The sequence below is a fragment of the Urocampus carinirostris genome, chromosome 9 (genome assembly GCF_059441175.1).
Source record: "Urocampus carinirostris isolate Australia breed hairy pipefish chromosome 9, RoL_Ucar_1.0, whole genome shotgun sequence".
In the NCBI taxonomy this organism is placed as follows: domain Eukaryota; kingdom Metazoa; phylum Chordata; class Actinopteri; order Syngnathiformes; family Syngnathidae; genus Urocampus; species Urocampus carinirostris.
Genome location: NC_142357.1, coordinates 2,158,053 through 2,302,231, shown reverse-complemented (window position 1 = coordinate 2,302,231; position 144,179 = coordinate 2,158,053). Strand labels below are relative to the sequence as shown.

Here is a 144,179-nt window from a genome sequence, read left to right as displayed (position 1 = left end):
TTCATTCGAGCCACTCCATAATGACGGATATGGCCAAATCTCTTCCCACTGTTTATAATTTTTTAGGAAGGGGATGCAGCATTCTTGTAGTAAAAACACATCCGTTCTGATAGTTTTTCAGAACGATAAAACGCTGTGAGCCTTGACCTTTGATCTCACACTTTTCACATTGATAGTAGAGAATGTAATGTTCATAAGTGTTGTTAAAGTATTTAAACTACTTAGACAAAACCGGGGAATCCGAGTCCATTCTTTGCTGGTCATTGAGAGTGTCACCTGTGTCAGACTCACCACTTAAGAGCAGTACCTCATTTGGAGACTCACTGGGGAAAACTCTGGAATCCTCTAACTCTCTGTCTGTGGTTCCAGGTCTTCCCCTTTTTTCTGGGTTAGGGGGTGAGCCAGAGGACCTATCGAGGAGTCTCTTACTTCCCTGTCCACAAAGGGTCAGATTTTTTCCCTCCCCGACTTCCTCCGGCTCAACTTCATACAGTTCCCTTGTGGGCTTTTTCATCGGCAATCGACTTTCTTCTAAATCTCTTTGTTTCCGGTGTTTTCACCACCCCCAATTTTGTCTTACTTTTACCCATCTTTCCAGTGCCCGTATGGGCTTTTGGAGAGTCTTTCGCCTTTTCGATTTGTTTGTCTTTTTCAAATCTCGATAGTGGCGTAGCAAACAATTTTGCTATTTTGGACTCTCTTCCAGGCCATTCCTGATTAATATGTGGTTTTGGAGTGGCAGATGCCTTTTCTATTTGTTTGTCTTGTCTAAATTCAGGTATTGTATACAAAAAAAAAATCGAATTAGAATTTCCAGGTCCTTCCGGACTCAAATTTGATTCTTTGGTCTCTCCTCCAGGGGTTTTGGAAGGGGCATCTGAATTTTCAATTTGCTTGTCTTGTCCATTTTCTTTGTGCATTTCTTGTTTATCTTCATTGGGTATTTTCATAACTTTATTCATTTCCTGTTCATCTTCATTGGGTATTTCCATAACTTTATTCATTTATTGTTCATTTTCATTTGGTATTTCCATAACTTTATTCATTTCATTGCCTTTGTTATCTTTATTCATTTCATTGTCTTTGTTACGTTTATTCATTTCATTATCAATGTTGTCTGACATCATTTCATTGTCTTTATTGTCTTTGTTAACTGCCTTCCTATCTTTCAACTTGTTAGCAAACGATTTCGGACAGTACCTAGAGGTTGTTCGTTTCTCCACAGAGGTTGCATTTTCTGCCCTTGGTACTTTCCTCAAAGGAATGTACAATTGTCCTGCACTTTTCACAAAAAATTCGATCACATACCTCAGCCAGATGCCCATGCTCACCACATTTGCGACAGAGTTTCGGTTGTCCTTGATAGTGGATAAAGCCACGATTTTTCCCCAGGACTATCATCGACGGGAGGTGTTTCAGTCCCTGAAAGCCCTGAGGATCTTGCCATTGCTGGATGGGTATCCTCCAGGCACAAGTCCAAACATTTTTCTCATCCCTCATCTTCATAGCCTGGCCTTTTATCGAGCAATATCTACTCAACCAATAACAGATGTGATCAACATTCACCACTTCATTAAACATTCTGACAATAACTATCTTGCTAGCATTATCAGTCAGCTTCTCCACTGTAAATTCTGAAAACTGGGGCCTCACCCCCTCAAAGCAATCCCAAAACTCTTGAAAAAGAGCCGCCGTTACAAAACTTACATCAAAGCCCTTGCCAGAAGGCAAGCTTATGACGCAATGTAACTCCTCCGGTTTAAACTTCAGAAGTTTTTCAATAAACGTTTTCATAAAATCAAGTCTTGACATTCCTACATCTTTGGACAAGAATCATACGCAGTTATGTCCCCGCCCGCCGGCATAATGCCCGGCCATGGCAGGACTCGGCTGCTTTACTTTTAGCTCACGGGAAAAAAAAATCCAGCGAAAGATAGCAATATTTACCTCTTTGGAACGACTACCGTGTATTTATCAATTACGGTATGCTTCTTTAACAGATGCATTTGATTTGTTGCGTGCGTGTTCATAGTAGCTTGTTGGTACCTTTCAAAGGCACGGTTTGGGATGAAAGTTATATTATTATTACTAAAGCTTTGAAAACTCTCTCGGTGTACCGTCTTTCTTTGTAAATATGTGTAACCATGTATAATATGTATTTGCAACTGTCTATTTTTGTAATGTATTTATTTGAGACACTTATGCTGATTTTCACGAGCGAATAAGAAAGAAGGGGCGGAGCAAACGCGGGCTGATAGGAACTGGGGACGGGTAAAGGTGAGTGTTTGTGAACGCAGGAGACAATAGTGGATATATATTTTTCCCACCCTTACAGTTGGAAATATACACTTTTTTTCCTTGGATTACTTTCAACAGGTACCCCGACTCTGCAGGTCTGCATCAAATGATAACTAGCTTGCTCTGTTCACTCTTCGCATCGGCCCAGTAATGTAGTACCACCGGGAACGATGCAATAGCACTGTGTCTCGGCCCCTTGGCTTTGTAGCGTATTATGATTTGACCGATAACGGATAATGGATAATTGATAAAAAATATAGAATAAACCTTACAAAATCCCCCCCCCCCCCCACTGATAGTTTCTTCGCCCTTTGGCTAGGACCTTGACTCAGTTCCTTGACTGGGAGCAAGTGTCTCGGCCTATTGGCTTTGAACTGTATCATGAGTTGACTAATAATAGATAATGGACGATTGATAACGAAGATATATCAATAAATTTATACAGAATGCCCCCCGTCAACAGGATAGTTCATTCAAAATGCGTCCATTATTTAATGTGGGAGCATGCGGCCAATATATCGGTGCGGCTTGTGTATGTACTAAGTCGGTTTTCCTCCCGAAATGCGGTAGGTGCGGCTTATAATTAGGTGCGCCTTATAGTCCGAAATTTACGGTACATACATATGTACACATACATACGTACATACATATATACACATACATACGTACATACATATATACACATACATACGTACATACATATATACACATACATACGTACATACATATATACACATACATACGTACATACATATATACACATACATACGTACATACATATATACACATACATACGTACATACATATATACACATACATACGTACATACATATATACACATACATACGTACATACATACATACGTACACACATACATACGTACACATACATACGTACATACATACATACGTACACATACATACGTACATACATACATATATACACATACATATATACACATACATACGTATATACACATACATACGTATATACACATATATACGTATATACACATACATACATATATACACATACATACGTACATACATATATACACATACATACGTACGTACATACATATTATATATATATATATATATATATATACATACACACACACACACAATATATATATATATATATACACATACACAATATATATATATATATATACACATACACAATATATATACATATACATATATATATACACAGTATATATATATATATATATATATATATATATATATATATATACATACACACATACATAATGAAATGAAATGTTTATTGAAGGTATTGTTGGATACATTAATCAAAACATGACACAAAAAGAAAAACTAATGCTGAGAGTGAGCATGGCCAAATATGGTCACCTTACGCCCCCTCCCCTAAGGAAATTTGACAGATCTGTTTCTGCCAACCTTTGCTTAAAGGTTTGCACCATATTTGCACTAATAACCCGGTCAGGCAAAAAATTCCAAATTTTTGATATCCTGAAAGAAATAAAGTTTCAGTGCAAGTTGCTGGTAGGTCTAGGCACCCGTAACTTATATCTGTGACCACGTAAACCATCAACACGACAGAACTCAAAAAATTGATCAAAAGGCACATCGATCATTCCATGCAGTACTTTGAACACAAAAATTAAATCAAATCGAATTCTACGGAACTCCAAAAAGTCCAAGTTCAGTCTTTCCGGATATGACAAGCTGTGCATCCCAGGTATCCGCTTGGTATACCGTCGTTGAACTCCTTCCAGTAGGTTAATGTCCTTGAGTATATATACCTGTATATATACCTGTATATATATATATATATATATATATATATATATATATATATATATATATATATATATATATATACATTTACACACATTGTTGGGGTTGTCCATCGATTCGATGATGACCATCTTCTTTTATTTGTGAGTCTGCTGATGTTTTAACAGTCCGATCCTGGATTGTGGTCGGAGACTCATGTAAAAGAGGATACCTGCGCAATGATGGTTTTTAAAGTGGCGTAAGGGGTGCGCTTTCACCAACGCCACTATCTTGATTGTAAAGAAGGTGGTTCCAGTGGCAAGGGAGACCCCTGACGACCGGCATCTTTCTACAACTGCAGGAGGCTAACGGGATCCAGGTCTGTAGGAAACCGCCTCAAAGCGTGCCGCCACCAGCTTTTGGGATCACTCTTAGTCTGGACTCTACCCTTCGACCTGTTCGGCTTGGGTAACCCTACCAGGAGTACGAGACTCCCGCCGACATAGCTCTAGGGGTCATGGAGACGCGCCAAGTGCCCCACCACGATAAGGTGGTGATCCGTCGGGACACCATATATACACACATACATAATATATACACGTATACTGTATATACATATACACACATACATAATATATACACGTATACTGTATATACATATACACACATACATAATATATACACGTATATATACATATACACACATACATATATATATTATATATGCTGCTTGCTTGGGGTTGTCCATCGATTTTATTTGCGAGTCTGCTGATGTTTGAACAGTCCAATCCTGGATCCACAGATGCGGTTACAGACAGAGCATGTGAAGGGGGTGCTGGGGGGAGAAGGGGTGGCCTGGCGAGCATGTCTCTTTGCACGCTTTGCTGCACAGTGTTGCATGCACTGTTCCTCCATATAATCCACTCCCTGTAAGCAGTGGGAGCGCCAAAGGTCTCGGCAGGAAGCAAGTTCCTCCAGTGAGGAGGGGTTTATCCGACATCTCTTCAGAATGTTCTTCATTTGGTCTTTGAACCGCTTCTTTTGCCCACCAGCACTGCGTTGGCCTAGATGTAACTGACCATAGAGGATACGGCGTGGCAGTCTGTGGCTGGGCATTCGAACAACATGCCCCAGCCACCTGAGTTGGCGTTGAGCCATAATGGACTCTATTCTGTAGCTGCCTGCCCTCTCCAACACCTCTGTGTGCGGCACTCTGTCCATCCATGTGATGCCAAGGATCTTCTGAAGACATCTTACATGTAAGGTCTCCAGGCTCTTCAGATGGCGGCTGTAGATAGTCCATGCCTCACATCCATACAGTAATGTAGTGATGCATACAGCTCTGTAGACCAGCATTTTGGTGTGGAGTCTAAGGTTGTTGTTTTGAAAGACCCTTCTCCTTAGTCGACCGAAAGATGCTGATGCTTGCTTGAGACGGCTCTGGATCTCATCATCCAATGAGCAGGTGTCAGACACTATGCTCCCCAGATATTTGAAAGTGGGCACCATGAGCAGGTGTTGCCCTGCTGCTGTGAGGATTATTGGGTTTGGTGGGAGGTCAGCACTGGACTAACAGAGTACCTCTGTCTTCTGGGTGTTGATCGTCAGTCCTATTCTGGTGTATGCAGTTACAGCTGCCGAGAGAATGTTTTGCAAAGCCTCAGGTGTATGGGCAACCAGGGCACAGTCATCAGCGTACTGCAGCTCAATGATGGTGTCTGAGGTCAGCTTGGTAGTTGCCTGTAGCATCCTGATGTTAAACAGGTTACCATCAACCCTGAAGTTGATGGTAACTCCAGCCTGCTTCTCCATCCTTCGACGTAGCAGTGTTGTAACACAGACAAGTAAGATGTTGAAGAGAACTGGAGCCAGCACACAGCCTTGCCTCACTCCAGTTTCAACGCCAAGGGGCTCTGAGCTGTGTCTTCCAACTACCACTTTGGCCGTCATCCCTGAATGGAACTGTGCAAGAATGGTGAGAAACTTGGGTGGACACCCTTATCTCTTCAGGACTTGCCACAGTAGGTCCCTGTTCACTGTGTCAAATGCCTTTGAGAGATCGACAAAGGCGATGAACAAGTCCTTGTGCTGCTCCTGGCATTTCTCTTGGAGCTGACGTGTCACAAAGATCATGTCGACTGTTCCCCTGTCCTTTCGAAAACCACACTGTGACTCTGGGATGACGCGTTCCGATATTGTGGAGATGAGTCTGCGGAGCATGACCTTGGCAAGGACCTTTCCAGCAGTGGCCAACAAAGAGATACCCCTACTGTTGGAGCAGATGGATTTATTTCCTTTACTCTTGAAGATGGTCACAATGTTGGCATCTTTCCACAGTTGCGGGACACACTCTCGTCTCCACACCTCGGAAAAGTAGTGAAACAGTGTCCGTGTACAGAGGTAGCCTCCGACCTTGAGAAGTTCAGCTGGGATGTTGTCAGGTCCAGGGGATTTATCGTTTTTCAGGGTTTTGACTGCATGCAGGATTTCATTGAAAGTTGGCGGGAGGTCGAGGTCTGGCAATGTAGGATGTTCAGGGAGCTCTGCAAGGACAGTTGGGTCCACCGGAGTGGGCTAGTTGAGCAGGGTGTTGAAATGCTCGGCCCACCGCTCCACTATCATAGCCTGATCCTTGATTAGAGATGTTCCATCAGCATATCTAACAGGTGCCAGGGAGCAGTTTCTGGGGCCATAGATGGTTTTTACTGCATCATAGAAACTGTGCATATCGCTTCTATCAGCGTGAAACTGGAATTCATTGGCTTTTGAGATCCACCACTCATCTTGCAGTTTCCTGAAAGATGTCTGGGCCTCGGAACGAAGGGCTTGCCATAGCTTTTTATGGAATTGAGATTTTTTATGGAATCTTTAGGCCTCCTTTTCTAGGCCTTTCCCCAAATGGGGTGAGCAGTGCAGCCACTAAATAGTGCTGCTCAGACGCACAGGGGTCTGCCGGACAGCTGCCACTCAATCCCAGCTGCTAACGAACGTTGCCCTGTGCCGCTGACGTGCAGAGGTCCAGCTAAGAGCTTTCAGCTCATTCAAACCTGCTCCCGTCACTGGATACTCCATCGCCGCCAGACTTTAGTGGTCAGAGACTCAGGTAAAAGAGGATACCTGCGCAATGATGGTTTTTAAAGTGGCGTATGGGGTGCGCTTTCCCCAACGCCACTATCTTGATTGTAAAGAAGATGGTTCCAGTGGCAAGGGAGACCCTAGACGACCGGCATCTTCCTACAACTGCAGGCGGCTGCCGGGATCCAGGTCAGTAGGAAACCGCCTCAAAGCGTGCCGCCACCAGCTTTTGGGATCACTCTTAGTCTGGACTCTACCCTTCGACCTGTTCGGCTTGGGTAACCCTTCCAGGAGTACGAGACTCCCGCCGACATAGCTCTAGGGGTCATGGAGACGCGCAAAGTGCCCCACCACGATAAGGGGGTGATCCGTCGGGACACACACACACACACACACATATATATATATATATATATCACGCACACATACATATACACACACACGTAATATATATATATATATGTATATATATATATATATATATATATACACACACACATACATATACACACACACACACACACAAGTAAAATCAACAGCATGGCTGCTTGTGCTTACTCCATGGCCAAGGAGCGTTTCGGTACAGAGGAGAAGAAAGGCAGCAATAGAGCACCTGCAAACAGTTCAACAGTAGGGAAAAAGAAATCAAGAAGGTTCAGAAGGGAAAACAAGGCTCTCAACTTGAAGTACAAACATGCCAGTCCCAGAGAGAAGGAGGGCATAAAAGACTGGACTTCGAGGACAATTGTGCAGACTAAGAAGGGTAGAAAGGTCTCGGAGACTGAGAAAGGAAAAGGAGGTCAAACGTGCTCAGTTCACTAAGAACCCGTACAAGTTCACCCAAACCTTGTTGGGGGAAGCAAGATCCGGGAGACTGACCAGCCATTAAGAAACGGTAGAAAGTTTCCTTAAAGAATGTCACAACGACACCTTTCGAAGCCAAGCCTTGGACATCCACCCAAGGATTGGAAGCAACAAAACCCCGAAAGAGAAGCTCAACACTAAGGAGCCATCATGGAGAGAGCTCCAGGACGTTGTGAAAAAAGCCCGGTCATCATCTGCCCCAGGACCCAGCGGTATACCTTACCAAGTGTACAAGAGTCCATTACTTCTACGGAGGCTGTGGAAACAACTGCGGAAAATTTGGATAAAGGGCATAATCCCAACATCCTGGTAGAGTGCGGATGGGTGCTTTGTGCCCAAGGAAAAGGACTCATCTGACATAAGCCAATTCCGATCCATTTCTCTACTAAGTGTTGAATGTAAGATATTTTTCTCAGTCCTGGCACAGAGGCTGACAACATACATGGTGAAGAACAAATATATCGACACATCAATCCAGAAAGGTGGCATCCCAGGGTCCTCTGGATGTCTGGAGCACACAAGCATCATCAGCCAGTTGATCCGCGAGGCCAAGGAAAGTAAAGGAGACTTAACAGTCGTCTGACTAGACTTGGCCAATGCATATGGGTCAATTCCCCATGATCTCATCAACACTGCGATGGAGCATTACCATATCCCACAGCACATAAGGGGAATGATCACCTCCTACTCCAAACCAACCAGTGGCAAGACTTGTTTGTTATGGGCATGAATCTATTCATCACTGCCGCGGTGAAGGAGAACAGAGGGCCGATGACGAGGATATATATATATATATATATATATATATATATATACACACATATACAGTGAGACCTCGGTTATCGCGGTTATTGGGGACCAAAACCACCCGCGATAAGTGAAAATCCGCGAAGTAGTGGCGCACCTAAAAAAATAAAAAATAAAAGAAAATATATTTTTTTCTTAGACCCGGTTAAAGGGGTCCAAAACCACCCACAATAAGTCAAAACCTTTGCAGTACATCGTTATTGGGAGTTGTGAACGTTGTTTTTTTTTTTGTCCATGAAGATGCGCCTATAAACAGCCATGACGTCATCAATCCGATTGCTGAATTCGATGGCTCTCACCATGTTATAGTCAATTTCTTTGGCCCTTTTTTGGAGGTCTTTGGCAACATTGAAGAGGTCCTGTAGATTATGCAAAGCAAGGCCACCTTCTTCAGCTTCGTCATCTTCGTTTTGCGGATGTTCTGCTCTTCCTTCTTGATGTAGCGTACCGTGGATTCGTTAAGGCCATATTGTCGGGCTATATTAGCATAGCTATTTCCCGCTTTCAATTTGTCCAGCAAACTCACTTTTTCGGTAATTGATAGCGTCTTTTGCTTCTTCTTAGGTTCACAAGCGTCACCAAGGGATGAAGGGCGTTTGGGAGCCATCACGAGGACTTCACAGAACTTTAAAAAACACCACGAGACTGTATTGTGCTGTACGTATAGTAAACGTACGAGATATGCGTGTCATACTGTAGTGAATGGGCCAATGGGGAGTTGAGTATTCAGCGAGTGCTGGCCAATGAGCTTGCGTTTATGGCCGTGACGCTTGCGTATACGTGCATTTCTTCCTGTTTTAAAATTTTGTAAAATGATGCAATTACTAATTCTAATTGAATATTTTGTTTTCAAATTTTGTAAAATAATGTAATTTCTAATTTTAATGTAATATTTTTCATTATTATTAATTAATAAAAAATTGATATATAATATATATATATATATATATATATACAGGGATCAGAATGGAGATTTTCATTTTCAGCTGAAATAGCCAGCGTCCAGCCCCAGCCCCCCACCCCCCCTAAAAAAAAAAAACCTGGGTTTTAGGCAATTTACTTGTCCAAAACCATGCTTATATTTATCATTTAAGTAACATTTTTAGAAGATTAAAATAATTTGCCCACATAACTGATTTTTTTGTAAATACTGCAAGATAAGTTCAAATGCAGTTCAGTCCCTGCAGCTTGTGCGACAATGCGGCCAATTTTTCTAACGGCCGCCAGGGTGCGCCAGAGCAATAAAGGAAAGAGTGAGACAGTCGGATTTTGAATTTGTTTGCTACGCAAGAGAAAAAGTGAAAAAGTCGGAATGCCTTTGGGGTTCAGAAACAGCGGAAATCCGCGGATCAGCGGAAAATTCTGATCCCTGTATATATATATATATATATATATATATATATTATATATATTTTTACCATTACAGACCGCGAAGCTCTGAATCCGCGAACGCCGAACCGCGAAGTAGCAAGGTCCCACTGTATGTACACACACATACATAATAATTATATATATATATATATATATATATATATATATATAGGGCAGCACGGCGGCACAGTGGTTAGTGCGTGTGCAGCACAGTTCTAAGGTCTTGGGAACCTCCTGTGTGGGTTCAAATCCAGCTACCGGACTTACTGTGCGAAGTTTGTATGTTCTCCCCGTGCTTGCATGGGTTTCCTCTGGGCACTCCGGTTTCCTCCCACATTCCAAAGACATGCATTTCAGGTGGATTGGCCGGGCCAAATTGTCCCTAGGTGTGAATGAGCAAGCGAGTTGTCTGTCCCTGTGATTGGCTGGCAACCAGTTCAGGGTGTCCCCTGCCCACTGCCCGATGATTGCTGGGATGGGCTCCAGCACCCCCGCGACCCTACTGAGGAAAAGCGGTGCAGCTCATGGAGATGAGATGAGATATATTTATATATATATATATATATTATATAAAATAGTAAATATAGTTCTAGTGATAAAACATGTTACTTTTTAGCCAACTTTGTCCTCATTGTCCCTTTGTGTGTCTGCAACAAAACTACTACAAAAACACCACAAAGCTAATATCAAATTTTGTGCTTGAAAACAGGGTGTAATGTGTGTTAATTACAGGAGTAAATGGAGCTGAGAGCACGATCCCGGAATGAATTAAGCTCATGAGAAGATTGGATACCAATTTGAGGCTGACCTGTTGTAAACGTTCCGGTTTAAGCCACAAACTGACAACTGGGCCTCTGTCCATCATCTTGACAACGTCTGCCATGTTAATATACTTGTCCAGCTCTATCACCTTTTCCATCCATTCTATTTTGGTCATGCCGTGGTCTGAAAACAGCACAATGTTGACCTTGTTTAACATGTCCTTTTCCTGCAAAATCCATCAGAAAAAAATCGTTAGAATAAAAAGGTGAAGCGCTATTGCAAACAATGAACTAGAAATTTACTAACTTGAATTTTTTTGTTTAGCGCCTGCATTGCCGTGTCCAGTTGTTGCACTGCTGTTTTGACTTGAGAGGAGTCCGGACCAAAGTGGTGTCCCTCAATGTCTATTTTCTCATAATAAATTGCTGCCATAGTTGCATCACCTGTTCTACACATTCACACAAAAACAGACCGTATGAAATGAAATGATCTGCATTTATATAGCGCTTTTCAAGTCAAGACTTCCCAAAGCGCTTTACAATGTGCTTCACATTTCCCAATAGCGGCCATGCAGCCATGTAAGGCGCTAGCCTGCATATTGGGGGTATTAGGGGTTCAGTGTCTTACCCCAGGACACTTCGACATGTAACACGGAGGAGCTGGGATTCGAACTGCGATCTCTTGTTTCCAAGACCAGCGCTCTACCTCCTGAGCCACTGCCGCCCCCAAGCATTTACACAAAAGTTCAAAATATAGTACAGTGGAACCTCTACTCACAAATGTCAGGTTACAAAGTACTGGAATGGTAAAATATTGCCTCTGGTTACAAAGGGGTATCAGGATACTAAGTTAAAAATACAGAACAGTATACGCTGCTATTATCCGCTCCCAGAGTTCTACCTAGCAATACAGTGGGACCTCGGCTATCCCTGTTAATGGGGACCAAAACCACCCGCGATAAGTTATAATACGCAAAGTAGCGGCGCACCTTCAAAAATGCTTAAAAAAAAAAAATTCCCAATTTTTTATTTTATTTTTATTATTTTTTAGGCCCGCGAAGCTCTGAACCCACGAACGTCGAAGCGTGAACTAGCGAGGTCCCACTGTATAGTGCATATGTGTGAATCCTGTCATGCTCTTCGTGTCCCCTTCCCTGTCTGTAAACAGTCATTGTATGGTACCACTAAGAAAGCTATTATTCACAATGGACGAGAGACACGCCGAAAAGTGGACAAGGAGAAATTAAACGGAAGAGACTTATTCTGGCAATCGAAACAAAGCAAGAGACCAAATGAAAGACATTTTGGCAAGATTCTATGAAGTCTAGAAATTTGTTAAAAGGAATCACCCAGAAAGGTTTGACTCATTATGTGCGTCTCGGGCATTTCCGAGATATATTGACGTAATTGGATCACTTTTTCAAGAAAGCGCGAGGCAAAAAGGTAAATTAATATTTTTATTTTTTCCTTGTTTTTTCCTTATTCATTATTTTTTTTTTAACATTTTATGTGCCTTTCTTTTTGTGTTCATTGTGCGGTAAACTTATTTTAACATGTACTTGTTACATGTTCTGAGACACTTTTATTATTTATTCAAACAAATATCGTACTTTTATGGGGCTTGAACGCATTTTCATTCAAACGCTGCTCTGCTTACAATTTTTTTCAGGTTACAAAAGCTACTCCCAAAATGAATTACATTCTTAAGTAGAGGTACTACTGTAAATTCCTCCAAACTTTTGTTAATCTGCTGCCAGTAATGAGATTTATTTTGTTTTATAACAGGGGTTGGGGACCTTTTTGACCCAAAAAGCCTTACTAGTAAAATATTTGGCTCTTTGTGTAAGAGAGAGCCATACCATATCTTTTAAGGGGCCTTTAACTCAATTGAGTTGGGAGCAATTGAAGCTAGGATCCGGGAGAGGTTGGGCCAAAAGGGGTCTTCTACAAAAACAGCGCTGATAAAAACATTCCGTTGTTCTTAAAGGGAGAGTGTTTAACATTTGTCAACTAGATGTTGCTGTAATGCGTAGTTCAAACCAAAAATGAGTCTAAGGAAGACTACAAATTATGGAGGGTGAAAGTGAACAAAAAGCACCCTTTTGTTGGTGTGATACCTTGACTGTAAACTGCAGTGGAAAGTATGCTCTTCATATTTTCCTTTATGTTTAATCATACTGTTAGCGCTACGTCAGCATTGTGCGCACTAGACTTGACTTTGCATTCTTCATATTTGGAACGCTTTAGATGAAATTTGCATATGTGCAGTTTTATCTTGCAGCCATATGTCCTTATGAAAACAGCCATATACGGCTTGCTAGCCATAGGTTCCCAAACCCAGTTTTTTAGCCATGTTTTTACTTGAGCATGTTGAGAGAAAGTTCAATGGAATCTGTTAAGTTGGATATAGATGGATTGTAGATGTACTCTTCACAGACATCCGGACGAATTCCAAAAATCTCCACCTCGCAGCCTATGGAAAGAACCAAAATGAAATATTATTGATATTTACTTACAGTAGACCTAGGCACTCCGGTCCTGGACGGCCGCATGTCTTGCATGACTTTATTTTCGTTTTTTTCTGCTTCAATTCAGGTGATTCCGATCACTGCGATCGTTAACAAGCTCCTGCCAGTTTGCTAACGAGCTGATAATTTGTATAATAATAATAATAATAATTTCCTTGTATTGTCATTCTGTGTAACAATGTACACAGAACGAAATGTCGATTGCACCTGTATCACCTGAGTGCAGGGTTCTCACACCTTTTTCATGGCCAGATTCAAGCACTTTCAAGGTCAATATTTCAAAGGAAGAAATCCTGCGCCAGTCCAAAGAACGTTTTTTTTTGTGCCTTTCATTACTAAAATGATGTTGCTTTCTTGCTACTAGCATATATTTTGTATTATTTTGAGCTATCTATGATCTTTTTGTGTCAATGGGCTGCTATGAGCTGACACGAATTCTGCTTCAACAAAGCACGTGGAGCTTGGCTATGTCACACTTGTTTACAAACATGAGGCTCCATGCGTGTTGGGTAATAATTGGGTTCAACACGGAAGACAAAAAGAGCCAAATTTTACTTACTTAATTCAACTTTTAACTTATTTTAATCATATTGACTGCTCCTTAGCAGAGTGCTTTCAATCTTTCAATATTAGAGACTGCTGATCTTTTGCTTTTTGTTTTACTTATTTTAATTTATGTTGGTTGTGTGTGGCAGCACGGCTGATGAGTGGTTAGCCCGCCCGCGGCACAGTTCTGAGGTCATGAGATCGAACCTTCCTGTTTGGAGTTTGCATGTTCTCCCTGTGCTTGCATGGGTTTCCTCCGGGCACTCTTGTTTCCTCGCACATTCCAAAAACATACTGTACCATGTCAGGTTATTTGGCCGGTCCAAATTGTCCCTAGGTGTAATTGAGAGAGTGAATTGTCTGTCCCTGTGTGCCCTGCGACTGGCTGGCCACCAGTTCAGGGTGTCCCCTGCCCACTGCCCGAAGATGGCGGGATGGGCTCCGGCACCCCCGCGACCCTACTGAGGATAAGCGGTGCGACAATTTCAAGCATTTTAAGTACCCCACCTAAAAATTATGCATTTCCCTGACCTTGAAAACCAGGATTTCTAAAACCTGTACGAACCCTGTTAAGTTTACAGTGTAAACAAAAAATGGTTTTGCATAGCCAAAAACGTATAATTCAAACTTTACAGTGTTTGAGCAAACAATTCTTATACAGTTTCAATTAAATTTTTGGGGCCCTTAGTTACAGGATTTTCCCACTACAAGACATCACTGACAAATGATTTTGCCCTCATAAAAACGTATACAACTCAAACTTTGCAGTGTTCGTGAGTATGTAAAGTTATGTCATAAAAATTCTGGTTTGCGTCACAGTAAATGTCCATATGCTAATGGTTGAACTACAACCCACAATGCCTTTCTTCATCCAGTTAAGAATCTTGTGTGCTTCGTAAGGATTTCCAAAATCAGAGGTACTGTATTTTTGTACTGTAATTATTTACTATGTGAATGAAATGATCTGCATTTATATAGCGCTTTTCAAGTCAATGACTTCCCAAAGCGCTTTACATTGTGCTTCACATTTCCCAATAGCGGCCGTGATCTGTGCAGCCATGTAAGGCGCTTACCTGCTTATTGGGGGTAATTGGGGGTTCAATGTCTTACCCAAGGACACTTCGACATGTAACACGGACAAGCCGGGATTCGAACTAAATATTACACACTATCCCTTTAATCGTTAAATGGTTTCCTTTTTACCTCTTGTCACAGTCAAAAATGGATCGCTATCATTATTCTACCTTAAGAAAACAAAAAAAAGGTCATTGTGTAATATTTAGTGCCTCCTCGTACAAAAAAAACTTTTATTCAATAAAATACAACAATATTGATTTGAATAATAGGCAAAAATACATATGAAATATCATACCAATATTAATTTTTATTAAAAAAAAAAATCATGGGTGGAGAGTATTTATTTTATATAGTGGACTTAGGTCACCTCTATGTTTGTCTGTTGCTTGCTGTGCGCAGGTTTTCATTCACATTAGACAACACAGTAGAACCTCGCTAGTTCGCGGTTCCACTTTTGCGGGTTCAGAGTTTCGCGGGTCTAATAAAATATACCTTACCTTTTCAATAAAAGCATTTATTGACTTGAGCAAGCACGAGCTTATGTCAACTGAGGACACCGTGTGGACACTCTTACTGTGAAGGGGAGGGGGGAGGCCCTGACACAATGCTTAGTCATGGTGAGTTATCGCTTCGCTCACCCCCCTCCTTCAACTCCTCCCACCTCACCCCCTTCTTATGTGGCGCTGTTTATCATAGAGGAACTCGGCGACGCGACGCAAGTATATTCTCTTCTAACACATTTGATCTCAAGTTTGACTTTATTATACCAAAAGCGAGCGTTTGTTTGTACTACCTAAACACGGCTAATTGTGTGTGGTTTCGTGTATTTGTTGTAAAAGCCGTTCGATGCCGCTAGCTCAAGTATGTTGTTATTGTCAGAAGGTAGCTCTTTCACTTTCATTAAAATGAACACAGACCATTTTTTTAACTGTTGTTTCCCAAAATGCTTCACAAACACTCATCAAATATCACATTTTCACAGTTTTTATTTTCAAGCTGCGATGGCTGCATGTGGTTGAGAGCGGTTAATACAATCATACTGAATGATTCGTAGTGGTTTCGCGGCAGTCCTATTCTGTGTAAATTGATTATGTAAGACATGGCTACACTTGTGGGTCATGTTTTGGTACATTCAGTTCCAGTGTGAAGAGTTCTGGATGACTCACCCAATAACTCCTTGCCATCATGCCAGCGATCACTTCGGTTTAATGGCGGGGCGGTATACTGTATACCTGTATACATTTTTTAAGCATTTTTGAAGGGGCGCCGCTACTTCGCGGATTTTCAGTTTTCGCGGGTGGTCTCGGTCCCTATTAACCGCGATAACCGAGGGATTACTGTAGTGACATCTAGTGGTCAAATATTACACACTGGGCTTTAATGAGGATAGAACAAACAACCCACTTGGGCTAACACAGGGGTCTGCAACGGTTTTCAAGCGTCGAGTTACTTTTTTTTTTACTAATTAGTGCAAAGGGGAACCCAGTTTGATATGCATTTCTAAAATAGCAACCTAGCTACATGGCTCTCTAAATAGATAAAAAGGTAGCTGTATAGAAAGGTAAACAGGTAAAAAACTACAAAGGAGATAGGTAGTTAGCTAAAAGAGTAAAATGCCAACTAAATAGCCAGAGAGGAAGTTAAAAAAAAAGCTAGCTGGATAGTTAGAAAAGAGGCCAAAATTTAGCTTGATAACTAGCAAAAAAGATCAAATGTTAGCTAGATAGTAAGCAAAAGATGTAAAATTTAGCTAGCTATAAAGCTTACCAAATATCTAAAAAAGCAGGAATATCTAGCTACAAAGCTAAAAAGGTAGCCAGACAGCTAATTAAAAATCTGCACATTTTGGCTTATTTGCGTTATAAACCCATTATTGGAATTTAGTTTGTTGTATTTCCTGTTAAAAATGAAATAAAAAGACAAATAAAAATGCTTTAGATTATTACACTATTCTTTTAATAAATTGCTCAAAAATTATTACAGTATTTGAATAATTGTTTTTTGTCTGTGAAGCTCCATGAACTAGAATTTCTTTGTATGAATTTCAAAAATAACATGTTATTAATGTGGTTACTATATTATTAACAGGTTAATTATCAAATATAGGTTTAAATGGACTCAGTCAACCCTTAAAATAAATCATTTTATTAGAAAATCAAAATGACCCAGCACTAGTAAGATATTTTCAAAACAGGCCCGCGGTCTAACATAAGTACAGTGCATAGTGTTGATGTTAATATTATTCGTCTCATGCTTTTCTAATCCTACAGTGTACAATTACTCCTATTGGAATTTAAATTGTGTTTGACAATGAATATGCAAAATGAATCTATTCATAAGTACCTGGCCAGTAATACATCAAAACCTTTTTTCCAAGCTTTTGGAGAGTGACCCATAACGGTTCCGATCCATTCCACCATAGAGGCAATCTACTCTCAGGGTTAGTCCCAATTAGAAACTCTTTTCCAGACCATTCGTCATACATGTAGTTTCCGGTCATCTGATGGACATCGCAGTGACGCCCTTTGAAAAACACAAAGATAAAAAACACTTAGTATTTATGGAAGCGTATGTTTCTCTAGGGCTGCAACAACTAGTGGATTAAATTGATTAAAGTAGATTAACAAAAGCATGGGCAACAAATCAGATCATCCGGTATTTGGAAATCATTGCAAATAAGAGTGCACACAATTCCGTTGTGACGCTTAGAGTTGCAGTACCACTTTGGTCTGGCAGAGGGCATCAAGACCTATTTTATAAAAAAAAAGTTATCTTACATTTTTAAAATGTTTTCTTAATTGAACATTGCATCATTTCAAACAAAATCGACATGAAAGTTACAACTTTGTAGTGTTTGACTGTTTCATCATGAAAGAATGTGAACATTTTTCAAGAGATCAGAAAGTGCTGCAGAGGTACAGAGAAAAAAATCTGAATATAAGTAAATACTAAAATAAAGTAAAATACCTTACACAAGAGGCAGATTCTTATACATATTAAATACCATATTCATATCATGTTTACCATATTCAAAGACTTAACCCCCCCAAAAATACAAATTAGTTGACAGCATTAGGAAAAGTGGGTTTGCATTGTTTTTAAATGCGACACATAAAATTAAATGTATTGCTTTTATTTTTTTGTTTTGTATGATAAGTCCAAATATGATATGATCTTTGGACAAGGTTGTAACATATTTGCAGGTGTACAGCATATATTTAGTTGTGATTGCTTCAGCAAGGCACGACTACATTGCCAAGTGCTGTAAGCACAGGGCAATGTAGTTGTGCCTTGCGAAGCAGGCACAACTATTATAATCCCCCGAGATCTTTTTATTATTATTATTAGTTTTGATTGCTTCAGCAAGGCACAACTACATTGCCAAGTGCTGTAAGCACAGGGCAATGTACCGTATTTTCCGCACTATATGGCGCACCATGTTATAAGGCGCACCTTCAATGAATGATATATTTTAAAACTTATACCATACATAAGACGCACCCCATTATAAGGCGCTATAAGTGCATGCTGGTTTAAGATCAGGTAATTGTGCAATTTTGTAATTGTAATCCTGTGCAGTCCTTCGAGACATTTTTGGGATTAAGGGCTATTTACGGTAAATAAATGTGACGACTTGACTACAGTAGAGAATGTAGTTACTTTATGCAACCTCTAGATGTTGCCACGCTCAAGGGAATGTCAACAAAATATTCAAAAAGGTCAAACTTTATTAACAAACAAGCTTTCCACAACTCCATTCACTCCCAAAATAAATAAACAGCCGTTTTATTATTTTCTCTGAGGTAAAGCATTTTCGTGACACATCTTTGAACAACATCGACATATCATTTTATTTTTTGTCCATTTAGTCAACACGCAAAGAAAAAACGTCTGATACTGTTATTTTAAATGAAACGTTAGTGCAATCGCAATAAAGTGACACTCGTAATGTGCAAAAACAACGAGTGCAAAACGATAACAATAAAGCAATAACATAATAACTGTAAAATGTAAAACGTAAACACACAAAAGAAAAACAAAGATCACTCTATAAGCTCCTCATCGACGAATCCCTCGAATTCTTCTTCTGCTGTGTTCGAATTGACCATATCTCAGTGAATGGGCCATCCAACACGTCCGGTGTTTTTGTGCCAGCCCTGTTGCCTTCATACGTATAGTTATCGTACTGACACTTCTGCTTGCCGCTCTTTGTTGAACAACCCACTGTTCAAGTGTCTCCTCTAACTCTGGCCATCTTGCTTTATTGCCACGGAAACTTTGTTGAGTTTTCCTTACTTGGCGGAGCTTATCTTCATCCTTTCTCCACTTCCGTACCATCGATTCATTTAAGTTTAACTCTCTCGCTGCCGCTCTATTGCCGTGTTGTGCTGCGTGACTGATCGCTTTGAGTTTAAACTCGGCGTTGTACGCGTGTCTCTTAACAGGAGCCATTTTCTTATACAAATGCACGTATGAAAGAGAATCTCGCTCTCGCTCTCTCTCAAACGTGACATTCTGAATAATTCTGCGTTTGTTTAAGGTAAATTGTGCTTTACATCTTCACCAGTCATAACCCTGGATTCAGACAAATACTGTATTTGTTGAATATGAATTAAGCAGTTTAATGGGGTAACCATTTTGCCACTTAGTAAACAAATACAACACGAGCCCCGGCAACTACCAATCGTTTAATATTTCCCAGTATGCACAGCGCGAAAAATGGAGTCGGCGGCTGTTTCTCGTAGTTGCGAGACCTTGCGAATTTAATATTGAGCCATATATAAGGCGCACTGTGTTATAAGGCGCATGGTCAGCTTTTGAAAAAAACAAGACTTTTAGGTGCGCCTTATAGTGCGGAAAATACGGTAGTTATAATCCCCCGAGATCTTTTTATCATTATATCTATCTTCTTCCGCCAAAATTTAACGGGGATCTCCTCCCAGAGCTTTTGGAGTAACCCAACGATTCAAGCACCAAAAATTCCGGTCCGAATGGGACTCTTGTGGCTTGTCTTTTGACAGCGATACTAGTCACCGGGGCCCCGCAAAGAAAAAAAGTCCCCATCCGCTCTAATGTATTTTGAGAGTCTCCCATCCGGAATACATGGGCCCATTCAATATAATGGGGAGCCATGGTAAACAAGGCTTTTCCCAAGGGTAGTCATAGGGTGGCTTGAGGGGGCCCAACCCCACATTACTTTTAACATGGGTAAATGGTGAATTCCAAAGAGTGGATGCTAGCGATAGGATGCTAACAGCTATGTGCGCCAATATTAAAGTGTTGGGCTGGCACAGCCAGCCCAAATATTGGCGCAAGCTAGCTGTAAACACTGTTGGTGATTAGTTGGGCTGGCGTATTCAGTCCAAGTATTAGCGCAAGCTAGCTGTAAACACTGTCGGCAATGCTAACTCCTTCATAGTAAAAATTTTTTGTAATGGCTATATTTTAACGACTTAATATTTACAAATTATGCTGATGCGTCATGTTAATGAGTTATGCTACCAGGTACATTCTAAAAAGTGATGCTAACGGCTAAATGCTAACTTCTTCATGCTAAAAAAATTTGGTAAAGGCAATATTTTAACGACTTCATATTTACAAATTATGCCAATGGTCTCATGTTGATGAGTTGTGTTAATGGCTAACTGCTAAAGAGTGATGCTAACGGCTAAATGCTAACTTCTTCATGCTAAAAAATTTTGGTAATGGCAATATTGTAACGACTTCATATTTACAAATTATGCTAATGGACTCATGTTGAGGAGTTATGCTAACGGATACATGCTAAAAGTGATGCTAACGGCTAAATGCTAACTTCTTCATGCTGAAAAATTATTCTAATGCTAACATGCTAACGACTCAGAAAATTGAATGGGCTTAATGCATTCCTGATGGGCCAATTCAAACAGAATGGCTCATTCCTTTCGAACATGTACATTTTAATTTTTTTAATGTGTAATAACAGTGTTATTACTATATCATTACCATGAATGTGATTTTTTAGACCTCCACCAGGCATATCCTTGTTGCTAACGGTTATGGGTCCATCTCAAATGAACTTGCCAGTACCGGGGGGGGAGTCCCCACACAGAACCAAGTAAAAAAAATTACAAATACATCTCTCTGAGTTAAAAACTTTATGCTAACTCCTAATGCTAACAACTCAGCGCTACCGGTTCTTTACCAACATCTGCCAGATCAATCACAACTCTTACAATTGCCGCGGGAATTGTCTAGTGTTTACTTAAAATCCCGCTGAATAAAACTTCAATTCGCTTCCCCTTCAAGGTTTTTTACAGTACAATGACGAATTATACATCAAAAATTCCAGCTCGACCGGGAGTATCTGGCTATGTTCTGGGTTACTGATATCCGTCACCACGACGACATAACTGACAATTTAAAAACCCAGAATTTCCCATTCATTTTGAATGGGACCATCTCAAATGAACTTTCCAGTACCATGGGGGGTTTGGGGTGGCAGAGTCCCCCCACAGAACCAAGTAAAAATTTACAAATACAGCTTTTCCAGTTAATAACTTTATGTTTTCCAGATCAATCACAACTCTTACAATTGCCGCGGGAATTGTCTAGTTATATCTATCTTCTTCCGCCGAAATTTAACGGGTATCTCCTCCCAGATCTTTTGGAGTAATCCAGCGATTCATGTACCAAAAATTCCGGCCCGACCGGGACTCTTGTGGGTTGCCTTTTGACAGCGATACGATTCACCGGGGCCTCAGGGACTGTCCAGGGTGGCTTGAGGGGGCCCAACCCCACATTATTTTTAACATGGGTAAATGGTGAATTCCAAAGAGTGGATGCTAGCGATAGGATGCTAACAGCTATGTGTGCCAATATCAAAGTGTTGGGCTGGCTTAGCCAGCCCAAATATTAGCGCAAGCTAGCTGTAAACACTTTTGGTGATTAGTTGGGCTGGCATAGCCAACCCAAGTATTAGCGCAAGCTAGCTGTAAACACTGTCGGCAATGCTAACTTCTTCATGCCAGTACCGGGGGGGTGTGGGTGGGCGGAGTCCCCCCACAGAACCAAGTAAAAAAATACACTCTGGGTTAAAAATTTTAAGCTAACTCATAATGCTAACAACCGGGGTTATATACACATGACGGGATCATCTTCCAGATCAATCACAACTCTTACAATTGCCGCGGGAATTGTCTACTTGTATGTATTTTTGTGTATGAAATGAAATGAGCAATTATATAGTGCTTTTCAAGTCAAGGCTTCCCAAAGCGCTTTACAATGTGCTTCACATTTCCCAATAGTGGCCGTGCAGCAATGTACTGCGCTAACCTGCTTATTGGGGGTATTAGGGGTTCAGTGTCTTACCCAAGGACACTTCGACATGTAACACAGAGGAGCCGTCTCTTGATCCAGAGACCAGCGCTCTACCTCCTGAGCCGCCCCTATTATATTACAAAATATTCTGTTGTTTTGTGCACTATTTTCTTATCCGTCCAAAACTTCAATATTTAAATAAAGAGGAGGAAATTGAAAATATCTTTAAGAAATCTGATTCATCGATTGTTCGAAAAATGAATCGACCGATTCATCAGCTATGAAAATAATCGTTAGTTGCAGCCATAATTTTGTAAGTCATTAATCCAGTTGCTTGATGAGCTGAAACGCACCAGTGGGTCGTCGGGGCCTGCAAGGCCTTCTTTGCTGCCCTAAAAAAAATCTAAATCATAAATGTGATTACTTTTGTCCATGATCACTTAAATAACTTCAAATTGACTGTCAGCTTACTTTCGTTGCGTTCCCCCTGGTTGTGGTGCTTACCGATGTGTGCTTTCATATTTAGGCATTTAACCGATCAAATTTCAGACATTACTAGTTGCCAGAAATTTGCCTGGAGGCCTTCAGAATGAGATTTTCAGGCCATGAAGCATAACATCAGTGTTCGAGAGAACTGTTGGTTTAGCCAATCAGATTTCCAGTTGACGACATCGAGGCCTTCTTGCAGGTGTAAGGAAACGTCAGCTTGTGGCGGTAGCGCAAAGTCTAAAATATATTATTCTACTAAATTACAATAGCACCATTTTTTAAACTCTACAGTGAAGTTTTAACTTATTTAAACTTCAAACTGTTTCAGACAGAGAGCTTTAATGTCATTCAATTCAGAATTCCTGAAATGTAAAAAATGTTAATAAAAGTATTGACTTTACAGTGCAACAACAAATAAACTATGAATTACAAGAATACACTTTATACATTTCTTATGTAAAACACATTATCTCTTAATAGCACATGAAACATATATTAAAATATTGACATATGTACAGGCAGCACAGCGGCGCAGTGGTTAGCGCGTGTGCGGCACAGTTCTGAGGTCGTGGGAACCTCCTGCGTGGGTTCAAATCCAGCTTCCGGCCTTACTGTGCGGAGTTTGTATGTTTTCCCCGTGCTTGCGTGGGTTTCCTCTGGGCACTCCGGTTTCCTCCCATATTCCAAAGACATGCATTTCAGGTGAATTGGCCGGTCCAAATTGTCCCTAGGTGTGACTGAGCGAGTGAGTTGTCTGTCCCAGTGTGCCCTGCGATTGGCTGGCAACCAGTTCAGGGTGTTCCCTGCTCACTGCCCGGAGACGGCTGGGATGGGCTCCAGCCCTTCCGTGACCCTAATAAGGATATGCGGTACGGCTAATGAGATGAGATGAGACATATGTACAAAAAAAAGATACGTAGTAAAGTGATTTGTGTGTTAGAAATAAATCCACTCGTGAGTGAAATGCCGGCTTCTGAGAACTTTCTATGCAGAAAAGAGCGCGCAAATTGTTTGGATGAATGGTGATTGGGAAAGGTCACAAATTGGAGTCAGATGATTAATTGAAGTTTGTGTTGATTTAACGAGAAATTCCGACAATTTATGGTGAGAGGTAAAAGAAGTCCTGGACTTCAAAACCACAAGAGAGATTCAGATTCAGATTCAGATCTACTTTATTGTCATTCTAGTACACGTGTATACAGAACGAAATGTCGATACATCTGACCCTCACAGTTTCCTTGAATGTACAGATATAAGTAAAAGTTGTATTGTATTATGGCTACGTATAGTATTTTACCATAGTGCCGATAGTGCAAGAGGAGTAGCTATCCAGATGTGCAAAATGGGCAGTCAGGTTAACAAGTCAGGTAAACAGTAACATTAACACTGTAACAATAACGCTGTAAGTACAATAGTGCAGAGAGCAAATGTGCAAGGAGTGGCAAGCTATAAAGAACTGCCAGTAGTGCAAAAAGTCAGATTAGCAGCCGTTTAGATTTAGGTTAACTATATGTTAGATTGACCATTTAACAGTCTAATGGCCAGGGGGACTAGACTACTGCGGAACCTGGTGGTCCTGCACCGCACACTGCAGTACCTCTTCCCAGAGGCTAGCAGAGTGAACAGTCCATGATGGGGGCGAGAGGGGTCCCCGATAATGATCTTAGCATGGGATAGGCAGCGCTTCTGGCCAATGTCCTGAATGGAGGGAAGTGTAGTCCCGATTATTTTCTCTGCTGTCCTCGTTACCCTCCTCACACTACCCCAGTCGGTAGCGCTGCAGCCTCCACACCACACAGAGATACAGCTGGTCAGGATACACGTCCACACGAGGTGACGACCTGATCAAGGAGCCACGCGTCCGACCGTCTTTCCTCTTGGGCCCCACAGTGAAAACAAGGTAAGCAGAATCCTTTTCAAAATCCTGCACATTGGCGACACTAAATCAAAGAGGAAAGAGGAGCGGAACGGGGTAAGAGTAATAGTGTGGACGTTAGTAGGGTGTAAAATCTGGGATTTACCTACTAGAATGGTTTGGAACTATTCGTGGTTACGATACGGTTTGAAATCTGGGATTTACGTATCCGTGTGGAAGCTGTGTGAGTGTGAAAAAAAAAATTAAATAAAATTGTTCTGCGTAAAAAGTTGTTAGAACACGCACGGGTGGATTGGAGAATGACGGACGTATGGTCCGAGATTAATGGTCATTATGCTAAGTTTGAAACGCAGCTAATTCGCGGGATCAAGAGTAAGAAAATTAAGAAGGAAAAGGAAAGTAAAATTTTGGCAGATCTCCGAGAAATGAAGGAGGATCAGAGTCGAGGCGGATGGCGACAACGTATCAAACTTAAGAAAGAAGTGAAATAATTGAAAAAAAAATAGACAAGGCATTCACCAGTTGGAGGTCATAGCGACGGCCTTGGCAGTGATTACAAGGGAGGACAGTGATAAGAAAAAGGGAGTATTTGAAAAGACGGAATGTTTGGGAGGTATTTATCCAAGGTTGCCGGATTCTCGACAGTATGTCACTCATGGCTCCGGTAATTATGCTGGGTGGAAGAATGGTTTAGATGTAGAAGGGGAGGATTCACACATGACACCCGAGACCATACAGTTGATCGAACAATAATGAGAAGAAAAAAGAAATGAGGGGGGAGCAGCAAGGAAGTGTAGTGTCGCCCGGGCTGACGCTAGGTGGAAAAGAGGGCGCAGGAAGTAAGCGGACACTAAAATTAAGGAGAAGAGGAATGATATCAAATTGTTATTAAAATGTTAATAGTGGATAACAAAAATAATTTGCACGCAAAAGAGTAAGTGATCAGAATAGTTTCAAATAACCCAAAACTTTCAAGTGAGAATTATTAATGACATGGCTTTTTTATTCCAATCACTGAATGAGATGTGCTTTCTTTGTAAAAAAATAAATAAACACTCAAGAGTGATAATGAAATGCGAGGCAATGAGGCAATTTATTACTGATAAGTAGGTGTCATTCTACATTGAATCCATGAGAAAAGATAGTTGAATAGAATGAGGGGAAATTAAAATTAAAAAGTTTTTCACGTTAAGTTCAATTAGGCATTTTTTAATTTTATTTTTTAGATTTTTGATGCTTAGGCAGTGTGATAGTTTCAAATTTGAATTTGAGTGTGTTAAATGTTGATATGTATAGTTTGGGTAAATTAAGAAAAAGAATTTGTCTATGGAGAGAGCATTTTCAAAAGACAATGAGGAGCAGATTACTCGATCCTGAGAGGGATCATGGAAAATTTAAGAATAGCAGATTAATCAATCTAGAAGAAGACCATGGAAAATTTAAGAATATAATTGCTAAGATAATGTCTGCATGGTCATTTAACCTAAAGCAAACATCCCAGTCTGTAAACATGACGGATTTAACGGGATTCTGATCTGAACTAAAAAGAAGAAATGCTTTGAAAGTCAAATGGACTGTTGAAAAGAACTGAAAATGGACAATATACTGGTCGCTGTGAGGGGGACACAGCTGAGAAAAAAACAAAACAAAAAAAAAAGACAAAGACATTCACTCATCCATTGTCTGCGCCGCTTGTCAACAGCAGGGTCGTGGGGACACTGGAGCTGATTGCAGCCAGTTTCAAAAAAAAAAAAAAAAAAAAAAAACCGACACCGACCAAGGTCAGTGTTGCACTGATAAGGCACATGGACACATTCAAGCAGCGGATTACGAGTGTACGTCACAATGGACTGAGCCAGACGTCCAAGGCCATCAACGAGACGGGAAAACAAACAACACAAGTCTGCTTTAAGTCTCATTAGGGTCTTGTTAATTGACAAAGTGTTTACAAATCTGAGAAAGATTGATAAATTTGGATTGTAAATGATTTTATTTTTAACACAGGAATACTGCTAAAATTGTATTTTGAATATTCTCTCCAGGAAATGTCGATATTTCTCTCCAGATGTAGGAGCATCAGGGGGATTTTTAAGGAAAATAGGTAACAGGAAAATACCTTTGATTTTATATCAGTTGACAAAAGCACTAAGCATTTACATGGGTAAAAAATGTGCAATGAAAACCTAGCAACAAGAAATTCAGAATGCTGATATGCTAAACAGGAGATGTGAATAAATGTCTATTGAAATTTTTAATGAAAACATGCATGCAACAAGATTAGACACAATACTTTAGAGTAAACATTATATTAGGATTTAAAAGGGAATAAAAAAAAATAAACAAGCAAAAGAAGAAAATGTTTACAAAAGTGATGCTCAAAGATTGGCCTAAAATGATAAAGCATCGTTAAAAAAATAAATACAAATATAATAAAATAAATAAAAAAATTTAAAAAAGAGTGAATCATATGTTTTATTTGGCGAGGGGATTATTTAGAATGTGGATCAATTCAGTGACGGGAACCGTGCAAATCAGCCAAATTTGAGATTCAGAAACCAAAATAGATTAACAATTCTAAAGAGGGAATTGATTAGAAAATATTTATTTGATAAAATGTTGTGATAACCTTGTTGTATAAAACATTTTTTTTTGTTTGTTTGTTTTGGATTGCCCACTGTCAGGATAGAATTCAGGGGACGTGCAGCGGAGGGTCTCCGCGGTTGTGCAGTTGGCCACCAGGGTGGCGCTGTGGAGTTTTCGTCCGTCCTGCACGGCCCTCAATGCTCAACCCACGTTGCCATTTTTTATGTATTTTTCATGTATTTTAGAATTTCGACATTTCCATCATGACTCATTGTGATGTGTTTCGAATAGGTGGCATTAGCTCAGGAGGTAGAGCGCTTGTCTTGGGACCAAGGGACCGCAGGTTCGAGTCCCGGCTACTCCGTGTTGTGTGTCAAGGTGTCCATGGGCAAAACACTGAATCCCTAATGCCCCCAATAAGGCCGGCGCCTCCGATGGCGGCAGGGCCGCTATTGGTGTGAGAGCGTGGCTTATGTCTTATTTGTTATGTTTATCGTGTGTGTACCTATCCTATCAGCTTTTTTTTCATGTGTTTGTCCTACTCGTTGGAAAAAAAGCAAGGTAATTGCTCACAAAACCTTAATGGAGCGCTTGTATGAAGCAATCAAGGGCCCTCACGAAATGGCAATTGTGAAGGTCCCGGGACACTCGAAAGCCAACACCATGGTGGGGAAAGGTAATGAGAGGGCAGACGCCCTTGCGAAGGAAGTGGCCACGTACATTCCACAGGGGGAGATGATGTTAGCATCCTCCGCTGTGGTTTGGGATGACGAACCTCCGGATCTCCCAGTGGCCCCCGAGGTGGCACTGGATAAGATCATGGAGGCACAAGGTAAGTCGTCAACCGAACAAAAATCAGTGTGAATCACGTCAAAAGTAGTCAGGCGATCGGATGGTCTCTGGGTGGGCCCCAGGGGTCAGCCAGTCCTCCCGGAAGGACAACTCATGACCTTAGTGTTGTCTGAGGGCCATACAGTGGCGCATGTGGGGCCTCAAACAATGCTTCCCAAACTCCGTCAATGGTGGCATCCAAAGTTACAAGAGGTGGTCTGGCAGTTCGTGGCGGCCTGTGACCTATGCCAAACTTTTAATGCCAGGCCGACATTGAAACCTAAACCAGGGGCATTCTCTCCTGTGGCCTGGCCTGGAGCTAAAATTGTCATTGACTGTACGGATATGATTGACAGAGTAAATGGTAAGCGTTTCCTTCTGGTCATTGTGGATTCATATTCACGTTGGCCAGAGGCTTATCCGTGTGCCAAGGAAGACACCACGTCAGTGATTAAAGCTCTAGTGAATCGATATATCCCGACACATGGCTTTCCTGCATTGATTAGATCAGACAATGGTACTCATTTCAACAACAAAGCAATGGCCAAGGTTGAGGCCCTTTTGGGGCTGAAACATCGCTTTGGGTGTCTTTATCACCCCCAGAGCCAAGGCAAAGTGGAAAGATTCAATAGAACTTTGAAAGAGAAATTGGCGAAAATCATAGCTCAAACCAAAATGACGTGGTTGAAAGCCTTGCCCTTGGCACTCCTAGTTGTCTGCCAAACTGTCCATAAAATGACGGGCTTTGCCCAGTTTTAATCATTGACTGGTCGCCTCATGCCTGGCCCGGCCTCCACTTTGGTGCCACCAGCCGATCTGCCGACGCCGGATTAGTCACACGCAGCATACTAGAAGAATCTTCACTCACTTGTATCCAGTTTGTCTACCCAGGTGGCTGACAAGGCAGTTGAGGAGGTGTCTTCATAAGTGGTATCATTACTCACAGTTGCGGCCGGCACCTGATTTTGTGCCTATTAATGGTGAGCCTACGGGTTGACCGCCCGGACGGGCTGGTCAAGAGAGGGAAGGTAGTATCAATCGGATTAAAAAACGTTAAATGGGATCGAAAAAACAATATTATTGTAAACGCGTAAGTTTAGTCGTTTTTTTTGCTTGTTGGTTTATGCTTTGTATGGACAATGTTGGCATTTGAATTTACTATACAGGATGAAAGGAGTGATGGAGTGAAGGAGGAACGAGTGATGGAGTACCATTCCTGTAATGGACAGTATGGTATGGAGCAGAGCAAGATGGTGGTAAAATGCTGACACAGACACAACAATTACTGTTAAATCTGATATGTAAACAACCGAAATGGGTGAACACTTGGGTGACAATTTTTAATCGGACACATCAGTGGAATGAATTTATCGATAAATTGGACGATTATCAGCCCTGATATCAAGACTGGCCGGTGAGATCCCCATCGATTCAGAGGGTGAAAAGACAAACAGGACAAGATTACTGGGATCAATATGAGAAGGGATATCAACCTTGGATGGTCAAGTGGGCATATAATAATTTGTTGCGGTTTACAGTGGCTCCAAACACAATCACAAAGCTTAGTATCCCAGTAAAAGCGTTGAGGGGTTTTCGAGACGACAGTGGATGACTGGATTATGATTCACACAGGTATTTCTATGGTTACGAATAATTGGCTACTCATGGCTGAGCAGGCAGCTAATAATACAAACGAGAATTGTTTGGTTTGCTTAGGTGCAAGACCAGTTTTGAAAATCATGGCATATCCAAAACTTGTCTCTTGGGTTTCCTGTATAATAAGACTCTTCAAGGAGAGTGTAGCCAATGGACTTGGCCTTTCCACTGACAGGAATGGAAAAAAAAGCCTATTTTTGACACCCAAGTTGCAAAGCAAAATTTTACCTGCTTGAAGTTGAATGGGACCGGCCCTGGGGTTGGGAACATCCAGGAGTCATGGTGTAATGAAAATGTGTCTTTGCCAGCAGGAGCCCCTCTTGCTCGTGCGGATGTTTGGCTGTGGTGTGGAAAGCTGCCCACCAATGCCGCAGGTAAGTGTGCCCTCGTTACGCTGATCATGCCAGTTAGTGTGACAGCATTGGACCTGGCCAAAATGAATTGGGGAAACGTGGGACAATGGGGAGGAATTCCCTTCCTCATGAGAAGGAAGAGGGACATGCAGGAATGGTTAAGTGCAGGGGATCTTACATACATTGATGCAATTGGAGCACCAAGAGGGGTCCCAGATGAATACGAATTAGTGGACCAAGTTGCAGCAGGATGGGAGAGCATTTTCATGTAGGTGACCGTAAACAAGAATGTGGATAGAATCAATTATGTGCATTACAATGTCTAACGATTGACTAATTTCACCACCTCGGCACTACAGGCGGTGCATGAACAATTGGCGGCCACGTCTCTGATGGCATTTCAAAAACGGATGGGGTTAGATATGGTATTAGCTGAAAGGGGAGGTGTTTGCGGTATTTTTGGAGACCAGTGTTGCACTCTGATCCCCAACAATACATCTCCAGATGGCCAACTTACCAGGGCATTGGAGGGTCTGCGCACGCTGAGAAACAAAATGAGGGAACATTCAGGTGTGGACACCAGTTGGTATTCTGACTGGTTGAATGTCTTCGGTAAATATAAAGGCTTGATTGCATCAGTACTAACTTCTATTGCTGTGTTTGCCGCTATTATGGTATTATGTGGCTGTTGCTGTATTCCCTGTATTAAATCATTAACTGTAAGAACATTTGAGCGTACGTTGGGGCCACTCCCTCAGGGTGGCCAGTACATGTTGATCCCTCAGAAGGACTCCCAGGGGGCGGAGACAGCGGTGGCCCTCCGGGAGTTTGGGGTGCGAGTATGTGAATGTGGCCTCGGGGACCTGGGGCCATGGAATGAAATTTACTAATAATTTTATAATGGAATGAAATTTACTAATGATTTTATAATGGAATAAAATTTATTAATGATTTTATACTAGAATGATTTTTTTATTGATTTTTAATTTTCTGCTAATTATTTTTATTCATTTGCTGATTTTCTGTGTATGGCGGGAAATAGGATATATGAGTGATGACCTCAGTCGTCTGAGGTCATGAGAGGGAATAAAGGAATATGGAAGTTTGAATTTGGGTTTGTCTGTTGAACTCTTTGTGTTTTGTGCAAACGTTTTCTGGAGTAAATTTTGACGTGGGGCAGCTCTCAGGCAGAGGGAGGTGACGAACTGTCTGGGGTCCGACGCGGAGGAGTCAACGCTCCATTCTCCCGGGAACGGGAGACCAATGAGAGCGGGCTGCGTCGCGACCAGGCGGAGTCGACGCGCCATTCTTCCGGGACGAGAGACCAATGGGAACCAGCGATGGGGTGGAGGAGATGCTTTGCTGAACAACTCAGAAGAAGAAGAGTTGGTTTTTGGAAGGAGAAGCGTGCAGAGATGTAGTGATTTGTGTGTTAGAAATAAATCCACTCGTGAGTGAAATGCCGGCTTCTGAGAACTTTCTATGCAGAAAAGAGCGCACAAATTGTTTGGATGAATGGTGATTGGGAAAGGTCACAAATTGGAGTCGGATGATTAATTGAAGTTTGTGTTGATTTAACAAGAAATTCCAACAGTAGCTAAACAATTTGAACCTTTTTATACTCAAAAACTTTTAAGTTAACATTCTTGCATATTGACCAATAACAAGAGAAAAACAGTTTCTTGAAGGAAACAGGCTGTTGATTGGGGGTGTTTCTGAGTACTGAGGTTAACTTCCAAGAGCCGGCGCATAGGGCCGGTTCGTTCACGAATGACACCTTACTAAAGGCCATGACTGAAGGCCGAAGTGTGAAATACATGGCTTGCCACTGGCTGGATGAGAAGACGGTTCTTAATGGGTTTTAGGTCAGATAATCGATAGAATATCCACTTGTTAAATATAACACTATGACTAAAAGCAATGAGGAAACATTTTTTATAGTGAGAGGGGCCTTATTTGGCACGGGGATAGTCAGTTTCAGCTTTCTTAAAAGAAATATTACAACAGAAATACTACAAAAATCCAACAGCAGTAATATTACAAAACTATAAAGAAATACTACAAAAATACTTTGGCATATACTACAGCAGTAATACTATAATAGTACTACAGAAATATTATGAGAAATATACTACAAAAATACTACGACAGAAATATTACGACAGAAATATCACAAAAATATTGCTATGGAAAAACTTGAAACATAGTTCTACAGAAATGTTGCAAAAATACTACTACACACTACAGCAATACTATAATACTCCTACAGAAATATTATGACAAAAAATATACAAAAATACCACTACATAAATACTATGCTATGAAGACTCCTACAGAAATATTACAAAAGAAATACGAGAGTGATATTAAAAAAATCTGCAATGAAAACATTAAAGATGCACTGCAAAATACCACTATAGAAATACTAGTCGTGTTTATTTATTTGTATAGCCCTTAATCACAAAAAGTCTCAAAGGGCTGCACAGATCAAACACTATTGCAAACTACAGACTATTATAACACCATCTCCTGATCTAAAACCTACATGAGGGCAAATAATACACAAATATCGTTGACATAAAATATAGGTTATTCATATGCTATAGAACAGAAGTTTGTATTAAGCTTAGATTTAAACATTTCCACTGAGGTTGAATACGGCCAAACCGACGACTTGCCAGTTCGACCCGCTTCCAGGTTCACTTATTAAAGGTCTTTTTGGCGTCCTTAGACCTTCAGTTCAAAATATTATGAACATATCACTCTCCTTAGGTGTAGTTCCAGCGGCTTTTAAGTCTGCCGTTATTGAACCCACACTGAAATGACCCAACCTTAATCCAGAAAGCTTGTGTAATTATAGACCTGTGTCAAACCTACCGTTTCTTTCTAAAGTATTTGAAAAAGTAGTGGCACAGCAGCTGAATGATTTCATATCCGAAAACAATCATTTTGAATCAATGCAATCAGGATTCAGGGCTAACCACTCTACTGAGACAGCTCTGATTAAGGTAACCAATGATCTCCTACTGACAATGGACTCTGGCGCTTCATCACTTTTACTGCTGCTGGACCTTAGTGCTGCTTTTTACACAGTGGACCATAATATCTTACTAGAACGGTTGGAAAAATGGATTGGTCTTTCAGGAACCGTCCTCTCATGGTTCAGATCCAACCTCTCAGATAGGACACACTGTGTTAAATATGGCGAAATGACATCTGAGCCCTTTAGTGTTACCTGTGGTGTTCCGCAGGGTTCAGTGCTTGGCCCCATTTTTTTCAGCATTTACATGCTTTCATTAGGTGATATTATTCGCAAGTATAATATCAGTTTCCACTGCTACGCAGATGACACTCAATTATATCTTCCGTTGGAGGAATCTGCTACACTAAATTGTGGAAAATTGGAGGCCTGCCTCACTGAGATAAAAGAGTGGATGTCACTCAATTTCTTGCGTCTTAACTCTGAAAAGACTGAAATGTTAGTTATTGGTCCATTTAAATGCCGCGACTTATTCTCTAAAACTGCTGTGAACATTGAGAAATGTCACATCACACAGAGTGACGCAATTAAAAATTTAGGTGTCACATTTGACCCCGATCTGTCCTTTAAAACACATGTGAAAAAAATTACTAGAACCGCTTTCTTCCATCTTCGTAACATTGCTAAAATTCGTCCTTTACTGTCTCAGTCGGATGCGGAGATTATAATTCAAGCCGATCTTGGAAGCAGATCTATGAGAAAGCTCAGGTTGGACGTACCTCCGATGGAAGGGCTATCGAAAACCTAATCTCTGACTCAGTCTGTTCTTATCTTAACCTTAATAAAATCTCAAGTTTTAACCTTGACATAGGCTTCAAGGACAAAAAAATGCATCGATAAAGTGATACTCATTTTTAAACAATTAAATAAAAGAATAGAATGAGAACAATTTATGGGTTTTATAAAGCGAATGAGCAAAAATTGTGCATTTTATTTTATTTTATTGGCTTTCCATCTTGCATTTACATGCTTCCATTAAGTGATATTATTCGCAAGTATAATATCAGTTTCCACTGCTATGCAGATGACACTCAACTGTATCTTCCGTTGGAGGAATCTGCTACACTAAATTGTGGAAATTTGGAGGCCCGCCTCACTGAGATAAAAGAGTGGATGTCACTCAATTTCTTGCGTCTCAACTCTGAAAAGACCGAAATGTTAGTTATTGGTCCATCTAAATGCCGCGACTTCTTCTCAAAAACTGCTGTGAACATTGACAAATGTCACATCACACAGAGTGACTCAATTAAAAAATTAGGTGTCGTATTTGACCCCAATCTGTCCTCTCAAACACATGTGAAGAAAATTACTAGAACCGCTTTCTTCCATCTTCGTAACATTGCTAAAATTCGTCCTATACTGTCTCAGTCGGATGCGGAGATTATAATTCACGTGTTTGTTACCTCCCGTCTCGATTACTGTAATGCACTACCCTCCGGTCTTCCGATGACCAGAATCAAATGAAATGAAATGATCTGCATTTATATAGTGCTTTTCAAGTCAATACTTCCCAAAGCGCTTTACATTGTTCATCACATTTCCCAATAGCGGCAGTGCAGCCATGTGAGGCGCTAACCTGCTTATCGGGGGTATTTAACACGGAGGAGCCGGGATTCGAACTGCAATCTCTTGATCCCAAGACGAGCGCTCTACTTCAGCTGGTACAAAATGCCGCAGCGAGGCTTTTAACTAGGACCAAAAAGTCTGATCACATCACCCTGATTTTGGCTAACCTGCATTGGCTCCCTGTTAGCCTAAGATGTGATTTCAAGGTTCTCTTAGTATTATACAAAATCAAACATGGACTTGCCCCCACATATCTTTCAGATCTGATTTCCCCCTATGTTCCGGTCCGAAGCCTTCGTTCTGAGAGCGCCGGTCTTCTGGTGATCCCAAGAGCCAAGAAGTGTTCCGTTGGTTCGAGAGCATTCTCCATCCGGGCCCCGGTGCTGTGCAATGCCCTTCCCCCTGAGATCCGATCTGCAACCTCAGTGGAAATGTTTAAATCTAAGCTTAAAATGTACTTCTACTCTATAGCATATGAATAACCTAAACCTTTCGTGGACAATATCTCTGTATTATTTGCGATTGCAACATCCTCTGCTTTCTGGTAATCCTGGAAGGGGGATACCTCATGTGCGGTCCCTTCTCAAGGTTTCTTCATTTTGAGATTTTTTTGAGTTTTTCCTTGCCCTCATGTTGGTTCCAGATCAGGGGATGTTGTAATAATAGTCTGAAAAATAGTCTGCGTAATCCTGTGAAGCCCTTTGAGACTCTTTGTGATTAAGGGCTAAACATATAAAATGACTTGACTTGACTAGATCGAATCTCAGGGGGAACAGCATTCCACAGCACCAGGACCTTAATGGAGAACGCTCTTGAACCGGTGGATCTCTTCTTGGCTCTTGGGATCACTAGTAGACCAGCATTTTCAGAGCGAAGGCTCTGGACCGGAACATAGGGGGAAATTAAATCCGAAAGATATGAGAGAGCAAGTCCTTGCATGATTTTGTATACTACCAACAGAACCTTGAAATCACCTCTTATGCTAAAAACAGGGTAATGTGATCAAATAATATAAAAAATACTACTGTATAAATACTCCAAACCTATACATACATATATATACATACATATATATATATATATATATATATATATATATGGAATAGTACACCAGGATAAATGACATTATTATCACTGGTCTGGACATTAAACCTCGGACCTATGCCAAGGCTGTGGCAAATAAAAATATTGCAACGGATGCTGATGAAGATTCTGCTGAGCAACAGGTCATTGCTCTTATGAGCAAAAAAGGCATATCCATCAATGCTGAGGACATAGAAGCATGCCATCAATTAACAAGAGGTGAGAACTGACCTAAGGCGACCATCGTGAGATTTGGCAATAGAAAATGGAAACATGAAATCCTTAAGCAAGGAAAAAAACTAAAAGGGACAAATGTTTATTTAAATGAACACTTAAGCAAAAGAAACTCTGACATTGCAAGACAGGCTCGATTTTTGAGGAAAACGAACAAGATACAAGGAACTTGGACTTCAAACTGTAGAATATATATAAAGTTAAACGGCACTCCAGAAGAAGCAAAAATACTTGGGGTCCGAGAAATGCAGGAGCTGGATAGATTTGCCTGAAGTGTAACAATGGCATCCTGGACTGACCATATGGACACCTTTATTACAGATCACAATGAAAAAATCCATCATAATATTTTACGCCATAATCTACCAGAACTGAGCATTGTTGATCACACTGACTCCAATATTTCAAGATTAGATGACTTCGATCCTGACCACAAATTCCTATCAGCTAGCTCAGACAATTGCAAATATTATACTGGAAATCAATATAATACTTTTGTTAAATCTGAAGGCAAATTCTCAATAATACACTTTAACAGTAGAAGCATGTACGCAAATTTTGATGACATCACTGAATACTTACAGCAATTTGAGAACCCGTTTAGTGTTATTGCAGTTTCTGAAACGTGGTTCAGTGAGGAAAGGGGTGTAAATTTTGAATTAAACAATTATAATTTGAACTATGTAAATAGAACAAACAAAATAGGAGGTGGAGTAGCTATATATGTACACAAAAGATTAAAATCGAAAATATTACAAAACATGTCTTTTTTCATTGACGATTTACTTGAATGTATTACAACAGAAATTATAAATGAAAAAAGGAAAAATATTATAGTCAGTTGTGTATATAGATCACCGGGCTCAAATCTGGAAACCTTCACAAACTGGGCTGAAAAAACATATTCAACAATAAGCGCCAAAACACTATTCATTAGTGGAGATTTCAACATTGATCTAATGAATCCAAACAAACATAAAAACATTGATGACTATATTAATATAATGTACAGTATGAGTTTGTACCCAACTATATTAAGGCCTAGTAGAATCACTTCACACAGTGCAACACTCATTGACAATATATTTACAAATAATATTGAATTTAAAAATGTCAGCGGATTACTGGTTTGTGATATTTCTGATCACCTACCAGTGTATGATGAAAAGGTTACTAGACAAGAATCAACTAAGGAATATGTTTACAAACGAGTTAGAACTGAAGAGACTATTATATCACTCTATGATGACTTAGTTAAACAAAACTGAAATGCTATATATGGTACAGATGATGTGGATCGTGCGTTTGACATATTTTTGGAAATATTCCCCAACAAGTATAACAAAAATTGCCCAATGAGACAAACTAATATTATGAATAAATCTGTAAACCATCCATGGATAACTAAGGGTTTACATAATGCTTGTAAGAAAAAAAACACCTTATATAGAAATGTATTAAACTAAGAACTGAGGAAGCCGAATCCGAGTAGGTTATTCATATGCTATGGAGTAGAAGTGAGTTTTAAGTTTAGATTTAAACATTTCCACTGAGGTTGCAGATCGGATCTCAGGGGGAAGAGCATTCCACAGCACCGGTGCCCGGTCTCTTCAGCTGGTACAAAATGCCGCAGCGAGGCTTTTAATTAGGACAAAAAAGTACGATCACATAACACCGATTTTGGCTAACCTGCATTGGCTCCCAGTTAGCCATAGATGTGATTTCAAGGTTCTCTTAGTATTGTACAAAATCATACATGGACTTGCTCCCTCTTATCTTTCAGATCTGATTTGCCCCTATGTCCCGGTCCGAAGCCTACGATCTGAGAGTGCCGGTCTTCTGGTGATCCCAAGAGCAAAGAAGTGTTCTGCTGGTTCGAGAGCGTTCTCCATCCGGTATTTGGGATATATTAAATAGTATAATAAAAGGAAAGAATGTAAGCAATGCATATCCAAACTATTTTATTGATAAGAACAGTGAAAATTATAATTTAAATCAAGTTGTGGAGAATTTCAATAGTTATTTTGTAAATGTTGGACCAGAGCTCGCTGCAAATATCCCACAGTGCAGTGGTAAACAATTTGAGTCACTGATAAAAATGAACTCCAAGACCATGTTTTTATCTGGGGTTACGGAATCAGAAATCCTGGGACCAAAGTTATTTAATTTATATATTAACAATATTTTTAATGTTTCAAAACTATTGAAATTAGTAATATTTGCAGACGACACTAACATTTTCTATTCAAATGATAACTATTTTGATTTGGTAACCTATATTAATCGTGAACTAATTAACTTAAAAGTATGGATGGATATAAATAAATTATCTTTAAATTTAAATTGTATCACAAATTGAGTTTTTAGGGGTCATAATAGACAATAAATTAAGTTGGAAAACACACATCAGACACATACAAACTAAGGTATCTAAAAGCATTTCAATAATTAATAAAGCCAAATTTTTTTTTATACTTTTAATTATAATGCATTGTATTTATTATATTGTTCTCTCGTTCTGCCATATTTAACATATTGTGCAGAAGTCTGGGACAATAATTACAAAAGTTCACAACAGCCCCTTTTTATCCTTCAAAAACGTGCAATACGAACCATACACAGGGTAGGATATCGGGATCATACCAACATTTTATTCATGCAGTCCAAATTTTTAAAATTGGATGATTTAATACAATTTTTCACTTCACAACTGTTATTTAAGGTCAACAAAAACATAGTGCCAGAAAACATACAAAAATTATTCACTCGGAAAGAGGGAAATTATAACTTGAGGGGCTGTGGTGAATTCAAAATCCCAAAGGTGAGGACCACCAGGAAAAGTATGTGTGTGTCTGTGTGTGGAGTCACACTTTGGAATAATTTGCAAAATGAGATCAAACAATGTCCAACTATCCATCTGTTCAAATTTAAATACAAAAAAGCATTACTGGCGAAATACAGGGATGAAGAAAATGGGATATGAGGGAGATTGGAAATACTGCATTTCAAACTATAGTTAACTTGTTGTTACTGTTGCTACTATTATTATATCAGAACTGTTATTATAAGTATTGTGTTTATTTTTATTGTTATTATCACTGGTTCCGCAGTGACATTATGCGCATTATGACGTTGAGGGATGGTATTGCGAAGATTAGTGTATAAAATATGTGATTATTGTAACTATTATAATTATTGATATCTGACCCATGTAGCCTAGATGGTAAGGCGCCCGCTTTGAGACTGGGAGGTCGGTGGTTCGCGCCCCGGCCGAGTCATTCCTAAGACTAAAAAGTGGTCGGCGGCGCCCTCTGTTGGCTGCGGCTGCATCGGCTCGCTACAACGGGTCAGGTGCAATCGACATTTCGTTCTGTGTACATTGTTACACAGAATGACAATACAAGGAAATTATTATTATTATTATTATTATTATATCCATGAGATGTTGTTGTATTGGACACAAGAGGAGCTATCTATAAAATGTATTTAATAAGGAAGATAAAGGGGTAGGAAAAATAAGCATCTGCTTCTGACTACCCCTTTTCGAACATGTTATGTGACATTATTCTGTTGTTGACTCATTGTTTTTGTCCTGTTTTTATTTTTATGTTCGAAATAAAAGTTTTCATTCATTCATCGTACATTCACTGGGTAAAACAATAGTATTGTCAGGCTATTAATATCTTTGTTGAGTAATTTTCATAAGTAATTTTAATTTGTTTATCTCCAATATGAAATTGAGTTGGTAGTAGTAGGTGTAAACTGATTGTTTAACACGGTTGTAGTTTGATTTGTCAATTATTGCTGATAGTGTTTAAACTGAACCAAAAATTATTTTTAACTATATAAAATAAATACTTGCAAAAAATCTTGGTCTGAGTAAATTTAAATTGTATCACAAATTAAGTTTTTAGGGGTCATAATAGACAATAAATTAAGTTGGAAAACACACATCAGACACATACAAACTAAGGTATCTAAAAGCATTTCAATAATTAATAAAGCCAAATTTTTTTTTATACTTTTAATTATAATGCATTGTATTTATTATATTGTTCTCTCGTTCTGCCATATTTAACATATTGTGCAGAAGTCTGGGACAATAATTACAAAAGTTCACAACAGCCCCTTTTTATCCTTCAAAAACGTGCAATACGAACCATACACAGGGTAGGATATCGGGATCATACCAACATTTTATTCATGCAGTCCAAATTTTTAAAATTGGATGATTTAATACAATTTTTCACTTCACAACTGTTATTTAAGGTCAACAAAAACATAGTGCCAGAAAACATACAAAAATTATTCACTCGGAAAGAGGGAAATTATAACTTGAGGGGCTGTGGTGAATTCAAAATCCCAAAGGTGAGGACCACCAGGAAAAGTATGTGTGTGTCTGTGTGTGGAGTCACACTTTGGAATAATTTGCAAAATGAGATCAAACAATGTCCAACTATCCATCTGTTCAAATTTAAATACAAAAAAGCATTACTGGCGAAATACAGGGATGAAGAAAATGGGATATGAGGGAGATTGGAAATACTGCATTTCAAACTATAGTTAACTTGTCGTTACTGTTGCTACTATTATTATATCAGAACTGTTATTATAAGTATTGTGTTTATTTTTATTGTTATTATCACTGGTTCCGCAGTGACATTATGCGCATTATGACGTTGAGGGATGGTATTGCGAAGATTAGTGTATAAAATATGTGATTATTGTAACTATTATAATTATTGATATCTGACCCATGTAATAAGTATATCCATGAGATGTTGTTGTATTGGACACAAGAGGAGCTATCTATAAAATGTATTTAATAAGGAAGATAAAGGGGTAGGAAAAATAAGCATCTGCTTCTGACTACCCCTTTTCGAACATGTTATGTGACATTATTCTGTTGTTGACTCATTGTTTTTGTCCTGTTTTTATTTTTATGTTCGAAATAAAAGTTTTCATTCATTCATCGTACATTCACTGGGTAAAACAATAGTATTGTCAGGCTATTAATATCTTTGTTGAGTAATTTTCATAAGTAATTTTAATTTGTTTATCTCCAATATGAAATTGAGTTGGTAGTAGTAGGTGTAAACTGATTGTTTAACACGGTTGTAGTTTGATTTGTCAATTATTGCTGATAGTGTTTAGACTGAACCAAAAATTATTTTTAACTATATAAAATAAATACTTGCAAAAAATCTTGGTCTGAGTAAATAAATGTAATTTCCCTAAAAACAATCAACATAGATTTAGAGCGTTTTGGAAAAGAGCTCTTCATTTACATTTTTACATTAGTGCTACTTTAGACACTATTTTGTAATAAAGTGGAAATGAAGCTCAGCATAATAATTCATTAGAGTATATTTACTCTATGTGTTTCGCTTTCTCTTTTCAGAGGAAGCATCCAGGCGGTCTTCTAGAGAGCACCTTTAGTCCATCTGATACTGGGGAAGATGAACTGGCATGTGACTCAGGTGTTTTTTTTCTCAATTGCATTTATATATTTTTGTTGCGTTGAGTTGATAACTAAAAGTGTTCAAAGACTTTACTCTTGACACTCCACTGCATTGTCCACAGTTATAAAAAAACAAGACAAATAAAATGTGATGTAAAAGTCTTTCATTGGTTATTTATTACTAAAGTAGAGCGGTGACAACCCTATTCACCTTCACGTGGCATAGTCACCTGACATGGGCGTTTTGAGACGCTTGTGCTCTGAGAAGAATCCTTTAAAAGAGGATTCAAGATGGCGGCGCACATGGATGCTGCGGCTTATTGCTCTCTAGCTAATCTGCTATCTATCACCGTTCTCCTGTCTTTTTTGCTTTCTTTTCTGGACACATGCAAGGCCAATAACACTTATAGTTGGGAGGAACTTATTAAAACGGGTGTGAGTCTGAAGTTCGACTCTACGGGCACTTTTTATTCCACCTATGATATCCCGAACCAGATACGAAGAGACCCAGGATCTCGGTGGTCGGCCACCCCACCTCCAAAGCGACGAAGGTGCCGTAAAGACAGAAAGCAGAAGCGGGGTTGTTGTGCGGGGAAGTGTGTGAAGTGTGCGAAGCCGAAGGAGCAATAGGGACACAAAGATGTGTCTAGTTCAACCATTATTTCTTCATCGATCTTGCGGCTCAACCGACGCCTGAAATTCAACGCACCCGAACGGCGACATCTTGTGGCGATCTCTACAAAAACTTCAGCTAAGTTAAATGATTCAGCAAAGCTAAAATTTGGTCTGTTAAATATTAGATCGCTTGCTCCTAAAGCTTTACTTGGTGATAATATTTTTCGTGATTACAAACTTAACTTGATTGGTCTATGTGAAACTTGGTTGAGACCGGATGAGTTTTTACCTTAAAATGAGGCTTCTGCTCAAGACAACGTGAGGAGCCATGTAGCACGCACGTTGAAGAAGGGTGGCGGTGTCGCGCTAATTTCTGGAAAAAAAACGCTCAAATTTACTCCTCGTACCTCTAATAATAACAAGGCGTTCGAGGCTCTTGTTATAAGGTCCTCTCTATTGTCAATTTACGTAGTAACTATTGATCACGCACCAGGGCCATACTAAGCTTTCTTAGATGAATTCGCTGAACTTTTGTCTGACCTAGTAATTTATGCAGACAAAATAATAATAATGGGGGACTTTAACATTCATATGAACTCCCCACTAAGTTCACTTACTGTTGCGTTTCGGTCTCTAATTGATACATTTGGTTTTAATCAACTGGTTGATTTGCCAACTCATAAAGATGGAAACACGCTAGATTTGGTTCTGACTCGAGGAGTTTCAACCTCAAACATGACGGTGTTACCGTGTACTACCGTTATTTCTGATCTCTATTTAGTTACATTCGAGGTGCTAGCTAAATGTAGTACTAAAAAAACTGAAGGATTCAGCGGACGCAATCTAAGCACTGGCACAGTTTCTGAGCTCTCTGATCTTCTTTCAGGAGCAGTTGCGTCCTTTCCTTCATACAAAGGCTCTATCGACTCACTCATGAATGTGTTTAATGCTACCCTGGCTAGTGTACTGGATTCAGTAGCGCCCATACTGCTTAAATCACGAACTAAAAGACGCACGCCTTGGTTTACTGATGAAACTAGATCCCTTAAACAAGAATGCAGGAAATCTGAAAGAAAATGGCGCGCTACCAAGCTTGAGGTTTTCCATCAGACCTTCTGTGACAGCTTGTTAAAGTATAAAGCGGCCCTTGCCTCTGCAAAATCAGCCTACCTTTCGAAGGTGATTGCGTCACAAAAGAACAACCCCAAAATCCTTTTCGACAGTGTAGCATCACTACAAGGCAACATATTATCCCAGATAGTTCTACCCATTCAGCCCATGACTTTGTGGTCTTCTTTAATAAGAAGATTCAATGCATACAGGAAGAAATTCCTAAAGACAGTATTAATACAACACATACTAAAGGGCTGAAATCTATAGATGCACGCCATGGTGGCTGTCCAGGGAATTTGTCCCGATTTAGTGAACTGTCACTCGATAATCTTAAACAGGTGGTGAATACGGCCAAACCTATGACTTGCCTGATCTACCCGCTTCCAAGTTCGCTTATTAAAGGTCTTTTTGGGGTCCTTGGACCTTCAGTTCTAAATATTATAAACATATCACTCTCCTCAGGTGTAGTTCCAGCGGCTTTTAAGTCCGCTGTTATTAAACCTACACAGAAACGACCCAACCTTGATCCAGAAAGCTTATGTAATTATAGACCTGTGTCAAACCTACCGTTTCTTTCTAAAGTATTTGAAAAAGTAGTGGCACAGCAGCTGAATGATTTCATATCCGAAAACAATCATTTTGAGTCAATGCAATCAGGATTCAGGGCTAAACCCTCTACTGAGACAGCTCTGATTAAGGTAACCAATGATCTCCTACTGGCAATGGACTCTGGCGCTTCATCACTTTTGCTGCTGCTGGACCTTAGTGCTGCTTTTTACACAGTGGACCATAATATCTTACTAGAACGGATGGAAAAATTGATTGGTCTTTCAGGAACCGTCCTCTCATGGTTCAGATCCTACCTCTCAGATAGGACACACTGTGTTAAATATGGCGAAATGACATCTGAGCCCTTTAGTGTTACCTGTGGTGTTCCGCAGGGTTCAGTGCTTGGCCCCCTTCTTTTCAGCATTTACATGCTTTCATTAGGTGATATTATTCGCAAGTATAATATCAGTTTCCACTGCTACGCAGGTGACACTCAATTATATCTTCCGTTGGAGGAATCTGCTACACTAAATTGTGGAAATTTAGAGGCCTGCCTCACTGAGATAAAAGAGTGGATGTCACTCAATTTCTTGCGTCTTAACTCTGAAAAGACTGAAATGTTAGTTATTGGTCCATTTAAATGCCGCGACTTATTCTCTAAAACTGCTGTGAACATCGAGAAATGTCATATCACACAGAGTGACGCACTTAAAAATTTAGGTGTCACATTTGACCCCGATCTGTCCTTTATAACACATGTGAAGAAAATTACTAGAACCGCTTTCTTACATCTTCGTAACATTGCTAAAATTCGTCCTATACTGTCTCAGTCGGATGCGGAGATTATAATTCAAGCCGATCTTGGAAGCAGATCTAGGAGAAAGCTCAGGTTGGACGTACCTCCGATGGAAGGGCTATCGAAAACCTAATCTCTGACTGAGTCTGTTCTTATCTTAACCTTAATAAAATCTCAAGTTTTAACCTTGACATAGGCTTCAAGGACAAAAAAATGCATAGATAAAGTGATACTCATTTTTAAGCAATTAAATAGAAGAATAGAATGAGAACAATTCATGGGTTTTATAAAGCGAATGAGCAAAAATTGGGCATTTTATTTTATTTTATTGGCTTTCCATTTTGCTATTTAGTTGGCTTTTTACTCTTTTCTAGCTAACTAGCTCCACTTAGTTTTTTACCTGTTTACCTTTGTAACTAACTCTACAGTTACTGTACCCTTTTAGCTATTTAGCAAGCCATTTAGCTAAGTTGCTATTTTAGAGATTACTATCAAACTTGAAAAAGGTTGGACCACCCTGGTGTATTTAGACACTTGATTGTTTGAAAAGAAGAAAGAAACTCCATGCATCAGCAGATCAACAATAGACAAGGATTCACTGCTTGTTTGCTAATGGCCTGAATAGATTGTTGTCTTAGAGCTCACTACTGTGGGAAACTGTCGCATGCACACGTTTTCACTGTGGATGATGCAAGAGTTTGAACAGCAACAAATTCCACCTCATAGTTCAGCAAAATCTTACATTAATTTTGTATAATGATCCTCACAATTCCTCATGTGTGAACAGTAACTGGTCCCAGTTTTATTTTTCCAACCATGGACTGGTCGCTAGACAACTCATACACATGAGGCACTGCGATGAGACTTTCATAAGGTGGAACTACATTTGTCAATTTAATCTTAGCTCCAAAGTTCCAGAAGTGTTACAGGATCTTAGAACATATGGTATTTATTCTGGGACCTAACAGATATGTGTCTGCAGGAATGAGATGTTTTTAGCACCGTGGGGGACAGAACTTACTGCATGTTCAGTAATAACTGCCACATCAGCAATCTGTATAATTGGTCTAAAACAGGGGTATCAAACTCAATTGACTTGAAGGGCTGCTGCCGCAAGGGTCTAAATTTGCGACACACAATAAGAAAGGCGTGTCGAATCTTTTCAGAAAGCTGGCCAGATCAAATTGTTGTCGAATATGTTGGGGCATGTTATCATAACTCTAATGATATTGCTTCAACATCAACAAAGAATTTTGGACACGACCCCCTCTTTTCCGCAATCTCTTACCTTATTTGCTGATCCTTCACTCATCTGTTTCCTGCACCACTTATACTCACTAGGGTTGAGGGGGGGTGCTGGAGCGCAACCCAGCTGTCTTCAGGCAGTGGGCAAGGGACACCTGCCAGTCACAGGGCACACTGAGACGGACAACAATTTGGAGTTCCTAATTGACCTGGCTGCATGTTTTTGGAATGAAACTAAAGTGCCCAAAGAAAACCCACACAGGCACAAGGAGAACATGCAAACTCAGCACTGGATCTCTGCACCAAAGGGCTGATGCGCTAACCACTCAGGCGCTATGCAGCCTTTCATAGTTGTTAATTGTATTGTTTGTATCCATCCATTCATTCATTATCTGCACCGATTATACTGGCTAGGGTTGCAGGGGTGCTGGAGCCTATCCCAGCTATCTCTGAACAGTGAGCAGGGGACACGCTCGACTGGTTGCCAAGGCACGCGGAGACAGACAACCATTCACATGCTCACTCAGGGACAGTTTGGAGTCACCAGTTAACCTGCCATGCATTTTTGGGTTTTTAAAGCCTACTCAAGAAGGCTGGTAGCTGGATTTGAACAAAGCACACATGAGCGCCAAAAACATGGAAAAATAAACAAAGTTAAAAATAAAATAAAAATTCATCAAGAGTTAATTACAACAGGTTTTAACTGGGGTTCTAGCTTACTTCTAAAATCGCCAAGTACTAAATTTTATGAAAAAATGCACCTGCTCAAAATGTAAAGTTAACTATATAGATTATATTCTACATAACTTTGAATAGCCTAGATATGCAATTTGATGACGAAAAGAAACTTTTTTTGTTGACACTTGCCCTTCCTAGGATTTGAAATAGCAACTCTTCTCTTTGATTCTGACTACAACTATAAAGCAGTAGTTTTTCCAAAAATGTTGATTTTACAGGCTATTGTGCTGAACTTTGGTTGCTTTCAATGCATTTCTTGTGAGTTAAGATCAATAAAGATTAGACTGGTTCGGTGAGGGCAGTAACTATCACGTCTTTAAATTATAACTGCTTCAACTTTTATGCTATGCAATGTCAATGATTAGGATCAAACATATATATTCACTTTAGATCATTTACACCAAAGATCATTGAACAAGAATGTGTCAAAAGACAGACTAACTCTTGGGTTGGGAAGATATGTCCCGCAAGACATATATGGCTCTTTTCATGAGTACATATGGGTAGGCAATAAAATGTCAATTTTGCAAATCCTACCGGCGTTTAGGTAAGCTCAACATTGTATTGGATTCATAGCCGAAACCACTCTAATAATTAGTATTGTTCAGTCCAGTATATAAAGGGCACAGTTTTACCAACAGTTTACAGTCAATGTGTCACATCAACAGACCAAGTTTTTGCTGTACATTACAACCGAATCTTTTATATTCAAGCTCATTAAATAATGTATGTTCACTAATGAGACATTTTATGATAAAAACCTACAAAGCAAACTGTAATTACCCCAAAACCCAAGCAAAGCAAACTTAACAATTGGAGATACAGTACAGTATGTTTACAGACTAACTAGGAAGCAGAAGCCGGATTTCTTCTTTGGGGTAGATGCTGGGTGACCTCTCACAGCCCCACCACACGCAGGTAGCGGCAGAAAGAAGCACTACAGTACTGTGCTGTACTCTGAAAAAGGTGCACAATACAAAATCTAACTTACAGAAATGTTCGGAGATTTTTCGACATTTCCCAAAAACTGTTCGTATCTACCGTTTTTTGTAACTCGATTGTTCGTAAGTTGGGGAGTCAATGTGATTTTCTAGTAAAATATTTTTACTTTATTGGTTGACTCAGTGGCATGTGCGGCACAGTTCATGTCTTAAGAACCTCCTGCGTGGGTTCAAATCCAGCTCCGGACTTCCTGTGCGGAGTTTGTATGTTCTCCCCGTGCTTGCGTGGGTTTCCTCCGGGCACTCCGGTTTCCTCCCACATTCCAAAAACATGCATTTCAGGTGAATTGGCCGGTCCGAATTGTCCCTAGGTGTGAATGAGCGAGTGAGTTGTCTGCCAACCAGTTCAGGGTGTCCCCTGCCCAATGCCCGATGATTGCTGGGATGGGCTCCAGCACCCCTGCGACCCTACTGAGGATAAGTGGTGCAGCTGATGAGATGAGATGAGGTTGACTCAGTGGCAGCACGGCGGTGCAGTGGTCAGCGCGTGTGCAGCACAGTTCTAACATCTCGGGAACCTCCTGTGTGGGTTCAAATCCAGCTACGAGACTTACTGTGCGGAGTTTGTATGTTCTCCCCGTGCTTGCGTGGGTTTCCTCCGGGCACTCCAAAGACATTCCCACATTCCAAAGACATGCATTTCAGGTGGATTGGCCGGTCCAAATTTTCCCTAGGTGTGAATGAGCGAGCAAGTTGTCTGTCCCTGAGTGCCCTGCGATTGGCTGGCAACCAGTTCAGGGTGTCCCCAGCCCACTGCCCGATGATTGCTGGGATGGGCTCCAGCACCCCCGCGACCCTACTGAGGATAAGCGGTGCAGCTAATGAGATGAGAGGTTGACTCAGTCTAGTTAACACTATTTTTAATAATTAACCATAGTAACAACATATTAATCCTATAGTAAAAACATGATAACTTCATATTCTAGCAATTCAAATAAATAAATTCCAGTTCATTGGCTTCACGGACGAAAAAGTATTGATATTGATTATTTATATGCAATCAATTAAAAAAATAGAATGAGAATCTCTTCATGATGTAAACAAATATATTTATTTATCTTTTTAAAAGATTTTTTACCGCCCTTTGCCTTTCATAGCCTAAAAATGCCTGTGTATTGAGATAATAGACGTGACAACTTTGGCTTAAAAAAAAATCTTTAGGCAATAGTGACCGATTCAAATGTAAAATGACACATCGGTTAGCCAATGAAATTTCCAACACATTTTTATGCAATTTTACGAGGCGTACTCAAATCCAAGCCGAGAATAAACGTGCGTAAATGCAACCTGGGATCCATTTTTAAATTTTACAATATTTAGTCTTTCAAATTGGGATCAAATTTTACCTGGGACAAGGCAAGGCTTCATACTATTGTCTCAGATGTTTTCCAGGTAAATTGCCCATGCTACACTCTTTATCAGGCATGAGATTGCGAAACCGAAAATCCAGGTGACAATAAAAACTTTCAATATCTGTGTATTTCAACTCAGATTACTCAATGTTAGTAGCACCTAAAGTGATTGGGACAAAAGCTTCAGAGTCTTACCTTTCAAAAGAGACCAAAATTGTCCATATTCTCCAAATGGTTCAAGAACGACATTCAATTTACTTTGGGTCTTGGAATGGTATTTTCGATGAATTTTACAAGAACGTTAAGGAGCTCCCACAAAAAAACACCACTACACTCAGTACCGCTTGCAACCTCAGACTAATTGACATGTTAACCAGTTGCTAGGGTGCTGGTATTACTCACATGACGTCATAGCTCAGAAAAGAAAAGACTACACAAGCAAAATTAGCTCGGAAAATATTTAGAATATGCCGATGAAATACGTATAGATTTAATGAAAAAACATGTACTCATTCCTAAAATTTGGCATCTTTTAGAATTTGGGAATACATTTAATGAGGGGATTTGCAATGAATAAGGGGAGCACTTGGCAGAGGTTGACAGGTAGAAACCAATTAGCGCAAAGAGCACCCAGTTTGAAATTCTAAGATAACTTCTGTTCTTACGAGGGTAATTATTGGAAGTAGCTAAACAAATCATTTTATTTGAAAATCACAGTGACCCAGCACTGGTAAGCTTTTTTCAGAACAAGTCCGCAGGCACTTAGGTTGTCCTCAGGGGCCGCCACCATGGGCGTATCTAGCCTGTTTTTGGAGGTGCGCAAACAAAGCACCCCAAAAATTATAGGATTTTTACAACCCTCTTTCCTTAATAAAGGAAATACCCCACTGCATTAAAATGTTTCAGTCCATTTGATTCCGAGCAACGCTCTCTTAAAAACATCCCATCAAGAATACAATTTAAGATGTATTCTTAGAATTACGGTATGTATTTTCCCATCAGTTGACCACAGTATCATCACATGGGGCGCTCGTCTTGGAATCAAGAGGTCGCAGATTAGATTCCCGGCTCCTCTCTGTTATATGTCGAAGTGTCCTTGGGCAAGACACTGAATCCCTAATGCCCCCGATAGCAGGGAGTTGCCTTGCATGGCTGACGCTGCTATCGGTTAATTAGTGTGTAAAAGGGAAAAGTGTGAAGCACATTGTAAAGCGCTTTGGGAGGTCTTCATTGATTTGAAGGGCGCTGTCTAAATGCAGAACATTCCATTCCACATTTTAATAGATTAGTTAAAATCCATTTACTATTAAGTCAAGTCATGTTTATTTTTATAGCCCTTAATCACAAGGAGTGATTTAAAAAAAAGTTATGTTTTTTCTGATACTGGACTCATCTTTTAGGCAATAAAACAGCTTGTGTTTGAGAACACAGAGGTACATTATTTATCTATATATTTAACTTTAAAAAAAAAAAATTACACCTTTTTTACAGCCAACTTCAAGCACTTTCAAGGCCAATTTTTAAAATTTCCCAGTACCTTCAAAAGAAGAAATCTAGCGCCGATCAAAAGAAAACGTTTTTTGTTGTCGACTTTGATGACAAAAAATAAAGTCGCCATTTTGCTGGTAGCACATACTTTTTGCTATTTTGAGCTGTTCCTATCTATGATCTACGATCATTTTGTGTCTGACATGAATCCTGCTTCAACAATGCATGCACAGCTTATATAAGTCACATATGATTACAAACACGTAAAGTCTCTATAGGTGTTGGGTAATAATGGAGTTCAATATAGAAGACAAAAAAAAAGTACTGTATGTATAAATAGCAGAAAGAGGAGCCAAGTTCTGATTCATTTTAATGATATTGATTGCTCTGAAGCAGAGTGGAATCAACCTTTTAATCTTGGAGCCTGCTGATCTTTTACTTTTTGTTTTTCTAATTTTAATTTATATTTTTGTGTGTTTTTAGAAGATCTGTGTATAAATTGGTTAAAATAGTTATTTATTTTTTTGCATTTTATCAGTTATTTAAAGCATTGTAGGGTTATTTTTAATTGACTTTTTTTTGCATTTTGTGTCGTTGTTTGACTTTAAGGCTTTCAGTGTGTAAAAAAATCTAAAATTGGTTTGTATTTACAAATTGTTTTTTGTAGATCTGCGAACATTTTAATTTATAAGTCATGTGTTTTTCAAGGATCGCCTGCAAAACATGAAATTTCTAATTACTAAATAATTTTGTGTATAATGTTCTGTTATTATTGATAAAATATAATTTAAAAAAGAAAAATCTAAACAAAACACAAATTAAAATTCAAGCATGTTTAAGGGTTTCAAGCAACCGTGCGAACCCAGTTAATTAAGTAACATTTTGAAAAAAGTAACCGGCGAGACCCCCAAAGCTCTGAACCTAAAATCGCCAACGGACATATTCAATTGCCGATTGGTGCAATTTACCTGTCATTAATGAGTAGTAGTTGGGGTAGGATAAACTGGGAAAGTCGGGTGTCAAAGAATCCACTTTGACTCCTCTGGACACGAGCTCCTTAAATCCAGGGAGAAAATTCAGTTCGTCCATATAATCGTGGCGAAAACCATCGATCAGGAACACGAAAAGAGGATGTGCCGTGGCACACACGTGGCTCGATGCCACCAGCAGCCACACACACAAAAAAGTGGAGGAGGCCATTCCATTAAATGTTTTCTTTCTGTCCCCCTTTCCCAACTTTCAGCTTCGTTACGGATCACAACGCGACCCAAAACACAACTCAAATGACGAGGGTGGGAACTTGTCATGGTACTCGTCTCACTGTCCGCATGAATAGGGAAACCGGAAGTTGGAGATGGCTATCAGAAGTTGGAGTGACAACCATACACCAAAATAAAAGTGCAAGATTTAACAGAAGCACAAAAAGCCATGAACCGGTATTACTGTGCAGTATACGTATAATTAACAGTGTTACCTTCAAGTAATTAGTTATAGTGACTCACTACTTCTTCCAAAAAGTAACCGAGTTAGTAATTTAATTACTTAATTGTAAAAGTAACTAGTTACCAGAGAGAGTAAGTATTTCAGTCACTTAAAAAAAGTTGTTGTATGTCAAATAATTTGTCATTTTCTGAGCAGTATTCCAGTCAGTTGAATAGAGAAGAACAGACACACCAGCAACAAATTTATCCTACACATAAAGTGCAACAGAAACAAACAACGAAAAAATGTATAAAACTAACAATCAGCATGTATATAAACACGCACAAAACATATGTAAAATTCCATGAAAAGATATGTAAAATCATAGGTAAACACACACAAAAACTTATGTGAACACACTCAAAGACGCACATAAACACATTAAGCACATATAAATACTCTACACACAAAAACATGCGTAAATACACAAATGTACAAAAACACATAAAATTAACATAAAAACACACAAAAACATACGTAAACTCGCACAAAAACGTACGTAAACACACACTAAAACGTACATGAAGACACAAAAATGTACGTTAACACATCCCAAAAAGTCTGTAAATACACAAAATGTACTTAAACACATTAAACGTGCGTGAATACACACAGGAACGTATGTAATGCACACAAAAACATACAAAACATAGATAAACACATAAGTTAAGTGAACACACACTAAAACGTAGGTAAAAACAAAAAGGTATGTAAACAAGTAAAACATAAATAAATACAAACAGAAAGGTATGTGACGCACACACAAAAACGTACGAAAAAACACACAAAAAAGTATGTACGCGCATTAAAACGTACGCAAACACACACTGAAACATATGTTAACACCCACTCAAACGTATTCAAACACACAAAATGTACATAAACACTTAAAACGTATGCAAATAGAAACTAAAACGTACGTAAACACACAAAAACACCAAAAATGTACATAAATGCATAAAACGTACGTGAATACAAACCAAAACATGCGTAAACACACACAACACTTACGTAACCACACAAAAACGTACGTAAACATATATAACGTATGTGAATACACGCAGAACAGATGTAAACACATAAAATGTACTTGAATACATACAAAAACGTATATAAACACTGACACGTAAACATACGCAAACACCCACTAAAAAGTATGTGAACACAAAACAAAATGTATGGAAAAACACACAATGTACGTTAACACATGAAACGTACATACACACAGAAACAAATATAATGTCACGAGGTGGAACGGACCAGAACGGAGGCAGGAAGGGAGAACTCAATTGCGTTGATGATCAAAACTTTTATTTACCAAAATAAAAGTAGTCCAAAACTTAGGGACTAGACAGAACAAACAGGCTTTAACAAAAAACGTGCAAACACAGGTTTCTTCCGAATCAAACAAAACAGGACAGAGCAAAACAGAACGGGAAATGCAGACAGAAAATGCAAAACAGAAAATGCAATGAGCCAGCAGCCGCAAAACCCACAAGCCACCCTTAAGTAGCACACACGCAATTAGCTGATCTGCTTCAGCTGGTGCCCAGGGGGCGGGGCCAGCCGGTCGCCACGGCGACCATGCTGCCCATGACATATAAGCACTCACACAAAAACATACATAAAAACAAACAAAAACTTAGGTAAACATGCGCAAAATGGTACTCAATGGCCACATTTGACCACCTGCAACGGCGATGTAAAGTTAGATGACTCTGTAACTGGAAAAAAATAGCACCGTTATGTTACCGCAGTATTTATAACGGCATTATTTCCAACGGCATTATTCCCAACACTTGTCATGGTCGCCTTGGCGACCGGTCTGCCCCGCCCCCTGGGCACCAGCTGAAGCAGTTCAACTAATTGCGTGTCTGCTATTTAAGGCTGGATTGTGGGTTTTGCGGGTGCTGGCTCATTATATACACATTGTCCGTTCTGTTATGTCTTGTCCTGTTTAGTTGAGTTGGAAGAAACCTGTGTTTGCACGTTTTTGTTAAAGCCTGTTTGTTCTGTCTTGTCCCTGAGTTTTGGACAACTTTTATTTTGGTAAATAAAAGTTTTTGATCGTCACGCAATTGAGTTCTCCCTTCCTGCCTCCTGCCTCCGTTCTGGTCCGGTCACCTCACCCATCTCGTGACAACACTGTCAGGAAGTAATACAGGTTTTTGATTATGGTTGGTAATGTTGCTGTTATTTTGATTGTTATTATATTTTTAACCAGTTTTTTAAAGTCTTCCCGTACTTAAATATTTTTTTTCTAGAATAATAATAAACCCTAAAAACAGCAAAAACAGCAATTATTTGGAGTCAGGGGCCGCATTGGGTTAAAAAAAATTGGCTAATGGGGTCATCCTGGAGACAGTTTTCATTCATGAATATAAATACATGCAGACATTTTCATGTTATATTTCTATTTATTTGTTTTCAAATAGATTAATTTTAATTAAATTGGTTTTAAAACGATCACAGCTAAAGCAAAGAATGTTACATCCCGGTTCTAAGCCCTCGATTTGATATTTCGTTTTGTAGTTTTACTGAAGTTGTAATTTTTTTAATTTCCGCATTCAGATTTTTGTTGTAGTTCTGTAGTATCATAGTAGTGTTATTTTGGTAGTATTTTTATAATATTTCTGCAGTAGTATTTTTGTAGTGTTTCCATAGTATATATTTGGGTGTAGTATTTCTGTAGTATTTTCTAGTTTTTGTTGTATTTCCGCAGTATTATTCTTGTAGTATTTCCATAATTGTATTTTTGTAGTATTTCAGAAGTAGTTTTTGTAGCATTTCCATAGTATAATTTTGTATTTGTGTAGCATTTTGTTGTACTACTGCACTATTTTGTAGTATTTCTGCAAAAGTATTTTTGAAGTATTTCTTTAGTAGAATTTTTGTCGTATTTTATTAGTATTTTTTGTAATATTATATATTTTTGTACTATTTCTGGTTAATGTTTTGGTGTAGTATTTTTGTATTATATGATTACTGTAGTGGTATTTCAGTAGCATTTCTTTTGTATTTTTCCTTTCAAAGCAAAAGTAAGATGATGTTTAAGGTTCCTGTTTTCAAGCACTAAATTAGGCACAAAATTTGGTAGTTTTTCCCTTAGTAGTATTTTTGTTGTGTTTCTGTAATAGTATTTTTGTTGTAAAAGAACAAAGGAACAATGGGGACAAGTCGCACCCAAAAAAAAAACCCAACATTTCTTAATTAGTACTTTATTTACATTGTCATGATATTTTGACGAGTTTCATTTGAGGGGTGGACTAAACAGGCTGCCCTGCCGCATGTGGCCCTCAGGCCATAGTTTCCCCTTGTCTGGGCTAAATGATCATTCATTTATTTTTTTGCGCATGTAAACGACCTTAACAGCATTCTATAATATAAACATTTAGTTATATTCCTTAAAGGCAGGTTCTTATTTTCTTTATCTAGAGCAGAAATAAAAATACTTATATTTTTTTCAAGGCAATGCTTTTATTCCAAAGAAGTCTCGCCGGAGGCATGCGTTTTCAAGTTAATAACGGCAATTAGTAAAAAAGTCGCGAGCCAAACAGACAAGGCTTAGCATACTTAACAAAGGAAAAAGGTAGTCTGCTAAAAAAGGACAAAAACATTTCATTAGCTGAGAACCTGGCTGATGAGGGCACAAGGTATGTTTATTGTTTGTCATTTGTTTGATCAAACATTCAATGGGTTTTGAAACATTTCTAAATTATCGGCAGCACGAGTGCTATCACTAATTAAGGACTCTCCTGTGTCTGCCCAAAAAGGGAACAGTTACAATTTCTGTTAAATATGGTCACAATGCACTCCAGTATGGAGGCCCAAGAGTGCCATAATTCAATTAATAAAATAAACATGTAATTGATAAAAACATTCATAATTACCATGTTTCTGTCATTTAAAAAAAAATCATTATCTAACAAATTTAAAAACGTTGTTTTGCTTAATGCCCTTTTGTATTGTTGAACGTTGTTTTGGCAAATGCTGTTTTGGCGAAGCCTGCTTTGCCTCATGACGTTTTGACCATTTGCATTTTCCACTTATACCCTTTGAAAGAAGACTCTCGCAGTCAATTAAAGTTGGTGGGAGGCGCCTGGGCTTGATCTGTAAAATGGATTATTTTTCCTGGACATTGGTCATGCTGGTCCTGCCCTGAAGGTGACGAGCTCGACAACTATCAGAATTACTGCGATCAGAAGTAAACAAAAATGCCCAACTTTAGCTGTGTCCCAGCAGCTTTTGTGACTCAATCATATCACTTTGAAAACCTGCTACGGGATAATAATTTTACTGATGAATTATTTTTAAATGCTCAGGGTAATTGTTGCTACTCTGAATGCCAAAATCAATGACTATATCAAACAGTGTTCCACCAATGAACGAGACTGTGGTGGCCCGCCAGTCTCGTTTCTCTTTTGCCGCCCCCTATCCCCGCAGAAAAAAAAAATATATATATAGTGTTATCAAGCTGCATATTACATTTTTATTACAGTGTGTATTTTATGTAGCACTATTTAAATACTATCGAAATTGGGCGTGACACTCCAGTTCACACATTCACAGTGAGGTAAAAAACCCAAGAAGATAAAGGAACAGAGAAGATAAGGTTATAAAACAAGGAAAAAGCTACTTGAAGGAAATAAAAAATTGGGGTATTTTTCTTTTCACCTAAATCGGAAACAACCACATCTGCCTATATTGTCAAGAAGAGACTGAGGCTATTTTATGTTTTTTTGAACAACATACAGACGCTGCTCCTACTTACGGACGATCGTTCGTGAGTAGAATTTGTTTGTAAGTTGCTTCAGTGCTATATTGCGTATGGTTAAGGTTTATATACAGTCATAAACAAAAGTTTGGGCACCCCTGATCATTTTCAAGATTTTCCTTTATAAATCATTGGTTGTTCGGATCAGCAATTTCAGTTAAATATATCAAATAGCAGACAAACACGGGGATATCTGAGAAGTTAAATGAAGTTCATAGGCTTGACAGAGAGTTTGCAAAAATTGCTTAAACAAAAGTAGACAGGTGCATAAATTTGGGCACCCCAACAGAAAAATGTCATCAATATTTAGTCGATCTTCCTTTTGCAGAAAAATAGCCTCTAAACGCTTCCTATAGCTTCCAATGAGGGTACGGATTCTGGTTGAAGGTATTTTTGACCATTTTTCTTGACAAAACTCGATTTCACTCAGGTTTGATGGTTTCCGAACATGGACACCCCGCTTTAAATCACACCACAGATTTTCAATAATATTCAGGTCTGGGAACTGAGATGGCCATTCCAAAACATTGTACTTGTTCCTCTGCATGAACGTCTTAGTAGAGTTTGAGCAGTGTTTGGGGTCGTTAAAGTATCCAGCCCCAGCGCAACTTCAGCTCTGTCACTGATTCTAGAATATTGTTCGCAAGAATCTGATGATACTGACTGGAATCCATGCGACCTTCAACTTTAACAATATTGCCAGTACCTGCACTGGCCACACAGCCCCACAGCATGATGAAACCACCACCAAATTTTACTGTGGGTAGCAAGTGTTTGTCTTGGAATGCTCCTTGTTATGTCCGAATAACTCAATTTTAGTTTCATCAGTCCACAGCACCTTATTCCAAAATTAAGCTGGCTTGTCCAAATTGCTTTAGCATACCTCAAGCGACTCTGTTTGTGGCATGTGCGCAGAAAAGGATTCTGCCGCATTATTCTCCCATACAGCTCTCCTTATGCAAAGTGCGCTGAATAGTTGAACGATGCTCTGTGACACCATCTGCGGCAAGATCATGTTGTAGGTCTTTGGAGCTGGTCTGTGGGTTGAGTTTGACTGTTTTCACCATCTGCTTATCTGAGATTTTTATTGGCCTGCCAATCTGGGCCTTAACTAGAACTGTGCCTGTGTTCTTCCATTTACCCAATATGTTCCTCACAGTGGAACTGACAGCTGAAATCCCTGACCTAGCTTTTCGTATGCTTCCCCCAAGCCATGATGTTGAACAATCTTTGTTTTCAGGTCGTTTGACAGTTGTTCTGAGGCTCCCATGTTGCCATTCTTCAGAGAAGATGCAAAGTGGACAAAAACTTGCAACTGGTGTCACGAGGCGAGGTGGAGGGAAGGGGTGACCGGACCAGAACGGAGGCAGGAGGCAGGAAGGGAGAACCCAATTGCGTGACGATCCATAAGTTTTATTTAACAAAATAAAAGTCGCCCAATACTCAGGGACAAAACAGAACAGTACAGAGTTCCGCCGGCACAAACTCAACAGGACAGGGCATAACAGACGGAAAATGTTTAAAACTAAAACAGGACAAGGCATAACAGACCGGGGAATGTGTAGATATATAATGAGCCAGCGCCCGCCAAACCCACAACCCAGCCTTAAGTAGCAGACCAGCAATCAGCTGATCTGCTTCAGCTTGAGTTCGGGGGCGTGGCATACTGGTCGTCATGGCGACCATGACAACTGGCCCCCTTAAATACCCTTTCTCGTGATTGGCTTCACCTGTGTATGTAGGTCAATGAGCTTACCAAACAAATTTTGTGTTCCAATAAATAGTGCTAAAGTTATTCAAATCAATAAAACAACAAGGGTGCCCAAATTTATGCACCTGCCTACTTTTGTTCAAGTAATTATTGCACACTTTCTGTAAATCCTATGAATTTCATTTTACTTCTCAAACATCACTGTGTTTGTCTGCTATATGATATATTTAACTGGAATTATTGATCCAAACAACCAATGATTTATAAAGGAAAATCTTGAAAATAATCTTGGGTGCCCAAACTTTTGCATACGACTGTAAGTATGTTCAATGCTTGTATAAGTAAGTATATAAGTATAAGTTTTTCACTAAAAATAAATATCTCATAAAATATTATGCTACATGAAGATAAATAAAGTTAAGTTTAACTTACTTTTGGAAGATGAGACGACTTGCTGCTCCATGGTAAAAAGTAGCCGAAAAAAAGCGATCCAACCATTTTCTAAACCCCATCAAGCTTTCCTATTCCACTTTCATTTCAAAAGAAACAGTTCGTCTCTTTTTTACACCAACTGTGAATAGGTGCACGAGATATTACACAACAAAAATGTCAACGTTCTTAGAGTGCTGGAGATTCAGTACACCAACTAGGAAGAGGAGGCGGATTTCTTCTTTGGGGTGGATGCTGGGTGACCTTGTGCAGCGCCACCACACGCCAGTAGCGGCCGAAAGAAATATACAGTATTGTCCTGTACTCGGAAAAAGGTGCACACAATACAAAATATAATATACAGCAATGTCCGGATATTTTTCGACATCCTGAAAAAAATTATCGTACCTATCGTTTTTCGTAAGTCGAATGGTTGTAAGTAGGAGAGCGTCTGTGATATCAAGATGCACTGCCAGATGAAACATGCTGACTACAAAAAGCTAACTGGAAATGAACGTTGTGAAAACAACTGGAAGCTGTTAACGGCACAGTACCAACCTTTCACGAGACCCTGCGAATCAAATGAAAATGCTACAAAGGCGAGCTACAATGTGCGACGCTAAACACCAAGCACTGCAAACCTTTCATGGAGGGTGAATTCATTAAAAACTGTTAAAAGGTTGGCTGGCTGAGTAGTCGTCCCTCACACGTTTTCAGCTTACTAAATCTGCAACAACTTTCGGTTCCTCCCGCATTCCAAAAACATGCATGTCAGGGTAATTTGACGGTCCAAATTGTCCCTAGGTGTGAATGAGAGAGTGAGTTGTCTGGCTCTGTGTGCCCTGCGACTGGCTTAGCCTTGGCAAAATAATGCCAAGAAAAAAAAACAGGGTCATTTACACAATAACATTGTACTATCATTTTACATGTATTTTGTATCAATATTATTTTAGTTTTTAAATGTATTTTTATCAAATATATAACTTTTTTAATTTTTTAAAACTCATTTGGTCATTTTTAAATGTGTATTGCTGTATTTTTTATTTTGAGAGTTTTAATTGTATGTATTTTTAATTTGGAATGTTTAAAAAATGTAGAGAAATGCATTGTTAAGCGCTTTGGGATGTCTTCAGTGACTGGAAAAGCGCTATCAAGACGCTGTCCTACTTACGAATGATATAGGTTCCAGATGATCGTAAGTTGAATTTAATATTAAGTTGCTTCAGTGCTAAATTTTGTATGTGTATGGTTTGTATAAGTATGTTTAAGGCTTGTATTAGTAACCTGTATTGCTTTTTAGTAGAAAATTAACATTTCATAAATTCATGTGCTCTATAAAGATAAAGTTGGGTTTAACTTACTTTTGGAAGATACCCTTTTAGATGTCCTCCTCTGTGGTAAAAAGTGGCCAAAAGAAAGCCTTCCAACCATTTTCTCAAACGCACCAAGCGTTCTTTTTCCACTTTCATCTCAAAAGAAACAGCGTATTGTATCTTGTTATTGTTACTGTACAGTGACTTGTTTACCTGACTGCCCATTTTGCACATCTGGTTAGCTGCTACTCTTGCACTCTTTGCACTATTGTATAATACTATACATAGCCATAATTATTTAGTATATTATTTGTACTTCAATACTCCAACTCAATACAACATTTTATTTATATCTGTACATTCAAGGAAACTGTTCGGGTCAGATGTATCGACATTTCGTTTTGTATACACGTGTACTAGAATGACAATAAAGTATATCTGAATCTGAATCTGAACCTGTTCCTTACACTTCACACCAACAATTAAATTGAATGGATGCACAAGATATTAAACAATAAAAACGTCAAAGTTCTTAGCACGATAGACACAGTACACGTAGTGCATTATGTTTACACACAAACTAGGAAGAGGAGGCGGATTTCTTCTTTGGGGTGGATGCTGGGTGACCTTGTGCAGCGCCACCACACGCCGGTAGCTGCGGAAAGAAGCACTACAGTAATGTTCTGTACTCGGAAAAAGGTGGACACAACACAAAATCTAACTCATAGCAATGTCCGGATATTTTTTGACAACCCAAAAAATATGTTTGTATCTACTGTTTTTTGTAAGTCGAATGGTCGTAAGTAGGGGAACGTCTGTATTTATAGGGCTTAATCAGAGCATAGGGCGAATTTTAGCAATGTTGCGAAGATGGAAAAAAGCTGTTCTAGTAATATTCTTCTTGTGTGTTTGAAAGGACGGATTGGGGTCAAATATTTCTCTGGGTATTATATTTGTCAATGTTCGGAGCAACTTTTGAGAACAAGTCACGGCATTTAGATGGACCAATAACTAACATTTCTGTCTTTTTAGAGTTGAGGCGCAAGACGTTGAGTGACATCCATTCTTTTATCTCAGTGAGGCAGGCCTCCAAATTTCTGCAGTTGGGTGTGGCAGATTCCTCCATTGGAAGATATAGTTGAGTGTCATCGGTGTAGCAATGGAAACTGATATTATACTTGTGAATAATATCACCTAATGGAAGCATGTAAATGCTGAAAAGAAGGGGGCCAAGTACTAAACCCTGCGGAACACCACAGGTAACACTAACACTCGGGCTCAGATGTAATTTCACCATATTTAACACAGTGCGTCCTATCTGAGAGGTAGGATCTGAACCAAAAGAGGACGGTTCCTGAGAGACCAGTCCATTTTTCAAACCGGTCTAGAGAGATATTATGGTCCACAGTGTCAAAGGCAGCATTAAGGTCCAGCAGCAGCAAGAGTTATGAAGCGCAGGAGTCCATTACCAGTAGAAGATCATTGATTACTTTAGTCAGGGCTGTCTCAGTAGATTGGTCAGCCCTGAATCCTGATTGCATAGATTCAAAAAGATTGTTCTCGGATATAAAATCAGGTGCTGTGCCACAACTTTTTTAAGTACTTTAGAAAGAAACAGTAGGTTTGACACAGGTCTATAACTACATAAGCTTTCTGGCTCAAGGTTGGGTCGTTTCAGTGTAGGTTTAATAACAGCAGTTTTTAAAAAACGCTGGAACTACACTTAAAGGGGAGTGATATGTTTATAATATTTAGAACTGAAGGTCCAAGGACCCCAAAAAGATCTTTAATCAACGAACCCGGAAGCGGGTCAAACAGACAAGTAGTCGGTTTGGCCGTATTCACCACCTGTCTAAGATTATCGAGTGACAGATCACTAAATTGGGAAAAAAAATCCCTGGACAGCCACCCTGTCGTGCATCTATAATTTTCATACCTTTATTATGTGACTTATTTAGAAATCACTTCTCGTATTCATTGAATCTTTTTATTAAAGAAGACTATAAAGTCATGGGCTGAATGCGTAGAACTATCTGGAATAATTTGTTGCCTCATTAGCGATGCTACAGTGTCAAAAAGGATTTTGGGGTTATTATTTTGTGCCGCAATCACCTCTGAAAAATAGGCTGATTTTGCGGCCACTAAATCCTATAGTTTCTTTAATACAACATTTAGCCAGCACCTCAAATGTAACTAAAGAATGATCAGAAATAACGGTGGTACTTGGTAACACCGTCACATTTGAGGTTGAAACTCCTCGAGTCAGAACCAAGTCTAGAGGGTTTCCATCTTTATGAGTCGGCAAATCAATCAGTTGATTAAAACCAAATGTGTCAATTAGAGACCGAAACGCAACAGTAAGTGTGAACTGAGTGGGGAGTTCATATGAATGTTAAAGTCCCCCATAATTATTATTTTGTCTGCATACGTTACTAGATCAGACAACAGTTCAGAGAATTCATTAAGAAAAACTGGGTATGGTCCTGGTGCATGATAAATATAACTACAAAAATTAACATTAAGAGGACCGCATGACAAGAGCCTCAAACGCTTTATGATTATTAGAGGCAATGTGAACGTAGAGTGGGAAATACTCCACTGTCTTGAAACAGTTTAGTCTATTTGTTTCCTTGCACTGCATTCGCCCCCTTCCCGTTCCTCTACTGAAATTATAACGTGGTGAATAGAATGCATCATTGTCTAATAAGCTCCATGCTTCTTCTTCTAAACGTGTATGTGTGTGTTTACTCTATTAGAGATATGTAAAAACTGGGCAAAGCATAGATGTGATGTTTAGGCTAACCACAAAATGTATTATGTGGTGTTCACAAATTGGTAGCAAACACTGTTGAAATAAATAAATACATTTGAAGATGAAATATTTGACCTCCAGATGGAACAGTATTGTCTAATGTGAACGAGAACCAGTGCCAAATGAGCTCAGTGGAGCAGCAAGATGTCAGACAAAAATATATTTTTTTCTACTAAAAGAAGGTTTGTTGTATCAAATGGAAGGCACTAAATATTATATACAATCAAGTGTAATGGAAGAAAAGAACCAGCCAGACAACTCTAAACCTAAAAATCGTCCCTGGTCTAAAATGTCTACTTCCAGCTTTTTTATTTAACGTGTAACTTGATCTTTATTATCGACACACTACTTATTGTTGTTTAGTTACAAATGTCTTTTACTTTTGTGGCTATTTTAAATCAGTGTCGCTTACACCTGATGTAAGCTTACGTGCAAGTATATAATGTACTTGGAGTTTGTTTGGTTTTGCTGGTCATTTTGTTTTGTTTTTAAATAAAAAGGTGAATTTGTTCTTTCCCTGCTTTAAATTTCACAGCCCTTTCATTTGATAAATTTTAGAAATTGTTTTTTTTTTCTTGCTTTGGTCTGCAGTTTGTCATTAGGGTTGGAATGGTGGCTCCTCAACTCAGACCAGTTGAGATCCAATCATCTAAAATGACCCATCACCAATTACCAGTTTTGGGAATAACGCCGTCACGATGTAATTTTTTTTTTTTATTTTTAGTAACATGGTAATTTAAAAAAAAAATCCTCCATTACAATGCCGTTACCGTCACTGATGGTCAGAAGCGGTGCATTTTGTACATTTTTGTGCGTTTTTACGGACGTTTTATTTGTTTACGTATATTTTGTGTTTTTTTACGTAACTTTTCATGTGTGCGTTTACATATGTTTTGTGTTTACGAATGTTTTTATGTCTGTATATGTATGCTTTGTGTATTCATGTATGTTTTGTGTGTTATATTTTTTGTGTGTACGTATGTTTTTGTGCCTGTTTATGTACTTTTTGTGTGTTTTTAGGTACGTTTTCGTGCATACGTTTTCATGCGTGCGTGTACGTACATTTGTATTTACGTTTGTTTTGTTTTTACATACCTTATGCGTGTTTGTGTAGATATTTGTTTTAGTGTTTTCTTGCGTTTTAACATGTTTTTATGTGTGTTATGTACGTGTTGATTGTTATTTCATGATATGAAACGGTCTCCCTTTTTCAAAGTTTGCCAACTTTCTAAAATTCTCAAGATTGAAGAATCTCAACAGAAGTATAACCAAACATCGTTATTTTATTATCTTAAAAAGTAACACAATTCCCACGGGGTACCACATACACTACAACAATGGTTAACACCAGTACTAACATCAAAGAGACTTTCAGATATTATAGACATTTTAAAAAAAGGTCCCTCCTTTATTGTTTAAATTAGTCGAAAAGGCATGTCAGATACATTTACAAGTATGTCACCAATTGAAGCCATGTTCTTGTTCAACCTCAAGATTAAGAACCCACTGCTGATATTGAGGGAAGACATTTCATGGACTGTCATTACAAAACAAGGATGAAAGGTGATTTATGACTTGGATGAACGATGCCCGCTCAGCAAAAGAAACAATTGGGGTAGGTAGTGCAAATATCAGACATGAGATACCTCAACTTTTGACCACCACTCACGTGTCCTATTTCACACGTGTAACGAGAAGTTGTTGCCCTATCCTCAGTGGTTAATTCAAGATCAATGGTAGAATTGAGGTTGACAGTATTTATTTACCTAACAAGTGAGCTCACCTAATTGTATAGGTCAGGTAAATACCTAACCAAGACTGAGAAGGTTAAACAATGTGCTCGCACCCCCGACCACATGAGTAACCTGGAGACAATATCCCAAGGACATCTGAACAATCGTTATTTTCTATGAAATGGAAAGAATGATCGTGATTTCTAGGAAGTAACTTGTTTTGTAATTAGTTTTAAGAAAACCCAAGAAGCTATTTTTTGTGGATGACTTGGCAGTTGTAATTCCCTATTTCATAGGTGAGCAACCCGGTCCTAAAGGGACTCATGTTCTGCATGTTTTGTCGGTTTCGCTTCTTCAACTCAGTCGATTAAGATTACCAGGATCGTTAACAAGCTTCTGCCGTCTTACTAAGAGCATGATAATTTAAGTTGAGGAGAAACGTCCAAAAACATGCAGGACATGCGGCCTTCGAGGACTAGGTGGCCCAAAACCTAGCCTAAATATAAGACCTGGGCTCTATAGTCTTTGAGGGTTGCATGTCCTTCATGTTTTTGGAGGTTTTTCGATTTCAACCCAAGTGATATAGCTTAACAGCTTGTTAGCAGGCTCCTGCCAGCTTGCTAACTGCTGATTGGAATGACCTGTACTAAAGCAGAGAACCCGCAAAAATCATCCAGGACATGTAACCCTCAAGGACTGGAGTGCCTAGGTCTGGTATATACCTTAAATTCCAGGCTAAAGAGCCCACCCGAATAAAAGCCACTTATGCAAATTTAAGCAAAAAAACCTTCGAGGGGGAACAAAGCTGCACCGCACTTTAAACTACATTTTCAAACAGCCATAACATTAACATATATGCGGGAGTGTGACTAAAACATTCTCAAAACAAGACTTCATATACTGTACACATGCCGAGGAGAGCGTCTGATTTTAAGCTCCCCGTACTTTTTCTCACATGTCAAAGTGATAAAGAGGAGACCTTGTATTGCTACTAATACACAAGAAAATCATTAATGGAATCATTAAATCATAAATGCTAGGAATCCTTCTAACAAGTAATGTTGGCCTATTGAATATTTTAGTGTTGCAGCAGACAGAAAGCTTTTACGTCGTATTAACCTGTCATCAGTCCGATAATTATCGTGTACCCTTCCTTAGTAACAAGTGTCGGCATATGTAATGCTTTTTATGTCATAGTTTTTGTGACACCCTTAATCACAAAATTTTCCAAGAGACTACACTGGTTGCAATTGCACCATCTCCTGATCTCAAACCATCCTGCGGGCAAGGAAAAACTCAAAAAGTGGTGAATGCCCCTTCCAGGATGACCAGGGTGCAATAGATTTAGCATTGGGTAACAATACAGAAAACATAGGTAAAATGTAAAAAAAAATCAAAAAATTCCATGACAGCAACGACGCAGCTGGTATCATTCTTGGTCTCTCTAACTTTTGCCATTTTTGAAATGGATGGGAGAGCTTAAGACCCAATAGATGTGCATGTGTACAGGCTGTTGCGATTGTACTGGTTTCTGAATTTTAGTCAGTACAGTACATTGTTTTGTGAATGCTTTTGTTGAACTCCTGCATATATGTTAAAGTCCATTTCATTAATTATGACTTCTGCACTGGTTGATTAGGATTGATAGCTGGGATCACAGATGGCAAATGAGTGTGCTCATCGCGGCTAAAAGTAATACGTTGCGCCACGGGGCCCTGATGCAACGTATTGTGAGCTGAGGTGTTCATAGCGTCGAAAAAAAGTAGCGGCTTATAGTCCGGAATTTAAGGCTAAACATACTGTAAATTGAGCATTTTTCTAATCACAGAGCTTTATCTCAAAATGATACTTTGCACTAAATCAGAAGTATGCCGGGTAGGTTCTAAAGGACAAACATGTTTTTGACCATTTCTCACCTCCAACTGAGATAATTTAAAATATCAGCTTATCTCTAATTTAAAAAGGAGCCTAATAATGATAAATAAATATGCATGACTGCGGCCCTCGGGGGCCAAAGTTTCCCAACCCCACCATAATCAAGAGCCAAGCGCTAATGTATGCATTTTTTTGTAAGGGCCGCCAGGGGAAGCAGAAGCAGAAAAGGTTAGAGTGAGACAGGTGTGGTTGAGGAAAATGCAGATTACAACTGTTAATAAACACCATAGAACATGGGTGTGAAACCCATTTTACCTCGGGCCACATATTAGAAAGAAAAAAAAAGTCATAGGGGGCCTGGTCGATGAAAGCGACAGAGAGAGAGTGAGAAAAAGAATAAAACAAATACATTTTGAGAAAAAAAATAGAAAAAGACAAATTGGAAAAATTGAGGGAAAAGAAAAATAAATGCAAATAAAAAAGAGAAAACGAGAGAAGATTAGATAGACACATGAGGAGAAAGGGAGAATAAGAGAGAGTAAAAGAGAAAGAAAAAAGACAAAGAAAAGGACAAAAATTAGAAAAAGAAAAAATACAGCTACAGTTGCTTTGGGGTGGCCGATAAAGAAGGAAACAGAGCTGATGCGCATAAACTGCCATGACAAGTTAAAGGTTAGATGCTGAAAACGTTAGCAGGAAGAACTGGGCAATGTAAAAACAAGGTTCTTACATGTGCTTGAAATCCTTAAATTCTTACATTTTAATGTTGTTTTCAAGGTTTGAAAAAGGCCTGAATTTTAGATAAAGTGCTTGTAAATGCCTAAAATAATTGCCATGTTTTTTAGGTTTGGTGTTCAAATAAGGGTTTTGAACTTATATTTTGGTTCCCAAAAAGGATTGAGGCTATATCTAGAAAATAAGGTTTAGGCTCCTTATTAGGGTATTAAACTGAACTCTGGGTCAGAAATAAGGTTGGAGCTAGTGTTCGGTGTGGGTTTAAGCTACATGTTGGGGTTCTAAACTATCCATCTGTTTTCTGTAATCCTCACTAAGGACAATTTAAACCAGCAAATTAACCTGACATGCATGTTTTGGAACGTGGTATCAACGGGGGGAACATGCAAACCACAAACGGGGCTGTTGTATGAGACCTGCGCACCGTGGGGTCGCACACTAACCACCAAGCTGCCGTGTTTGCCCTGGTTCTAGACTAAATGTAGGGTTTCAAAATATGTTTGGAGCTAGAGTTACGGTTCTAAACAGGATTAGGGCTAGAGTTAGAAGCTAGGGTTTGGGCTGTTACTTAGAGGTTTAAACCCATTTTAGGGTTCTGAAATAAGGTTAGAGTTTGGGTTTAAAGCTAAGGTTTAAGCTCGCGTTCAACGCTTGATTTCTTTTTTAAATGGTAATGGAAAAGTTGGCGTCCTTAAAAATGGCTTGATTTTTGCCCATAAAAAGGCTTAATGTAAAAGCTTTCAAAGGTAACAAAAGCAGGTGTCCCCAACTGGAACACTTTATTAAAGTGAACACACAGAGAGCAGATGGTGAACCTGTTTCCACTGTGCACAAGTGGCTTACATATGTACAAAATGTTATTCCCTTTCAAATTAATTGGGCCCGTCATATAGTCTGTAAATCACGGTCTGCACTGTCATAGAATAAATTGAAAGACCGAACCCTCAAATAATATCTCAAAAGGTGAACGATCTTAGCTCTGGGACCACATCTTCACCAGTGATTACACAATCAATTTACTGATCTACAAACAAGATTCAAATGTGTGTGTTGTTTTGACCATTCAAGTGTATTATAGTTGTAACTAAAGTTTATTAATTTGTAAATGATTTATTACCAATTGAACTTCAACCTTTTCTCGTGGGGAAATCAAAGTACATGAGGGGAACAAAACACAATATTATAAAGCTGTTGTACACCATACCTTAAGGATATGTACAGGGTGTTCCCAAAAATGTAAACACATTTTTGCAACTTTAAAGACCGAATTCGTTGAACATAGAGTTGGGAGCGAGCAATACTTGACTTAGAAGAAAGGAACTTTATTCTAAAATGCTACTGGAAGTATTCAAAAACAGAAAAAATGCAAAGATAAATTAGCAGTTTGCAAAGACCTGCCAACACGAGTTACTATTACTCGAATTAAAGATGAGTCTGAAGCTGATTGAACCGTTCAGGACGCCTATACAACCATTACAGAAGACAATGCACATCAACAAGCCCAATAAAATAAAAATAATAGGAAATATTTCAGCAAAGTCAACGAGAGTCTTTGCGGCAAGCTATTCTTGAGGTAGCCATTTCAAAATCATCTATTGCATCGTAAAATGTTGTCAATAAAAACCTTACATGCCAAGACAAGTCTTGCTCTTAAATCAGAAGTTAGAACTTAGGTCTTGGAGGGCCACATGTCCTGCATGGTTTTGGAGGTTCGTGCTGCTTTGATACAGGTAATTCCAATTACCAGAATCGCTAACAAGCTATGGACAGCTATAAATGACAGAGATTGATTTTAGCTAGGCTGCCATTGACAGTTTGAGATGTCAATTACACATTTTATCTAGTCTGCCATTTAAGTTGTAAGCGTCAAAGATCAATTTTGGCTGGGTTGCTATACACGGCTATAGACGTCAAGCATCCATTCAAGCTATGCTGCCATCGAAGGCTATGGACGTCACAGATCTCTTTAAGCTAGGTTACTATTGGCGGCTATAGATGTCAAATATCCATTAAAGCCAGGCTGCCATTGACGCTATAGACCTCAACGATATATTTTGACTGGGTTGCTGTACACTGCTATAGACGTGAAGCATTCATTTAAGCTAGGCTGCCATCTGAAACTAGAGATGTCAAAGATTGATTTTATCAAGGCTTGCATTGAATGAGTTAACAAGCTCCTGCCAGCTTGCAAACGAGCTGACTATATCCTTTGAGTATCCTTCTGGAAAGCTTCTTATGGACGTCCTGAACAGTCCCATCACCTTCAAACTTAATACTAATTCAAGTAATGGTAACTAGTGTTGGTGGTTCTTGGAGCTGTATGAAATTTGGAACTTTATTACTCGCTGCCGCCATCTCCTGGCTTGAGTCACCATTGCAGCCTTAGTCCGTTTGTTCATGATGCACGTGCAAGTATGTGTATTTCTTAGATGAGCTCGAATGAACTCTCAATTTTTTCATCTTTCTTGGGGTTTGGGTTGGCAATTGGACTGTTTGAAACAGGTATTTTCTTACTTCCACCATTTTCATAATTTCCTAACAAATGGAAACAAAAAAATCTTGAGGGGGACAGGATGACGTCACTCTCCACCCACCATTCCTCCTACCTAATGTGTTCCACCCCCGAACAGCTAAAAAAAGGTCAAGGCACATTTATTTGTATAGCCCTTAATCACAAAATGTCTCAAAAGACTGTTGAGGTTACAATTACACCATCCCTTGATCTTAAACAAACATGCTGGCAAAAACTCAAAAACTTTAGCATGAGAAACATAAGAAACCTTGAGAAGGTACCTCACAAATTGTAATCCCCCTTCCAGGATGATAAACATAAAACAAAAGTAAATATGCGTTGTGGACAATAAAGCATAAGAAATCTTTGAACTCAGTTGGGCATTGTCAACACATACTTTAAAAAGTATTGAAATTAAACTATTTTAAGAAGACCTAAAATGATCCGCCCCACCTTGGGACTTCCACCTAAATTGCCTTTGCACCTCTCCCTTTTCTTACTTTCAGTAGCATTTTACAGGGTTCCTACACCTTTTTATGGCCAAATTCAAGCACCTCTTTAGGACTTTCAAAGCCAATTTTTCAATTCCTCCACCACCATTTATAGAATACATCTGGTGTGAATAATGTAAATTTCATAAACATATTTGTGATATGCATTTTGAGATTTTTAATCTTGTGTGTGCACCTTGAGTGACAATTTATTGCCTGAAAAATTCTGATTGATTTATCAAGACAATCGATTTTAAAGTCGGTAAAATACTCTTTTTGTGGATCCAAACAACATGTGTAAAAGATTTTGTATCCCCGTATACGTATTGGGTAAAAATGACAGTAATATGTAGAATCCATTTTCATTGGCAGGGAGTGCATCCCATTGCAATTTACCACTGGGATACACTACCTTCATTTCTTTGCATGGCCCATAATAAATGCCAATGTTAATACTGGTTTCATAGTGCCCTGTTTAGGTAAAACATGCACCTGTACTTCGGCCATCCATAGGGGGCGATGACGCTTCAGAGAACAATGTCAAACAAACTAATGTCAGCTGCTGTTTATGTGGAGGAAAGAAGAAATACAATGGTAAAGCGAAACCACCTCAGAGCCATGTTGTCGTCAATTTCACACAGACTTGAGAAATATGCAACAGTTCTGAGCATTTACAAGCACTTTACCAGAAACACATTAAAGTAGGAGCATTTAAGGATTTTAAGTACGCATACGAACCCTGATTTTGGAATATTCCTTCTAATCAAGTCTGTCTTTAATGAAAGAATAAATCATTGACTTGAATTTGTCTTTCTTGACATTGCACTCGGCTTACTTGCTTGGTAGTTAGCAGCTATACTTTGAGGGTAAAAAAAGCGGATAAAAGGTCAGGAAGTCCAGCACTTTGATGCGTAGTGTGTACCTTATGTATGTGCAGACATTCACAGGTCAGAAGCTGATAGTAGATAGCTGATTGTAGGGCAGACTTGGGACCGCATGCCTTGCATGAATTTAGAAGTTATCAGCTCGTTGACAAGCTCGTTGATGAGCTTGTTAACTCATTCAATGCCAGCCTTAATAAAATGGGTCTTTGACGTCCCTAGCCGTCCATAGCAGGCTATAAAAAATCAATCTCTAACATCTATAGCTGTCAATGGCAGCTTAGCTAAACTGGATCTTTGACATCTCAAGCCATGTATAGCAACCCAGGGAAGATAGACCTTTTCTAGCCCTCAATGGCAGCCTAGATAAAATGGATCTTTGACATCTATAGTGTCAATGGCAGCTTAGCTAAACAAGATCTTTGACGTCTCTAGCCTCCGATGGCAGCCTAGCTTGAATGTATGCCTGATGTCTATAGCCGTGTATTGCAACCCAGTCTAAATTGATCTTTGACATCTATGGCCGTCAACAGCAGCTGAGCTAAAGTTGATCTTTGACGTTGTAGCCTTAATGGCAGCCTGGCTAAAATGGGTCTTTGATGTCCAAAGCCATCAATAGCAGCCTAGTTTGACTGGATGTTTGACGTCTATACCAGTCAATGGCAGCTTAGCCGAAAGAGATCTTTGCCGTCTCTATTCTATGATGGCAGCCTAGCCTAAATAGGTGCTTGAACTTGATAGCTATGTATAGCAACCCAGTAAAAACTGATCTTTGACATCTCTAGCTGTCAATGGCAGCCCAGCTAAAATTGAATTCTAACGTCTATAGCAGTCCATGGCAAGTCTATCTAACATGGATTTTTGATGTCAATAGCTATAGCCCTAATTGCAGTCTTGCTTGAATGTATGCTTGACTCCCATAGCCGTGGAGGGCAAACCGGTCAAAATGGATCTTTAACAACTATGGCTGGATTTAGGAGCTATCGAGTTAACAATCACGGTGATTTGAATCCAATGGATTGAAGCAGACAACTCTACAAAATCGTGCAGCACTTAACAACCAGAGTACCGAAGTCTGTTGTTGGGTGACAACCTCAGAATGGTTAAAACAATTTTCCTTAGCCTTTATATAGACTGATTTCAAATCATAAGTAAGGACTGCACGCTGAGGTTCCCCCTGTTGTGCCTGTCAAAATCTTGTCAGTTAAAAAAAAAAATCAATTTAGGCGCCTTGTGTAAAACCAATTCACTTCTTGGTTGGCACTACGATCTTAGGGGGGCGCGTTTCCTGCCTGATTTGAGAGGTTTCCAAAGATGTCAGGAGCTTGGTAATGATCCTGGTGACTGGATTCAAGTCATGTTTATTTATTTAGCACTTTATCACAAGAAGTCTTAAAAGGCTTTACAATCTAGAATTACACCATCCCCAGATCTAAAACTTTTAAGAGGGCAAGGCAAAATTGCTTTTAATATGGAGATGCATTAAAACTGATAAGCAGCCATTAAATACAATATTCTAACTACTGAACTCCTTTTTATGATTACCATTATGACCATCAGCGGGAATAATGTGTGTTTTTTAGCACCATGAGTGAGAAGGCACAGGAATTTAACTAACAGGAATTTAGGAATTTTCCACACAGGAATCAAAAACTAAAATTTTCATTTACAAATCCATACAATGACTAATTCCAAAGGAAACCTTCAAATAGTGCAGCCGGTGTTCTAAGTTCCTTCCTACCCATCAAGATGTCTTACCATTATACACTGGTAGAGATTTGAGTACTCAGGATTTTATTCAGTCATATTTTGAGGGTTCGTACACTTTTTTATGGCCAATTTTTTTAATTTCTCCAGGACCTGGCATCTTGGTCTCTTCACTTGTCCTTTTGGGCACAGAGGGGCAATGACACTTCCATGACAACACCATTAAAACTGAAGGCAGCTGCTATAAGTCACTATGGAAGAAGAAATGGAATGGCAAAGCAAAGCCACCACAGCAGGCGTGCAGGTGGCTCGTTTAATTTTTCGTCACGCGTGGTCTATCAAGTCAAACTGACAAGAAACATGGCAACAATTTTAAGCATTTACAACACTTTTCAAACCTTGAATTTCAAGCACCCATACAAATCCTGTATTTAACTCGTTCACTGCCTCAAACCACTGTTTTCTGACTTAAGATTTTGTTTTTCTGTGGTGCTTTTGAACATGGCGTTTGTTAACTACGGCAATCAGGCACTGTATGTATGCATGTCAACCCTCAATTTATACCAGTGGTTTCCAACCTTCTACAAGCGGAGTTACTTTTTTGTTACTTATTAGCACAAAAGGCACCCAGTTTGATATGCATTTCTAAAAATTGACATATTGTTATTATGTTGTTACTATGTTATAATCAGGTTATTCATTGGAAGTAGGGTTGGATAAATTCTGTCAACCCCAAAAATCAGGAGCCTAGAGCGGAGTTTCAAACCCTAACTATAGCCCTTACCTTATTTCAGAAACTTAAAATCAGTTTTCACAGGTTACAAACTGTCACTTATCGTGCGAGCATAATGGATAACAGAAAGTAAGTTTGTTTTTTTTTTGATCCAAAGTTAAATCAGTGGTCTCAAACACGATTTACTGAGGGCCGCCGGGGTTAGGGTCTGGTTGAAGTTGGGCCATATCAAGTTTTACAAAAAAAAAAGCTCAGATAAAAGCATTCCGCTGTCTCCATATATCTTTTTAAACGATAATAAGAATTGATGCGAAAATAAATTCATCGAGCTGTCATAACTGGATAAAATAATGAAATATTTTGAACAAACTTGGCTTAACGACAAAACCCCACGGAGTTACACGCATCACACTCTGTCCTCTTAGCTTCAGGTCAATAGTGGCCCCTTGCTCGCGATTCAGTCTTGAGAAAATATTTTGCGATTACAGTAAACCCTCACTCTTTGTGGGGGTTGTCTTCCAAAGATGCAGTGCAATAGTCAAAACCAGCCAAGTACAAACCTTTTATTTCTTATTACTCAAGAACATACCCAATTTACAGGCTTCAGTGTTTAACAAATAAAAGAATTGTACTTTATTCTTTTCTTCACAAATAACTTCTGCTCTGTCGTTTTAAAATGTTCAAAATAATCTTGCCATATTATTGACACCCTTTAATTTACATACATTAGCGTGTAAATCGGTATCCAATTCTGAACCCTTGCTAAGTATTTAGCATGGGATGCACTAACATTTAGCTTTCATCTTATGTCTGCTAGTTTGAGACCCCCTAATGTATATGGTTCAAACTGACCGAAATCCAGCATATTAGCGTAGGCCGTTTCCAGAGAACAGAACACATCCAAAGCGAGGAATTTTTGGTGCATTTGTTGTGCAACTTTTAGCCAATGGTAGCCGCAAGGTAATTCAATTTAACATTCTGAAAGTTGTACAGTCCCCAACCATGATCTAATTCACTGTCTGCACAGGTAAAGCATCTAAAGCCGTAAATGGCACTGACGGGGGTCAAAACATGCGGTCGACTTCTGTAGTTGAAGGTCACATGCCTGTTTAGCTGTAAGAATCTACCCTAAATTCCGGACTAGCGCGTGCACCTGATTTAAAGCCGCATGCTTAAATTTAAGAAGGAAATTCACATTTGCCCTTGAACAAATCGCACCAGAATGTAAGCTGCATAAAAAGTCTGGGGCACACCTGGCACCAAGTGCATGTGTTGAATTTGGTGTTGACGCATTTGGCTGCAGAACGGGGATCATGTGACCATTCAAGATAGCGTTTACGAAGACAAGCACATATTTACTACTGCGCCGAAACAACTCGAATGCGGTCTATAATTTGAGCCCTATATTTCTACAGCGCCAGGGCAACTGTATTGTGGAGAACAGTGCCTTTGTCTTTTTCTGTTGTAATTGGTGGTTTCTGCGGTAACGGATCAAATTGCATTCACTTGAGGATTAAAGGAAACTTAAGCGACCTGACTTTGACGCATATTAGATGGGAAGTGTGGCTCTTCTGTTTAAGTGTTTTCAGATTATAAGATCATTTAAGAGTGCCTTTACAAAAATGAGCACTTATTTACTACTTGGCAAAAAAAAGCAAATTAGGGCTGCACTCGTAAAATGGAAGCTATCTATTTCTGGACAACAATGTCAGGGCAACCATGCCAGATTAAACTTCAGATGCGTATTTTTGTGTTTTCATTGTTGTTTGCCGTGGTACGGAACCAAATTGCATTTGCTTCTTGTCTTTCTTTGAAGATTAAAGGAAACTTCAGCGACCTGACAATGACACCAATAATATGGAAAGAGAAGTGTAACGTTTTTGATAGATAACTTGTACATCTGAGTGGAAGTTGAGGAATTGGTTTGTGGGTGAAAAGTTGAAATATCGTGAGTATGTTGTAAATATTGAACAATGTCCTGGCAAACCTTCTATTTTGCTGCTTTTATGTATCACATTAATAGAGTTGGCAAAAAAAACAACTAATTTCTTCTCTTGAAAGGCGTAACAATTGTTTCAAGAAGTAGAAGCCTGTGGCCTGGAATTTATGGCAGATGAAAGGAAGGGTTGGGGTAAATGTCATCGTACAAGTTATCCAATCATCAACTTATTTCTGATAACTGATGACAATTATTAGGCCAACAGACAAAGTGCACTAAAACTGGATCGTGGTTGCATGTAGCGTTAGTTATAGTAGCTAGCACAGCCTTAATACCTTTGGTGTGTCAACACACATTTGGACAGAGATGCACTGATATGGAGCAGCTGGAATGGGACTGGGATGATATGACCTGAGATTCCAGATTACTGGTACACAACTATCTCACACATCACACACCCACGCAAGTACACAATTAGAGGTAAGATCAGGCCTAAAAAAATCCAACCCGACCCGGCCCGCGGGTATAAAAGCCAGCCCAAGCCCAAGCGATTAACTTGATTTTAAGGGACCAAGCCCGAAGTAAACTTGAATTTCACATTTTATTAGAAAGGGAGAAGGGTGATTTCGGCCGTCTCCCACAACACCAATTCCCCCACTGCCTGCCTGCCTCTCGTGTCCGACTGTGTCTCCACAGCAATCATGAAACGGCGAGAGGGAAGCCTGGCCTGATCGGGCCCAAATGAATGATTGACATTATGTGCCCGAACCCGGGCCGAAACTCAGGCCCGGGCCCAGGATCTTACCTCTAACACAATTAAAGAACCCATGTACGTAAGAGAACAAACAGTGGCATGTAAGCACAAAGATATAAAATGACGTGATTAGTCGGCTAAGTAGCATGGTATTCCCGGCATCAGTGGCATGGTATGAGTGTGTCAAATGACAGAAGAGAGGAGTCTCATGAATTCTAAATTCCTTTTGTTGTGAGAATTTCGTTTATATGTGTATTAACAGCTATAGTTCCACAGTGGTCTGGTGGTATCCACTGATTGAGTCAATGGGCGAGTCTGCAGGTTTAACATTCCTCCGGGCAGGACTAGATCCGGTGCTCGGTCACGGTCTTTAGACGCTGGTGATCGATGCGAGGCAGGCGTTGGGCTTTTGGAGTTTTTCCGCTTGGCTGCCAGGTGGTTCGGGGATGCCTCGGAAGGAGAAAGGGGGGCCGTTGCTGTTTGTGATACCGAGGTGACCGGGACTCAGGGCCAAATTCTGCCGACGGTTACTCTCCACAATGGACGAGGTGTTGGATGCCAGGCTTTCCCTTGTTCTGCAGACACAAAACAAAGTAAGAATGTTTCAAACACACAGAACAAAGAGCATGCAACGAAATTTGTTAGGAAGGCGTTGCACTGTGATCTACGGCTCAATCACCAATTTTAATCAAACCCAATTGTGACGTTTGTAAACCAGTTCCTGCTTAGACTATTTGGAACCCCATTTGGGGAAGTCGAATATTTTGGCCCTTTCGCCCCCTTTCCCATTCTCTGACACTGATTCCTTTCTATTTCTCCCTTTCTATCTTTTTATCGCTCCTTGACTTTTTCTATCTCTTTTTTTCGATGAGTCTCTTTTGCTTTTCTCTCACTAAGTCTCTTCTCTTTCTTTCCTTTTTCTCTCTTTGTTGCCCTCTTTCTTTTCTTTTACTCTCCCATTATCTCTCTCTCTCTCTTTTTCATGTTTCCTCCTTTTCATGTCTTTTCTCTCGCTGTTTCTCTCTGTTACTTTCTCTCTCTTGTTTTTTCTCTCTACTTTTTCTCTCCCACGATCATTTTTTCTCTCTCTTTCCTTTCTTTTCTCTCCCTCTCGCTGTTTCTCTCACAGTTACTTTTTCTCTCTCGCTCTGTTTTTCACCTTTCATTTTTCTCTCTCTCGCCATTTCTCTCACTGTTTCACTCTCTGTTCCTCTTTGTCTTTCATTTTCTCTCTTTCCATTTCTCACTCTCGCTCTTGTCGTGTCTCTCTCGCTGTTTTTCTCTTTCACAGTTTCTTTCTATTTCGCCGTTTATCTCCCCGAGCCCAAATGATTTTGACACACCTGATTTAAACATTAAAAGAACTGAAGCAGCATTTATAGTACTTTTCGTGTTACAAATAAAAAATGTTCATGTTTGGAAAATAATCGCCTTGACACCCTTTACGAGTGCATTGCAGTTACTTGCGCCTGGTACAGTCAAAACAAGGGCTCTCAATTGGTACCTACAGGCATCAGAGAGCCTCCTAAGAGTAGCCAGGTGACAAGTTCTGAAAACAGCTCACCAGTGAGGAGTCGAGGGGATTTTCCAGGAAATTTGATTTTTTTATCTAACATAATTAAGTGGTGACTTAACTTCTGATAATTATAACTTGGTATTAAAATAGTAACACTAGAATGGTTGTGCACCATTAGAGCCATCATCTGTGTTTACATGTGAAACCATTTGGGTGGCATTTTCTTTTTGTAGCAGGGTCATTTGGCACAGGAGAATGGAAACCCCAAAGAGTAAGAGTGAGTCCAGATTGGGACTAAAAACCTCAAATGGTGTTGATATTCAATGTTGTTTTGGCCTGGAAAGTGGAATGAGTCTCTGGGGGAAAAAAAACGCTGAATCAACAACACTAAAAGTGCTGAGTCAGCTTTTTGGGGCATTTTTCTCATGTAGCGTGAAAGATGGCGGTCATATCAAAACAAGCAAACAAACAAAAACTTGCTCTCATCTTTGAACCAGGGGTCTCCAACCTTTTTTAACAGTAAGGTTAGGCAATACCGATCCAAGTAAATACAGTGTAGTATTGATCAATACAAATTCAATATCCATACTTCTTGCTTAAAAATGTTACGAACGATTAATAATTCACACCACCTTGAGTTAGTTTTTATCACAGTAAACACAGCAATAGGATTTTAGGCACTAAAGGTTCTATATTTTATTAAATATTTACAGTGCAAACTTTAACTGAATAAAAAAACAAACAAATATTTATATTACACGTGTTTAAGAACAAAAGTCAAGAGATTCCCCCCATAAAAAGCAGCAGTGTAATCAAAATACATATACTTGACAATAATATAATTGCATGATATATTGAAAATAAAGTAAACTGCAAATAAGCCTTTTGCTCTCTGCTTGATGGAAGGAGCACTTTTGGCATTGTTGCCATAGTGACAACAGATTGACAGGTTTTTTTTTCAGGAACAGTAACATGTTTACATGTGAATTTGTCATAAAAATAAATGTCATAAAAACAAAAACAACAGTTTTCTGTTTATTAAGTAAAACAATTTCAAGATTGTTCTGCAAGTCCATATTGTCACTGTGTGGTCATGAGGGCAAATGATTCTCTTGCCTGATTGGCTGGCGACCAGTCCAGGTTGTCTCTAGCCTATTGCCCAAAGTCAGTTGGGAAGGGCTTCTGCTACCTTGCGACACACGTGCGGATACATAATTGGGCTATGAATGTTCAATTGATTTAAAAAATAAATGTACAAAGTAAGGGCAGCACGGCGGCGCAGTGGTTAGCGCTTGTGCGGCACAGTTCATGTCATGGGAACCTGTTGTGGGTTCAAATCCAGCTCCAGACTTTCTGTGCGGAGTTTGTATGTTCTCCCCGTGCTTGCGTGGGTTTCCTCCGGGCACTTCGGTTTCCTCCCACATTCCAAAAACATGCATTTCAGGTGAATTGGCCGGTCCAAATTGTCCCTAGGTGTGAATGAGCGAATGAATTGTCTGTCCCCGTGTGCCCTGCGATTGGCTGGCAACCAGTTCAGGGTGTCCCCTGCCCACTGCCCGAAGATGGCTGGGATGGGCTCCAGCCCCCCGCGACCCTAATGAGGATAAGCGGTACGGCTAATGAGATGAGATGAGATGAGATGTACAAAGTAAAAACACATTTAAATAGAAGCAAATAGCTCTTTTAGCTGCCGACCAGGGGAAATGAGTTGGCAGATTATAATCCAAGTATATCTATTTTTAGTAAGCATTGGCAAATATTTACCTTGGCGAGTTAAATCCACTGTCAACAGTAACTGAACTTGAGTCCATACTGTCCAGTCTGGCAGAGTGTACAGACTGCTGATTCTGACTGGGTTCAGGAAGGTTCTCTTTAGCACCAGGGAAGGTGAGAGTTCTTTCAAACCTTCTTTGTAAGTCCCTCTCCTTTTCTCTCTCCAGCAACCACTGCATAGTGCCTGCTCCACTGCCTCCTATTCCAGCTACCCCTCCTCCAATTTTGTCGTCCTCTCTTTGACTCTTACTCCCTCCATCCTCAAGTTCTTCGTCATCTGAAACATTGTAGTAGTCAAAGGACGCCTCTGCGGCACTGGTTGTGGGTTCAGAGGGAGTCGCAATCAGAGGTTTGGGAGGATCGAAGGCCTCCTGGGAATCTAGTGCGTCGCAAGATGAAAGAGCTGAGGAGGTGAGGGCAGGGGTCTTCCTCAAGGAACTGTAACCTGGTAAAGGAAGGCTAGGGGGTGGTTTGAAGAGTGTGTCTTTGCTAAAAATGTCCTTCTGTTTTTCTTGACCACATGAGGCACTGTGGGACGGTCGCGTGTTTGAAATAGGAGGATCCGACATAGACAGAGGTATTGGAGGCAGGCTGCCACCTATAGGTCCCAATTTTGAAAAGTCCTTCTTGTCTAAATGATGCGGTGTTTGTCTTTCACTTTGCCTGTCGGTGCAGCCCAATTTTAATCCATCTTGGCTGCTTTTGCCAAGAGTTTCCAGCGGGTTTGGGGCTGTGAGTTTAGCCTCTGACAAACCAGAGCACTGGAAGTAACCGTCAAGAGGGACAGAGTTGTGCTGTGGCTTAGGGGAGTAAGCCGGCAGACTGTCCCGACTTTTGCATTTTTCTAAACTCCTGCTGCCATCTAGCTCTGGCGAGTCCTTAGGCATTTTAGCCAAGGATGGAATAACATGAGGGAAGTGACACGAGCTCTGGTTGGCTCGTAAGGTTCCATCATCAGTAAAGTAACGGCTTCGTTCATCGTAGTAACCGGGTGGTCTAGTGAAACCCGGTCCAAGAGGTCCTTTGGAATTTTCCATGGATCTGGAGCGTTCCTTGGCTTTATCGCTTCGCTCGTTCCGCGACTTCCTCTCCTGCGTGTGCGATTGCGAGCGGTGGACTTTTGAGTGATGTGTGGATGGCCCGTGGCTTGGCTCAGGGAAAGGCATTTCCGTTCTTCGTTTAGCGAGCTCTCCGGACACATCCCATTCGGGTGTGACGGGAAGGTGGGAGGAGTCAAGGATGTTGGGATTACTCTGTGCCAGGTAAAGGCGCGTGCTCCGTTGCCGCTCCATGGCCAGTGCGTGCTCCCTTGGTGACCGGACCAGCGATGTAGAGTAAGCCCTGTAGTCCCTGTCGGTGAGTTCCAAATGCGAATTCTCGCTCTGCTCTCCCCGAGGGACCCTGGTTTTACTATGAGAGCGGCTGAGTTTGGTCTGAGACTGCTTCCTATGCCTTCCGCCACTTCTTCTACTCCTTGAACTGTGATTAGCTGAGGACGCTTTGCTCCTCTGCGCACGCTCCTCATCGAGACGCTTCATGACGGCCGTGTGCCGAGCGAGGTTCTCCACTGTGAGATCAGGGTTAATTCTGCGGATAATCTCCATCTCTATATGACGAGGGAGCTGACTGGGTGTCTCTTCATCACGAAGGGGCCACTCTTCAGGAGGGAACTGTGCGGAGAAGGTGGCCAGCTGCTTGGTCTTGTCCTTTTTAAAGCTAAGACGGAAGAGCTTCAGCCCAAACTTACGGCTCACTGTACCATTTCCAGGTTGCTTGTCGGGCTCACTGGTCCCGCCTCCGGCTCCCCCTCCACGATGCTTTGTGAGCGTGTCCGTCTTGAAGGGGAACCCGAGGGCGCTGCGGCTCTTTTCTACGTTGCCTCCGGCAGGTGGAGGAGGGGACTGTGGAGAGTGCGGAGACGAATAAGTTTCCCGGTGGTCTTTGGGGGATCTGAGCTGCAGGGTAGTGTGGTGACTGGGAGGGTCGTCCCCTCGATAGCTATTAAAAAAGGAATCTACGACCCCACTTCCCCCACTGTGATTCAGGTTGGATTTGGGGTGACCTCGATCTCTCACGCCGCAAGAAGTCGATGCGGTAATAGTACCAGAGAGTGGGGACGTGCACTGAGTCTGCTTATTCTGATGATTATGCTGCTGCCGGTCTGCAGCTCGCTCATCTAAGTGGTACCACTTGGAGCTGCTACGAATAAGGCTTGGAGTGATGAAGTACGTTTGAGGAGTCACAATAAAATATCCGTCAGGTGTTGGGTAGATTTTGCGTTCACGGACCAACATGTTCAGAGTGTGGTGCAGAACCTCTTCCGTTGGTGTGGGGACACCTAAAAAAATTGGAAACAAGAATTGGATGAGGACAAAGTCACACATCATATCCCTAACAGTAATTTAATTGCAGTGTATTGGCTTTATCTCCATTTGACATAGAATTATTTTTTGAACAATCTCATTATACTTGTTCTAATACAAGGGTCTCAAACTTAATTGACTTGGGAGACAGAGCTCGGGTTTGGATGAGGTTGGGCTGAATCTGGTTCTCTACAAAAAAAGTTCTGATAAAAATATTTAACTGTTCTCAAATATCGATTTTTTTAAAATTCCCTACTCAATATAAGATATAAAAAAAAGAGTTAAGAATTCAAACGAAAATCAGTCAGTCAATGAGCATTAATCATCTATCCACTATCTAAACCGCTTATCCTCAGTAGGGTCGCGGGGGTGCTGGGGCCCATCTCAGCTATCTTCAGGCAGTGGGTAGGAGACACCCTGAACTGGTTGCCAGCCAGTCGCAGGGCACACAGGGACAGACAACTCCCTTGCTGATTCACATCTAGGGACCATTTGGACCGGCCAATTACGCTGAAATGCATGTTTTTGGAATGTGGGAGGAAACCTGAGTGCCAGGAGCAAACCCACGCAAGTATGGGGAGAACATGCAAACTCCACACAGGAAGGTTTGATCCTATGACCTCAGAACTGCGCCGCACACGCGCTAACCACTGTGCCGCCGTGCTGCCCCTCCTCAGACATTTTGTTTTTTATTATATATTATAAATAATAATTAAGGTTTATTTGGTAGTTAGTAATTTCATTCTTTTCCAATGCACAACTGATACCTGCAGCCTGATTCTGACTGCCAATTAGGTCATGTAAATTACACGGATAAAAAAATGTGTTCAGAAGTGAGAGCTGGATACACACAGTGGCGCTAAATTAACCTCATGTCACGACTAAAAACTTAACTAACATATCTAGCTAACTGTTAGCGGCTAGTTGAGTTGTTTAGCTGCTGTGGCTACACTGTCCTCCTGTCTTCGAAGCGCCTCAAACACAGTGCATTTTATTTCAGTTTAATGTCATGTTGTCCAGCCAGGTGTTTGAGCATCGTGCATCGTCTTTTGGAGTGAAATACAGCCACACCTTTGACCGTTTCCTGCGAGCAGCGAAAACCAATAGCACATGTAACGACGTCACCTGACCCTGCATTGGGGTGCGTTCGTTTGCTATGTTAGCACCGCAGCCCGGGCGGGATCGATAGTGGAACTGAAATGGAGTTTTACTACCGATTCCAAGGAATGGGTTAACTGTGGAACCGCTTCCAAATTAGAACCGGTTATCGATGCGCAGCCCTACCTACCCCTAACCCTCTCTCAAACCGTCACGTTATTTTGGAACCCTACAATCAGTTCAAAACCTTAGTATGGAGATCAAACTTCAGCGACAGACAGCTGTAACAGTCTTGTTCCACGGACAGACTGAGGAGATCATTTCTTCCTCATACCATGAGGCTCTTTAACTCCACCCGGGGGAGTAAAGGCCCACATTAAACCCCACATTTGCATATTACCCTAGTTTTATTACAGTGTTTATTTTACGTAGCACTTAAATACTCTATCAGCACGTTATATTGGGTAATTCTGTATTCTATTTATTTTATTTTATTTTTCAACACAAGGATACAGCTGGAAGTGTGAATTTCCCTAAGGGGATGAATAAAGTATCTATCTATCTATCTATCTATCTATCTATCTATCTAATAAGGAGCCTAAACCTTGGTTTCTAACTCTGGCCTCAATCCTTTTTGTAACCATAAAAATTGTTTCAAACCCTTATTTGAACTGTTAACTTAAACATGGTAACATTTTAAGCACTTCATCTGAAATTCAAGTTTAAACCCCTTATTTGAAGCCCAACACCTAGCTCCTAATCCTACCCACTGTCAGACTAAGGGAGTACTACAAGCATGCACTCTCAATTGCGTTGAAAGAAAATGCTCAGAACGACTAAATAGATGATCTAAGTTGTTGACAACTCTTAAAAATCAATTTTATCAATTTGTTGTTGCAGCCCTAGTTATAATGACAAAATTATGGTATTTTCCATGCTCTAAGGCGCACTATAGGGCTGCACGACTAACCGATTACCTAATCGATATTGCAATGTGAAGTAGTGCCATTGTGTAAACACAAGACACTGAAGTCTGAGCCCTGTATGAGGAGACAGCACCATAGCATAGCTCCCTTGAGAGTTATGGTTAAAGCATGTCAACGTGAATAACTTTTGTATTGTCGTCATCCTAAGGAACATTTTTGTCCTTTTTTTTTTTAAATAGGTAAGATGGAAATGTGAATAAAAACAACATTTTATTTTTCTACTGTTGGGACCAATCTAGGAAAAGTCACAACATTTAAAGTAAAATAAAATATAATTTAAGGGGATTTTTCTGGGTTTTTAACAATACAGTGAAGGATCATTTTGACCCAAGGACAACAGGAGGGTTAAGTATTCAAAAACAAAAACAAAAAACGGTGCGCCTTATAGTATGGAAAATACTGTACTGTTTTGCTCCCAGGTTGCACCAATTTGATTTAAAAGAAAAATAAATCACATTCTCAGTTTAATAACATTTTTTTAAGTCCCACATACAGTTTACAGCATGAATACAGTGTACATAAGCACACTTTCAGAAATATCAAACAGTACCTCAATTAACATTTGTAAATGTTTGTATTGACCAATTTAAAGATAAATCTTGTTGACTTATAACACGAGATAAGTTTAATGTTTAGCAGACACTCAAAATAAGGAAAGAAGAAATAAATGAATTTTGATCTAGCAAGAACAGATAATTAATTGCAACCCATTCTAAAAGCCCTCTCCTGAGCCCTTTCATTTTATTAAATACCCTATGTTGGACAGGCTGACACTCCCTAAAGGGTGTGGAACAGTTTATAATAGTTTAAACGGCTCCTCCTTGTTATTTGTCGAAGTGTCCTTGGGTAAGACACTGAATCCCTAATGCCCCCAATGAGCAGGCTGCATGGCTGCTATTAGTGTGTGAGTGTGAAGCACACTGTAAAGCGCTTTGGGAGGTCTTCATTGACTTGAAAAGCGCTATGTAAATGCAGACCATTTACCATTTAAACCAGGGGTCGGGAACCTATGGCTCGCGAGCCATATATGGCTCTTTCTATGAGTATCTGTGGCTCAGAGACCAATTTGATTGCATGCAAAATTTCTCCATATTGTTCAAAACCGGAGTTGTCTATCCTATTCAGGTACACGTAAAGCCAAACCAAAGCTAAATAAAGGTGTAACACTTAGCAGTATAAATAGGGCACGTTTTTCACTACAATTTACAGTCAAGGTGTCACACAAAAAAAGGGGGAAAAAAACTCGTTTTGGCTGTACAACGCTAAAGAATCCTTTATTTAAAAGTTCACTATATAATCTGTGTTCAGTGTTCAGATACTTTATGATGAATCCACAGAACTGTAAATACGCCAAAACACCGGAAGAGAACTTAGTCATTTGATTGGGTGAGTGGGAGGGATGGGTGGAGCTATGCAAAAAGTACAAGCATTCCCTCCCATCTCTCGCCAAAGGTAAGCACATAAGGCTCCCTATTCTCAGAATGTTGTGACGTTTTTACAAAATAAATGCTTGCATCTGGTTTTGAAACCAATATGTATGAAAAAAAAAGGTCAAAAGGAGTTTAACCGATCTTGAGTCATTGCAAGAAAGAGACAAGTTTAAAGTGGTCTGTTTGTTGATTTTGGGACACGGGCTCTGGCATTATTCTCTTTTCATAATTTTTATCAAATCATCAAAAATAAATGTGCTGAAGACTAAGCTTTTGTCTGGGGCGCCGGTTTAGCAATTTAGTAAATTTGTCTCATAATATATGATGTGGCTCTTTCCCAAAATAAAATTAATATTTTTTGCTTTTATGGCTCTTTGAGTCAAAAAGGTTCCCGACCCCTGATTTAAACAATGAACAGTGAGATGTAATAGTCCAAATAATGCAATATGTAATCTCCTTTGCAGGTGTCTAATAATAAAATCAGATACCAGCCCTTTAAAAGGTATTGGTACTACCAATAGAAGCTGATATCAGTATCAGAGGCCTTCTAGTACCCATTTAACAATAACATTTCTGTGAAGGAAATTTAATTCCCCTTAATATTAATGCAAGGTTAACGAAAAATATAAATTAGGTTTTTAAAGGTATTTATTTAACAATATGTAATTTTTTGACGAGGGAAGACCATTTTATGTACTCGTGGCATCGGTTTTGAACACTAAAAGATTTGAGTGTTTGTCTGAAAATAATTGGTGTAGACCACCCCAAAATGTTATTACACAAATATTACTTAAAGACCCAATTTTTTTATGTATGATAACAATATCAAACACAATTTTAAAACTATTTGAAACATGCAGAAATAGAGAAGTATAAGTAGAATAGTTTGTGTGAGCTTTGTAGGAAGAGTTTTTCCCCATTTACATTATTTCCTCCTGCTTAAAAGGTTTAAGCCCTTTAAAAAACAGAGGGTTCACGCTGCCTGGAAATGATAGCATTCTACTGGTTCACGAATACACTTAGTTGATATTATTTCTAGGAATTTGACTAATCCTCTATAGGTTATCACGTTTTGAGTTTAATATACGTAGTGTCAAATTTGCATGTGTAATTTACTGGAGTTCTTTTTTCACTTTTATATGTCCGACTGATGTTAAACCATACAAAATGTGTTATTTCCAAGTAACTCTCCATTTGATGCCTGACTTTTTGCCTGCCTCATAGAATTTCTTTAACTTCATAAAAGCCTGCATCGGTTTCGGATATGGGTAAACAATACCGGGAATTTTTGGATCGATCAGACCCAAATAAATACATGGTAGCATTCATCGATACCAATCTTATACTTTTTACCGTTCTTTTTTTTTATATCATTCCAATAAACACAGCATAACAGTTTTAGGCACTAAAAGTGTGTCATTTTTTTTAAATAACTACATTGCAAACTTTGACAGCAATAAACAATAAATAGAAGTATCTCCGTTACAATTGTTTCAGAACAAAAACGGAGAGTCAAACAAGGTGACAATGTAACAAAAACACAAATATTTCACAAGAATCAAGTAAAGCACTAAAATACCTTCCATTGCACTATATTAAAAATAAAGTCAACAATTCAAATGAAGTGTTAATTTTTCCCTTGTTGGTTCCGTTGCCATAGTAACAGATTTACAAGTTTTTGTTCAGTAACAGTAACATGTTTAGATTTTTGGTTGCAGCTCGTCAGCATTTTCTTTCATGAGTTCATGCAAATTGTTTTTATTGCATCAGTAGCAGACCACTTTACTACACAAATTATACATGGCATTTTCTTTTTTCTTGTAAAAATGAAAGTGGACACTGTCCTGCGCTTCCTGTTTGCTTCTGTCATTTTTAGCTTTTGGTAGGATGGCAGAGATTTGGCGCCCTCTTTTACCTGGCAGCCAGAAAAGAGGATGCAGGCCAGCTAGGGAGAGTTTCAAAAAGTGTACCTGTCACTCACACACTTACGGCATATAGAGTCAGGGATAGCCTGTGCTATCTACGGAGAGAAGCGGTGCATTGACGGAATTGGGGGAGGAGTGAAATGTCAATCACAGAACAACAGTATAGAACCGATCGAAGTACTTGCTTCGTATCGACAATATCGATATTTAGATAGATCTTCTCGCCACTAGATTCGGATGTAGTGCACATTAGGCCAAACAGTTCGAACTGTATAACATTACCAATTGAACTTTGGAAATCAGTGGCAATAATGTAGCTGTTTGCGGTTTTTTGAAGTGCTTTTACCTGGAAAACATGTCTGCAAGTGTTCCGTTAGGGCCTCCTGGGTGACAGGCTTATGTGAGGAGTTCATAGCAGAGATAGCCAATACCAGTACTTCTCCCAGTGGGATGAACTGGGATTGGCTGATAGGGGACATACTGATGGGTGACACATCGCCTGTAAAGAAACAAGTCATTATAGTTAACAGGATATTTTCAATAAGAATATTTACAATTTCTGTACGAATAAACAAAAGTTCTAAAGGTGTTTTTTTTTTCATTGTTCCATCCTTGTCTAGACAGAGACTTGCAGACACAAGGCCCAAGTAAACAATGTAGGTGAATTCATTCATGCATACAGTAATAAAACTTGAGCAAAAAACTGTAATATAATGTATATTAGGAAACTCCAACCTGGCGCACGCAGGCAACCGGGTTCCCGCGACCTGTTCTGAAAATACTCCACCAGGGCTGGGTCATTGTGATTTTATATTAAGATATACATTTTTTGGTTGTTCAGTGAGTCAAATGAACCCTACTTCCTACATATCTCTCTTCTTCTGTTTTTCTTTTTATCATCCTCTCTTTAACTCTATTTCTACCTTACGTTTTCTTCTCTCTTTCTGTGTCACCTTCTTTTCCTCGTTCTCTTTCTCTCTTTCTTTCTCACTCTTCTGTTTATCTTCCTCTCTTTCCCCATCTCTCTCTCTTATACTTACTCCCTTTCTTCTTGCTCTCTTTTTTGTTTTTTCTCTCTTGGTCTTTTTTATCTTATTCTCGCTCTCTGTCTCTCATCTGTCTCCATGTAATATAGCGCTTGCGCAGTCTCACAAGCACTTTTTTTTAACTTACAATGGATTGTGGCCCTATCAGTTGAGGGAACTTGGCTGTGTTCGGAATCCCCCCTAACTCAGATGTAGTGGACTAGATAGTGTTTTCACCCTTTTGCAGTTGGTTTGTTTCAGTATGTATAGCACAATAAAACACACAAAATGAACAGCATTGATTAAAATAGCTTTGTGCTCGTATCCCGCCATGCCTTGCGGGTTTTGCAGGTTATCCTGCAAGATTCTTCCAAAGAAAGAATAGTTACAGCAAAAAAGGCTAAAATCATATATTTATCATCAGAAACCAATATAAAGTGACAAGATTGACACAGTATTTACTTTAGTCAACCTACAACTAAAGCTGGACAGCTGGATAACTTATTAGTTTTTTTTCCCAGGTATGCACTTAGTGCAGTTTCTGCCGTTTTACTTCGCGGAACAGCGTGATGTAGTTCATTATATCATATACTTGATGTAGTGGATAGGGAGTGAGTGAATAAGTGGTTGATTTTTAACAAAGCCCACTTTCCCTACTGTTCAGAGTGCATTGTGGGTAATTTTGAGTGTACTAAATAGGGTACGTTTACAAGCAGGCAACGGTCCGATTGAAATCGGACTATAACCGGTTCTATAAACCCATTTAAAAGTATTGACACTAACAAAGATGTTATTTAATGAAATTGTGAATATGCTTGATTGCTATTAAGATTTTCGAGAAGGGTTGTTCAAACCTCACATTGTGTTTGCTGTTAAACGTCATATTGAAATATAATATTGTGAATGTGCTTAATTGCTGTTGAGATTGTCATGATTGTTTTCTGTTATTAGTGTCAATAAATTTGTTCAAACCAAAAAAATCTTAACCGAATATGATGTTATCCTGGATTTTTCATCAACAGATTAAAAGAATTGAGTAATTTCATAAACCGAATTTATGTTCATATAAGCACATCTGGTTTATGCTTTAATTTTTTTCAGCTTTTCTTCTTTATTTATGCGTGCAAGTAAACTTGGTCAATGGAGTTTAGAAAAAAATATGAACACATTACCTAGCTAAATAAAACTCACATGGTTAAGTTGATGTGTTACTATGGCAAAAATGTCAAAGTTGTACCTACAAAAATATCAAAAAGTCTGGGCTTCTAGCGAGCGATGTACGAGTAAACATACGAGAGACGCAGCAACAAAAGACAACACTGGAGGGAAGAGAAAACATCTGCAGTACTTCATTGGTTGTGGATAGTAACATGAATAAAATGTCTTATTGTGAAAGGTTAAAACTCAATATGAATCATGCATAATGGCGTCCCTGATCCTTTTGGTTGGTTTAAAGCCCAGAGACAACATGGATAGGTAGTTTCTCGGCAATGTAATTGTTTGCAAACTCTCAAAATTGCACAATAAAAAAAAAAACAATTAAATAAAATATTGTTTAAATGTTGTCAGCCTCAACTTTCTTAAAGGTATCTCCAAATATTCAGGGACAGGACGTATTGTGTTCCTCCCCACAATTTTGCAAATATGATGTAAAATATTCCACGCGCCGGTGAACTCGAGAAAATTTAGTGTCAAAGTTGATCCATCTGGCTTGTTTGCTGTAGAGCTGTGAAATCAATGAAGTAACACAACACTTTCAATATGTAGGTCCTTTTTCACGCTCTTCCCTTGTCCAATTTCTCGCAATATTGGAATTAGAATCGTCAGTATTTCCATTGATATCAACATTCTGAATCATTGTATGCAACAAGATTAGCCATGGGACTCCATTGTAGAACATTTAATATAAAGACTTTGAAAAGAAAAAGGATAGACTGTTAGAATGAACAGGCAAAAAAAAAATACAACAAAATGACTAGAAAAACGGCCTAAGTTATAATAATAGTAATGCAATAAAGAAAAATAGTGCTTTGTAACAATAGTGCAATGAAAATAAGAGCAATAACAATTAGAAGGGACCAATTAAAAAAAAAAAAACATTGTAATTCACAAGGCATATACGTATGCACAGTATATATACAGTATTTTCCGCACTATAAGGCGCACCTGAAAGCCTTTATTTTTTTCACGTATTTGCTTCTTTGCAAGCTTTCGGAATGTTAAGGGTGTAATCAGTTTGACTGAATCATCTGACTGTTTTGTTGACGTTCCCATTGTAGCGCCTTATAATCCGGTGCGCCTTATGTATGGAAAATATAGGACCAAAAACTATTTTTTGGGGGTGTGCCATATAACCCGGTGCGCCTTATAGTGCGGAAAATACGGTACATTAGGGGTGGGACAAAAAAAAAAAAAACGATTTACAATCGTATCGTAATATTTTGGAGGGCAATTTTTTAAAATGAGTTTGCTCCCTGGACTCAATTTTGTGACGTCATATCCAGTATGTGAAAATACTGTTTTATCATCTTACAGTGTTGACTGCAAATACAATCATTAAAGGACCACTCTTGTGTTCAGTTCATGACCTTTTGTAGCTGCAAAACAGGTTTACACACAGTGTACATGTTATGTTGTTTTTGTCTCAGTTTAAATAAATGTCAGCTCCCGGACAGACTGACACAGACTAATGTGCATTTTTAGAACATCATTCATGGTTTATTGTCCCATAAGTGTATGATTTAGGGTGCTTGTTTTTTAAAAAAAAATACAATTCAATAATTGCAATCATCAATTGTATTGGTTGGCAATACTTGTAGAATCACAATTATCAAGAATCGTGATATAAATAGAATTTGCACCTGAGTAACGTGATAGCTAATGAGATGAGATAACAGTTTTGTGCAATTGTATTTATTTTTCAGTTTCATTTGGCAACAACAAAAAGAGAACCAAAACCAAAACTGTCAAAAGATATGTTTTCACAGTTTTGTGCGTTTGTTAAGGGTTGTAATGGCCCTTGGAAAGAAGCTTTCTCTGAGCCGGTTTGTCCTAGTTTTTAGGGACCTGTAGCGCTTACGAGAGGGCACCAGGTCAAACAGGTGGTGGATGGTGTGGGAAGTGTCTTTTGTAATGTTAACAGCTCTGCTGCAGTATCGCAAGCAAGCAATGTCTTCCACACTGGTCAGAGAGCAGCTGATGATCTTTTGGGCAGTGTTGATTACTCTATATTTTTTTCTGTCCGCTGCCGTGTTCCAGGCATATGACACGATGATGCCGTAATGCTTTCCACTGTGGCTTTGAAGTAGGGAACTAGCAACTTATGTTCCTCCTGAGGACCCTCAGGAAGTGAAGTCACAGCTGGGCCTTCCCCACCACGGCCATGGTGTTGGCAAACCAGGATAGGTTATCGAACGTGTGCATACATCCAGAATTTTGAATGAGTGGACTCTCTCCAAAAAGTCTCTATTACCGTCTTTCGGCCAGTGAAAAAGATTACCACCGTGAGCTGTACCATTACTGCAGGCACCTGCGACACAACACACTCTCCAAAAACTACCAAAACTTTGCAACTAATGATAAGTAGAACAATATGGTGACTGGCTTGCAAGAGAACTGATGTTACTCTGATTACATCACAGCTCAGCAGACTGTCTTCAAAATACATTATCTTGGAAATTAATTGGGCTATACTGATGAAATATATATAAGTTGAATGCAAAAACATGTAGTATTTCTTCATATCTTGCGATTTTAAGGATTTGCGATTACCTTTTACAGTAATTTAGTTATTGGAACTACTCGTTATAAATATTGTTGTTATGGGTAACTGGTTTTTAATTGCTGCATTTTCCAATTGCAGCATTGCCTCTCCTTGCTCAAACCACCAAAATAGACTGCATTATGTTTCAGGTGGAGCGGTTCCATACCCTAAATATTTTCAAACAAGTTAAAAGTACAGTAGTGTTTCGCTATTTTATTCGATCATTTCATTAAAAACAATGAAATGCAGATAAAGGAGAGACACTTTGGCGTTGCACCCAATAGAACGCTGAGCTGCAAAATCAATTTTTACTACGAGTCTGCAAATAAAAGAAGGACAGCAATGAGAACCTGTGCTTCTCGGAAATGGAGCACTACTCCACACTAACATACATAACTAAGCAAGATGAATAATAAAGCTGCACAGAGAGCAAGAGGACGATTCCGCAAGGCAAAGGAGCGAGAATAAAGAACGATAAAAGCAGGATAGAGAGAGCGGTTTGCATTGATCGTCTGTGTCTCTCTCATTGCAGTGGTAGTAAACAATCAGCCGGTGTTATGCCGAGAAATGCCTCCCTGCCGAGATTTGCATCCCCTCGCTACTATAACCGCGTTTTATCTCACTTTAATATCACTTTTCGGGAATGTAATGGCGAACATATGACCGAAACGACTTCGTCTTGTATTTGTTGTGAATGTAATCGAACGGTAATGCACGCCGTATATAAATCACTTTTGAGAACTGTTATGGTCTACCATAAAGCTTATTATGCTGAAATAAGCTTTATGATAGAGTGCATAACAGTTTCATTACAAGCGATTTGAGTAGAAAAGGCAAAATAAACATGTTACCTGCTCAAAAGTGATTTATATATGGTGTGCATTACCGTTCGATTACATTCCCAACAAATGCAAGACGAAGTGGTTTTGGTTCTATGTTTGCCATCACATTCCCGAAAAGTGATATAAAAGTATAAACGAGGTAAAAGTGGTGATAGTAGCTAGGGGATGCAAATCTCGGCAGGGATGCATTTCTCGGCATAACACCGGCCTCCTTTGTCCACACCACTAAACCACACCCCCTTCTTTTGTCGTGCTCTCCCTCCCCAATCATTTACATCATAACCCATCGACAAATTTGGCCAACACACACACGCATAAACTCACTAGTAATCTCTTATTTGGGACATGATGTACCCTTTTCTGTCTATCATTATTTTCTTTCTCCATCTCGCTCGCACGACACACTTGCAATGCTCCTCTACGCTCTGTTCACAATGCTAACTAGCCGCGGCTGCAAACATGCTAAATAATGAGGAAAAAGTGATCAACATAAATACACACAAGGGAATTGGGAAGATTCATACCTCGGTAATCTTGTTCCAATGTAGTTGAAAAATAGATTCCAGTTTAAAGGCAGTTAAATAGAAATACACACAAGGAGACACACGCTGGCTCCTCCCCCGCCGCTAGCTTCCACACAAACGGACAAGCTACTGTTCTCGCAATCGCTCCTCGGAGCCCCCCTCCCCTATGTCTTCCACACACACACGCACACACACGCACGCACACACACAAATCAGCATACAGTCAAGGGATACCCACAATCCTTTGCGCCACACAAAGACAAGGGGGTGTGACCAATCACACACCGCCTCATTCTGCGTCCGTGCACCCATCCTTTCTCTCACGTTGTAACGCTTGCTCACTATCGATGGGAATTTCGGGTCTTTTTGGAGAAGCGGATTTTTCAGCTCACCTCATTGAAAAGAGACGAATCTTGGGGGGGTCATAAACGGTTCTTCAGATTATTTTATTTTTACTAACAGATTACCAATATTCAGTGTTGGGCACGTTACTAGAAAAACGTATTTAGATATGGTTCACTAACTACTTCTTCCAAAAGGTAACTGAGCTAGTGACTGAATTACTTTATAGTAAAAGTAACTACATACCAGGGAAAATAATTATTTCTGTTACTTTAAAAGAAATGTATGTAACAGAATTTGAAATTTTCCACTCATCATTTGAGTCAGTTGAAAAGAGAACAACAGACAGGTAGTTATAGAACTTTGTAATATTTATTACACCTCACCAGCAACATATTTATCCTACACTTGAAGTGCAAAAAAAACCCAACAACAGTACACAATAGAATGAAATAACAATCAGCAGTAAACGATATAAACGGAGTTTATTAAATTGAATCTAACTCTTACAACTTGAGCCAACTGGACACGTGATACTGTACTTCAAATATTTTTTCAAGACAAAAAAAGTCCAAAAACAAAGTACACCACAAAGTTTGTTGAACATTGCAGTGTAAATCTAACAACCTGAGACAAATAAGACAGTCTTTTATCTTTTCCATTATGTATCCAGCCAACCAGACTATCCTACTTCTTCTCAAACCAGTCATTGTATCAGATGAGCAGAAACTTCTCAAACCTCTAGACAGATAGCTTGTTCCCCGTCATAGAAGATACTCGAATCGAGGGTTAACACCTTGCTTGTGCGTAGCGCAGATTAGCATTTAAAAAAATGTTTTTTTACTGATACCTGCCTGACAATACAAGCATTGCTACTTTTATACACCAATAAAAAAACATGTGTCACTCTATGGACAAAACAAGAATGACGCACAAACATTTAGACTCCGACGGGCACTATTCTCATAAGTACAGGGATGACAAATAAACAGAGCAGAGTGGGCTACGCCTGGGAGTTTCTTCAATTTTTTTAAAGTAACACCTTGTTTTTGACCGTCAGTATCAGTAAAGATGTAGTCACGGAGAACATATAATTAGTTATATTAACCTCAGCATCCGTGCCCCAACTCTCTCACGGACATACTAGTGATGGAAATTCCAACTCTTTTCAGAGAAACAGCTCTTTCGTTTGGGCTCCTTGAAAAGAGCCACAAACGGTTCTTCAAATATTTTTGTTTTTATTGATAGATTACCAATAATAATAATGATATATTTGCATCCATACTAGAGGTAGATAAATAGAGAGTGTAAAAGAGAGGGGAGGAGAAAGAATCAATTCAAGTCAAGGGCTGCACAGACCACAGACTATTGCAAACTAAAGACTATTATTACACCATCTGATCTAAAACCCACATGAGAGCAAGTAAAAACTCAAAAACCTCAGCATGAGGAAATTGAAGAAGCCTTGAGAGAAAAAAAGTGCTAGAGAAAGAAATAAAGAAAGAGAAAAAACAGAGAAAAAGAGTGTTTCGAAGGGAGCCGGCACCTTGTTTATGAGCAAACCACTCCTTGATCAGTTCAAGGAGCCAATTTATAGAGCCGTTTCGTTCTCGAACTACCCATCACCATCACAGGTTTACTGGCTTGTGGGAAGGGTGCTGAAAAGGTTGCTATGACAATGCATGCCAAGTTGCTCTTTCTTGTCATCCCTCATATCTGCTCACACATGCGATCACACACGCCAAACGTTTTTGTCTTTTCCTTTTTTAGAACTCTGAAGCATGTGCTCGTATGTGGCGCCAGCAAAATCCAGGGTTCATAAACCATTTACATGGCCAAATTCAAGCACCTCCAAGGCCAATTTCTCAATTTTTCCACTACCTTCAAAGGATGAACTCCAACTCCGAAGAAGTTTTTTTTTATTGGGGTGACTGTGATGACTAAAATAAAGTCCCTATCTTGCTGCTAGCACATACTTTGTGCTAAATTAAGTTGCTCCGATCTATAATCTATCACTGTTTTGTTTCAATGGGCTATAAACTGACATGAATTCTGCCATCTGCTTTAACAATTCACGCACAGCTTCAATACGTCACACTTGGTTAACAAACACATAAAAGGCTTTAAATAGAGCTGTCCTCTTGGGCTTGACCAGCTGGAGGCGGTTTCGTTTCCCATGACAACGCCATGGCAAGCCACCGGAGCAGGCATGTCAGCTTCGTTTTCACACACTTTTAAAAAAAAACCAAAAAAAAAAAAACCTTCATTTATTCTGTAGTCAATAGAATCAGAATGTCAAGACACATAGCTAAGGTAATAATTTCAAGCATTTTCAAGCACTTCACCCAAAATTCAAGGAATTTCCTGACCTTGAAAACTTGACATTAAGATTCAAGAATTTTCAAGGATTTCAAGCACCCGTACAAACTATATTGTTAGAATTCTAAAGCATGTGCTCGTATGTGACGCCAGCAAAATCTTCATCAGAGCAAGTGTTGCAGCACTGCAGCCCGTTTCAAGTGTGACCCAGTTTGAGCGCTATGATTACTCCATGTAGGACACCCACAGAAATATGTTGAATTTTTAAAGGGCTGTAAAATATTGAAGTAATAAATCGATCATTTATAAAAACAAACAACTTTGTGCTTCTGAAATAAAGTTAATATGTTGCATCAGTACATACCTGTCAAACTCAGCCAAAAGCTCCCCTTAGTAATGACCGGAATTGCCCTTACATAAACAATGTGGCACCTATTTACTCACAGAAAGACAGACTATGCAGGGTAAAACATAACAGATAATTTTTCTGAACAAGTTCATTCTATCTACCAAATAATCAACACAATTATTTGAGAATTTTAGTTATTTCCCCACCTGCAGTAAATTAGGTGTTTCTTATTATATGTAGCAGTATCTCTCTCTCTCTCTCTCTCTATTTCTCTCTCTCCCTCTCTATAAGGAAATAATTGCAGTAATCGTTAGAATGTTGTTGCAATCAGTATGAAGCCACGCCTCATCCCCAAAATACAGCAATGCTGTTAGTTTGATTTTTGCAATCGGGAGATGGAATAAGAGCTTGTTCTGTCCACTCCACGCATCGACCCGGTATTGCAGTACCTCCGGGAACGGTGCATTCGCACTGATCGCTGCTTGGCTCTGTGGCTAGGTCCTTGACTCAGCCTCTTGGCTGAGAATAAGTGTCTCGGCCCCTTGGCCTTGTAGCGTATTTTGATTCGACCAATACCGGATAATTGATAAAGAATATAGAACAATAAACCTTACAACCCCCCCCCCCCTCTCTCATTCATATTTTATATATATATATATATATATATATATATATATATATAAATAAAACTTTGATGCATTTTCGGCCGCTGCAGACCATCGGAACGCACCTTTTGGACTGGTGAGAGCCGTGAGGGGCGCTGCTACCGTGCTGTATCCCCGAATGAAGCGACTGTAGAAGTTGGCGAAACCCAGAAACTGTTGAAGCTTCTTCCGGTTGTGGGGAACGGGCCAGGAGGTAACCGCTGACACCTTCATGGGATCCATCTGTAGCTTCTCCTCCGCCACGATATATCCCAGAAAGGATACGGTCTGAGCATGGAAGTCACATTTCTCGGCCTTCACAAAGAGGGAGTTTTCAAGCAGTCGGCGAAGGACAAGTTGGACGTGCTGCGTGTGTTCTTCCTGGGACTTCGAAAAAATTAATATATCATCCAGGTAAACGAAAACAAACCGGTTGAGCACATCACGAAACACGTCATTAATGAGGGACTGAAAGACAGCAGGGGCATTGGTTAGTCCAAAAGGTATGACCAGGTACTCATAGTGTCCCGTGGGCGTATTGAAAGCAGTCTTTCACTCATCCCCCTCCCGGACACGGACCAGGTGATACGCCTTTCGGAGATCCAACTTCGTGAAGACCGTGGCCCCTTGAAGAAGCTCGAAGGCGGAGGAGAGCGACGGTAAGGGGTATCGATTCTTCACTGTTATGTCGTTGAGCCCCCGGTAGTCAATGCACGGCCGTAAGGACCCATCCTTCTTTCCTACGAAGAAGAACCCGGTGTCTGCCGGCGAGGAGAATGGTCGTATAATGCCAGCGCATCGGAAATGTACTCCTTCATTGCTCGTCTCTCGGGTGCTGAGAGAGAATAGAGCCAACCCCTAGGGGGAGTAGGGCCGGGCAGGAGGTCAATAGCACAGTCGTAGAGGCGATGTGGAGGCAATGAAGTAGCCTTGGCTTTGCTAAATACCTCTCATAGGTGGTGGTAGCAGGCAGGAACCTTGGACAGATCAGGGGGAGGCTTAGAAGCAACAGGTCGGTTGGGGTGAGATGCGGCGCGCAGACAGGTTTGATGACACTCGATGCCCCATTCCATCACGGTTCCAGAACGCCAATCGAAGTGGGGGTTGTGCCGTACCAGCCAAGGATGACCCAAAACGAGCGGCTGACCGGGGAATGGGAGCAGGTGGAACCGAAGCCGCTCTTGGTGGTTGCCTGATAATTTATTCTCCACCGGTTCGGTAACTTGTGTGACTTTACCCAACAGGCGCCCGTCCAACGCTCGGGCAGTGATCGGGGACGAGAGAGGAACCAAGGGTATTCGTAATTTCCGTGCGAGGGTGATGTCCAAAATGTTCGCTTCTGCGCCGGAATCGACCAACGCAGGTAGAGACTGGGGAATCCCGGAAATCAAGAGACGGGCCTCGAGGACAGTTCTTGGGGTTCTGGAGGTTGCTACCATGGCTGAGCTCAATCGGATCCCTCCGCTGTCCGACGAGCTCTTTCTTTTAACAAGCATGATGAGATTCGATGTCCCTCGCCGCCACAGTATAAGCAAAGCCCCTTGGAAATCCTTCGCTGGCGTTCCTCCGCTGATAAAGCCACGCGATCCACCTCCATGGCTTCGTGGGGACTCGAAATAATAGGTTGTGAAGTTCGGAAACCACATGGCTCTTTTGGCGAGTTGGAAAGAAATTGTCTCGGCTGGCCACGCTCCTGTCGTCGTGCCTGGACTCGCCGGTCAATCCGAGCCGTCAGAGCGATGGCTTCGTCGAGGGTAGTTGGAGGGACATGGGACACCAACTCGTCTTTCAAATAATCTGCCAGACTGTGGAGGTAAGCGTCGACCAGCGCCTCGGCGTTCCAGTGACTCTGGCTGGCCAGGGTTTGAAAATCTATGGAGTAGTCGTCGATTGTGCGTTTACCCTGGCGGATGTTCAGGAGGGAACGGGATGCATCCGCCGCTGAAGATCCTGTGTCAAACACCTTTATGATCTCCTGGGTCAAGAGATCGAATGAAGAACACGTCACTGAGCCACGCTCAAACTCGGCGATTACCCAGAGTCGAGCTCTTCCCGTCAGGTGAATGATTGTGAAAGACACTTTTGCCGCTTCGGACGCGAAGTTGCCAGGTTGCAAGTCAAAAATGAGACGACAGTTCACCAGGAATGCACAAACTTGTGCCGGATCTCCACTAAACTTTTCAGGTGTGCCCACTCGCGGTTCTGCCGATCCGATGACGTGAGAAGTAGGAAGCGGCATTACCGGCGTTGGCGATCGGTTGCTCGGGGACGGAATGTCGGAAAGCGGAGCCAATGACGTCAGTCGGTTTGACAACTGTTCTGACAGTCTCGCTACTTGTTCTTGCTGTCGAAGCAGGTGATCTTTTTGATGATCTAGCATTTGTTGTTGTTTCTGGACTTGTTGCAGCAGAGCGGTGACTGTACTCGTGGTTTGTTGCACGGCGCCTTCACCCCATTGTAAACGCTGCAAAACGGAAGGAGGCTCCGCGTTACTTTGATCTCCACTCGGAGAATCGCGTGCCGAGTCCATGATTTTGGTCAGATCGTTCTGTCACAGACCAGAACAGACACGGGACTCAATTGCACGCGTTTCTCAAATTTTATTAAAAAAGAGTGAGGGTTAGGCTTGCTTGATTGCTGGATCCGAGGACTGGCGGAGAGCGGGATGGAGCAAGGCGGGGGTGACACTTCCGTGTCGGAAGAAGGCAGGCGGGAATGGCACGTCGTTTGAACAGGGCTGGAGATCAGAGGCGATGTCGAGTTCGCAATAGTGATGGTAGGCAGGCGGCAGGCAGAACAGGCGTAGTCAGGTTCAGAAATGGGTCGAAAACAGGGATCAGGTGGACAGAGACGCTCACTGAGTGAAAACACAACAGCTCGCAGACGATCTGACAAAGTTTGAACTAAAGTCGGGGCTTAAGAAGGGTGTGGCTACCAATCAGCTTGTCCGGGCTGTTGGCGCCAATTGAGCTGCCACAGGTGTTCCAAATAGGCCAATAATGACATGTTCCAAAAGCTCATGTCCCTTTAAACAAACAAAAATCATTTGTTTTTTTGCACTTTTTAAAATATTATCTGATATATTTGCAGATGTATACCATTGATTTGTATGCACTTTTTTAGTGGTAATTTATTTGACAAACACTTGACAAACATTTGACAATGTGTTGAGCATCATGTTTTAATTTTTGTTCTTTTTTCCGTAATGTAATGCCTGTTGTTTTCCCCCGGTACAGTCGACAGAAGTGAATTTTACTAAGGAGACTAAATAATTAAACCTAAATTTAATCTTATCTTCTCTCTCTTAATCAGCGCCCTTAGGCACACTGTAAGTTCATGTCTAGTTGTGCGACTGAAGAGCACACTTTTAGCACCTATAAATCCGTTGTCACTACAGTATAAGAGCCAAACGGGCTTGTCCATTTTATTGCTGATTTTTTGTTTTTTCTCTCTTGACTCTTGCTCTGTAACAGTTATTGTATTAGAATTATATATTTTTTTTACTTCAATGTTTTTGGATCATATTTTTACACTATTTGCACTGTTGACATTGTTATATTAGTATTTTCGTTACATTGCTGCTTTTTATGTGACTTTTTGGCTTTGGTTCTGAAACAGTTATATACTGTTCAAGTTTGAACTATAGTTCTAAAATCTTTGTGCTGTTTTTATCCTAATATATACTAACTCATTTGGTAGGGTTCAATTATTCAATGATCATGACATTTTCAAGCAAAAAGTATCGTTATCGGATTGGTATCGATCTATACCACGTGTTTTTAGTTGATGTGTCGCTCCCCCCCTAATTCGGAGAAGAAAGATCAAGAAAAAAACAGTGTGATGATAAGTGAGACAAAAGTCATACAATAGCAGAGTGGCTGCTTGTTTACTGGATTAAGGATTCATGCACCACTTTCACAGGACGGGAGAACAGACGTGGTTGAGATCTAAACAGGTCGTAATTCGGGACGGGAGAGCAGACCTGGTCGAGATCAAACAGACCATAGCGGAAGGACAAACAGGAGCAAAAACACAGGACTGGGGAGAAAGGGCTTGCCGTGTAAAAACGGAGATTCGCACACGGACCGACTAAAGAGGACTGACAGGACAGCGTTTAAATACTGACAGGGAGCCAATCTGTCAACAAGCTCCAGCTGGCGCCATGGCAACCGTGAGACTTTTCCACAATTTTCAAGGCCAATTTTTCAATTTTTCCAGTACCTTCAGGGAACGAAATCCAGCAACGATCAAATATTATTTTTTTATCTTGCTGTTGGCACATACTTTGTTCTATTTTGAGCTGTTCCGATCTATCTACAATCTTTCAGTGTTAATGGGATGCTATACACTGACATGAATTGTGCCTTTTCACTTTAACAATGCACGCGCAGCTTGGCTACTTCACACTTGTTTACAAACACGGAAAGGACGCTGCCCTACTTACGAACTAGATGCAGACGCTGCCCGACCTATGAAGAAGCTAGGTTCTGGACGATCGTTTGTAAGTTGAATTTGTTCGTAAGTTGGTTCAGTGCTATATTTTGTATGTTTATGGTTTATTGGGTATGTTTAATGCTTTTATAAGTAACCTGTATTGTTTTGGACAAAAAAATAAACATTTCATAAAATAATATGCTCCATAATATGCTCTATATGTCATATTTGACCCTGATCTGTCCCTTCAAACACACGTTAAGAATATTACTAGAACAGCTTTCTTCCATCTTCGCAACATTGCTAAAATTTGTTCTATGCTGTCTCAGTCGGATGCGGAAATTATAGTTCATGCGTTTGTTACTTCCTGGTCTCCCAAAGTCCAAAATCAAGAGCCTTCAGCTGGTAAAAATGCTGCAGAGAGGCTTTTAACTAAGACAAGAAAGTTTGATCACATTACCCCGATTTTAGCTAACTTGCATTGGCTCCCTGTTAGCTTAAGATGTGATTTCTGTTGGTATTATACAAAATCATGCATGAACTTGCTCCTTCATATTTTTCCAGATTTAATTTCGCCTTATATTCCGATCAGGAGCCTTCGCTCTGAAAACACCGGTCTACTAGTGATCCCAAGAGCCAAGAAGAGATCCGCAGGTTCCAAAGCGTTCTCAATACGGGGCCCGGTGCTGTGTAATGCTCTTCCCCATGAGATTCGATCTGCAATGTTTAAATCTAAGCTTAAAACACACTTCTACTCTATAGCATATGAATAACCTATATTTCAAGTTGAAAATACTATGTATTATTTGCCCTCATGTAGGTTTTAAATGAGGCAATGGTGTCATAATGATCTGTAGTAGACTCTTTGTGATTAAGGGCTATACAAATAAACATGACTTGATGTGACTATAAAGATGAATCAAGTGAGGTTTTACTTACTTTTTTTACTTGCGCTTCAAGAGGTCCTCCTCCATGGTAAAAAGTGGCCGAAAAAAACCTTTTCGACCATTTTCTCAACCGCATCAAGCTTTTTTATTCCACTTTCATTTTAAAAGAAACGGCTCACTTTTTTACGTTTTACACAAACCATTTTGAATGGATGCACGAGATATTAAACAATGAAAATGTCAAAGTTCTTAGCGCGTTGGAGATACAGTATAGTATGTTTACACACAAACCAGGAAGAAGAAGCCGGATTTCTTCTTCGGGGTGGATGCCGGGTGAGCTCTCACAGCGCCACAAGCCTGTAGCGGCGGAATGAAGCACTATAGTAATGTCCTCTACTCGGAAAAAAGTGCAAACAATACAAAATGTAATATACAGCAATGTCTGGATATTTTTCGACATCCCGAAAAAAATGATCATATCTATCGTTTTTCGTAACTCGAATGGTCGTAAGTAGGGGAGCGTTTGTGATATCAAGATGCACTGCCAGATGAAACATGCTGACTACAAAAAGCGAACTGGAAATGAACGTTGTGAAAACAACTGAAAACTGTTAACGGCATGGTACCACCTTTTCACGAGACCCTGTCCTATACTCGGAAAAAGGTGCACAATTCAAAATTTAACCTACAGCAGTGTCCAAGTATTTTTCGACATCCCGAAAAAAATGTTCGTACCTATCGTTTTTCGTAATTCGAATGTTTGTAAGTAGGGGTATGTCTGTATATGTGTTGGGTAATAATTACGTTTAATACAGAAGACAAAAAAATGAAAGGAAGTACTGTATGTATAAAAAGCAAAAAACTTTGCTAAATTTGGACTAATTTTTATGATACTGATTGGGGCAAAGCAGAGTGCATTCAATCTTTTAATCTTGGAGACTGCTGACGTTTTGCTTTTTGTAATACATATTTAAATTTATAGTACAAAGAAGGTATTATTTGATTTTAAATCTGTTCAGTAAAGTCAAGTCAAGTCATGTTTATTTGTATAGCCCTTCATCACAAGGAGTCTCAAAGGGCTGCACAGACCACAGATTATTGCAAACAGCCAAAATTGTTTTGTACTTTTTCACTACAATTTTTTGGGGGATAGATCCGTAAATATTATGATTTATATTTCATTTATTTTGCAGGGATCCCCTACAAAATATATACAATTACTAAATAATTTGGTGCATATTGTTTTATTTTTATTGATAATATATCATTGAAAAACAAAGAAATCTGAGGAGCCCTTTGGGAGGCAGGCCAAAAGAGACGGTTTTCTAAATTGAGCTGTCCACTTGGGGTGACGCTTTACATGACAACGCCATAATGACAAGCCACCAGAGCAGGTGTTATTTTCACACATTTTTTTTTCTTCATTCATAGTCACTGCCAAGGAACATGACAATGGCAACAATTTCAAGCATTTTCAAGCACTTCACACAAAATTCAAGCATTTTGCTGACCTTAAACACAAACATTAAAATTCAAGCACTTTCAAGGATTTCGAGAACCGCACGAACCCTATGAAAGGGAAAAAATGTATTACTCATTTATGACGAATTTTAATCCGCATCCACTGCAAAAATGAAACTGTCTAAACATAAGAAATAAATGTGTTTTGTGCGGATTTTGAATTTTGACAATGCAAATTGATAGTACAGTGAATTCAGCTAAAAGAAAACACATTTAAAAATAACCAAGGCTTTAAATGGAAAACATGAGAGAAAATGTTATCTATTGATGTGAAAGAATAATTATCTGAAAACAAGATCAATAATCCCAAGAATTCTGGTGTTCCCTAGTACATTACTCTAGAAACAAGTTGAAAACACTTTTGGGCTGGGTATAGGATTTGGTATCTAGGTTGTATCTATCTTTTTTAAAGTGTATAAACTTGACGTGCATGGTTCCCTTAATTGCCAGGGTCCTTGGGCCACCACTTCCTGGGTGTGTCTTGGGCAGTGTTGGGAATAACGTTACGTAACGGTGTTATTTTTTTCAGCAACGGGGTAGTCTAACTAATTACTTTTTCCGCTGTTACAATGCTGTTATTGTTACTGACGGTCAAAAATGGTGCGTTACTTTGGCTGAAGAACACCAACGGCAGCGTGTATCTGCACACCTGAGGCGTGTTCAGGAGAGTGAGTGATTGCTATCGCGAGCTATCGCTAGCTTCTGAACGGCCAGTGATTATTGAGCGCTCGCATGCCCGAGTAATCACGGGAGAAAGACCGCTTACTTTGATTTCCAACATGGCGTCGACAGTGCAGAAGATGGAGGATCTCACCCTGACGAGTGCTGTTGGCGATGTAATATATCGTCTTACATTGCCTGGTAATGTTTGTGAACAATGCAAGACAGGTATGACCCTTCCACTGCGTTTAGGATAACCTTAACTGTGTCAATATGCGAACTGTCGCTCATATCAGCCAACTCGCTCAAAGCAAGCTGTAGAACGAAATCCATTGTACTGTCGTCGGCCATTTTGGATCAGTAAGGCAATCACAGTGAGCGATTACAAAACGTTCAGCAGTGCGCGGCAAGCGATTATCAAGAGACTACATGTCTGATCACTCTCCTGAACACGCCTCTGATGCTGTTTATAGCGGCGCGTTTTTTGGCTCTCCTCCGAGTTTGTTACATTACGTCTTTTGGGATCATGTCACGATACAAAATAGCAACAACCATATAGTTAGATAGCAATTACGAATACAGTATCTACTAATGCGCTAAAATAATAGGCGAATTGGTGGTACAGCAATCTACTCGTGTCTTTCGCAAACAAAACGGCTCTATGAGCCGTTTCCTGGAAGTGGGAGCCAGCTACCCACTAATCGAGAGCATGTTCACTTCGAGATGTTAATTTTCTCTGGTGATTGGTCGAAATGCATTTTTTTAGCGATTCTGTTCCGTTGACTTTGAATATGTTGAGTATAAAAAAGGGTAAAATTATTTTGTATTTCATCTTCTTATTTGTAAATTTGTTTTCAGCGTTAACGTTTAAGAGTTAATTTTGCTTTAAATTTCCCCAATTCCATTCATTCATTATAATACATAATAAATAAATATGGATTAAACAACAAAAACAACCTGAAGAGACAATTGTTTAAGTGAGCCAAGCCAAAAACACTGATTCTCTAAAAAGAGTCGGAATTCTACGACTGACCATTTGAGTTAGATTTACTTAATTCAACTCACTTTAAATTGTTTACTGCTGATTGCTATTTGATTATATTGTTAACTTTTGATTTTTATTGCACTTCAAGTGTATGATAAATCTGTTGCTGGTGAGGTCCAATAAATATTACAAGGTCCTATAACAACTACCTGTCTGTTTTTCTCTATTTAACTCAGTCGAATACTGCTCAGTAAATTTCAAATTATTTAACATACCACTTTTTTTAAGTAATGGAAATAGTCACTTTCTCTGGTAACTAGTTACTTTTAATATAGAGTAACTCAGTTACTAACTCACTAACCTTTTGGAAGAAGTAGTGAGTAAATATAACTATCCATCTTTCCATCCATTATACGCACCACTTATCCTCACTAGGGTCGCAGGGGTAACTAAACTAATTACTTCTAAGCCCGTCTCGCCTTTGATTTCCTGAGATGTGACGTCACGTAAGGAACACAGGCACGCAAACAAGCCACCTGCCATATTGGTTTACGTGTTAATTAGCCAAAGTGGTTACGAGTGTTTTAAGCCACTTGGCTTGGTAGTTCTTGTGGAGAATGCTTAAGCGATGTGTCTAGGCTTGAGGAGTAACGGAATACATGTAACGACGTTATGTAATAAGGATAAGGGTTTGTACACCCTTTTTTATGGAAAAAATGAAGCACTTTTTAAGGACTTTCAAAGACAATTTTCCAAATTCTCCAGTACCATTAAAAGAAGAAACCCTTAGTGATAGGTGCATTTTGTAGACACAAAAATATATCTGCGATTTACCTATAAGATTGTTCACCTTGCGTGTGCATTTATAAGGACATCTTGAGTAAATCCAAAAAATTGGTTTTTAAGACAAATATTTCTCGATATACAGTGGCTTGCGATACTAATTGGCCCCTTTGAACTTTGTGACCTTTTGCCACATTTCGGACTTCAAACATCAAGATATAAAACTGTAATTTCTTGTGAAGCATCAACAATAGGTGGGACACAAACATGAAGTGGAACACACTTTATTGGATATTTTAAACTTTTTTAAGAAATAAAAAACGAAAAAGTGGGTGTGAAAAAAAAATTCAGCCTTTTTACTTTCAGTGCAGCAAACTCTGTCCAGAAGTTCAGTGAGGATCTCTGAATGATTCATTGTTGATCTAAATGACTAACAATGATAAATGGAATCCACCTGTGTGTAATCAAGTCTCTGTATAAATGCAACTGCACTGTGATAGTTTCAGAGGTCTGTCAGAGAGCGTCATGAAGAACGAGGAACACACCAGGCAGGTCCGAGATACTGTAGTGGAGAAGTTTAAAGCTGGATTTGGATACAAAAATATTTCCCAAGCTTAAAACATTCCAAGGAGTACTGTGCAAGCAATAATATTGAAATGGAAGGGGTATCAGACCACTGCAAATCTACCAAGATTGGGCCGTTCCCCTAAACTTTCAGCTCATACAAGGAGAAAACTGATCAGAGACACAGCCAAAAGGCCCAAGGTCACTCTGGATGAACTGCGGAGGTCTATATGGCGCAACAAGGGTTGCTGACTAGTTAAAATGTTATATTTGGGGATTTTTATGTTGTTTAATCTGTATTTGACTGTTAAGGGAAGTGTATTAGTATTTTTAAGGGTATTGAGTTTTGTAAAGCAGAAAGGGTAAGTGAAGTACCAGTATATCACCCCTAGATTGCAAAGTCTCGCAGGTCAGAGAAGGGTGCTTGGGCCAAGTCTCCCGGGACCTCACGTGATTTAGTGAGACTTGCTCAATAAATGATTCTTAATGTCAACAATTAAATGGTATTGTGTGAGACTGACATTTATCATCTATTTTGCAGATTAGGTAAAACAACGAAAAACAAAAATATATAAAACAAACGTGTAACACCAGATGGAGCTAGACAATCCACGTGGGTCCCGTTACATCTACAGCTGAGGTGAGAGAATCTGTCCATAGGACAACAATCAGTCGTATACTGCACAAATCTGGCCTTTATGGAAGAGTGGCAAGAAGGAAGCCATTTCTTAAAGATATCTATAAAAAGTGTCGTTTAAAGTTTGCCACAAGCTACCTGGGAGACACACCAAACATGTGGAAGAAGGTGCTCTGGTCAGATGAGACCAAAATCGAACTTTTTGGCAACAATACAAGAAGTTATGTTTTGCGTAAAAGCAGCACCGCTCATCACCCTCAACACACCATCCCCAAATTCAAACATGGTGGTAGCAGCATCATGGTTTGGGCCTGCTTTTCTTCAGCAGGGACAGGAAAGATGGTTAAAATTGATAGGAAGATGGATGGAGCCAAATACAGGACCATTCTGGGAGAAAACCTGATGGAGTCCGCAAAAGACCTGAGACTGGGACGGAGATTTGTCTTCCAACAAGACAATGATCCAAAACATAAAGCAAAAGCTACAATGGAATAGTTCACCAAAAAACAAATCAAGGTGTTGGAATGGCCAAGTTAAAGTCCAGACCTCAGTCCAATTGAGAATCTGTGGAAAGAACTGAAAACTGCTGTTCACAAATGCTTTCCATCCAACCTCACTGAGCTAGAGCTGTTTTGCAAGGAGGAATATCAGTTTCTCAATGTGCAAAACTGATAGAGGCATACCCCAAGCAACTTGCAGCTGTAATCGTAGCAAAAGGTGTCGCTACAAAGTATTAACTCAATGGGGCTGAATAATTTTGCACACCCACTTTTTTGTTTTTTATTTGTTAAAAAAGTTTAAAATATCCAATAAAGTGTGTTCCACTTGATGATTGTGTCCCACCTGTTGTTGATTATTCACAAGAAATTACAGTTTTATATCTTTATGTTTGAAGTCTGAAATGTGGCAAAAGGTCACAAAGTTCAAGGGGGCCAAATAGTTTTGCAAGCCACTGTAGGTGTTGGGTAAATCGTAGCTTACATTTTTAGGAGTAGAAAGTTCTTCCCATTACAATTTACAACTGGAAAATGCTACCCTAATTCTTTGCTTGGCCCATAATAAATATCCAGAGTTGATTTGTAATCCTCGCACATAGTGCCCTTTTAAGGTGTAGCATGCACATGTCCGATGACGCTTCAAAGGGCAATGCCGTTCAAACTAACGCCAGCTGCCATTTAAGGACAGAAATGCAATGGCATAGCAAAACCACCAATGAGAGGTGTCATTTTTAAGCAGACTTGTTGAGAAACCTGGCAACAATTTTAAGCATTTACAAGTACTTCACCCGAAATGGAAGCAAACATAACATTGAAATTCAAGCATTTTCAATCATTTCAAGCACCCGTAAAAACCCTGTAGGAAAACAAAGAAAATGTAATTAAATTCTGTTCCAGTAACAGAAAAAAAAAGACGTCATCAAATTATTATTTTAGTTTAAGTGAGTATTTCAGTGGTACTTCTACTTACAATTTTAATTTAGGAGTAGATTGGTAACCTGAGTAGATTCGTAACCTGAAACATTTGTAAATAGAGATCCCTTTTGAATGTAAATGTCCTAATCTGTTCCAATCCGTGCAAAGGTATATATTTCTAAATAAATCATAAAAGAGAATCAGGTCATAAAACAAATACATATTAAAATTAGATTACCACACAATAGACATAAAATGAGAGGCACATAATGTAAAAAACAAAGAATGAAGGAAATAATAAAAGTATGGTCTTAAGCAGTATTTTTTGCCTCGTGTTTGTTGAAAAACTGATCCAATGAAGTCTGCTTTTTCTGTCAACATAATGAGCGTGTCATGATTTACAAATTGCCCTCATCTGTGCTCGTTCAGCCCCAAGCTGCCACTCGTTCCCTAAATACTCCTCCTACTATTTAAACAAGTCATTCTCGTTCACTCCTGGTCAGTCTGTCTGCGAATCTCAGCGTATGCAAGGCAAGCACTTTTGACTCTGGCCCCCGTTTTGATCCCGACCTGTTTTCTGTATCATTCCCCGATCCAAGCTCTGTTCTCCTGTCCTGGCTCCCCGTATCTGATTCTGTTTTCTGTATCGATCCCCGATGGAAGCTCCTTTCTCCTATCCCATCTACCCGTATCCTGATTCGGTTTCCTGTATCGATCCCTGATCCAAGCTTCGTTCTCCTGTCCCGGCTACCTGTATTCTGATTCTGTTTCCTGTATCGATCCCCAATCCCTGGCTTTCCACTTGTCCCGGTTACCAGACTTTTTACGATCTCCGACCACGCTCCGTCTCCCGTCCCGGCTGCCCGACTTGTTCCGATCTCCGACCACGCTTCGTTCGCAAGGGCTTCCCGCTCCTCCTGCCCAGGGAGCACAAGATTTCTGTCTTTTTCCTCTCGCCCTGACTTCCCCGATCCCTTAATAGAGCCTTGTGTGATAGATAGAACAATGGCTTCATCCTCCTCCCTGCCTTCTCTGAACTCCTCCTGTACGGCTGTGTGTGTTTTCATGCCTTTCTATTATCTCTTGCTTTGTCTCGATGGCCAGAAAAAGTTTCTTCCTTCTTTTGTACTTGTCCACTCTGCATGTCTTTCCTGGGCTCCATTGTGAATGAAAGCGCTTCGTATTGGTCCCATACAGTAGACTGTTTACAGAGTGGGAGGAGAACATGAAAAGAATGCGGGAATTCACGCATACACACAGAAGGAACTACTGGAGTGGCGAATGGCTTGCAAATTGTACTGTCTTCGCATCACGATCTTGTTTTCAAAGAATTGACACACCTTTTTTTTTTTCCTTTACCCAGCTGCCTGGAGATGAATCTGCATGTAAAATCATCCTCTTTTTATACGTGTCCCGATACTCGTACAAATACAATGAACACACTACTGTTACGTTCAGTCTTGTAGACCACAACCAATTAAAATGACACGAACTGGCAAAAATAACACACAGAGAGCTAACAGGGGCTAAAACCAGCCGGGACATGGCAGGATAGCCGGCTATTAAAAAGAGCTACCCGGGACCGATTGGTGGATAAACAGAAGGCTGACCAACTAAAAGCATGCACTAAGCAGCCAGGATAATCGGGAGCCAACAACAAACCACAAAAAATGGCCAAGGCAACAAACACAAACCCATTCATAATTATGCCAAATGATCACGCCAACCTTACTGGCTAATAAAGAGGAATCATTGGGACTGATTGGCAGAAAAGAACATTAGGCTGGCCGACCGAAAACATACAGTAAGCAGCCAGGCTAACAGGGAACCTATAACAAAAAACGTCCACAGCAATAAACATGAACCCAGCTTGGATAAAACTATGAGCTGTCCAACACCATTGTTTTTGGCAATGGGAAAACAATTTCCTAGAAAGCTCAGCGCAGTAACCTCTGTGGTGTCTTGTTTTCAGAGATGAAAAATGTAGCTTTACATAATTAATAGTTTGCCTGTATATAAAAAAATCAAATTTTCACTGTTGAATCTTTCATTGTTATGAGTTGGTAAATACCTGGACTTCACCATGTGTGATCAATATAACAAAATAATAAGATTTCTAAAAAGTAAAACCCAATAATGCGTAATGCTTCATGATAGACAAGTTATACATGTACTCAAATTCACACTGTGGAAAAAGAACACTACCATACAGTGTCTAGCAAAAAGAAGTGAAAAGAGACCCAAATTAAACCTTTTGGGCTAAATACAGAGCGTTACATTTGGCATAAGAGTAACATTACAAATCAACCTGAAAACACCATTCCTACTGTCAAACATAGTCGTGGCAGCATCATGCTCTGGGGTTGCTTTTTTAAGCAGGAACCGCGAAGAATGTTAGTTTTGATGGCAAGATGGATGGAGCCAGGTACAGGGACTCCGTCAGAAAATCTATTGGCGTCTGCAAAAGACCGTAGAAAGTTCACCTCATAACAGGACAACGACCCTAAACACAAAGAAAAATCTACAATGCAGTCGTTTAAAGTGAACAATACAAAGGGGTTAGAAGGGCCGATTCAAAGTGCAAACCTCAATCCTATGGACCGTTTGTGAACGATCTGAAAAATGCTGTGCACAAACAATCTCCATCAAACCTAAAGAAACTTGAGCTACTTTGTAAGGAGGATTGGGCAAATATTTCTGTTTCAACATGTGCAAAACTTATAGAGACATAACCAAAAAGACTTGTGGCTGACATCACAGCAAACAGAGGTTGAACAAAGTAACAACTAATGCTTACATATCAATGTTTTGTTTGTTATCACAATATAAAATGTTGAATAAATTGAGTTTCATTTCACGGCTGTGTCTCACATGTTTTTAATTGTTTTCTTTTTAATCCATTAGTTTAAAACTTGAAATATGGCAAACTGTCAAAAAGTTCTTTAGGGCCCCATACTTTTGCAACGCACTGTACAGACAGTTTGCAGCCATAGCTACTCAAGAGCAAACTGTTAGTGTTAAACTTTTTAACATTAAATGGTGATAATTCCCTCTACATGTGAGTTGACACTTGCCGTTTCACACCACAGAAAAAGACCAATAAAGTTTAGACAAACAGACAGAACCGATTATGAACGCATGCTTCCTGGTATATTGCAAGTCCTGGAACAGTGCTAAAAGTAAGACAAAAGCAAATAGGCGCAGTAGAAAAAAATCCTTCTTTGAAAACATGTGGGCACTCGATAGAGAAAATATTCTACTTTTAATTCTTTAAAGACACCTCAAAAAATGGACCTCACCCTATTAAAAACTGTTAACAACTGTGCGCGGACGAAAACTTTAGGAGGTATGGTCATGTGACAAGGTAATCAGGACTGCCCAAGATACTGTAATTCTTCAGGTATAATAATAGTTTGTGGTTTGCAATAATTTGTAGTCTGTCAGCCCTTTGAAACTCCTTGTGTTTAGGGCTATCCAAATAAAAATTGGCTTCCGGTGCGAATGAACGCTAGCGCTACTGGCTGTGGCTACTCTCTGTGGCTACTCTCTGGTTTCTTTTTACAGTTAGTTATTTGTGGCACTATCGCTTTTTTTTGTCATTTTTTTACTGGCATTTTGTTGGAGTTGAGGCGTCTAAGTGTTTATACTTCGATCTGACCGCTCCTAGTTTTGCCTCGGTGTGCCTGCTTGCTAAAGCTAGCCGCCCTTGCTGGTAATTGGCACCTTGCCACAGAAATGATGCCGACCGACAATTTTAACATTTTGCTGGCTTGGACTCCGCTACCGTCATGCCATCCTCTAGTGGTGGAGCCGCTGTGGTATACGGCTGCCGAACTCTTCCGTATCCGCAGGATTCTGCCCGTCCCGCCTCTACTAAAACTCCATCACAACCCGGACATCGGTTGCTCAACATCCGCTCACTTTTGAGCTATTTAGGTGTTGTGTAATAATTGAGTTCAACACGGAAAACAAAAAAAGAAATAAAGTATCGTATAAAAAGCAGAAAAAAAAGCCAAATTTAGACTTGTTTAATGATATTGATGGACTGCTGATCTTTTGCTTTTGTTTTAATTTATATTTTGGGTTTTTTTTTTGTTTTTTTTTTTTTTAGAGGATCTGCGTCTAAATTGGTTAAAACCGAATTGTAAATTGTTCCTTTTTGGGCCATTTTCATGGTATTGTTTGTTTTCTTTCAGCTACAGCTGGTTCTTGGTTGTTATTTTTGTTTCATTCCAGACAATTCAGCATAAATCGTTGTTTGTGCGAGTGGGTGCATGTCTATTCAACAGAGCTGTTTACAATGGAAAGCACTTTGTGGCCTGTTTGTATGAAAATCGTATAAAAATGAAGCTGATCAATACAAATTCAGTTTGATAAGGTTTAATAATGCTGAGATCAGTTGTACCAGTACTGGTTATGTTATAGCACAGAAAAGTTAATATCAATATTTTTATCTTGTTTTGCATTTTCAGGAATTTTTGTTTCGCTTTAAATCTGGTCAATGTGTCGTTTTTTTATTTTACAAATTATTTTTGTAGATCTGTAATTTTTTTTAAATTTATATTTCTTGTATTTTCAGGGCTCCCCTGCAAATTATATGAAATGAATAATTACTGAATAATTTGGTGCATAATATTTTATTATCCAACATTCCAAAAAACATGCATGTCGGGTTAATTGCCCGATTCAAATTGTTCCTAGGTGTGAATGCGCGAGTGAATGGTCGTCTGTCTCTGTGTGCCCTGCGACTGGTTGGCAAACCAGTTCAGGGTGTCCCTATGGATGGATGATCGTATATTATTTAAAAAAAAAAAATCCGAGCAGCTATTTGGGAGCCGAAAATGCCCGTTCTTCTCAGTGAGACGGGCCAAAGAAGCCGGTTTTCTAAATAGAGCTGTCCTGACCTTGAAAACACACTTTTTATGGTTTTCAAGCACCCGTACGAACCCTGTACAGTGTTTCTTTTACCTCTGAAAAGTGATGGGTCCCGGGGACTCGCATGGTCAAAAATCTATGGGTCCCAACAGAGATCTATGGGTCCCCAAAATTTAGTGTTATCGAGGTTGAAATTGTAAATCGGTGACAAATATATAATAAAAATCTATATATTCATTCAGTTTTAATCATCACAGTTTTTTGGTAATACAAATCAGTTATCACTTCAAGATTTTCAGTTCACAACAATATTGTACATTATACAAAATAAAATTGCTGAAATAATTATATTAATCCATATTTTCATTCAGTTTTAATCATCAGTTAATTGGTAATACAAAGCAGTTATCACTTCAGATCTTTCAGTTCATATATCGTGGTTTGCTGTCCCGCCACAGTTGTAATGCCTTCTCAAGGTCCAATCCATTATCATCCTCCTCATAGTGTAACCAGGAATATAATTTAGTCCATTTTGGCAGAAAAGTCCTTTTCTTGCTAGTATTCTTTTGTTTATTTTCGTTCGTCGAATCGTTCGCTTGAACACACGTGTTTTCCTTGCCTCCGCTATCTTTCAAAGAATTTCCATACCGGTTAACCACAATACAAAATTTAACTACACAGCCCCATGCCCTTACAAAATGTTGTATTTTCCCCTACAAAATAATCTTACACCATATTTTTTTCAAACGTGTTTTTTTATGTAGTTTAACATGTTATATTGTACATGTGTTTCGTTATATCATATATATTGTTAAATAACATTTTGATGTGAGATACGGAGTTGCTCGACATGAATGAGGTTTATTATAAAAAAGGTTAAAAAATTAAGTAGCTTGAACGGTTACCGTAGAAGGAAAAAATACATGCAAATATAATTAAATCGAATAATACATTTTCTTATTCAAATTATTAACTCATTTTCTGCATCAAATTATTGTTGGTAATGTACCGATTAAAGGGATAACCACAAACCTGTCTTTTTTTTCATTTTCTACTTTTATACTTCCTTTTTTTCTCCGTAATATCAATCATCAAAGCAAGTGAGACGTTTGAGAGCCGCCTCTCTTTAATGAGTTGAGCCAAAAAAGCCAGTTCTCTGAAAAAAAAAAAAAAAAAAGACGGACTTCCTTTCACTACACAACTCGAACTCGTTTGACTCGATTGATTTGCCGTTTCGTGATAGTTGGTGTATACCGGATGGTACCTATAATTGAAAAATTTGCGTTTTTCCGTATGGATTTTCTTGTACGTCGTACACGTCTTAAAATGCATAATAAACATACTTTGTACGGCAAAAACGTACAGGTTGACAGGTATGAATTTCTCCGCCATTTTTTCGTGCCGGAATTATTGCTGTGTTATCACTTTCTGCATTATGTTTCGACTTATTACTGACACTGAAGAAATTACCAATTTTTTATTGATTTTCACCTTCCCTCTACGACAACCACCACAACAATGACGTGATCTCGAAGCGCCGAGATCGGCGTGCAGACGAAAACTTGAACCGCAGGACCAAAACAACAATGGCGGATCTGCCTGACGAAAAGTTTGGAGTGCGGTAAATCTTTGTTTAAAAAAGTAATCAGGTAATAATGACAATTTTGTGTCAAAAAAGTTGCGTCCCGGGGACGCACGTTGTTTTGTGACTATGCGTCCCCAGCAACAATGGTGCGTCTAGGACGTAGGGACACGGGCAAACGAGAACACTGCCTGTATGGAGCATTCAGTTTTTCCGAAGTTCCCCGTTTTTGTCATGATAGATGTAGACAAAAAATACCTAACCCTAACCCTAATATGTAAAATGGAAATCAGATACGATTCAAATTGCAGTTTGTGAAAACTTATGAAGCCGTCAACAAGAAACCAATCTCTGTTACGACGTGCATACAGTACCTTTGTGAAAGTAAGCAGGTGGACTCGTACATGTGTGTGGATAGTAATTCCTTTTTCTGTGTTTGTAAATTTTATAGTCCTTTTCACTGTGCGAGCGTCTGTTCTTGTGAGGCTCCACACAGGCTGCCGGTGACAGTAACCGCTCAGACAGTTCGGAGCTGGGCCATGCCCGCCTTAATGTGTTGCTCTGTGTCTTCTTCATCCTCACCACATTGGGTGGCAGATAACAAACAGGTGGCAATTTATCTACAAGGCTCAGTCCAAAAAGGCAAGTGAATATTGGAGCCAGGTAGAGAATTCAACTCTACCAGTCAGTTTATCACGTGAATTCCATTCTATAGAGTCAGTGGAGTCATTTCAAAACGTTTAAATCACCACCATTTTGTGTGTCTGTGTGTGGGTAGGAAATAATATTCACGGTCATGTCATTGGCGACATGACCGAAATAATCCTCTGATTTCATACAGAAAAGCTTGTAGCAGGGAGTACGTCCACTGTGTGTGCACTGCTCGTCGTCTCAACAAAAATGTACGATAGCACAGCAAGTAATTGGACCGCAAGTACATCTACTGCCTTAAATACACGGCAAATATATATTAGGAGAGTGCATTCCTCAACAGTAGGACAACGTCTATGTTATGATGCTGTTAGCGTGGGTCAAAGAAGGTCCCTGGGAAAGAGCTGTTGTATCCAAAAAGAAAAAGCCTGTGCAGCCAAGCAGAGAAAAAGAGGAGGCGGGAGGGCACACAATACAAAGAAAGCAAGTGGAGGGAGAAGAACGAACACAAAAAATATCCATGGGAAAAACACGCTGGCTCTTCTCTTTAACATCTATCCATCCACGTTGCACTAGGAGTCCACTGGTAAATGTGTCCACTGAGTAAAAACCAAAGTAATGGTAACGGATGTCTTGTAGACAAAACAAGAAGTCAAATATTTTAGGTGATATGCAAGATAGAGCAAAAAGTGTCGTCACTTCTTTGTCTTCTCATTCGTTCATTCGCCCAGCTCTACAGTTCTTTCTCCCCTGCTCTCCCTTCAGTGTTGTGGGAGAGGAAGGCAATAGAGGAGGAACGGGAGGTGGAGCTGAGGAGGCATTAGAAATCTTGTGATCCAACCCCTCCACCCCCTTACAAAAACTGGTGGTTTCTACCCATTCATAGAAAACATGCACAATGCACAAACATCTGAAAGCTGTGGTGCATCCATCCACACTTATGTATGTGTATATGTGTGTCTATCTTAAGTCTTATAGTCTTATTGGGTGGAATCCAAATTTCCATGAGCCAACCAATCAGCACAAGACTCTTAGTGAGACTTATAGTTAGCCGCACTATGAACAAATGCTGCAACTCACACAGCAACATAGGCAATAGGCATCTTCAGTTTGTTGTCCGACAGGCACATGTGCTTTGCATAATTACTAACAGCGAAAGACAATCACTTTTAAGGCCCGGTCACACAGCCTTTCACAGGCGTATCGCGGTTGAATCACGGCCAGAAATTTCTGCCCGTGAAGCAGACGCTGTTGGACGCTTTGAGATCGCGATACAGACGAGATACAGCCGTGCTTTACACGCGGTAAGAAATTCACACGCGGTTGGCCGCCAGAAAAAGTTTTGCGCTGCTCAAAACTTTAGACCACGGGTAACCGCGGGCGGCAAACGTGATACACACGAGGTAAAGACGCGGTACGAACATGCTAGGACGTGCTACGTCCGCGGCCAAGACGTGGTTACACGCGGGTAGGACGCGAAATTTTAGCGGGTAATCGCGGGTGGAGCACGGTCATAGCACGTTTGTTCTGCGCCTGTATCACGGTGTTATCACGTGCATTAGCGTGTGTACCGCGTGTAAGCATGGTCAAACGCGATGCAGCCGCGGTTACCTGCGATAAGGACGCGGAACAGTCGCCGGCGTCTGTTTCGCGGGCACACCACGGGTAAACAGCGGGTTTAGCCAATTTTGCACATTTTCCATCGCGTCTGCTTCACGGGCAGAAACTTCTGTCCGTGATTCAGCTGCGATACACCCGTGAAAGGCTGTGTGACCGGGCCTTAAGTCAGGGACCTTTCGGGCTTAAAGAGCAATTAAAACAAAAACAAAAAAAAAAAATGTATTTTTTTTTAGGGGGGGGGGGGCTGGGGAGAGCCACACCATATATTTTAAGATAAAATTTAACAATAGGTCCAAGGTTCAATTACAGCTACTGATCCAAATTGTCCCAGGGCGTGAGTAAGTCAATTGTCTGTCTCTGTGTTCCTGCGACTGTCTGGCAACCAGTTTAGGCTGTCCACTGCCTGAAGACAGCAGAGATGTGCTCCAGCACCCCTGTGACCCTAGTGAGGATAAACAGGTCAGAAAATGGATGGATGGATGGATGGATGAATTCAACAAAACCGCCAAACCAAAAGCTAATTACTGACGCTGCCCGACTTACGAACAAGTTCTGGACGATCGTTCGTAAGTTGAATTTGTTGCTTCAGTGCTATATTTTGCATGTTTAAGGTTTATTTAAGTATGTTTAAGGCTCGTATAAGTAACCTGTATTTTTTTGTACTAAAAAATAAAAAAATTGTAAAATAATATGCTCAATAAAGTTAAATAAAGTTAAGTGTTACTTACTTTTGGAGGATAAGCTTCAAGAGGTCCTCCGTGTTAGGGAGTGGCCGAAAAAAAGCGATCCAACCATTTTCTCAACCGCATTAAGCTTTCTTACTCCACTTTTGTTTCAAAAGAAACGTTTTGCCTCTTCTTTACACTTTACACTGACCATATTAAATGCAGGAGATATTAAACAATAAAAATTCAAAGTTGTTAGCGTGCTGGAGATAGTATAGACATAGACAGTATATAATGTTTACACACGAACTAGGAAGAGGAAGCGGATTTTTTTACTTCTTCTCAGAGCGCCACATGCCGGTAGCGGTGGAATGAAGCACTACAGTAATGTCCTGTACTCAGAAAAAGCACACAATACAAAATTTAACTTACAGCAATGTCCGGATATTTTTCGACATCCCGTAAAATTTTTAGAATCTACAGTTTTACGTAAGTCGAATGGTCGTAAGTAGGGGAGCGTCTGTATTAAGTGCATTTTATTTTACTATGTGACGTTTGATGAAATCTATAAGATAATACCCCACTTAAAATTTTTCTCCCTGCGCAGTTAAGATCGTTGAGGCCAATTTTGGCCATCTTATTTGTCATAAATGATGGTTTCATAACAAGGTGGAAGCAAAGTTCTTAAGTAAAAATGCCACAAAATACTGCAAACGAGGTGTATACATATGTATTCTGCTTGGGAAGCGAGTGGTCATTCCGTTTTATAGCTGCAAATCTTAGACATCTTTAAAATATACAAACATTCGTCTTAAACAAGGGTCACCAAACTACGGCCCGCCAATGGATTTAAACCGGCCTGCGAGACGATGCTGAGAGAAGCACCAGAAAAAATACAAGTAGTTTTTATTCAAACAATGACCTGCAGTTTTTAATATGTCCACTGGAGCCCTGTGGGGGTGCACTGGTAGTATGGGGTTCTTATCAGGGCTGTGTGGTCCCTGTATGCCCAGTGTCAGAGTCTGGGCTGCATTGCCTGCAGTAAGTCTGATTCATTTCCAAAGGTTGCCCTTTGTCACTGATTCTGTTTATAACTTTCATGGAAAGAAATTCCGGGCGCAGCCTTGCGGGAAAGGGGTTTAGTTTGGAAGCCTTGGCATTGTATCTCTGCTTTTTGTAGAAGAAGTGGTGCTGTTGGCTCCCTCAATCTGTGATCTTCAGCTCTCACTGTACAGTTCGCAGAAGAGGTTGAAGCAGTTGGGATGCTGATCAGTACCTCAGAGTCCAAAACAGTAGTTCTCAGCCAGAAAGAGTGGCATGCTCTGCCCAGGTCGGGTATTAGATCCTGCCCCAAGTGGAGTAATTCAAGTATCTTGGGGTCTAGTTCGCGAGTGAGGATAGGATGTAAAAGAACGTCATGCGGACCCTGTACCAGTCAGTCGGGGTCAAGAAAGAGCTGAGCCGAGGTGGCTCGGGCATCTGATAAGGTTGCCTTCTGGACACCTCCCTCAAGAGGTGCTTCAGGCTGTCTCACCGACAGGAGGCCATAGGAACAAACCAGGACACGCTGTAGAGACTATGTCTCTAGGCTGGCCTTGGAACGCCTCGGGATCCTGCCGGGTGAGCTGGATGAAGTGGCTGGGGATAGGGACGTCTGGGCTTCCTTGCTGAGGCTGCTGCCCCATGATCCAACCTCAAAAATGCGAAAGAAAACTAATGGATGGTTAGATGGATATATTTGTTTGAATATCTTTTTGGTAAAAACAATTGTAAAACAGTTGGATGAAATTGTCCCTTCATAAACAAATAGACAGTAAAACAACTTATGCAGGTAAACGCAAACGTGAAAAACTGATTGGTTAAAGTCATCCATTTTTTCACCGCAATTAAAACTCTATTGGCATATACAAAAGGGAAATACACCAATTAGCTATTTTTTTTCTCTCTTGCTTGGCCCCTGTGAAAATTATTTCAAATCAATGCAGCCCGCGAATCAACAGGTTTGGAGACCACTGGTCATAGAAGTCCTCAAGTCATTTATCTTTCGTCATTTTTCTCTAACTCGCAAACTACGCTTGAAAATATTCGGTAGAAAGCGACACCACATTGCAAGTGTACTCTAATGCATCTCATTGGTTAAGAGACATCTAAAAAAAATCCAAATGATATCCCTTCTTGCCAGCCTTAGAGGTATAGGAGCATTAAAGCACTTCACCTAATAGTGGTAGAAACACGATGTTGCTTTCTCTTTATTTCCAAGCTAGATGTACTCATGAAAAGAGTCATTCTTGGGGCAGGTGGTCCTGTGATGTTAATCTTATTTTGACGCTCGATACATATTTGCAGAAATATATTGACAAAAAATAATTGGGGAACACAGTTCCTAGGTGAACGATCATTGATGTGTTTTCTCCTTGTTAAGTGTTTTCTAACTATAAATGTATACTTATCTTTCCCTTATCCCCGATTAATCAGGGATAGGCTCCCATAAACTTTTGTGCGACAGTGGATAGTAAATTACATGACAATAGTTCCACCCAACCGATGTCTCACAACACCTGGCATTGGGAACCAAACCCCCCAATTCCAACTCCTAGTGCCGAACGCCAAGAAAGGATGCAATGTTGTAAGTCTAACGTATGACTCAGCCAAGGCGCAAACCAGCAACCTCCCAGTCTCAAGGCGGACGCCCAACCCCAAGGCCATTGGGCTGGGTGTAAACTCATAACTTATAAACTTATCATGTAACAAAAACAAAAAGTCGAACATTTGCTGTATAAAAAAAATCATTTAGCCCTTTCGTGCCTTCGCAGGGATGTTTAACGTTTACCTTCCACAGATCAGCAATATATTTTGACAGATTTATCAATGCACAATTATTGTACCAATTTATTTAAGATACAACCCTAGCCCTTGCTGTAGTATTAATTGTATGTGCCTTATTGTCTGGTGCGCTTTTATATGAAAATATATCACAGAAGTCCATTTTTTTGGGGGTGCGCCTTGTCATCTGGTGCGCCGCATAGTGCGTCAAATACTGTAATTTATTTATATACAAAGGTGCAATAAAATTATGGTTATTGATTTTAAATGTCTAAGCTATGTTCATGAGGGCATGAGTGTATTTGCACACTGTGTAAATGTGCAAGTTGGAAACAGGTAGGGGGTTCTGTAACTGCATAGCAATTGTAATCTGATCTAATTAGCGTCTCACATTCCAGTTACACTAATATTGGCAGTGTGGAGTGTTTTTTTAAATGCCTTTTATACATACACTGGCCTTAGCTATAAGATGGTAGGGGAGAAATTACAGACTGGCATATTTTGTAGCTTTAGATGCAAGTAAATTCCATGAAGTCAATCCATAATGGCTGCTACTCTGCCACTGTGACCGCCATTTTTGCAATCTAATTAGTACTGCTGCTATTTACACAACAGCCTAACCAGGTATTTTCTATGGAGATATTACACATTCGAATTTTCTTCACAATTTCATTGCTAAATTGCGGGACAAAATTTCCCACTATCCTGGAATTATCAATATACACTTGTTTCTTTGCCGGGAAAAGAAAATATCAAATGGTTGTAATGTGCTATCAAAATGATGAGATAGGCACCAATAAATGCTAGAGAAGGAAAAAAGCTAAATGATATTAAACCCAGTTTTGGAACTCACCCATCTATATTATACGCCCTTAAAAAGAAATTAACCTGTATTAAAAAATAATAAAAATACTTTGTTAATTCGTGTGTAAAATTCTTGAATTTTAATGTTGGGTTTTTTTCAAGGTGGCTGAAATGCTTGAAAATGCTTGAAATTATTCCCAGTCTCGTGTTTCCAGGCAGTTTGACTCTATAGACCACTCAGTAAATGAAGAAAAATATTAAAATAGTGCGTGAAAATGATACAGACACATCTGCTTTGGTGGCTTGTCATTATTGCGTTGTCATGTGAAGCGTCACAGCCGCCAACTGGTCGCATCCTAGAGGACAGCTCTATTCATAAAACCAGCTTTTTTGGTTCAAGATGAATTTCTGTTTTTTCTATTCTCTCCCATTCGTCTCTGGTACCGTAAAAACAAATAGTGTGATACGGAGATAAAATCAAATGCCTATCCATTTGTCATCCTTATCACTGGTAATCTTGTAATAAGGATTTGGCGCTCCTACCAAAAGTGACAAGGGTTCGATTCACATTGCATCTTATGTTTTGTAAATAATGTCAGCGATATTTTCGACTGATCAATCATCGTACGAATACAGTTGTATATGATAATCTAAACTTGTTATTTTTTAGCTTAAAAAATGTGCGTTATGCATGAACATAAACAGTAAAGATCTACTTAGTACTGGAGTTTTTTTTCACAAGCATCCAGTAGCAACAGGTACAGAAGAGTCACCTAGATATTTGTTGGTGAATTCCCTAGGAGTGTCATTTTTCAATAACACCATTACCTTTTAAAGAAGAAATCTGGGGTAAATCATCGGGGTCCTAACAGCTAAAGGCAAATTAAAGCCAATATAGTTTAAGCCTTTCTAATGCCTTTTGAAAGCAAATTTAAGACCAAGTCGACAAAAAACGAATTGAATTTAAATGGCATAGTAAATCCTGGGCTGTTCCATGTCCCATAAACTGTGATCCTGCACATCTTGACTGGAATTTATCTTCGCACCAATAGCAGACATGCAGCTCAAGCTGAGGCTCTCATCGAACATAAAAATAAATACGTCCTTGTTAGCATCCACAACAAGCTGATCCAAAATTTACGGGGATTTTCCAAACTTGCTAATATAGTCTGCTTTGTCAGAAGCTCACGCAAACAAGTGGGCAACGTCAGAGTTGGGGAACACTGCACGGAATAAGTATCCAACTCACTTATTTAACTTAAATGATGCTTCGTCAGCGTTCGAAGACCACAGAACCTCTGCCTTCATTGTAGTCATACTGCCAGACGTCCGAAGACCTGATGCTGCTGCTGCTGTCCTGGTTGCCATTAGACGTCCGAATGGGGGCACAGTAGAAACAAAGAGACGAACAGAACTGGGAAATGTCAGGCGTCTGTTAGCAACTGGAATCTGAAGCTACGTGTTTCGCACTTTGCATATGCGACTCAAATGCCTTGCGTCCGATCGTGCCGAGTTTGAAATATTTTCGGCACACTTTACATCGTGCCGCATACACATTACCAGGCATTAGCTTTTAGCCCTGGCGGAAATCATCTGTCCGACAGCCACCTCTCATTATATGTACACTTTCCCATGGTCTAAAATCAATGTCTCGGCTATGTATCTTGTGGATAGACCCAAGACATGCATGGTTTTCAAGTACTATTAAAGAAAAGAAATCCAGCGCCGATAGAAAGTACGAGAGCCCAAACGTTATGTTTCAAACCCCAAATCTAGCCCCAACCTAATTTTGGAACCCTAAAATCGGTTTAAAAACCTTTACTTGCAGGCCGGACCCTAGCTCTACATTTAACCCCTGCCATGACCCTGCTACAAATTGTAACCCTAGCTCTGAACCCAGTTTGGAACCCCACATTTAGAGCTCTAATAAAGAGCTCAAAAACAATTTCCTAACCCTAAAACTACACCTAACACTAGCTGTAGCCCTAGCCCCAACGCTATTTCAGAACCCTAAATTCAGTTACAGTCGTATGCAAAAGTTTGGGCACCCCTGATCATTTTTAAGATTTTCCTTTATAAATCATTGGTTGTTCGGATCTGCAACGTCAGTTGAATATATCATATGACAGACAAACACAGTGATATCTGAGAAGTGAAATGGCGTCCATAGAATTCACAGAAAGTGTGCAATAATCGCTTAAACAAAAGTAGGCAGGTGCATAAATTTGGGCAATCTGTTGTTTTATTGATTTGAATAACTTTAGCACTAATTATTGGAACACAAAATTTGTTTGGTAAGCTCATCTACCCTTGACCTACATACACAGGTGAAGCCAATTACGAGAAAGGGTATTTAAGAGGCCGGTCACACAGACATTTGCGGCTGAATCATGGCCAGAAATTTCTGCCTGTGTGAGGCGGACGCTATTGGACGCTTTGAGATCGCCATACAGACGAGATACAGCGGTGCTTAACACGCAGTCGGAAATTCGCGCGCGGGTGGCAGCGCGAAAAAGTTTTGCGCTGCTCAATTCTTCAGAGCGCCGGTACACAGCCTTTCACGAGCGTATCGAGGCTGAACCACGGCCAGACATTTCTGGCCGTGAAGCAGACACTGTTGGGCGCTGTTGGACGTTTTGAGACCGCCATATAGACGAGATACAGCAGTGCTTTACTCGCGGTCGGAAATTCACACGCGGTTGGCCGCGCGAAAAAATTTTGAGCACGTGTTAAACCGCGTGCGCACACGTGGTCAACACGAGGTAATGACGCGGAAATGACGCGGAACGACGTGCTCTGGCCGCGGCCAGGGCGTGGTTACACATGGGTAGGACGGGAAATTTCAGCGGGTAATCGTGGGTGGAGCATAGTCATAGCATGTTCTGCGCCTGTATCGCGGTGTTATTACGTGAAATTAGCGTGTTACGCGTGTGACAGTCAAACGCCTTTCTCCGCGTATATACAGCGCGATTGGCCGAGCACACGTCAGTTGTGTTAGAGACGTCAAGGGTGTGAACATGGATCCCCGTCAGCGTAGTGACCTCGTCTTAATCCATTTTTATTTCTTGACATTTCTTTTCAAGATAATAAAATAAAAATGATGCCATAGCTTGAAATCTTGATCTTCACGGGACTGTGTCTTGAGTGGTTATGATTTCTACAGCCCGGTGTTATCCGAGAAATGCATCCCTGCCGAGATTTGCATCCCCTCGCTACTACAACCACTTTTACCTCGTTTTATCTCACTTTTAGGGAATGTAATGGCGAACATATAACCAAAACCACTTCGTTTTGCATTTGTTGGGAATGTAATACAACTTAAACCATTCCGTCTTTGTTTTTGTTGTGAACGTAATCGAACGGTAAATCCTCCCCCCTCGCGTGAACGCGCATTCTGCTGCGCTTCCAACAAAAGTGATCGTATTCTATATAAGATAGATAGATAGATAGATAGATAGATAGATAGATAGATAGATAGATAGATAGATAGATAGATAGATAGATAGATAGATAGATAGATAGATAGATAGATAGATAGATAGATAGATAGATAGATAGATAGATACTTTATTCATCCCCGAAGGGAAATTCACATTTCCAGCAGCATCCCTGAGCTGAGAACAGTACAATAATAAGCCAAAAGAATACAATATAAAAATACCCAGTGTGACGTGCAAATGCCCACCGTAGCGTGTTATATAGAGTAACTAAATAGTGCTACACAGAATACATATTGCAGTAAGACTCGGTAATATCCAATGTAGGTGGTGTGGTTTAATGTGGGCCTTAACTCTGCCGGGTAGAGTTAAAGAGCCTCATGGCATGAGAAAGAAAAGATCTCTTCAGTCTGTCCGTAGTACAAGACAGTGACAGCAGTCTGTCGCTGAAACTGCTCTTCTGTCTGGAGATAATGCTGTGTAGTGGATGCGATGGATTGTCCATGATTGACCTCAGCTTTTTCAGTGCTCGTCTCTCAGCTACTGTTGTTAGGCTGTCCAGCTCTTTGCCTACAACAGAGCTCGCTTTCCTAGCCAGTTTATTGAGACGAGAGGCATCCTTCTTCTTGACGCTGCCTCCCCAACACGCTGCCGCATAGAAGAGGGCGCTTGCCACTACTGTCTCATAGAATATTTTCAGGAGCTTTTTGCAGATGTTGAAGGAGGCCAGCCTTCTGAGGAAGTAAAGTCGGCTTTGCCCTTTCCTACATAGAGCTTCTGTGTTGGCAGTCCAGTCCAGTTTGTTGTCCAGCTGCACACGCAGGTATTTGTAGGTCTGCACAAATTCTACACATTCTCCCTTGATGGTTACAGGAACCGGGTGAGTTCTGGTTCTCCTGAAGTCCACCACCATCTCTCTGGTCTTGGTGGTGTTTAGGTGGAGGTGGTTTGCGTAGCTCCATCGGACAAAGTCCTGAATCAATGTCCTGTACTCCTCCTCCTGCCCGTTTCTGATACATCCCACGATCGCAGTGTCGTCGGCAAACTTTTGCACATGGCAGGACTCAGAGTTGTACTTAAAGTCCGATGTATATAGAGTGAATAGGAACGGAGAGAGAACGGTCCCCTGCGGAGATCCTGTGCTGCTAACCACAGTGTCCGATGTACAGCCCCCCTGTTTCACATACTGGGGTCTGCCTGTCAGGTAGTCAGTAATCCATTCTACAAGGTGTGAGCTAACTCCCATCTCTGTCAGTTTCCTACTCAGTAGCAGAGGCTGTATGGTATTGAAGGCACTGGAGAAGTCCAAAAATGTAATCCTCACAGCCCCCTTCGCCCTATCCAGGTGAGAGAGGGATCGATGTAACATGTATACTATAGCATCCTCCACTCCCACCTTCTCCTGGTAAGCAAATTGCAGTGGGTCGATGGCGTGACGGACCTGTAGCCTCAGGTGGTGCAGCAGCAGCCGCTCCATGGTCTTCATCACATGTGATGTCAGGGCGACCGGCCTGAAGTCGTTGAGTTCCTCAGGTCTTGATTTCTTTGGGACTGGGATGATGCAGGATGTTTTCCACAGCTGAGGGACCCTCCCCTGTTCAAGGCTCAGGTTGAAGATGCGCTGTAGTGGGTCTCCTAGCTCAGACGCACAGGCTTTCAGCAGTCGGGGGGATACTCCATCCGGACCAGCTGCCTTGCTGGTTCGTAGCCTTCTCAGCTCTCCACACACCTGGGCTGAAGTTATTTTTAGTGGGGGGATGTCTTCCATGCTAGTGTCCAGAGGGGGAGGGGGAAGGACAGCTGCATTACTCAGGGGTGAGGATGTGGCGGAGTGGTCAAACCTGTTGAAAAAGTTGTTCAACTGGTTGACTCGCCCCACATCTATATCCACAGCCACACCCTGCTTGGTGCTGCAGCCAGTAATTGTTTTCATCCCTTCCCACACCTCCTTCATGTTATTGTTCTGCAGCTTTTTCTCCAACTTCCTCCTGTACTGCTCCTTCCCTTTCCGGAGCTGGACTTTGAGCTCCTTCTGTACTCGTTTTAGCTCCTGCTGATCACCATTTTTAAAGGCCCTCTTCTTTTGGTTCAGAAGGCACTTGATGTCGCTCGTGATCCAGGGCTTGTTGTTGGCATAGCAGCGTACAGTCTTTATAGGAACAACATTGTCCATGCAGAACTTAATGTAGTCAGTAGTGCAGTTTGCCATCTCATCAATGTCCCCACTGCTGGACCCAAGCAGGACATCCCAGTCCGTACATCCAAAGCAGTCTCTCAGAGCCTGCTCTGCCTCGGTGGACCATTTTCTAAAAGAGCGTGTGGTTGTTGGTAGCCTCCTCACTTTTGTTTTGTACTGTGGTTTAAGCAGAATGAGGTTGTGGTCTCCTTTTCCAAGGGCAGGCAGTGGTTTAGCGCTGTATGCATTTTTTATATTCGCATACAGAAGGTCAATAGTCCTATTTCCCCTGGTCTTGCAGTTCACATACTGGACGAAAGATGGCAGTGTCTTATCAAGAGTCACGTGGTTGAAGTCCCAAGAGATTAACATTGCAGCCTCCGGGTGTTGTGTTTGAAGTTTTGCCACCGCGGAGTGGATGACGTCACACGCTACTTCCGCATCAGCGCGCGGTGGGATGTAAACAATGACAGCAATGGCGTGTCCGAACTCTCTGGGCATGTAATAGGGACGAAGACTTACAGCCAAAAGTTCGACATCACGGCAGCAGATAGAAAGCTTTGTTTTTACATGCCTGGGGTTACACCACCTCGTGTTCACGTAGATAGCCAGTCCCCCTCCTTTGCGCTTCCCACTGACTTTTGTCTCTCTGTCAGCCCGAACAGCGCAGAAGCCGTTTAGCGCGATGTTAGCGTCCGTGATGCTAGACGTAAGCCACGTTTCCGTAAAGCAAAGCAAGCTGCACTCCCTGTATACTTTGATGTCTTTCACAAGCACAGCCAGTTCGTCGATCTTATTCGGTAGGGAGTTGACATTCCCCATGATTATGGACGGTACCGTGGGCTTATACAGGGATCAGAATGGAGATTTTCATTTTCAGCTGAAATAGCCAGGGTCCAGGGCGGAGCCCGGTGGGGGGCTCAGGGGGGCGAAATTTTGTTTATCCTGTTCTAAATATTGTATAAACACAAAAGATAAAATCATTTCATAAATGAATAGATTTATAAATACCTCAGATTGGGATTTTCTGTCACACAGGGGAACCAGTGGTTGACTGCTGCTAGTATTTGAAGTGGAAGGATTTGAAACGGCCAATAATGTTGAACCGTGGCTGCCGATTTTAAATGCGGATCCGAGTGCATAATTTGATCGCCGGCAAGCTATTTTTGCTTTGTGCTTGTTCATTTTAGCATGATCGATCTGTACCACACAACCTCGCGTACCATAATTGATCAGATCGACACAGTATAGGCACTTTGCTTTCCCTGTAACATCACACTTTGCGATGAACTGGCTCAAAGTTTCTGTAACTTCCTCGATCTTTGCGCCAATTTTAACGTTTACTGTGACAGTCTTCTCCAGCCATGACCACTTAAATTTATTCTTGATTCCTTTATCAATCTCGGAGACATAAGCCTCGTCTTCTTTTCTTAGTATTTTCATATTTACTTTTTCAAACACTCATTTCTCCGTTTGAAAAGACCGGAAGGAGCGCCATGTTTGAGAAAGCCAATGCTCTGAACAACAGCTCCGCTGATTGGTTATCAGCGAACCTATCGACCAATGGTATAAATGCTAACTTGGGGTGATGAAACGACTGTTTCATACCTCACCCCCCCAAAATATTTTCTCATCGAATTTAGACGATTTACGGGAATGACCTTTGGGGTTCAAAAACAGCGGAAATCCGCGGATCCGCAGAAAATTCTGATCCCTGCTTATATCGCCACTTCGCCGCTAGCCGCTTAGCCTTTACCTTAGCACCGGCTCTGCAACCCCGGTAGGGTCGCCTCACCTCGTTAGGTAAAAGGGGGACCGTGCCGGCTCGAGAATTCTTGAGGTCGAGGAGTAGGTTTCTTGAGTATACGTATTTTTGCGAGTTGAAACCCATATCCATAGGATAGAAAGTAATCCAAGTGTTGCAAGGCACTGATAAAGTAAGCAAAAATAAATAAATAAATAAATAAATCACAAAAGTAGCAAAAATAACACGGGAGCTGCTGGAGTGGCTGCCATTCGTGACGGCGCCGGAAGTAGTAATAAAATAAAAGTAGTAGTAAAACGCTTATTAAAACAATAAAGCGAGGTAATTATAACAATTGGGAGATCCTAGTCTATATAACGCGTTTATTTAAACAATAAAGTGCGATCGTATTCTACAAAATGCGTTTGTTAACGCGGATGAAAAAGTCAAAAGCAATCGCAGCAGAATGTGCGTTCATGCGAGGGGGTGGGGGGTGGGGGTGTTACGTAGGAGTTGGATTTGGGCACAACACAGGCTCGGGAGCTTTTATACCCGTGGTCCACACGAGAAAATGACGCAGAAATGACGCGATGAGGAAGCGGAACAGTCGCCGGCGTCTGTTTTGCGGGCATACCACCCATGAACAGCGGGTTGGCCAATTTTGCGCATTTTCCATCGCGGGCAACCACGGGCAAAAAAAAAACGCAAAATTTTAGCCGTGATTCAGCCGCAAACGGCTGTGTGACCGGCCCCTAAGGTTTCAAGTTGTTCTCCTCTTTGCATCTTTTCTGAAGAGTGGCAACATGGGAGCCTCAGAACAACTGTCAAATGACCTGAAAACAAAGATTGTTCAACATCATGGTTTAGGTCAGGCATGGCGAACAAGTTTGACACAAAGAGCCGAAATTTTTAACTGAGAGTCAAAGAGCCGCACCACGCACTGACCTGCCATGACAGACAGACACACACAAACAAACACAATTAAAAACATATTATTTCCCATAACACACTCCTCCCCTTACAATACAACAAGTATTGTTCTTGTGTTGATTTCAAGGAAAGTGTCCACTCTCAATACACACAAAAAAAAAACCTAAACATGGAACAAGGCAAAGAGCCACAGTACATACTATGAGTCAAAGAGACGCATAGAGCTACGTGTTCGCCACCCCTGGTTTAGGGGAAGGATACAAAAAGCTAGCTCAGAGATTTCAGCTGTCAGTTTCCACTGTGAGGAACATAGAACATAGTGGGGAAATGGAAGCTCACAGGCACAGTTCTAGTTAAGGCCCGGAGTGTCAGGCCAAGAACAATCTCAGATAAGCAGAGGCAAAGGATGGTGAAAACCGTCAAACTCAACCCACAGACCAGTTTAGAAGACCTACATGATCTTGCTGCAGATGGTGTCACTGTGCATCGTTCAACTATTCAGCACACTTTGCACAAGGAGATGTTGCATGGGAAAGTAATGCTGCAAGAGCCTTTACTGCACACATGCCACAAACAGAGTCGCTTGAGGTATGCTAAAGCACATTTGGACAAGCCAGCTTCATTTTGGAATAAGGTGCTGTGGGCTGATGAAACTAAAATTGAGCTATTAGGACATAACAAGGAGCATTCCAAGACAAACACTTGCTAGCCACAGTAAAATTTGGTGGTGGTTTCATCATGCTGTGGGGCTGTGTGGCCAGTGCAGGCACTGGCAATATTGTTAAAGTTGAAGGTCGCATGGATTCCAGTCAGTTTCAGCAGATTCTTGCGAACAATGTTCTAGAATCAGTGACAAAGCTGAAGTTGCCGGGCCTGGATACTTCAACAAGAAAACAGCCCCAAACATTGCTCAAATTCTACTAAGGCATTCATGCAGATGAACAAGTACAATGATCTGGAATAGCCATCTCAGTCCCCAGACCTGAATATCATTGAAAATCTGTGGTGTGGTTTAAAGCGGGCTGTCCATGTTTGGAAACCAGCAAACCTGACTGAAATGGAGATGTTTTGGAAAGAAGAATGGTAAAAAAATAACTTCAACCAGAATCCAGACCCTCATTGGAATCTATAGGAAGTGTTTAGAGCAGGGGTGGGCAAACCTTTTGAGTTGCGGGCCGCGTTGGCTTAAACATTTTTTGAAAGGGCCAGGAGGAGAAAAAAAATGTTAATTACATTCTTTGTATATAGCGATACAGTCTCAAATACAAACCTCAGCAATACCTGAGTGTAGCTCCTATGCTGGTTAGACAGAGGAAAGAAAAGCTACTGGACTTGTTCTAGGTTTGAGGAGTGGTAACATTTATTTTGTTAAATATTTTTAATTTTGGGCAGCAGTGGTTAACGCGTGTGCGGGACAGTTCTGAGGTCATGAGATCGAACCTTCCTGTGTGGAGTTTGCATGTTCTCCCCGTGGGTTGCGTGGGTTCTCCGGGCACTTTGGTTTCCTCCCACATTCCAAAAACATGCATGTCAGGTCAATTGGCCGGTCCAAATTGTCCCTAGGTGTGAATGAACGAGTGACCTGTCTGACCCTGTGTGCCCTGCGACTGGCTGGCAACCAGTCCGGTGTGTCCCCTGCCCACTGCCCGAAGACATCTGGGATGGGCTCCAGCACCCCCGCAACCTTACTGAAGATAAGCGGTGCAGATAATGGATGGATGTTTTATTTTTCAGTTTGATAGCCAGTCATCTGCTCTAATTTCGTTGTTAACCTATTTTTAGTAGCAAAATTTACGTTTATCTGCACTGATAGGGTTTAGAATTAATCTATTTTGTGTCAGAATAAGTTACACAGTAATACACTTTGAATTTCAATGACAGTTCAGATGAATGACAAGAAGGTTCATTAAAGCAGCAAAGAACACAATTCCAATTTTTTCCAGTTTAGGGGATCCCAAATGCAAGGGCTATACAAATAAAAATTATTTGACTTGGAGAAGCACCTTGTACGTTATTGGCTCCACCTAGTGTTAAAAGTTAGAAGTGGAACAGAGTTGAGCTCAAGCGCCATGTGCGGGCCATATTCAACTATATTTTCAGAATTTGCTGCGGGTCATTAAAAAATGATCCGCGGCCCGCAGTTTGGACACCCCTGATCCAGATACACCGTGGTTAGGTGCATCACCTGATGGGCTGGTATATGACCCTAGCTAGCGACCATCATTTGGGCTCGTTTATATTATATTTGCCCAAATATACAAAGTTGCATAGATAGCAAGTATTTTGTAAGTATTTTTGTATTATTTATTCAGCCAGTATACACCATAAACATGATATATACAGGAAATCATTTGACATGCGAATCTCTCGACGTGACGCATCGCCTTAGATCGGCGCCGGGTTTTTAGACCAAACTGCTGTGTTGGGAGTCTAGGTGACCAAACCCCCCAATTCCAACCCTTAATGCCAAGCGCCAAGCAGGGAGGCAATGAGTACCAATGAGTACCGAGGCTTGAACCAGCGACCTCCCAGTCTCGGAGCGGGCGTCCTACCATCTAGGCTACCGAGCTGGTCAAGTACCTCAAAATCGATCATGGTGTGCATAAGCTGAAAGAAAGCCATTATTGGCAAGTCCAGGGGCAGTTGCTGATTACAGGACTTGAATGGTGTGACTGTTGTCTTTGCCAATGAAGACATTCTTGTGCAGCACATGCACAGAGACAATGCTGTGTTGCATTGTATGAAACAAAAAGTTGGTTTGTTTTTCTTGTACACACATATGTCAAAATACCTTTCAATGTGCAAATAAGTTGACTTGGAACAAATTTCAATGCAATACTTTTATTAAAGAAAAACTAAACGAGCTGCAACGAGAGCCATGTGTGTAATTTAAAGAAAGCAAAAACATAACACAAAATTCAACACTAAAGCATATTGCAAGCAAGTTATCAGGAGTCAAATATCTATACACACCTGTGGACATGAGCTATCAGGTCCAAGCTTTGAAAACGTCAGCTACACAATCGAAAGCTACTTTTAACAATTAATTCTCTTCTATCATTGATGACCCACCGTTTTCGTAATTCGGAGTTTGGGGGAAACATATGGAAGCCATCCATCCATTATCTGCACAGCTTATCCTCAGTAGGTTCACCGGGTGCTGGAGCCCATCCCAGCCAAATCCGGGCAGTGGGCAGGGGAACTGGTTGCCAGCCAGTCGCAGGGCACACAGGGACAGACAATTCGCTCGCTCATTCACACATAGGGACAATTTTAACCGGCCAATAAACCTGACATGCATGATTTTGAATTGTGGGAGGAAACTGGAGTGCCCGGAGGAAACTCACGCAAGCACGGGGAGACGTATGGAAACTTAGGACCGAATTACATCTAGCTGATGCTGTACATTGAGGTACACAGCAGTGGTGGCTGGCCGAACTGTCTCCTTGTTTTTGAAAACAAACATTTGTGCGCTTATAAGTCATTCTGACCTTCGGTGGGCATAAGAAGAGTTGAAATTAATTGCAAATAACATCCAAAAACAAATCCGTAGTCGGCTTTGGCGGGTTTGTTGCTAAAATTGAGACCAGCGCTGACCGGAAACTTCAAACCATCCTGAGATTCTTCCGGAAATACGTCATCGTCTCTCGTGCATAGAGCCCTTTGGATGCCGAGTATGCAAATTTCCAAACGAACGAAGATTTCAAAATCGAAATAAAACGTTTAATTAAAAAAACGAAAAAATCTCTTGAAAAAGTTGTCGGCCACCCGCTAAGAGACCTTTTGAAAGTTGTACGCCCGACGTAAAAGATGCACGCCCCGGTCGTCCAGGCAGACGTTATTTCAAAAGCTGCAATAATGCAATAAAATTTAGCGGGAGCAAATAAAAAAACAGTATAACTGAAAAGATCTTATATGTATAATCTTTCTTCTGTCTCGTTTGGTAACAACAAAAAGAGAACTAAACCCAAAACTGTCACAATATGTTTTCACAGTTTTGTGCGTTTAAGGTTGTGATGGACCTTGGTAAGAAGCTCTCGAGCCTGGTTGTCCTAGTTTTGCACCACTGAGAATGCAACTCGGGGCAGATTTCTCCACTACTGACTGTTCCTGGGTTAAGTTTAGGTTGTCACAAAGTCAGCACAGTTCTGAGGTCGTGGGAACCTCCTGCGTGGGTTCAAATCCAGGTCCTGGCCTTACTGTGCGGAGTTTGTATGTTCTCCCCGTGCTTGCGTGGGTTTCCTCCGGGCACTCCGGTTTCCTCCCACATTCCAAAGACATGCATTTCAGGTGAATTGGCCGGTCCAAATTGTCCCTAGGTGTGAATGAGCGAGTGAGTTGTCTGTCCCCGTGTGCCCTGCGATTGGCTGGCAACCAGTCCAGGGTGTCCCCTGCCCACTGCCCGATGATTGCTGGGATGTGCTCCAGCACCCCTGCGACCCTACTGAGGATAAGCGGTGCAGCTGATGAGATGAGATGAGTTCTTTTTCGGTCTTTCTCTCCTCCTTCCCCCTTAAACTGTGCCCTGCAGAATTATCTTGGACAGTCCTGATGATATTGTGTTCAGAGTTCTGCTGATCTCTTCAGCTCACCCAATTATATTGCTCTCAGTGATTGCTGGTGTTTTCTATAATTACAGTTTGATCAGTGGGTTTTCATCATGAAGTGTTTCAACAGTAAACGTACAGTTTAATGAGCTTGCATTTAAAAAAAAATTTAGGTGACCTCTGCCAAAATGGGGTATGTTGGTGTGACACCCAGACTGAAAACTCTAGTTGAGAATGTGCCCTATTTATACTAGACTGAATTGGTAGTGAATTGAATCTATCTCTGCATGTCCAAACTCTGAGTACAATTACTTGACGTTGGATCACTCAAGAAAAATGTGCATCAGTTAATTTATATCGGAGCCACATGTACTTGTGAAAAGAGACATTTTTTTTGGCTTGCCAGCCATAGGTTCTAATTTCGTTGTTAACCTATTTTTAGTAGCAAAATTTACGCTTATCTGCACTGATAGGGTTTAGAATTAACAATCATTCTATTTTGTGTCAGAATAAGTGACACAGTAAAACACTTTGAATTTCAATGACCGTTCAAATGAATGACAAGAAGGTTCATTAAATAAGCAAAGAAAACACAGCCCAATGTTTTCCAGTTCAGGGGATCCCAAATGCATGGGTGGAGAAATACCTTTTCCGTTACTGGCTCCATCTAGTGCTAAAACTGAAAAGTGCAACAGAGTTGAGCTGAAGCGCCATGTGCGGGCCATATTCAACTATATTTTCAGAATTTGCTGCGGGTCAGTTTTAATTGGACAGTAGTTTGGACACCCATGATTTAGAAGCTGTTATTTCTGCAAAAGGAGGACCTACTCAATATTTATGTCATTTATCTGTTGGGGATCCCAAATTTATGCACCTGCCTACTTTTGTTTAAGCAATTTTTGCACATTTTCTGTAAATCCTATGAACTTAGTTTCACTTCTCAGATGTCACTCCGTTTGTCTGCTATTGGATATATTAAACTGAAATTGCTGATCCGAACAACCAACCATTTACAAAGGAAAATTTTGAAAATGATCAGGGGGGATGTACCCCCTAAGGTGCGCGCGTGCGCAATCGCGCACTGCCCGCACAATTTCAGCGCACAAGAAAATCTATCCAGCGCAGTTTTTCAAGAACCGGCTTCTTCGGCTTGGCTTACTAAAAGGAACTCTCTCGGGTCCTAAACGGCTCTTTATGTTGTTTTTGCTTCTTTCATCCCTATATGACCAAATATTATGTAAAATTATGCACAAAATGACTTAAAGGAAGGGGGAATAGAACAAAAAAGAAAAAAATACCAAAATGAAAAAGGATGATAGGCTGAGAAAAAAAGAAACAAAAGGAAGAGAAAAAAGAAGGAAAAATTTAGAAAAAAAGCCAGAAGAATAGAAAGAAACAAAGAAAAAAGTAACAGCTAGGAAAAAATAAACCCTTTTTTTTAAAGGGATTAAAAAAATGAAAAAAAAACAGGGAAAAAGAGGAAAAAGTTTGTGTTGCATTCAAATAATTTCCAATGATATCAAGTGAATCTTGTTGCCAACATTGTACTTCCACTAAAAAATGTGATTAAAAACAGTTGTGTATCGTACAATCGACTAAATAAGCCCCCCAAAAAGTTAGTATTATGCGACAAAAGATACCAGGAAAAAAAAGAAATGGAAATCTTGTGAAAGAAGTGTTGTCAAAACAAATGATGTTTCTGGGCCGTACAACCTTTGCAATAATACATTAGTCAATTCATTCAAAAGTGAAAAATTGTTTTGCATTGCTGGAAACTCAGTAAAATGTAACTTGATATCAAGTTTTGGACATGTTTTATAATGACTTAGTTGCCACACTTGGGATTGCTGTTGCTCACTGTTGTTTCAAGCGTTGCTCACCGACTTTCTGTGAACACTCAGACCCGTGGAAAATTACAGGGAACATTGATCAGGGGTGCCCAAACTATTGCATACGACTGTACCCTAATAATACCCTAATAAGATGCCTAAACCTTCATTTCTAACCCCGAGCTCCAATCCTATTTTGGAACCATAAATTAAGTTGAAAACCCTTACTAGAAGCCCAAACCCCAGCTGCTAACCCTAGCCTAAAATCTAACCCAAGGAACATGGCAAGAATTTTAAGCACTTACAAGTACTTTACCTAAGACGCAAGTTGCGTCACGCAACCACTTCTGAAACCTTGAAAACATTAGCTTGATGACCTCATAAGCACCCATACAAACCCTATCAATTCAGACTGACGAGAAACATGGCAAAAATGTCAAGCATTAACAAGAATTTCACCAGAAATTCAAGCACTTCCAAAACCTTGTAAGCATTTCCACCGATTTTAAGCACTTGGGTGGAGAAGGCCGAAGTAGAAATGTAATGGTGAATCTCAACGATGATTTCAAATGTATCCAATGAAACAATTGTGCGGTTTAGAGCAGCGGGAGTAGAACATATTCCTTTTCATATTTCGTGATCGTTTCCTTCTTCGACTCGGTCGTTGCTGTCACTGATTTCCATTTTTGCTCCCCTTATCACTAACTTTCTTGTGGCCAATTATTACGGGCAGAAAAGGAAAGAAAACCAAAATCACAAAATGAGATGTGGTCCCTCTCAAACACACTGATTAAGAGAACAGGTAGATGGGTTTTAGCGGGGCATTATCACCATCTAATGTTAAGAAGAATTCTTCGATTCGAGAACGGGCAAAAACATTTGTTGGCCTGGAGAGGAGTGGGTGCCACCAGGCTGTGATAGCCCAAGACACACCGCAGGGAATGGTGCCCCCAATGACCTTAGTAGCAAGGTATTTTATATATATACTGGTATATATATATATATATATATATATATACACACATACACACACACACACACACACAAAATATGTAGTGAAGAAGCAGAGTAGTAGTATAGTTGTAGTTATAAAGGCGATTATACCAGTAAAAAGCTTAAAGCGGACTTGTTTTATGTTTCTTCATTTAATATGTGGTCTATCGATCCAGACAGCCGGGAAACATAGCAAAAATGTCAAACATTTACAAGCACGTAACCCAAAATTCAAGCACCCCTCAAACATGAAAATAAAACAGCAGAATTGAATAATTTCCACTGATTTCAAGCACCCGTAAAAGCCCTAGGGTGCGGGAGGTTTACCTAGAAATTTGATGGTGAATCCCCTGGGCGGGTTGAGGGACCTCCGCATCCATCCCTCCCTTAGTACTTCCAGGTGGTCCTCCTTGCCTTGTATAAGCAGCACATGCTCATCTATCCATCCCAGAAAGAAAGTCTCGGACACAGCCTCTGTAATCCGTTCATTCCATACATGATGCTCAGTGTTCTCCGCTTTGAAATTGGCAAATATCTCGTAGCCGGTGTGATGTCTCGGTAGCTCGTTGCTCTCTGACACTCCGGCCGCCCCCACCCCCTCCCCGGCTGCTACTCTTGACAGCACGATGGCCAAAGAGTGGGGAGCTATCTGTAGAAATGACTCCATCGTGGCCTAAGTGCCCGCCAAATTCCAAGTTATCATCGCATTTATCGCTCTCCGACTGCGTCGAGCTCGAATGGTAACAAGGAGACCATGTTAGGTCGAGGCAGCAGTCCTGCTGCATATCCCTTGTTCAAGTCAATGGCCATCGAGCTAGGAAGCTAGCTGCCGTTACCTCTTCCTTCAGCCTCACGCCGAAATCATCTTTCCATTCGTTTTGTCTCACCATTTAGCGTTTATTCACGCAAGACTCACACGGAGCTGCAAAATACGAGGACCGTGAGATGTCATTCGTAGATATGGATGCCAACGACACATCGTTACAATTCCAGCTAGCTCGTGATGAATTCACCCAGGCAACAAATGCAGCAACACCTCCCCTGCCTTCCGTTCAATTGAACGTTTCTTCATTTTCCATCACTGATCACGAAGCCAGTTTTGAAGAGAAAAAAAAATGAGTGTAGGGTTTAAATCTGTTAGGTGCCTCGATCGAATCGTGGGCGGGGGAAGAAGTGGTGGAGGTGCAGATCCGCCTGATCCAGGTACGGTGCAGGCATTGGTCTAGGATTGCGTCAAGACATGGGCGTAACCAGTCCGTCTTGGAGGTGTTCGAGCACCACAGATTCAACCCAAGAACCCCCCAAAATTTTTAACTCTCCTTTCCTTAATAAAGGACAGGATAGGCTTAAATGTGATGGAAAACGCATATTAAATACTTCACTGCCTTGATAGGGTTCAGCCCATTTGATTCCTAGCCCGCCCTTTTGTATTTTTTTTAATTGAATTACTCTAATTGTATGTTTGTGGTATTTTTGTAGCATTTCTGGAGTCTGGTTTTTTTCTAGTATTTCTGTAGTATTTTATAGTATTAATGTAGTTTGTTTTTGTAGTATTTCCATTGTATATGTTTGTTGTATATCTGTAGTATTTTGTAATATTACTAAAGATGTATTTTGGTAATGTTTCTGTCCTAATAATTCTGCTGAAGTATTTTTGTAGTATTTTTGTGGTATGCAGTAGTTTTTTTGCTTTAAAAAAATCTGTACACACACTTATATATATATATATATATATATATATATATATATTATATATATATATATATATATGTGTGTGTTTGTGTGTCAGTGGTGAAAGTAAGAAAAAAGCCTGCTTCTGATAAGTCCAAATGCCAAACCCCCAAAGATGGAAAAAAAAAAAAAAAAAAAAAGTCATTTGAGCGCGTACTTGACATGCACATCATGAACAGGCTAGGCAGGTACAATCATGACTTGACGCCTGGAAATTGTGACAGAATGTAACAAATTTGTCAATTCCTATACCTCACTTTCTAGTACTACTTTTTCTAGCTAGAGGATCTTGAAAATGATAATGATAAGACATAATAATAGAATTTTAATCTATAATTATTATTATTATTAACCTCATCAACACTAACAATGTATTTAAGGTGGGTGCAACCCAAGGAAAGTCAATTATTTTCAAGTTTGTGTAAACATAGCTACTGTTAATAAAAACTGGTCATTTGAGCCACTCTTTACTTCCATTTAACTCGCTGGCATAAAAAAGGTATTTTACTCGTTACTTACCCGTCATGGACAACCATTGTAAATAAGGGGAAAAGTCCCACACAAAAGCGCCACTACACCAGGTTCACACTGCAGAGTTAAATGTTCAATTACGATTTTTTTGGGTGTTTTTGAGAGATCGTTCACATTTCCAACTAAATACGACCTGTATGTGACTATCGACGGTGTGAATAGGCCGGGAACCTATGGCTGGCAGGCCAAAAAAAATGTCTCTTTTCACAAGTACATGTGACTCCGATATAAATTAACTGATGCACATTTTTCTTGAGTGATCCAACGTCAAGTAATTGTACTCAGAGTTTGGACATGCAGAGATATATTCAATTCACTACCAATTCAGTCTAGTATAAATAGGGCACATTCTCAACTAGAGATTTCAGTCTGGGTGTCACACCAACATACCCCACTTTGGCAGAGGTCACCTAAAAAAATGTTTAAATGCAAGCTCATTAAACTATGTATGTTAACTGTTGAAACACTTCATGAAGAAAACCCACTGATCAAACTGTAATTATAGAAAACACCAGCAATCACTGAGAGTAATATGATTGGGTGAGCTGAAGAGATCAGCAGAACTCTATACCACTGACACCTCCTTTCTTTTGTGTTCAGTCACGTCACAATATCATCAGGACTGACCAAGATAATTCTGCAGGGCACAGTTTAAGGGGGAAGGAGGAGAGGAAGACCGAAAAAGAACTCATCTCATCTCATCAGCTGCACCGCATCCCAGCAATCATCGGGCAGTGGGCAGGGGACACCCTGAACTGGTTGCCAGCCAATCGCAGGGCACACGGGGACTGACAACTCACTTGCTCAGTCACACCTAGGGACAATTTGGACCGGCCAATTCACCTGAAATGCATGACGTTGGAATGTGGGAGGAAACCGGAGTGCCCGGAGGAAACCCACGCAAGCACGGGGAGAACATACAAACTCCGCATAACTACGTCGGGCGTACTCCGCACAGTAAGGCCGGGAGCTGGATTTGAACCCACGCAGGAGGTTCCCACGACCTCAGAACTGTGCCGCACACGCGCGAACCACTGCGCCGCCGTGCTGCCCCGAAAAATGGAATGGACTGATGCCAACTTTGCAACAACCTAAACTTAACCCAGGAACAGTCAGCAGTGGAGAAATCTGCCCCCATCACAACCTTAAACGCACAAAACTGTGAAAACATATTGTGACAGTTTTGGGTTTAGTTCTCTTTTTGTTGTTACCAAACGAGACAGAAGAAAGACTATACATATAAAATCTTTTCAGTTATATTGTTTTTTTTACTTGCTCCCGCTAAATTTTATTGCACTATTGCAGCTTTTGAAATAACGTCTGCCTGGACGACCGGGGCGTGCATCTTTTACGTCGGGCGTACAACTTTCAAAAGGTCTCTTAGCGGGTGGCCGACAACTTTTTCAAGAGATTTTTTTGTTTTTTACTAATGAAACGTTTTATTCCGATTTTGAAATCTTCGTTCGTTTGGAAATTTGCATACTCAGCATCCAAAGGGCTCTATGCACGAGAGACGATGACGTATTTCCGGAAGAATCTCAGGATGGTTTGAAGTTTCCGGTCAGCGCTGGTCTCAATTTTAGCAACAAACCCGCCAAAGCCGACTACGGATTTGTTTTTGGATGTTATTTGCAATTAATTTCAACTCTTCTTATGCCCACCGAAGGTCAGAATGACTTATAAGCGCACAAATGTTTGTTTTCAAAAACAAGGAGACAGTTCGGCCAGCCACCACTGCTGTGTACCTCAATGTACAGCATCAGCTAGATGTAATTCGGTCCTAAGTTTCCATACGTCTCCCCGTGCTTGCGTGAGTTTCCTCCGGGCACTCCAGTTTCCTCCCACAATTCAAAATCATGCATGTCAGGTTTATTGGCCGGTTAAAATTGTCCCTATGTGTGAATGAGCGAGCGAATTGTCTGTCCCTGTGTGCCCTGCGACTGGCTGGCAACCAGTTCCCCTGCCCACTGCCCGGATTTGGCTGGGATGGGCTCCAGCACCCGGTGAACCTACTGAGGATAAGCTGTGCAGATAATGGATGGATGGCTTCCATATGTTTCCCCCAAACTCCGAATTACGAAAACGGTGGGTCATCAATGATAGAAGAGAATTAATTGTTAAAAGTAGCTTTCGATTGTGTAGCTGACGTTTTCAAAGCTTGGACCTGATAGCTCATGTCCACAGGTGTGTATAGATATTTGACTCCTGATAACTTGCTTGCAATATGCTTTAGTGTTGAATTTTGTGTTATGTTTTTGCTTTCTTTAAATTACACACATGGCTCTCGTTGCAGCTCGTTTAGTTTTTCTTTAATAAAAGTATTGCATTGAAATTTGTTCCAAGTCAACTTATTTGCACATTGAAAGGTATTTTGACATATATGTGTACAAGAAAAACAAACCAACTTTTTGTTTCATACAATGCAACACAGCATTGTCTCTGTGCATGTGCTGCACAAGAATGTCTTCATTGGCAAAGACAACAGTCACACCATTCAAGTCCTGTAATCAGCAACTGCCCCTGGACTTGCCAATAATGGCTTTCTTTCAGCTTATGCACACCATGATCGATTTTGAGGTACTTGACCAGCTCGGTAGCCTAGATGGTAAGACGCCCGCTCCGAGACTGGGAGGTCGCTGGTTCAAGCCTCGGTACTCATTGGTACTCATTGCCTCCCTGCTTGGCGCTTGGCATTAAGGGTTGGAATTGGGGGGTTTGGTCACCTAGACTCCCAACACAGCAGTTTGGTCTAAAAACCCGGCGCCGATCTAAGGCGATGCATCACGTCGAGAGATTCGCATGTCAAATGATTTCCTGTATATATCATGTTTATGGTGTATACTGGCTGAATAAATAATACAAAAATACATACAAAATACTTGCTATCTATGCAACTTTGTATATTTGGGCAAATATAATATAAACGAGCCCAAATGATGGTCGCTAGCTAGGGTCATATACCAGCCCATCAGGTGATGCACCTAACCACGGTGTATCTGGATCAGGGGTGTCCAAACTGCGGGCCGCGGATCATTTTTTAATGACCCGCAGCAAATTCTGAAAATATAGTTGAATATGGCCCGCACATGGCGCTTGAGCTCAACTCTGTTCCACTTCTAACTTTTAACACTAGGTGGAGCCAATAACGTACAAGGTGCTTCTCCAAGTCAAATAATTTTTATTTGTATAGCCCTTGCATTTGGGATCCCCTAAACTGGAAAAAATTGGAATTGTGTTCTTTGCTGCTTTAATGAACCTTCTTGTCCTTCATCTGAACTGTCATTGAAATTCAAAGTGTATTACTGTGTAACTTATTCTGACACAAAATAGATTAATTCTAAACCCTATCAGTGCAGATAAACGTAAATTTTGCTACTAAAAATAGGTTAACAACGAAATTAGAGCAGATGACTGGCTATCAAACTGAAAAATAAAACATCCATCCATTATCTGCACCGCTTATCTTCAGTAAGGTTGCGGGGGTGCTGGAGCCCAACCCAGATGTGTTCGGGCAGTGGGCAGGGGACACACCGGACTGGTTGCCAGCCAGTCGCAGGGCACACAGGGTCAGACAGGTCACTCGTTCATTCACACCTAGGGACAATTTGGACCGGCCAATTGACCTGACATGCATGTTTTTGGAATGTGGGAGGAAACCAAAGTGCCAGGAGAACCCACGGGGAGAACATGCAAACTCCACACAGGAAGGTTCGATCTCATGACCTCAGTACTGTGCCGCAGACGCTCCAACCACTGCCCGAAATTAAACATATTTGACAAAATAAATATTACCACTCCTCAAACCTAGAACAAGTCCAGTAGCTTTTCTGTCCTCTGTCTAACAGCATAGGAGCTACACTCAGGTATTGCTGAGGTTTGTATTTGAGACTATCGCTATATACAAAAAAATGTAAAACATTTTTTCCTCCTCCTGGCCCTTTCAAAAATGTTTAAGCCAATGCGGCCCGCGACTCAAAAAGTTTGCCCACCCTTGATCTGGATGAACCACGAGCCCACACGTGGTCAAGTTCACATTTTTTTAGAACGGCATAAAGGCACTTGATTCTATTTGCAGACCCCTCAAGTGTTCAGTTCGTCATGTTCCTCGGACAAGTCTTTC

The 144,179-nt window shown here is 40.3% G+C and overlaps 2 protein-coding genes and 1 pseudogene across 6 annotated transcripts in view; 1 reads left to right on the top strand and 2 right to left on the bottom strand.

Annotated features, from left to right (window-relative positions):
• enpp6 (ectonucleotide pyrophosphatase/phosphodiesterase 6) overlaps window positions 1-51,798 on the bottom strand; it is a 68,563-nt gene extending 16,765 nt beyond the window's left edge. Inside the window, exons 1-7 of one of the 4 annotated variants that reach the window (XM_088344176.1) lie at window positions 51,427-51,569; window positions 45,923-46,034; window positions 42,466-42,549; window positions 17,434-17,613; window positions 13,301-13,412; window positions 11,247-11,388; window positions 10,987-11,166 (exon numbers count right to left, since the gene is read on the bottom strand). In XM_088344176.1, the coding sequence (XP_088200302.1) occupies window positions 10,987-11,166; window positions 11,247-11,388; window positions 13,301-13,412; window positions 17,434-17,590 (591 nt within the window). In that variant the 5' untranslated portion in view covers window positions 17,591-17,613; window positions 42,466-42,549; window positions 45,923-46,034; window positions 51,427-51,569. Of the gene's footprint in view, window positions 1-10,986; window positions 11,167-11,246; window positions 11,389-13,300; window positions 13,413-17,433; window positions 17,614-42,465; window positions 42,550-45,922; window positions 46,035-51,426 lie in introns of all 4 variants that reach the window. The other 3 variants (XM_088344178.1, XM_088344179.1, XM_088344175.1) reach the window with 3 other exon arrangements.
• Window positions 51,799-64,242: 12,444 nt separating this feature from the next.
• Window positions 64,243-138,979, bottom strand: LOC148359094 (storkhead-box protein 2-like). 2 transcript variants are annotated; one of them, XM_088344173.1, is made up of 4 exons: window positions 138,125-138,979; window positions 87,777-87,929; window positions 79,620-81,966; window positions 64,243-76,914 (listed from the first exon to the last, which is right to left on the bottom strand). In XM_088344173.1, the coding sequence occupies exons 1-4, from the start codon at window positions 138,462-138,464 to the stop codon at window positions 76,710-76,712; spliced, it is 3,045 nt and encodes a 1,014-aa protein (XP_088200299.1). In that variant the 5' UTR covers window positions 138,465-138,979; the 3' UTR covers window positions 64,243-76,709. The 2 variants fall into 2 exon arrangements, with proteins under 2 accessions (XP_088200299.1, XP_088200300.1); XM_088344174.1 differs by lacking the exon at window positions 138,125-138,979 and adding an exon at window positions 93,585-93,780.
• On the top strand, window positions 96,942-97,065 carry LOC148359095 (U2 spliceosomal RNA; annotated as a pseudogene).
• Window positions 138,980-144,179: the final 5,200 nt, after the last annotated feature.

What these genes read in the sequence shown, in the direction of transcription:
- LOC148359094 (XM_088344173.1), bottom strand. Translation starts at nt 138,464, where the DNA reads ATGGAGTCATTTCTACAGATAGCTCCCCACTCTTTGGCCATCGTGCTG. An exon ending in ATTCACCATCAAATTTCTAG is followed by an intron (nt 87,930 to 138,124) that starts GTAAACCTCCCG and finishes GTTTCTTTACAG; the next exon opens with GCGATGTGTCACCCATCAGT. An exon ending in AGTGGATTTAACTCGCCAAG is followed by an intron (nt 76,915 to 79,619) that starts GTAAATATTTGC and finishes TTGTGTCTGCAG; the next exon opens with AACAAGGGAAAGCCTGGCAT.